The 144,179-nt window shown below is 44.9% G+C and overlaps 1 protein-coding gene across 1 annotated transcript; it reads left to right on the forward strand.

The window, feature by feature from the left end:
- Window positions 1-17,512: 17,512 nt before the first annotated feature.
- Window positions 17,513-116,935, forward strand: CUL5 (cullin 5). The gene is made up of 19 exons (XM_069759141.1): window positions 17,513-17,599; window positions 51,912-52,021; window positions 53,144-53,243; window positions 55,971-56,147; window positions 56,270-56,411; window positions 62,831-62,976; window positions 63,075-63,155; window positions 74,736-74,829; window positions 79,085-79,215; window positions 81,629-81,736; window positions 84,730-84,794; window positions 85,901-86,033; window positions 92,761-92,892; window positions 94,348-94,471; window positions 96,104-96,279; window positions 97,069-97,230; window positions 97,324-97,442; window positions 110,931-111,054; window positions 112,029-116,935. The coding sequence occupies exons 1-19, from the start codon at window positions 17,576-17,578 to the stop codon at window positions 112,221-112,223; spliced, it is 2,343 nt and encodes a 780-aa protein (XP_069615242.1). The 5' UTR covers window positions 17,513-17,575; the 3' UTR covers window positions 112,224-116,935.
- Window positions 116,936-144,179: the final 27,244 nt, after the last annotated feature.

The raw sequence follows: 144,179 nt of genomic DNA on the forward strand, positions 1-144,179 counted from the left end.
CCTGAGTCTGTCTTCCTTGCTCCTTGTCAATGTTCCAGTGTTGGATCTGAGCTACTGCATCTTTCCTTGGGCCTGCTGCTCTGCTAGATAAGTGCTTCTAGTTTGTTTTCTGTTTTTTCTGTCCAGCTTGCTATTAACTTTTGCTGGAAGCTCTGAGAAGCAAAGGGGTGCACCGCCGTGCTGTTAGTTCGGCACGGTGGGTCTTTTTGCCCCTTTGCGTGGTTTTCGTTTTAGGGTTTTTTGTAGACTGCATAGTTCTCTTTGCTATCCTCGCTCTGTCTAGAATATCGGGCCTCACTTTGCTGAATCTATTTCATTCCTACGTTTGTCTTTTCATCTTGCTAACAGTCATTATATGTGGGGGGCTGCCTATTCCTTTGGGGTATTTCTCTGAGGTAAGTCAGGCTTGCATTTCTATCTTCAGGCTAGTCAGCTCCTCAGGCAGTGCCGAGTTGCATAGGTAGTGATAGGCGCAATCCACTGCTGCTTATAGTTGTGTGAGGATAGATCAGGTACTGCAGTCTACAGAGATTCCACGTCTCAGAGCTCGTCCTATTGTTTTTGGTTATTGCCAGATCTCTGTATATGCGCTGATTACTGCACGCTGTGTTGCCTGATTGCCAGCCATAACAGTACAAGGAGCCACACCATTGATTCCCAATAGAGGGAAAAAAGAAATCCTGACATCATTTTTTTTTCTTAGCTCTGTCTTCAGTCTTTTTTTTCCCCTAGACATTAGAGTGCTTCAGGACACAGCTGTGGACATGGATATTCAGGCTCTGTGCTCCTCAATGGATAATCTCGTTGTAAATGTACAAAAGATTCAAGATACTATTGATCAGAAATCGATGCTAGAACCAAGAATTCCGATTCCTGATTTGTTTTTTGGTGACAGAACTAAGTTCCTGAGCTTCAGAAATAATTGTAAGCTATTTTTGGCCTTGAAACCTCATTCTTCTGGTAATCCTATTCAACAGGTTTTGATTATTATTTCTTTTTTGCGCGGCGACCCACAGGACTGGGCGTTTTCTCTTGCACCAGGAGATTCTGCATTGAGTAATGTTGATGCATTTTTCCAGGCGCTGGGATTGCTTTACGATGAGCCTAATTCAGTGGATCAGGCTGAGAAAAATCTGCTGGCTTTATGCCAGGGTCAGGATGATGTAGAAGTATATTGTCAGAAATTTAGGAAGTGGTCAGTACTCACTCTGTGGAATGAATCTGCACTAGCGGCTTTGTTCAGAAAGGGTCTCTCTGAAGCTCTTAAGGATGTAATGGTGGGATTTCCTATGCCTGCTGGTTTGAATGAGTCTATGTCCTTGGCCATTCAGATCGGTCGTCGCTTGCACGAGCGTAAATCTGTGCACCATCTGGCGGTATTGTCTGAGAGTAAACCTGAGCCTATGCAGTGCGACAGGACTATGACTAAAGTAGAACGGCAAGAACACAGACGTCTGAACAGACTGTGTTTCTATTGTGGTGATTCTACTCATGCTATTTCTAATTGTCCTAAACGCACTAGGCGGTTCGATAGCTCTGCCGTTATTGGTACTGTACAGTCCAAATTCCTTTTGTCCATTACCTTAATGTGCTCTTTGTCATCGTATTCTGTCATGGCGTTTGTGGATTCAGGCGCTGCCCTGAATCTGATGGATTTGGATTATGCTAAACGTTGTGGATTTTTCTTGGAGCCTTTGCGGTGTCCTATTCCGTTGAGAGGAATTGATGCTACACCTTTGGCCAAGAATAAGCCTCAGTACTGGGCCCAGCTGACCATGTGCATGGCTCCTGCACATCAGGAAGTTATTCGCTTTCTGGTACTGCATAATTTGCATGATGTGGTCGTGTTGGGGTTGCCATGGCTACAAACCCATAATCCAGTATTGGATTGGAACTCTATGTCGGTAACCAGCTGGGGTTGTCAGGGAGTACATGGTGATGTTCCATTTTTGTCTATTTCGTCATCCATTCCTTCTGACATCCCAGAGTTCTTGTCGGACTTTCAGGATGTATTTGAAGAGTCCAAGTCTGATGCCCTACCTCCGCATAGGAATTGTGATTGTGCTATCGATTTGATTCCTGGTAGTAAATTCCCTAAGGGTCATTTATTTAATTTGTCCGTACCTGAACACACCGCTATGCGCAGTTATGTGAAGGAGTCCCTGGAGAAGGGACATATTCGCCCATCGTCGTCACCATTGGGAGCAGGGTTCTTTTTTGTAGCCAAGAAGGATGGTTCGCTAAGACCGTGTATTGATTACCGCCTTCTTAATAAGATCACTGTTAAGTTTCAGTATCCCTTGCCATTGATTTCTGACTTGTTTGCTCGGATTAAGGGGGCTAGTTGGTTTACTAAGATTGATCTTCGTGGTGCGTATAATCTGGTGAGAATCAGGCAGGGAGATGAATGGAAAACGGCATTTAATACGCCCGAGGGTCATTTTGAGTATCTGGTGATGCCGTTCGGACTTGCCAATGCTCCATCTGTTTTTCAGTCTTTTATGCATGACATTTTCCGTGAGTATCTGGATAAATTCTTGATTGTTTACTTGGATGACATTTTGATCTTCTCAGATGATTGGGAGTCTCATGTGAAGCAAGTCAGAATGGTTTTCCAGGTACTGCGTGCTAATTCCTTGTTCGTGAAGGGATCAAAGTGTCTCTTCGGTGTGCAGAAAGTTTCATTTTTGGGGTTCATCTTTTCCCCTTCTACTATCGAGATGGATCCGGTTAAGGTTCAGGCCATCCAGGATTGGACTCAGCCGACATCTCTAAAAAGTCTGCAGAAATTCCTGGGCTTTGCTAATTTTTATCGTCGCTTCATCTGTAATTTTTCTAGCATTGCCAGACCATTGACCGATTTGACCAAGAAGGGTGCTGATTTGGTTAATTGGTCTAATGCTGCTGTGGAAGCTTTTCAGGAGTTGAAGCGTCGTTTTTGCTGTGCCCCTGTGTTGTGTCAACCTGATGTTTCTCTTCCGTTCCAGGTCGAGGTTGATCCTTCTGAGATTGGTGCAGGGGCGGTTTTGTCACAGAGAGGTTCTGGTTGCTCAGTGTTCAAACCATGTGCTTTCTTTTCCAGGAAATTTTCTGCTGCTGAGCGTAATTATGATGTGGGCAACCGAGAGTTGCTGGCCATGAAGTGGGCATTCGAGGAGTGGCGTCATTGGCTTGAGGGTGCTAAGCATCGCGTGGTGGTATTGACTGATCATAAGAACCTTACTTATCTTGAGTCTGCCAAGCGCTTGAATCCTAGACAGGCCCGTTGGTCGTTATTTTTTGCTCGTTTTGATTTTGTGATTTCATACCTTCCGGGCTCTAAAAATGTGAAGGCGGATGCTCTGTCTAGGAGTTTTGTGCCCGACTCTCCGGGGTTATCTGAGCCGGCGAGTATCCTCAAGGAAGGAGTCATTGTGTCTGCCATCTCCCCTGATTTGCGGAGAGTGTTGCAGAAATTTCAGGCTAATAAACCTGATCGTTGTCCGGCCGAGAAACTGTTCGTCCCTGATAGGTGGACTAGTAAAGTTATCTCTGAACTTCATTGTTCGGTGCTGGCCGGTCATCCAGGAATCTTTGGTACCAGGGAGTTGGTTGCTAGATCCTTCTGGTGGCCATCTCTGTCACGGGATGTGCGTGCTTTTGTGCAGTCCTGTGGAATTTGTGCTAGGGCTAAGCCCTGCTGTTCACGTGCCAGTGGGTTGCTTTTGCCCTTGCCGGTCCCGAAGAGGCCTTGGACACATATTTCGATGGATTTCATTTCTGACCTTCCCGTTTCTCAAAAAATGTCGGTCATTTGGGTGGTCTGTGATCGCTTTTCTAAAATGGTCCATCTGGTGCCCTTGGTTAAATTGCCTTCCTCCTCTGATTTGGTGCCTTTGTTCTTCCAGCATGTGGTTCGTTTACATGGCATTCCTGAGAATATTGTTTCTGACAGAGGTTCCCAGTTTGTCTCTGCTACAGATGGATCTGGATAAGTTGGAAACTTGGGCTGAAAGGTGGCAGATGAGGTTTAACAATGATAAATGTAAGGTTATACACATGGGAAGAGGGAATCAATATCACCATTACACACTGAACGGGAAACCACTGGGTAAATCTGACAGGGAGAAGGACTTGGGGATCCTAGTTAATGATAAACTTACCTGGAGCAGCCAGTGCCAGGCAGCAGCTGCCAAGGCAAACAGGATCATGGGGTGCATTAAAAGAGGTCTGGATACACATGATGAGAGCATTATACTGCCTCTGTACAAATCCCTAGTTAGACCGCACATGGAGTACTGTGTCCAGTTTTGGGCACCGGTGCTCAGGAAGGATATAATGGAACTAGAGAGAGTACAAAGGAGGGCAACAAAATTAATAAAGGGGATGGGAGAACTACAATACCCAGATAGATTAGCGAAATTAGGATTATTTAGTCTAGAAAAAAGACGACTGAGGGGCGATCTAATAACCATGTATAAGTATATAAGGGGACAATACAAATATCTCGCTGAGGATCTGTTTATACCAAGGAAGGTGACGGGCACAAGGGGGCATTCTTTGCGTCTGGAGGAGAGAAGGTTTTTCCACCAACATAGAAGAGGATTCTTTACTGTTAGGGCAGTGAGAATCTGGAATTGCTTGCCTGAGGAGGTGGTGATGGCGAACTCAGTCGAGGGGTTCAAGAGAGGCCTGGATGTCTTCCTGGAGCAGAACAATATTGTATCATACAATTATTAGGTTCTGTAGAAGGACGTAGATCTGGGTATTTATTATGATGGAATATAGGCTGAACTGGATGGACAAATGTCTTTTTTCGGCCTTACTAACTATGTTACTATGTTACTATGTTACTATGTCTCGAGGTTCTGGCGAGCCTTTTGTGGTAGGATGGGCATTGACCTATCTTTCTCCTCGGCCTTCCATCCTCAGACTAATGGCCATACCGAACGAACCAATCAGACCTTGGAAACATATCTGAGATGTTTTGTGTCCGCTGACCAGGATGATTGGGTGTCATTTTTGCCGTTGGCTGAGTTCGCCCTTAATAATCGGGCCAGCTCGGCTACCTTGGTCTCTCCATTTTTCTGCAATTCTGGGTTCCATCCTCGTTTCTCTTCAGGACAGGTTGAGTCTTCGGACTGTCCTGGTGTGGATTCTGTGGTGGACAGGTTGCAGCAGATCTGGACTCAGGTAGTGGACAATTTGACCTTGTCCCAGGAGAAGGCTCAGCTTTTCGCTAATCGCAGACGCCGTGTGGGACCCCGACTTCGTGTTGGGGATCTGGTTTGGTTATCTTCTCGTCATATTCCTATGAAGGTTTCCTCTCCTAAATTTAAACCTCGTTTTATTGGTCCGTATAGGATTTCTGAGATTCTCAATCCGGTGTCTTTTCGTCTGACCCTCCCAGACTCCTTTTCCATACATAATGTATTCCATAGGTCGTTGTTGAGGAGATACGTGGCACCTATGGTTCCATCTGTGGAGCCTCCTGCCCCTGTTTTGGTGGAGGGGGAATTGGAGTATATTGTGGAGAAGATTTTGGATTCTCGTGTCTCTAGACGGAAACTCCAGTATCTGGTCAAATGGAAGGGTTATGCTCAGGAAGATAATTCCTGGGTTTTTGCCTCTGATGTCCATGCCCCAGATCTTGTTCGTGCCTTTCATGTGGCTCATCCTGGTCGGCCTGGGGGTTCTGGTGAGGGTTCGGTGACCCCTCCTCAAGGGGGGGGGGTACTGTTGTGAATTCTGTGGCGGAGTTCACTTCTGTGGTCACAAGTGGTATTGCAGTCTCTGGGCTTCCTCCCTCAGGTGTTTTGGTGAGCTCGTTGGCTGCCTTGCTATTTAGCTCCACCTGAGTCTGTCTTCCTTGCTCCTTGTCAATGTTCCAGTGTTGGATCTGAGCTACTGCATCTTTCCTTGGGCCTGCTGCTCTGCTAGATAAGTGCTTCTAGTTTGTTTTCTGTTTTTTCTGTCCAGCTTGCTATTAACTTTTGCTGGAAGCTCTGAGAAGCAAAGGGGTGCACCGCCGTGCTGTTAGTTCGGCACGGTGGGTCTTTTTGCCCCTTTGCGTGGTTTTCGTTTTAGGGTTTTTTGTAGACTGCATAGTTCTCTTTGCTATCCTCGCTCTGTCTAGAATATCGGGCCTCACTTTGCTGAATCTATTTCATTCCTACGTTTGTCTTTTCATCTTGCTAACAGTCATTATATGTGGGGGGCTGCCTATTCCTTTGGGGTATTTCTCTGAGGTAAGTCAGGCTTGCATTTCTATCTTCAGGCTAGTCAGCTCCTCAGGCAGTGCCGAGTTGCATAGGTAGTGATAGGCGCAATCCACTGCTGCTTATAGTTGTGTGAGGATAGATCAGGTACTGCAGTCTACAGAGATTCCACGTCTCAGAGCTCGTCCTATTGTTTTTGGTTATTGCCAGATCTCTGTATATGCGCTGATTACTGCACGCTGTGTTGCCTGATTGCCAGCCATAACAGTACAAGGAGCCACACCATTGATTCCCAATAGAGGGAAAAAAGAAATCCTGACATCATTTTTTTTTCTTAGCTCTGTCTTCAGTCTTTTTTTTCCCCTAGACATTAGAGTGCTTCAGGACACAGCTGTGGACATGGATATTCAGGCTCTGTGCTCCTCAATGGATAATCTCGTTGTAAATGTACAAAAGATTCAAGATACTATTGATCAGAAATCGATGCTAGAACCAAGAATTCCGATTCCTGATTTGTTTTTTGGTGACAGAACTAAGTTCCTGAGCTTCAGAAATAATTGTAAGCTATTTTTGGCCTTGAAACCTCATTCTTCTGGTAATCCTATTCAACAGGTTTTGATTATTATTTCTTTTTTGCGCGGCGACCCACAGGACTGGGCGTTTTCTCTTGCACCAGGAGATTCTGCATTGAGTAATGTTGATGCATTTTTCCAGGCGCTGGGATTGCTTTACGATGAGCCTAATTCAGTGGATCAGGCTGAGAAAAATCTGCTGGCTTTATGCCAGGGTCAGGATGATGTAGAAGTATATTGTCAGAAATTTAGGAAGTGGTCAGTACTCACTCTGTGGAATGAATCTGCACTAGCGGCTTTGTTCAGAAAGGGTCTCTCTGAAGCTCTTAAGGATGTAATGGTGGGATTTCCTATGCCTGCTGGTTTGAATGAGTCTATGTCCTTGGCCATTCAGATCGGTCGTCGCTTGCGCGAGCGTAAATCTGTGCACCATCTGGCGGTATTGTCTGAGAGTAAACCTGAGCCTATGCAGTGCGACAGGACTATGACTAAAGTAGAACGGCAAGAACACAGACGTCTGAACAGACTGTGTTTCTATTGTGGTGATTCTACTCATGCTATTTCTAATTGTCCTAAACGCACTAGGCGGTTCGATAGCTCTGCCGTTATTGGTACTGTACAGTCCAAATTCCTTTTGTCCATTACCTTAATGTGCTCTTTGTCATCGTATTCTGTCATGGCGTTTGTGGATTCAGGCGCTGCCCTGAATCTGATGGATTTGGATTATGCTAAACGTTGTGGATTTTTCTTGGAGCCTTTGCGGTGTCCTATTCCGTTGAGAGGAATTGATGCTACACCTTTGGCCAAGAATAAGCCTCAGTACTGGGCCCAGCTGACCATGTGCATGGCTCCTGCACATCAGGAAGTTATTCGCTTTCTGGTACTGCATAATTTGCATGATGTGGTCGTGTTGGGGTTGCCATGGCTACAAACCCATAATCCAGTATTGGATTGGAACTCTATGTCGGTAACCAGCTGGGGTTGTCAGGGAGTACATGGTGATGTTCCATTTTTGTCTATTTCGTCATCCATTCCTTCTGACATCCCAGAGTTCTTGTCGGACTTTCAGGATGTATTTGAAGAGTCCAAGTCTGATGCCCTACCTCCGCATAGGAATTGTGATTGTGCTATCGATTTGATTCCTGGTAGTAAATTCCCTAAGGGTCGTTTATTTAATTTGTCCGTACCTGAACACACCGCTATGCGCAGTTATGTGAAGGAGTCCCTGGAGAAGGGACATATTCGCCCATCGTCGTCACCATTGGGAGCAGGGTTCTTTTTTGTAGCCAAGAAGGATGGTTCGCTAAGACCGTGTATTGATTACCGCCTTCTTAATAAGATCACTGTTAAGTTTCAGTATCCCTTGCCATTGATTTCTGACTTGTTTGCTCGGATTAAGGGGGCTAGTTGGTTTACTAAGATTGATCTTCGTGGTGCGTATAATCTGGTGAGAATCAGGCAGGGAGATGAATGGAAAACGGCATTTAATACGCCCGAGGGTCATTTTGAGTATCTGGTGATGCCGTTCGGACTTGCCAATGCTCCATCTGTTTTTCAGTCTTTTATGCATGACATTTTCCGTGAGTATCTGGATAAATTCTTGATTGTTTACTTGGATGACATTTTGATCTTCTCAGATGATTGGGAGTCTCATGTGAAGCAAGTCAGAATGGTTTTCCAGGTACTGCGTGCTAATTCCTTGTTCGTGAAGGGATCAAAGTGTCTCTTCGGTGTGCAGAAAGTTTCATTTTTGGGGTTCATCTTTTCCCCTTCTACTATCGAGATGGATCCGGTTAAGGTTCAGGCCATCCAGGATTGGACTCAGCCGACATCTCTAAAAAGTCTGCAGAAATTCCTGGGCTTTGCTAATTTTTATCGTCGCTTCATCTGTAATTTTTCTAGCATTGCCAGACCATTGACCGATTTGACCAAGAAGGGTGCTGATTTGGTTAATTGGTCTAATGCTGCTGTGGAAGCTTTTCAGGAGTTGAAGCGTCGTTTTTGCTGTGCCCCTGTGTTGTGTCAACCTGATGTTTCTCTTCCGTTCCAGGTCGAGGTTGATCCTTCTGAGATTGGTGCAGGGGCGGTTTTGTCACAGAGAGGTTCTGGTTGCTCAGTGTTCAAACCATGTGCTTTCTTTTCCAGGAAATTTTCTGCTGCTGAGCGTAATTATGATGTGGGCAACCGAGAGTTGCTGGCCATGAAGTGGGCATTCGAGGAGTGGCGTCATTGGCTTGAGGGTGCTAAGCATCGCGTGGTGGTATTGACTGATCATAAGAACCTTACTTATCTTGAGTCTGCCAAGCGCTTGAATCCTAGACAGGCCCGTTGGTCGTTATTTTTTGCTCGTTTTGATTTTGTGATTTCATACCTTCCGGGCTCTAAAAATGTGAAGGCGGATGCTCTGTCTAGGAGTTTTGTGCCCGACTCTCCGGGGTTATCTGAGCCGGCGAGTATCCTCAAGGAAGGAGTCATTGTGTCTGCCATCTCCCCTGATTTGCGGAGAGTGTTGCAGAAATTTCAGGCTAATAAACCTGATCGTTGTCCGGCCGAGAAACTGTTCGTCCCTGATAGGTGGACTAGTAAAGTTATCTCTGAACTTCATTGTTCGGTGCTGGCCGGTCATCCAGGAATCTTTGGTACCAGGGAGTTGGTTGCTAGATCCTTCTGGTGGCCATCTCTGTCACGGGATGTGCGTGCTTTTGTGCAGTCCTGTGGAATTTGTGCTAGGGCTAAGCCCTGCTGTTCACGTGCCAGTGGGTTGCTTTTGCCCTTGCCGGTCCCGAAGAGGCCTTGGACACATATTTCGATGGATTTCATTTCTGACCTTCCCGTTTCTCAAAAAATGTCGGTCATTTGGGTGGTCTGTGATCGCTTTTCTAAAATGGTCCATCTGGTGCCCTTGGTTAAATTGCCTTCCTCCTCTGATTTGGTGCCTTTGTTCTTCCAGCATGTGGTTCGTTTACATGGCATTCCTGAGAATATTGTTTCTGACAGAGGTTCCCAGTTTGTCTCTGCTACAGATGGATCTGGATAAGTTGGAAACTTGGGCTGAAAGGTGGCAGATGAGGTTTAACAATGATAAATGTAAGGTTATACACATGGGAAGAGGGAATCAATATCACCATTACACACTGAACGGGAAACCACTGGGTAAATCTGACAGGGAGAAGGACTTGGGGATCCTAGTTAATGATAAACTTACCTGGAGCAGCCAGTGCCAGGCAGCAGCTGCCAAGGCAAACAGGATCATGGGGTGCATTAAAAGAGGTCTGGATACACATGATGAGAGCATTATACTGCCTCTGTACAAATCCCTAGTTAGACCGCACATGGAGTACTGTGTCCAGTTTTGGGCACCGGTGCTCAGGAAGGATATAATGGAACTAGAGAGAGTACAAAGGAGGGCAACAAAATTAATAAAGGGGATGGGAGAACTACAATACCCAGATAGATTAGCGAAATTAGGATTATTTAGTCTAGAAAAAAGACGACTGAGGGGCGATCTAATAACCATGTATAAGTATATAAGGGGACAATACAAATATCTCGCTGAGGATCTGTTTATACCAAGGAAGGTGACGGGCACAAGGGGGCATTCTTTGCGTCTGGAGGAGAGAAGGTTTTTCCACCAACATAGAAGAGGATTCTTTACTGTTAGGGCAGTGAGAATCTGGAATTGCTTGCCTGAGGAGGTGGTGATGGCGAACTCAGTCGAGGGGTTCAAGAGAGGCCTGGATGTCTTCCTGGAGCAGAACAATATTGTATCATACAATTATTAGGTTCTGTAGAAGGACGTAGATCTGGGTATTTATTATGATGGAATATAGGCTGAACTGGATGGACAAATGTCTTTTTTCGGCCTTACTAACTATGTTACTATGTTACTATGTTACTATGTCTCGAGGTTCTGGCGAGCCTTTTGTGGTAGGATGGGCATTGACCTATCTTTCTCCTCGGCCTTCCATCCTCAGACTAATGGCCATACCGAACGAACCAATCAGACCTTGGAAACATATCTGAGATGTTTTGTGTCCGCTGACCAGGATGATTGGGTGTCATTTTTGCCGTTGGCTGAGTTCGCCCTTAATAATCGGGCCAGCTCGGCTACCTTGGTCTCTCCATTTTTCTGCAATTCTGGGTTCCATCCTCGTTTCTCTTCAGGACAGGTTGAGTCTTCGGACTGTCCTGGTGTGGATTCTGTGGTGGACAGGTTGCAGCAGATCTGGACTCAGGTAGTGGACAATTTGACCTTGTCCCAGGAGAAGGCTCAGCTTTTCGCTAATCGCAGACGCCGTGTGGGACCCCGACTTCGTGTTGGGGATCTGGTTTGGTTATCTTCTCGTCATATTCCTATGAAGGTTTCCTCTCCTAAATTTAAACCTCGTTTTATTGGTCCGTATAGGATTTCTGAGATTCTCAATCCGGTGTCTTTTCGTCTGACCCTCCCAGACTCCTTTTCCATACATAATGTATTCCATAGGTCGTTGTTGAGGAGATACGTGGCACCTATGGTTCCATCTGTGGAGCCTCCTGCCCCTGTTTTGGTGGAGGGGGAATTGGAGTATATTGTGGAGAAGATTTTGGATTCTCGTGTCTCTAGACGGAAACTCCAGTATCTGGTCAAATGGAAGGGTTATGCTCAGGAAGATAATTCCTGGGTTTTTGCCTCTGATGTCCATGCCCCAGATCTTGTTCGTGCCTTTCATGTGGCTCATCCTGGTCGGCCTGGGGGTTCTGGTGAGGGTTCGGTGACCCCTCCTCAAGGGGGGGGGTACTGTTGTGAATTCTGTGGCGGAGTTCACTTCTGTGGTCACAAGTGGTATTGCAGTCTCTGGGCTTCCTCCCTCAGGTGTTTTGGTGAGCTCGTTGGCTGCCTTGCTATTTAGCTCCACCTGAGTCTGTCTTCCTTGCTCCTTGTCAATGTTCCAGTGTTGGATCTGAGCTACTGCATCTTTCCTTGGGCCTGCTGCTCTGCTAGATAAGTGCTTCTAGTTTGTTTTGTTTTTTCTGTCCAGCTTGCTATTAACTTTTGCTGGAAGCTCTGAGAAGCAAAGGGGTGCACCGCCGTGCTGTTAGTTCGGCACGGTGGGTCTTTTTGCCCCTTTGCGTGGTTTTCGTTTTAGGGTTTTTTGTAGACTGCATAGTTCTCTTTGCTATCCTCGCTCTGTCTAGAATATCGGGCCTCACTTTGCTGAATCTATTTCATTCCTACGTTTGTCTTTTCATCTTGCTAACAGTCATTATATGTGGGGGGCTGCCTATTCCTTTGGGGTATTTCTCTGAGGTAAGTCAGGCTTGCATTTCTATCTTCAGGCTAGTCAGCTCCTCAGGCAGTGCCGAGTTGCATAGGTAGTGATAGGCGCAATCCACTGCTGCTTATAGTTGTGTGAGGATAGATCAGGTACTGCAGTCTACAGAGATTCCACGTCTCAGAGCTCGTCCTATTGTTTTTGGTTATTGCCAGATCTCTGTATGTGCGCTGATTACTGCACGCTGTGTTGCCTGATTGCCAGCCATAACACTTTACATTGAGACACAATCTCCTACCACTAGAAAGTCATCTAGGTAGGGTATTAGAGTATCTTGTTGGCGCAGGTAAGCCATCACCTTTAGCATTACTTTTGTAAAGAAGTGAGGAGCCATTGAAAGATTAAAAGGCATTGCCACATATTGAAAGTGACGAACCTGTCCTGCCCAGTTGACTGCTTCCCTTAGGTACCGCTGGTGCTTGGTGTGTATGGGAAGATTATAGTAGGCATCCTTTAGGTCTATTCCTGCCATCACACATCTAGGAAACAAAAGTTTGATGGTAAAACCAATGGATTCCATTTTAAAGGTATAGTTACTTAAAAAAAACTTAATTTTTTGAGATTAATGATAGTTCTGAATGAACCATCCGGTTTATTAATCAGGAATAAAGGGGAATAAAATCCCTTCCCCTCTTGACCCCAGGGAACTTCTGTCAAAACTCTTAGTAAGGATAGGATCTCTGAATCAAGGGCCTTTTGTTGTTCTAGCCCTTTAGGTGATGTTACTATAAATGAATCCGAAGGGATTCACTCAAAATCTAATTTTAATCCGAATTCTATGATGTTAAGAATCCATTGGCTTGATGTTACTTTCTTCCATTTCTGGGAAAAATACTTTAGTCTGCCACCAACTTGACCATTAGCGGTACTTGTTACGTTTTGTATTATAGGATCCGCTAAACAATGCACCTCTTTGTTTTGGATCATTTGTTTCCCAGCGCTCTCTTTGAGCCTCAAATGTCTTATTTCTGGTAAAGGGGCGTCTTCTAAAGGCTCTCCTGTTAGAAGGAAGAGACTGGTTTGGAAATCCCTTCTTTCTCCTGCTTTGTTTAGGAGATCTTCTTTCCCAAAAAGAAACTCACCCTGGCACGGGATTGTATAGTTTCGCTTTCGTCTGTGGGTCCCCCTTCCAGCTCTTTAACCAGAGTGCTCGGCGGGCTGTATTTACTAGGCCAGCTGATCTGGCTGCTAAGCGTAGCGAGTCCGCTGATGCATCCGCCAGGAACGCTACAGCTTTTTTTATTAGAGGGATTGTTGGCAGAATTTTTTCTCTCAAAGTTTTTTCTCTAATTTGCTCCTCCAGTTTTTCTACCCAAACTAGTAGTGACCTGGCAGTACATGTACCAGATATGGCAGGTCTGAATGCCCCCGTGTTGGCCTCCCATGAACTTTTTAGTAAGGCCTCTGCTTTACGGTCTAAAGGGTCTGGCAAGACCTCCGAATCCTCTACTGGTAATATGGATTGTTTGGATGTTGAAGCAACTGCGGCATCCTCTTTAGGCACTTTTGACCAGGAATTTAGTTCCTCATCGCTAAAGGGATAACATCTCTTAGAGGATGATGGTAAGAATCCCAGTATGTTTTGCCTATCCGATTCCCCGTTTTTTCTGGCCCAACCCGGCAAACATGATGTCCTGTGCCGATTTTGACAGTTTTTTATCCGAACATCCCATTGTGCTTCTGACTGATTTTACTAGGTTGTCTATACTACCTTCAGGTAGACAAGGACCTTCTTCAGATTCAGATGAACTTAACTGGGAATTTGAATTGTCTGAGGATCTATGTACATCCTCCAATTCTGAGTCCACTGGTGAAAGGGATCTACTTCGCAGGCGTGTACTGGAGCTACTGGTGTGCGCCAACCCCAGCATCTCTTCTCGAATTATGGCTCTTACGTCTGCTGACGTCATTACATTTTCTTCATGTAGGGTTCGAGTGATACAATTCGGGCATAACCTTTTAACATGAGAATCTGGAAGAAGCTGTGTACATAGGGCACATTCGTTATGCTTGGACTTGTGTGTCCGTTTCTTAGTCTAAAAGGAGAGGGACACAGGAGGAATAGATCAGCATATAGGAAGAGGACTTTTAACACTCACCCAGTGAAGCTGAAAGGTACCGGTTCTGGAGGCAGAGATTTAGGTAAAACATCCTTGACATTGTCTGGCGGTGGATCGCTTCTCTGTGGGGCAACGTTTTTTGTTTTTTTTTTTTAAATCTGGCGCCGCATCTCCTGCCTACCCGGACCCAACCCGGAAGTGCTGTGGCTACTACCGAGTAAGACGCACCGCTCTTCTCACCATGCAGCACGTGTGCCCTCATGGAGCCGGGCGGCCCACCCCGGACCATGGATCGGTGGACAGACGAGGGGGGGAGGCCGCAAGCAGGGGCTCCCCCATCGCTGCTTCTGGTACTGCAGCCCCTGCTGTTCTCACGGAAACCACACAGACGGATGCATCTGGCCCAGGAATCCTCTTCAACTGCAGGTAACTTCGGATTCCTATAGGAACAGGAAACCTAAACTGAGGAGAGGGGACCTGTTATGGACCTGGTGGTTAGGAGCACCCGGCACGACCTGATAGTTAAACTGACACAGGACAAGCTCTGGGATGTGGGAGCTCTGATGACCGCAACCCCTAATCCTATCACACACACTAGAAATAGCCGTGGAGAGTTCCTGACTCTCCCTAGACGCCTCTTCACAGCCCAAGAGCTAGCTAGCCCTAGAGAAAGAAAATAAAGCCTACCTTGCCTCAGAGAAATTCCCCAAAGGTAAAGGAAGCCCCCCACATATATTGACTGTGAGTTAAGATGAAGTCACAAACACAGCAATGAAACAGACTTTAGCAAAGGGAGGCCAGACTTACTAAACAGACAGAGGATAGGAAAGGTATCTTTGCGGTCAGCACAAAAACTACAAAAGACCACGCAGAGTGTGCAAAAAGACCTCCGCACCGACTAACGGTGCGGAGATGCCACTCTGCATCCCAGAGCTTCCAGCTAGCAAGGCAAAATCATGATATCCAGCTGGACAAGAAAACAATGAACAAATAATAACTATCAGGGACTTAGCTTCTGCTGGAGCAGACAGGTCACCAGAAAGATCCAAGAGCGAACTGAACCAATGCAGGAACATTGACAGCTGGCATGGAGTAACGATCTGAGTGGAGTTAAATAGAGCAGCCAACCAAAGGATAAACCACGTCACCTGTGTAAGGAACCTCAGAAGCAGCAGCTCCACTCACAGCCACCAGAGGGAGTCCATAGACAGAACTCGCCAAAGTACCATTCACGACCACAGGAGGGAGTTCGACAACAGAATTCACAACAGGGACTGCCTCCTTTTATTCTGTAGGTTTCCTGTTCCTATGGGCGGATCCCTCTCTCTCATGTGGGTGCTGTCGTGGCGAAGGTAAAAATGGTGTTGTAAAAATGAGAAATTGCTGGTCAAATTTTAACCCTTATAACTCCCTAACAAAAAAAAATTTTATTTCCAAAATTGTGCTGCTGTAAATTAGACATGTGGGAAATGTTACTTATTTAGTATTTTGTGTGACATATCTGAGTGATTTAAGGGCATGAAAATTCAAAGTTGGAAAATTGCGAAATGCAAGTAATATCAAAAATATTTTGCCACTAACATGAAGTACAATATGTCTCGAGAAAACAATGTCAGAATCACCGGGATCCGTTAAAGCATTCCACAGTTATAACCTAATAAAGGGACAGTGGTCAGAATTATAAAAATTGGCCCGGTAATTAACGTGCAAACCACCCTCGGGGTAAAGGGGTTAAACATTAATTACATTTTTCAATTGAAAAAAAAACAAAAACAAACCATTTTATGATGCACCTTGCCTTTATGTCCTCGGATGGGATAGTATGTCCTATGGCAGATCCCATTTTGATGTGGGCTCCGACGGTGAGCCCGCATCAAAGCAGGGACATGTCAACTGTTTTGTACAGCTGACATGTACCCGCAATAGCGGCGGGTGGAATTGCGATCCACCTGCCGCTATTAACTTGTTAAATGCCGCTGTCAAACTCTGACAGTGCCATTTAACTAGCGCTTCCTGACATCAGGCCGGAAATGTGCGCATCGTTGACATGACAACCAGAGGTCTACTGAAGACCTCTATGGTTGATGCTGGATTGCTGTGAGCGCCACCCTGTGGTCGGTGCTCATAGCAATGCAGCAATTCTACTACATAGGGGCGATCTGAGCATCGTTCATATGTACCAGAGCCGATCAGGCTATGCCAGCTTCTAGCCTCCCATGCAGGCTGTTAAAGCATGACAAAAGTAAAAAAAAAAAAAAGTTAAAAAAAAATAAAATATATAAAAAAGTTTAAATCATCCCCCCTTTCAAAATAAAATAAAAACATACACATATTTGGTATCGCCGCGTTCAGAATCGCCTGATCAATACAAAAAAAAAGGATTAATCTGATTCATAACGCCAGAATTACGTATTTTTGGTCGCGACGACATCGCATTAAAATGTAACAACGGGCGATCAAAAGAATGTATCTGCACCAACATGGCAATCATTAAAAACGTCAGCTCGGCACGCAAAAAATAAGCCATCACCCGACCCCAGATCACGAAAAATGTATTGTAAAATTGAGCATTTTTTTAAGCAAACGTGGGAATTTTTTTACCACCTAAAAAAAGAACCTAGACAGGTTTGGAGTCTACAAACTCGTAATGACCTGGAGAATCATAATGGCAGGTCAGGTTTAGCATTTAGTGACCCTAGCAAAAAAGCCAACAAAAAACAAGGGTGGGATCGCACTTTTTTTTTTTTTTTTTGCAATTTCACCGCACTTAGAATTTTTTTCCCCCGTTTTCTAGTACACAACACACTAAAACCAATGGTGTCGTTCAAAAGTACAAACTCGTCCCACAAAAAAAAAAAAAAAGGTCCTCACACGGCCATATTGACGGAAAACTAAAAAAAAAGTTATGGCTCTGAGAAGAAGGGGAGCAAAAAAAGAAAACCCGAAAAAAGCTCCGGTCACTAAGGGGTTAAGAATATATATATATATATATATACATATATACTTAATTCCTATTCCGGGGCCTCATTGTCCTTCATATCCTGCCCGCAGGCAGCATGGTGTGTCTGAGGAGCTCCTGGTCCCTTCTGCTGCTTACTATGTCCTGCCAATTGTGGCGCTCCGGGGAGGACGCCCTCACAGAACCAACTCCTGTCCTCTCCACACGCAACTATGAACGACCGCACCGCGCGGAGCTGTAACTTCCCGCCCAAACAGCGAGTTGACGCTTTTATATACTTTGGCCCCGCCCCCAGCGATCCCCCTGACCAATGGTAAACCGAGTTATTCTAACATGACAGCGGATCGTGCTAACGCAGGCGGAGACGGAAGTCACGTGCTCCAGAAACTTGTGTCGTAATCTATGGACGTCTCGCGGGATGTGACGTAAGCACGGAGATCTCGCGGGATCCGGCGGGAGGACAAGTTCAGGGAACATGGCGACGTCTCATCTGTTAAAGGTAAAGAGCCCTCCCCCCGGTGTGCGCTGCTGCTCCCCGGTCACCGCGGTGTGGACGCGTTCTCCGGGCTGTAGTGACGGCCGCTGCCGGGCGGCGCCTTGTCTGAGCGCTGTCACTGCTCGCAGCACCGGCCGGAGCCGCACACACGGGTCTGTGTCCCGCAGTGTGTGAACAGAGCCGGCGTGCAGCAGGGCGGACAGTGCCCGGAGGTCACGGTCCGGGCCGTGTGCGGGGAGCTGTCAGCGCTCCTGTGTGATTGCTGAGCCGCTGTCCTGTCCTCTGCAGCTCCTCCTGGAAACCTGGGGATAAATGGACAAGTGGGAGGTACCCTACGCGGTCACCCACTGTCCAATCACTGCTGGAGCACTGACAGGATGGTGACGCCCGGATGTTACTGAATTCACACTTTTCCAGGAGGATGAAGAGAGGAAGGTCACATCCCATTCTGTACAGAGATGCCGGGGACTCGGTGTTTGCTGAATGAGACACATCGGGCCCGACAGCTCCTGGGGCCGCTCCCAGAATTGTGGGGGTTGATGTGTTGGGGTCCTGGAAGCAGATTGTTCCCGAGGCAAGAAGTGCTTATATTCTGGTGGTCGCCCCCGGACGGCCCCTGCCGGGCACTGGGTGTAACTAGAGCTGGGGCCAATCGTTTCTCAGGAGCCGGACCGTCATCTGTGGCTGTAGGACGGGAACCATGAGGAAACCTCCGGCCTCCGCGATCCCCAGGTTTTGTGAATAAATAGCTCAGCGTGATGATGTGGTGGTCACTGGGGCGCCATGATGATGATGATGATGTGGTCGTCGTCACTGGGGCGCCATGATGATGATGATGTGGTCGTCGTCACTGGGGCGCCATGATGATGATGATGTGGTCGTCGTCACTGGGGCGCCATGATGATGATGATGATGTGGTCGTCGTCACTGGGGCGCCATGATGATGATGTGGTTGTCGTCACTGGGGCGCCATGATGATGTGGTCGTCACTGGGGCGCGATGTGACGCCAGGCCGGCTAATGAAAGGAGTTTTGGATGCCATCAGGGATGAGGCATGTCTCGGGTACCCTTCCTACGGCCACAGATCACTGTTCTGGCCGATGATCCTGGATCCTAACAATCAATTTGCTCCAACTTTTATTATAATATATTGAAAAATAAACACTTTGGCCTGATCAGAGACGGGAGAATCTATTTGTACGATTCTGCTCCGTCAGCGAGGTCGGTAGTCTGTGGACCCGGGAGCCCGGTGACTATTTACCTCCTGATTCTTTGATTTAGCCGGGATGCCACAATGTTGTTTTTGTCACTCTGTGTCCCGGGAATGTCGGGATATTGGAAGATTCTCAGGCCTTTGTCCAGCAGTCACAGATTCCTGGTCTGTTTTTTTTTTTTTTTTAACTCTAAACCTGATAGTGAATTCATGCTTCCCGAACCTCCAACCTAGTGCATCAGACACTCTGCATTATTACAGCCGTGTATGTGATACGTAACAAATTATATTGTGGTACCGTGTTAGCCAGAAATGTCAATGTAAATACTTTAATGCCCAATAAAATAGAATTATTCTTACCGTTAATTCGGTTTCTAGGAACCTTCCACGACAGCGGTACTGGAGGATGTCTCCCCGCCCTAATGGGGGACAGGAAACACAGAGGTTAAATACCCTCCCCTTCCTGCCACCTCCAGTGTTTTTTCTGGACACAGTAGTATGTATAGTTACCACTTAAGTGCAGGAATCATCCAATAAAATTATCAGATAGGGAGGGAAATTAGTGCTGTCGTGGAAGGTTCCTAGAAACCGAATTAACGGTAAGAATAATTCTATTTTCTCCAGTCACCTTCCACGACAGCGGTACTGGAGTAGTACCAACAAATAATTTCTAGGGGGGGACAACCGCCTGCAGAACTGTTCTGCCGAAAGTTAAATCCCGGTTGAAATCAAGCCTGTAGTGCCTGGTGAACGTATGTACTGATGACCAGGTGGCAGCTCTGCAAATCTGCTCCGTAGAAGTGTCACCCCTCTCTGCCCATGATGTTGACACCGACCGTGTAGAATGGGCCTTTAGCGATGGAGGAGGTGGTAACATAGTAACATAGTTAGTAAGGCCGAAAAAAGACATTTGTCCATCCAGTTCAGCCTATATTCCATCATAATAAATACCCAGATCTACGTCCTTCTACAGAACCTAATAATTGTATGATACAATATTGTTCTGCTCCAGGAAGACATCCAGGCCTCTCTTGAACCCCTCGACTGAGTTCATAGTAACATAGTAGATTCTGGGATGAGTATGCCAGAGATATGGCTTGTTTAATCCAGTTGGCGATAGTATTTTTCGTAGCCTTTGTTCTTCCCGGAGAGTTGAATGAAGAGATTTTGGTCAATCCTCCAACTCTCTGTTTGTGAAAGATAATGTAACACCACTCTGCGGCCATCCAGAGTGTGGAAGGACTCTTCCTTCACATTAGAAGGATCTGGGTAGAACGAGGGCAACACTATGTCCTGACCTCTATGAAAGTCTGATGTTACTTTAGGTAGGAAGGTAGGATCTAGACGCAGGATTATACTATCAGATGTTACCCTTAAGTAAGGCTCTTGTATGGATAGGGCATGCAGTTCTCCTATCCGTTTGGCCGAGGTAATAGCCACTAAAAAGACCGTTTTTAGGGTAAGAACCTTTAATGAAATATGAGATAAAGGCTCAAAAGGATCTCGAGTTAGACTCTTAAGGACCAGATTAAGGTCCCAAGGAGGAGTATTGTTGAGAACTCTGGGACGGATTCTAGTTGCTGAAGTAACAAAGCGCCTGATCCACCGATGTTTGGCTAGATCCTGATCGAAATAGGAGCTAAGTGCTGAAATTTGTACCTTTAAGGTGTTAGGCTTAAGACCCAACTCTAGACCCTTTTTCAAGAAGTCCAGAATTTTGGCAATATTTGGATGAAATGGATCAGGAATGTCTGGAAGATACCACGATGAAAACCTCTTCAGATTTTGGCATAAATGGCATTTGTTATGGGTTTTCTACTGTTCTGGAGAGTATGAATTACTCCATCTGAGAGACCTCTTGCCTTTAGTATCTCGGCCTCAGAAGCCATGCTGAAAGATTCAATCTGTGAAGGTTTGGATGCAGCAATGGACCCTGACGAAGAAGATTTTCCTTCTGAGGTAGACACACTGGACCTTCCTGGGCCATGTCTAACAGGGCGCTGTACCAACTCCTCCCTGGCCATGTTGGCGCTATCAAAATCGCCGTAACTCGTTCCGATCGGATCTTCTGTAGAGTTTTCGATATTAATGGGATCGGAGGGAATGCATAAACAAGGTCGAACCTCCATGGGTGAGAGAACGCATCCATGCCCAGTGCTCTGTCTGTCATATTTAAGGAGAAATAAGTTCGCAGCTTGGCATTCTGACTGTTGGCAAAAAGGTCCACCTCTGGGATCCCCCATCTGGAAATCAGGGAGAGAAGGGCCTCCTGGTCCAGACACCATTCTCCTGGATGCACATCCCTTCTGCTCAAGAAATCTGCCTGGGTATTGGCTGACCCCTTCAGGTGAATTGCTGAGATAGAGAGAACGTGTCTCTCTGCCCAGAAAAAAATGTTTGAGGCTAAGGTCTTTAGTTTCCTGAATCTTGTGCCTCCTTGATGACGAAGGTATGCTACCGTGGTCATGTTGTCGGAATATATTCTGACATGGTGTCCTTGAACAAGGGAGGATGCAGCTCTTAATGCTTCTTCTACTGCTTTCAGTTCTGTGAAGTTTGAAGAGCTTGCTCTGATGTCTGGGCCCCAGGTGCCCTGGAAATGGGTTCCCTCGACTATAGCTCCCCATCCCCTTTGACTGGCATCCGATGTTAGTGTCTTTAGTGGGATCTGATCCCAACTGACCCCCTTTTGGAGGTTTCGAACCCGTAGCCACCATGCCAGGGATGCCTTGACATGATTGGGAAGGCAAACTCTCTTGGAGAGAGAACTCTGCTGACCGTCCCAGGATGATAGGACATGGGTTTGGAGGATTCTCGTGTGGGCTTGTGCCCAAGGTACCATCTGGATACAAGATGTTAGAGATCCCAGCACAGACATGGAATGTCGTAGAGTAGGAGCCTTCAGGGTTCTGAATGCCGTTATCTTCTGTACCAGATCGAGTTGACGTTCTCTGGGCAGAAAGGATCTCCTCGCCTCCGAGTCCAGAAGGACTCCTAGGAACTTCTTCCTCCTGGAGGGATGAAGGTCCGATTTTTCTAGATTTGGGATCCAACCCAATGATTTTAGGATTTCTAGAGACCTTGTTAAGTCGGCACTGAGGCGGGAGACTGAGGGAGCGACAATGAGAAGATCGTCTAGATAGGGTACTATGCAGATCCCCTGAAGACGGATGAATATAATGGCTTCTGTCATGATTTTTGTAAAGACTCTGGGTGCTGAGGCGATTCCGAAGGGAAGGGAGTTGAACTGATAGTGAACTATCTCCCGATCCTGAGATATTGCAAATCTTAGGAACTTCCGGAATTCTGGATGGATTGGGACGTGGTAATAAGCGTCCCTCAGATCTACTGTAGCCATCACCCAGTCCTGTCCTATCAGAGGGATCGCTGTCTTGACCGACTCCATCTTGAACCTTCTGTAGGTTATTACTTGATTCAGGGGCTTCAAGTTGATTATTATTCGGTGCTTCCCCAAAGGCTTCTTGATCAGAAACAGATGGGAATAGTGTCCTCTGCCAATTTCTTGCTGAGGTACTGGGGAAATTACTCCTTCCTGGAGTAAGTTCTGTAGGCCGGAAAGGAATGCGCCCTGAGGGCTGAGACTCTGTAATGAGGTTATCCTCATGTGATGAGGGGGAGGGCTCTCGAACTCTAATTTTAGTCCATTCTGAATAGTGTCGAGTACCCACTGGTTCGACGAAATGGACCTCCACTGGTTGATAAAGTTCGAGAGACGCCCCCCAACGCCCTGGGCGTAGTCACTGCTTTTCTGGGGTCTGCTGGGACTGGGGAACCAGGATGTTCCTACCTTTCCCCCCTTTAGGATAGCTCCAGCGTCCTGATTTGCCTTTCCCTTTGAATTCCCGTTGGAAGGGTTGCTCTTTTGAGGGACGAAAAAAACGTTTCTTCGGATTTCTCTGTTCCGGAAGCGCTTTCTTTTTGTCCGTTGCTTTATCCAGAATATCATCCAGGGCCTGCCCGAACAGATAGCGGCCCTGAAAGGGAATGGCACATAGTTTTGTTTTGGACGTTATATCCCCACTCCAAGACTTTAGCCATAGAGCTCTTCTGGCTGAGTTAGAGAGAACTGCTGATTTGGCAGCCACTCTTACGGACTCTGCCGAAGCATCGGCCAGGAAGCCCGTAGCTTTCTGGAGAAGCGGGAGAGAATCTAAGATTATTTCCCTAGATGTTCCCTGGGTAAGGTGGTCTTCCAGCGTGCGGAGCCAACGAAATAGGGATCTAGCCACGCAGGTGGACGCAATGTTTGTTTTAAGGAGATTGGTAGAAGTCTCCCACGATCTTCTTAGTAAACTCTCCATTTTGCGGTCCATAGGGTCTCTGAGTTGGGAAGAATCCTCGAAAGGGAGGGTTGTCTTTTTTGACACTCTAGAGACCTGCACGTCTACCTTAGGGGTATCCCACAGAGAGACATCTCCATCGAGAGAAAAACGATTTTTAAGTTCAGAGGGAACAGAAAGACCTTTTTCAGGTGATTCCCATTCATGAAGGATGAGACTCTGTACATTCTCATGTATAGGGAACCCTTTTAATTTTTTAGGTTTCAACCCACCGAACATCTCATCCTGCACCGATGGCTTCTCCTCCTCCTCCTCAACACCCATTGTCCCCCTGACCATACTGATTAACTCCTGTATGTCCTCTGAGGAAAAATAATATTTTTTACTCTCCTCTCTGGGGGTGGAAGTGGAGCCCTCATTCTCCCACAAATCCTCCGAGCCGGAGGAATGAACTTCACCAGAATCTGAATCAGAAGTAACCGCCGCCGTTTTCCTTTTTTTAGGAGGAGGTGGCGGAGGTAACAGAGACTGGGAAAGGGCCGATACCGAGGATTGCACTTCCTGTTTAATGAGGGATTTAATGCTCTCAAACAAGGATGGCTGTTCTGAGCGAATTATTTCATCGGTGCAGGGCTGGCATAGTCTCTTCTTGTAAGAAGAAGGTAGTTTTGATGCACAAACACCACATTTACGATCTTCCGATTTTGTCTTGGAAGATCTGTCCTTCCTAGGGGCAGAGGCCTTGTCTCCCTAAAAAAGAGAGAGAAGGGGACTAAGTATATGGCACCCTAAGGAATACAGGGATAAAGGGACCTTAACCCACTACTCACAGTAGGAGGGAGGACGCAGGGCTCGGCAGAAGCAGAGATAGATCTGTCACCCTCCATGGTCAGTCAGCACTGTAGTCCAGTCAGTCAGACAGGGGGCCTTACCTGGAGGTGACTACCAGGGTTAAATACCGTGGAAGTTGCGTCCCATGTTGTGCTCCTCCTCCCGGTCCCAGGCGTAGGGGAAAGACCGCTATGCCGCCAACAGAAACTGCAGTCCGACGCGCGTGCGTTCCACCTCTGGAACGCACATGCCGAGAACCGGAAGTTCGGGTACTTCCGGTTCGCGCGTCCACTGTTTCCGGCCATGAGGAAAGGAGGAAATGCCGGGGAGCCGCGCGGGGACCCCGGCCGCACCACACCGCTCCGCTTTACTCCCGAAGGAGCGCGGGAGGAGCGGAGAAAGGGTCCCGAGTCCGCACCATGTGGGGAGACGGGAGCAGCGCCGCAGGGAGGAGACATCCCGACCCAGGCTGCCCGGCTAGGTAAGACCTGAGTGCTCCGATCGCCGGCCACGGCAGCACTACCGCAGGACCTCTTCATGCCCCAATAGGGGACAGGAAAAACACTGGAGATGGCAGGAAGGGGAGGGTATTTAACCTCTTTGTGTTTCCTGTCCCCCATTAGGGCGGGGAGACATCCTCCAGTACCGCTGTCGTGGAAGGTGACTGGAGAAACACAAGTTTGCCGTCTTGGTCTCATGATGTGAAAATGTGAACAGTCTGAGGTGGAGGACCGTTTAATACCAATACCCGTAGGTTGGAGGTATCCCAGTCTCCAGCAGCTGTTCCCTAATGATGTGACCTCAGTGAGCTGGAGCATTGTTGTCCTTGAAGATGAGATTAGGCCTGTGTTAAGGTACCGTCACATTAAGCGACGCTGCAGCGATATAGACAACGATGTCGATCGCTGCAGTGTCGCTGTTTGGTCGCTGGAGAGCTGTCACACAGACAGTTCTCCAGCGACCAACTATGCTGAGGTCCCCGGGTAACCAGGGTAAACATCGGGTTACTAAGCGCAGGGCCGCGTTTAGTAACCCTATGTTTACCCTGGTTACCATTGTAAATGTAAAACAAAAAAACACATACTTACATTCCGGGGCCTGTCACGTCCCCGGCGTCCGTTTCCCTGCACTCCTCCTGCATCCTGTGTAAGCGCCGGCCGTAAAGCAGAGCGGTGACATCACCGCTGTGCTCTGCTTTACGGCCGGTGCTGACACAGGATGCTGGAGGAGTGCAGGGAAGCGGACGCAGGGGGACGCGACAGACACCGGAATGTAAGTATGTAGTGTTTGTTTTTTTTACATTTACAATGGTAACCAGGGTAAACATCGGGTTACTAAGCGCGGCCCTGCGCTTAGTAACCCGATGTTTACCCTGGTTACAAGTGAAGACATCGCTGGATCGGCGTCACACACACCGATTCAGCGATGTCTGCGGGTGATCCAGCGACGAAATAAAGTTCTGGTCTTTCTGCTCCGACCAACGATGTCACAGGATCCAGATCGCTGCTGCGTGTCAAACACAACGAGATCGCTATCCAGGGCGCTGCAACGTCACGGATCGCTATCGTTATCGTTCTAAAGTCGCTCAGTGTGAAGGTACCTTTAGTGCAGAAGCACAATAACTGGATTAATGATGTTATTCAGGTAGTAGGGTGTTGTGAATTCTGTTGTCAAGCTCACTCCTGTGGTCATGAATGGTACTTCGGCTGGTTCTGTCCATGGGGCTGCGGCTTCTGAGTTTCCTTCCACAGGTGACGAGGTTAATTCGTTAGCTGGCTGCTCTATTTAACTCCACTTAGATCATTGCTCCATGCCACCTGTCAATTTTCCAGTATTGGTCTAGTTCACTCCTGGATCGTTCTTGTGACCTGTCTTCCCAGCAGAAGCTAAGTTCCTGCTTGTTTTTCTTTAGTTTGCTATTTTTCTGTCCAGCTTGCTATTTTGATTTTTTATCTTGCTTGCTGGAAGCTCTGGGATGCAGAGGGAGCGCCTCCGCACCGTGAGTCAGTGCGGAGGGTCTTTTGCGCCCTCTGCGTGGTCTTTTTGTAGTTTTTTGTGCTGACCGCAAAGTTACCTTTCCTATCCTCAGTCTGTTCAGTAAGTCGGGCCTCACTTTGCTAAATCTATTTCATCTCTGTGTTTGTATTTTCATCTTTACTCACAGTCATTATATGTGGAGGGCTGCCTTTTCCTTTGGGGAATTTCTCTGAGGCAAGGTAGGCTTATTTTTCTATCTTCAGGGCTAGCTAGTTCCTTAGGCTGTGTCGAGTTGCATAGGGAGCGTTAGGCGCAATCCACGGCTATTTCTAGTGTGTGTGATAGGATTAGGGATTGCGGTCAGCAGAGTTCCCACGTCTCAGAGCTCGTCCTATATTATTTGTAACTATCAGGTCATTCCGTGTGCTCTTAACCACCAGGTCCATTATTGTTCTTACCACAAGGTCATAACAGTAGGGGCTCCTCACTGTACCATTCACAAAGTGTAGACCAGTTGGATATTGTCTAGACACACCTGCCCACACTAACACCACCACCAAAGGCTCATGTGGTGACAACAGTGGCTGATGCATAGCGCTTTCCTTGACGTCTCCAACATTGTTGGCGGCCAGCGTTTCTGTTCGTCGTGAATCGACTTTCATTAGTTAACAGCACTGAGGCCCGCTTGTCCCTCTTCCAGCCTAGATTCCCCCTGTTCCTGGTGGTGTGGTCAGGTACCCTTTCAGGTCATTTAGCACACTGATCTAAACCATTTCGAGTGGTCTGACGTGACACTTGGATGCCTCTAACCTGTGCCTGGAGTTATGTGGCATTCGTCATCCGGTTTGGGAGGACATTGTTCACAATGCAGCGGTCCTTAGTGTGGGATGTGGCCAAAGGACGTCCACTTCTCTGCCTTTCTGTGACTCTTCCAGTCTCTCTCTCTGTTGCACCCTTCTGACTCTGTGACACTCTAAGTTCTGTGGCCACTTTTGTCTGAGAACATCCTGCTTGAAGCCTCACAATGGCGAGATACTGTGATCAATTGTTAGGTGTCATCTTGGTCTCATGATGTCAAAATGTGAACAGCCTGATGATGGCGGTCTAACACCAATTGTAATTGAACCCTAAAATTTATTGGCCGATTCATGGATCAAGCATCTGTTCTGAATTTTGCCATTATGCTCCTTGTTAGAGAACAGCAAGTTGTGCAAGAAGTATTGAAACACTGAACAGTTGGACACGTGCATCCAAAAGTTTAGAGCCAATCACATTAATTTCACCTTTGAAAGGTTAGTGTGCATTTTAGGTTCATCCTGAAATTTTTACCCAAAAGCCAGATACCCCTAACTTTTTGTGAATAGTGTATCTGAGATGACTAGTCCAATGCAGGTCCTTTAGCCGCCCCTAGACTGATCGTTCCCTATGAGCGAGACCGATCTATGTCTGAGACACTGCTGGGGACCTGCAAGGACTGGTCATCTGAGTTTCATAGCCCCCTCTGGCTTCTCAAAGTCTACCCTTTGATACACCACAAAGTCTCATAGTAAAACATGCACAACGTCAGTAATGCAGCCAGTATATGATTATTTCTGTGCCTGACTTGGGCAGCATGACTTAACTTTACCAAAAAATTATGTAGTTATGCCGGCAATGGCTGCATGATGTTCCTCCATAACCACTGGACACTTGTCGCTCGGGTGTCATATATCAATGCTGCCTGCAACCTTTGGATGACGTAGATGTGATTCTGGAGGAAGTTCCTCTACGAAACGTTCACATTTTGTGGAGTTTTTTTTGTTATTCATGTCTGTCTCTTTTGGGTGACAACTGATATGGCTGCCACTACAATGGCTTCAGCATGTTATCAGGCCCGCTTTGCAAAAATCCGTCTTGTCTTCTGTTTGAACAAAATCCAGATGATGACTTCCCTCTGTTTTACCATAAATCTCTGTAGGATAAGTCCCCATGCTCCGCATTAGAGAGTCCCATTTTATATCACTAGGCTGTTCCATCTCTTTATAACCCAGGGAGGGTCCGATGTATGAAATCCCCCTAATGCTGTGAGATAAAGGGGTGCACAGCACTGCGCCCCATGTTTAAGGGGATTTCCGGTTTCACAGAACACATCTGAAAACCCCTTTAAGCTTTTATCTTGCAGAAGCTAAGCATTCAGCAGTATGTCTTCACTTTAGAAGACCGCAATGCCACCACTAATTGTCTGCTTCACCTATGTTCTTAAAAAAAAAAAAATGGAAAAAAAAGGTGGATCCAGCTCACTCACAGGGCTCATGTAAAAAATCGGCTAACTTTTATTGAGTTATTATTTAAAAATTGAAGATTACACACAGACATCTCGGATGACACAGCAATGACAGGAGGTGGTGTGTAATAATAAGGCTCTTGTACACTGGTTACCAGCATTATTAACCTGCCCGGTGCCTGCACGTAGTCAGACGCTGCAGAGAGAAAATAAACTTAGTTGTGACTGACACTGGCTCTGCATTGGGGTCCGGCTGTCAGTCAGTGTCGGAGACGTGGTTACACCGCCCCTGTGCCTGGAACCGAACACTGCCGGGGAGAATAAAGTTCATTTTCTCCCCACAGCGTTTGTCCACATGAAGGCACCAGGCAGGTTAGTAATGCCATTAGCCTGCAGGTTAACCGCATAGCTGCAGGTTAATAGAGTTTTTGCTGGTGACTGCTTCCCTTTAAGAATTACGAACATATCCTCGGGAGTGGTGTCCGCTTTCTCGGGAAGCTGTGGGCTCTCGCCCTTGGTTCTCTCAATTTAGATATTGATGAGTTATAAAAAGCGTAGCACAGCTTGAGTGGTCTGTCCCCTATATATTACACTGATAAAGCAGCCCGTTAACTAAATTGATGTCCCCACCCCTTCATTCTCCCAGTTACTGACCCTCTTGAAGGTCATATTGTGTTTGACTTGCCCTGTCTGTGTACTCTTTTGATCCCTTACAGATGACCTCCTACGCTAAGGAAATTAGCAGTGGAATTATTGGTATTTCTCCAACAGGACAACGCATTCTGACATACTGACCTCTAAGATCAAGTTCTCATGATGAGCTTTTGATGCTGAGTATTATCACTGTGAACATAAATTCTCATTGTCTTACAGTTTCAGCAAAATGGATGGGATTTATAGAAATCTCATGCCTACTTTTTTTTTTTTATACTACTTGCGTGTGTTCATATCCAGAACATGTCAATTTCCCTTGCGGTTACGCTAAGAATGCAGATTTTCCCCATAGAGCTTAATTACATGTGGAAACTCTGCAAGTAAAAAAACGCATATTTGGAGTCGGTAAGCGAAACCTCCTACACCGACTCCTCAATTTTCCTGACTCTGACTCCACTGCATTGGTCACTACTGAGCATGTACATAAAGTGCAGCACAGATTCATCTCAACTATGGCTCCACAGCACTGATCACTACTGAGCATGTACATAAAGTACAGCACAGATTCATCTCAACTACAACTCCACAGCACTGGTCTCTACTGAGCATGTATATAAAGTGCAGCACAGATTCATCTCCACTATGGCTCCACAGCACTGGTCACTACTGAGCATGTGCATAAAGTGCAGCACAGATTCATCTCAACTATGGCTCCACAGCACTGGTCACTACTGAGCATGTACAAAACGTGCAGCACAGATTCATCTCAACTATGACCCCACAGCACTGGTCACTACTGAGCATGTACATAACGTGCAGCACAGATTCATCTCACCTATGACCCCACAGCACTGGTCTCTACTGAGCATGTATATAAAGTGCAGCACAGATTCATCTCAACTATAACTCCACAGCACTGGTCACTACTGAGCATGTACATAACGTGCAGCACAGATTCATCTCCACTATGGCTCCACAGCACTGGTCACTACTGAGCATGTACATAACGTGCAGCACAGATTCATCTCACCTATGACCCCACAGCACTGGTCACTACTGAGCATGTGCATAAAGTGCAGCACAGATTCATCTCAACTACAACTCCACAGCACTGGTCTCTACTGAGCATGTATATAAAGTGCAGCACAGATTCATCTCAACTATGACTCCACAGCACTGGTCACTACTGAGCATGTACATAACGTGCAGCACAGATTCATCTCACCTATGACCCCACAGCACTGGTCACTACTGAGCATGTGCATAAAGTGCAGCACAGATTCATCTCCACTATGGCTCCACAGCACTGGTCACTACTGAGCATGTACATAAAGTGCAGCACAGATTCATCTCTACTATGGCTCCACAGCACTGGTCACTACTGAGCATGTACATAACGTGCAGCACAGATTCATCTCAACTACAACTCCACAGCACTGGTCTCTACTGAGCATGTACATAACGTGCAGCACAGAAAGTGCAGCACAGATTCATCTCAACTATGGCTCCACAGCACTGGTCACTACTAAGCATGTGAATAAAGTGCAGCACAGATTCATCTCAACTATGGCTCCACAGCACTGGTCACTACTGAGCATGTACATAAAGTGCAGCACAGATTCATCTCAACTATGACTCCACAGCACTGGTCACTACTGAGCATGTGCATAAAGTGCAGCACAGATTCATCTCAACTAAAAGCAAAGATCCTCAGATCAGGAACAAAACAGACATTTATAGGACATTTCAGAACCTTCTCAAATTCTTATGAAAACATTTACAGCACATCCTGCATTCTACTACTGAACCCAATTTATTGTATAAGGAGTTCGAGATGGTCCATTTTATTCTGACTTCACAGCCCTGGTGGAAGTGGAAAGGCACTAAAAATCCATGTAGTTCACACATGACTATACCAATAAAGTTTTCAAAAACTTAGTACCAAGAAGTATAAAAAAAACAAAGCAGCTCACCAAACCAAATAATTAGGCTACTTTCCCATGATGGTCTTTTGGAGAGTTTTTGTTGTTGCAGATTTTCTGCACATATCAGGTTACTTATGTTTTTCATTGTGTTTTTTTTTTAATTTTTTTTTACATGTATGTTTATCACATCTTTGATTCTGCGTTTCTTGTTTCCTTTTGTTGTCATGTTATAAATAAAGTGGCTTAGTGTTTGATACTTCCTGGTATTTGGCTTTGACAACACTCTCTTGATATGGTCATGTGTGGATTACATGCATCTTTGATGCTTTACCACCTCAGACATGCACTAAAATCTTAAAGGGAACCTGTCACCCCCGTTTTTTGAGATTGAGCTATAAATACTGTTAAATAGGGCCTGCGCTGTGTGTTCCTATAGTGTATGTAGTGTACCCCGATTCCCCACCTATGCTGAGATATAACTTACCAAAGTCGCCGTTTTCGCCTGTCAATCAGGCTGGTCAGGTCGGGAGGGCGTGGTGACATCGCTGGTTCTTCCTCAGCTTTACGTTGGTGGCGTAGTGGTGAACAAGCAGCGCGCGATCTGCGCTGTAATCCCTTGCATCGGTGGGGGCGGCCATCTTCCTGGGGCCGCGCGTGCGCAGATCGAGTGCTCTGCTGCACGGGGTTTCAGGAAAATGGCCGCGGGATGCCGCGCGTGCGCATTAGAGATCGCGGCGGCCATTTTCCCAAAGCCGAGATGCAAACTCGGCTTTGGGAAAATGGCCGCCGCGATCTCTAATGCGCACGCGCGGCATCCCACGGCCATTTTCCTGAAGCCCCGTGCAGCAGAGCACTCGATCTGCGCACGCGCGGCCCCAGGAAGATGGCCGCCCCCACCGATGCAAGGGATTACAGCGCAGATCGCGCGCTGCTTGTTCGCCACTACGCCACCAACCTAAAGCTGAGGAAGAACCAGCGATGTCACCACGCCCTCCCGACCTGACCAGCCTGATTGACAGGCGAAAACGGCGACTTTGGTAAGTTATATCTCAGCATAGGTGGGGAATCGGGGTACACTACATACACTATAGGAACACACAGCGCAGGCCCTATTTAACAGTATTTATAGCTCAATCTCAAAAAACGGGGTGACAGGTTCCCTTTAAGTGCAAGGTGACATTAACCCTTCATTACCCCATATCCCACTGCTACACGGGAATGGGAAGAGAGAGGCTAAGTGCAAGAATAGGCGCATCCTCCAGATGTGCCTTTTCTGGGGTGGCTGGGGGCAGATGTTTTTAGCCGGGGGGGGGGGGGGGGAAGCAGGGCAATAACCGTGGACCCTCTCCAGGCTATTAATATCTGCCCTCAGTCACTGGCTTTCCCACTCTGGCAGAGAAAATTGTGTGGGAGCCCACGCCAATTTTTTCCGCAATTTAACCCTTTATTTTAATATCTATAATATCTACAGCCACCAAATTTAACATACAGACACTTCTTCCATTACTAAAGAGAAATATATAATAATAGAAGGGATGAGATGGTTTACTGTATGTAAACCATGATCATTCAACAAAATGTCCCAGAGTATTACATGGCACTTCCTACATACATAAATCAACGATTCGGAAACTCGGTACGGATTAACCCCTGAGCCCAGAGAAGAGAACCACAATATGCTATTAAAATATCCAAATTTATTTCCAAAAGGTTAAAAGAACAAAACAGGTATGATACTCATAATACGAAATGATACCCGGGGACCAGTATAACACCCTCACTACTGTTATGGAATATATATCACTTTTAAACCCCAGCCAAAGTAAATTCTAAAGCTTGTGAAGGTTGGTAAGTGCGAACAGTCACTGGCTATTACCAGATCTTCCCCATGCATGAAATGAGGATTAATCCTTCAGCGGTACCATGACAGGAAATAACTCGTTAGTTACATTCATATGCAGGCATAGATCCAAAGAGCCTATATTACCTGACAGCTGTGGCACATGGATATATTAAACAGTAAATCCTGTAGCACCGGGTGATTCTGTGTTCCCCTGTCGCCCCAACGCGCGTTTCGCCCTTGGCATCTTCCGGAAGAAGCCAAGGGCGAAACGCGCGTCGGGGCGACAGGGGAACACAGAATCTATCTATCTATCCCCCTATACTATGTGTAGACATTTATTTTAGCTATTCTATTCTAAGCTGTCAGTGTGATTTTACTGTACACCGCACTGAATTGCCGGCTTTTCTATAGAACACCGCTGCGTATTTCTCTCAAGTAACACTGTTGGTCCGTGTGTAATCCGTATTTTTCTCGCCCCCATAGACTCATTGGCGTATTTTTTGCGCAATACGGTGACAAACACAGCATGCTGCGATTTTCTACAGCCGTAGAAGACCGTATAATACGGATCAGTAAAATACGGCAGATAGGAGCTGGGCCATAGAGAATCACTGTACCGTATGCAATCCGTATTTTCTGTACCTCTCATACGTCCGTAATACTCGCTAGTGTGAGGCCAGCCTAAGTGTGTTCTTTGAAATGATCCTTGTTTTAGTCCGTATTCAGGGGACTTTAATTTAATCTATGGCATGTTGTGGTATACTCTGTTTGGACTTAAAAAAAAAAAAAAAAAAAAAAAAGTCCATATTTAATTTGTTGAGAGCTGTATATATTTTCTGTATACCCTGATCGGAAGTTATTGGGTTGCTTCCCTTTGTATATATGTAATATATCTGTTCACCTGTATATTATCACTTGTATATTTGTACAGCACACTCCTTTATTGTATTTGTTTTACAGTGAGGTTTTGAGAAAGACCGTGCCTGGTCGAAACGTTAACCTTGTTGTCCGCAATCACTTCTCTTTTTCTCTGAAAATTATTTGGTGGTGCCTGTACACGTGAATAAAAGCAACTAATTTTTCTACATAAACGCAAGGACTTGAGTGCGGCTGTTTTTCTCCTATTTGTTCTCGAGACATAGTCATTGTCCCATACTTAGACGACTTCCTTATAATAGGGAGATCTAAAACTAAAAAAAAAAAAACAGCACATACTTACATTCTGGTGTCCGTCAGGTCCCTTGCCGTCTGCTTCCCGCACTCAGTGACTGCCGGCCGTAAAGTGAAAGCAGAGCACAGCGGTGCTGTGCTTTCACTTTCACTTTACGGCCGGCAGTCACTGAGTGCGGGAAGCAGACGGCAAGGGACCTGACGGACACCAGAATGTAAGTATGTGCTGTTTGTTTCTTTTTACGCTGGTAACCAGGGTAAACATCGGGTTACTAAGCGCGGTCCTGCGCTTAGTAACCCGATGTTTACCCTGGTTACCCGGGTACCTCGGCATCGTTGGTCGCTGGAGAGCTGTCTGTGTGACAGCTCCCCAGCGACCACACTACGATTTACCTACGATCACGGCCAGGTCATATCGCTGGTCGTGATCGTAGGTAAATCGTATAGTGTGACGGTACCCTAACTCCGATAGAGGACGCATATTATCTAGGGACCTTCTCGATACAGGTGTCCTGGTCCCAACCAGAGAAACATCAGACGTCCAATGTAAGAGAGTTATGGGCTGTAGAAAGAGCTGTAAAACATTTCCTCCCTATCCTTCAGGGTCGTTATACCAGGATTATGTCCGACAATTATGCAGTGGTAGCTTATATCAACCACCAGGGGAGAACAAGGTCCTTTTCCCTTATGGGGGCAACATCTGTCCTTCTCCAGTTAGCAGAACGTCACCTATTGTCCCTCACAGCTCTGCACATAAAGGGTGTCGAAAGCACGAAAGCAGACTACCTAAGTCGCAAAAGGCTAAGGCAGTGAGAATGGTCGCTGAATCCCCGGGTATTCCAACAGATAGTACAGGCCTGGGGCAAACCGGTAATAAACTTATTGGCCACTCCTCACAACAGGAAGGTAGAGGTTCTGCTCGTTAGACCCGAGGGGGAACCCGTTTGCGGTAGATGCCCTTCAAATACCCTGGAAATTCAGTGTCGCTTACGTGTTTCCACCAATAGCATTAATTCCGGTAGTAGTTAGAAAGATCAGAATGGAGCAAGCGAGGGTGATTCTGATTGCTCCATTTTGGGCGAAAAGACCATGGTTCTCCCTCCTAAGACAGATGTCGGTAACCGATCCATGGATTCCACCAGAGGTTCCAGACCTGCTACCCAGGGACCAGTATGCCACTCTCAAGTGAAGGGCTTCCATCTGGCAGCCTGGAATTTGAGAGGGCATTAATAAGCCGGCAGGGATTCTTACCAGGGCTAGTCTCCACCCTGTTGAAAATTAGAAACCGATCACATCAAGAATTTATGGTAGGACATGGAAGAAGTTCCTGGACTTTTTGGGACAACCTTTGGGGGCGAGGCTCCTGTGAGTGCTATTTTTAGAGTTTCTACAAGCAGGCTTACAACTAGGGTTGGCAACCAATATGCTCAAAGTCCATGTATCGGCTTTAGGAGCCTTTATATAATTGTAATTTAGCCTCCAATAGGTGGGTGTCCCGTTTTATTAAATCATGTAGTAGATCTAGACCAGTCGTAATTCAGAAAATTCCCCCTTGGAATTTGAATCTGGTTTTAGAAGCTCTAATTAGGGGTCCTTTTGAGCCTTTGCAAGAATTATCAGCAAAACTTCTCACTCTTAAAACCGTGCTACTGGTAGCTTTGACATCAGCACGTAGGGTGAGTGACTTGCAAGCCCTGCCTGTTTGCCCTCCATACACACAGATATATGACGACAGGGTGGTTCTAAGACCAGATGCGGCTTATCTACCTAAGGTAGTTCTTAAACTCCATAGGAGTCAGGAGATTGTTTTACCCTCGTTTTGTGATAATCCTAAAATTCCAGGAGAGGAAAAATTTCATACACTTGATGTAAGAAAGTCTATGTTACAGTACATATCCTTAAGCAGTCAGTGGAGGAAGGATCAGTCCCTATTTGTAACTTTCCGGGTGGCAGGAAAGGATATGGGGTGTCTTAAAGTACTATTGCTAGATGCATTAGGGAGGCCATTAGCTTATCCTATGCTGCGTGTGGCGCCCGGCCCCTGAAGGCATCAAGGCTCACTCCACCAGAGCTGTGGCTACTTCCTGGGCTGAGAAAGCAGAGGTATCGATTGATCAGATATGTAAGGCCGCTACCTGGTCCTCACCATCTACCTTCTTTAAACACTACCGACTGAATCTATTCTCCTCGACTGACCTTACCTTTGGTAGAAGGGTGCTGGAAGCGGTGGTCCCTCCCTAAGGTGTTCCTTTCTCCAAAAATCTCTCAGGTGTGCTGTCATGGGGGAAGGGAAAACACCAAGGTTACTTACCGGTAGCCGGTTTTTCCAGTGCCCATGACAGCACCTGTATATTTCCCCCCCCCCCTTTTTTCACCCTTTGGTGTGCACTTTTAGCTGGGTGTTTTTTATTTTGTATTATTAATATGATGTGGTGGTAGTTTGCCATGTGTACTAACCAGGGGGCCTCTCATGCTCTGAAAACCAACTGAAGCGAGGGAGAGGTACTGCCCTTTTATTTCAGAAGGTTTCCTGTCCTGGCTGGGCGGATCCCTCTCTCAGGTGTGCTGTCATGGGCTCTGGAAAAACTGGCTACTGGTAAGTAACTTTGGTGTTTCAGAAATGCGTTCGCATGGGGAAAATATTAACAAAGATACTCTTGTGACATATCTGTTGAAAGCCTGTACAGTTCTGAGTAGAATGATGTTTACTTTGTTTCTCTGTCTTTTTTCTAGCCTGAGTTATGAGGAGAAATCTAAAGGGAGGAAACACCGAAATTCACACGTTTTCAGAGCTTTGAAAATCAATTGAAAAAAAAAAATCTACTTTTTTTTTTTCTTTACATTTTGCATTCTCTCACACACTATTACCAAATAACAAAATCTTAAAAGAATTAAAAATATCGAGGTAAAAATCATTGGTTCGCTAGACATGGAATGACCCTAAAATACTTTAGGCTTCTTTTACACTTACTGTTTTTTTGTGGTCCGTTATTGCGGGCCTCATCGGCGCATTTTTCACGGTCCGCCACAATAACGGACCGCAAAAAACTTGCGGATCGACTTTTTTCGGGTTTCCAATACTATGGTAAAAGTATTGGGGAAAAAAAACCGCGTTCTGCAAAACCAGAAGTCACGGTGCACCGCAAAAACCAACTTCAGTTGTTTTTACGGCCCCATTGATTTTCAATGGGGGCCGTGTCTGTAAGCTGTGAAAAAGATCAAGCAGGCTCGATCTTTTTTCACGGCCGTAAATACGGCCCTCAGGGTGCACTGTGAAATAATTGCGGCCCCATAGAAATCTATTGGGGCCGCAAAACCATGGTATGTGTTAAAAAAGCCTTATTCTGGCTGTGTGTGTTTATTTAACCTTTTCACAACTATAGGATTAGTAATGGGATAGGTATCTTATTGACGCCTCTCCATTACTAAGCCAGCTTGATGTCACCTTACAATTCAAAGGTGGCATCAACCCCAAACTATTACCCCATATGCCACTGCTACAGGGCAATGAAAAGAGGGGCTAAATGCCGGAATTGGCGCACCTTACTGATGCGTCATTTCTGGGGCGGCTGTGTGCTGGTGCTTGTAGCTGGGGGAGGGGGGATATCCATGGTCCCTTGCTAGGCTATGAATATCAGCCCGTAGCTGTCTGCATAGCCTTTTCTGGCTACTATAGGGGGACTGCACGTCGTTTTTTTGGGGTCCCCCTATTTTAATAGTCAGTAGAGGATAAATGTACTGCCGCGGGCTGAGATTCATAGCCTGGGAAGATCCATGGGTATTAACCCCTTCTCAGGCTATAAACATCGCACTTCAGTCACTGGCTTTCCCAGCCACGTAGTATATTGCCCAGCCACGTAGTATATTGCCCAGCCACGTAGTATACAGCACAGCCACGCGGTATCTAACACAGCCCATGTAGTATACAACAGTGTGGGCACCATATCCCTGTTTATATAGAAACATATAGAATTATATAGTAGATTACAAAACATCGGGCTTGGTATTATCTATCCATCTATTTATAGATATAACTATTGATAGATAGATCTATAGATCTATCTATTGATATATCTATCTATATATTGAACTACCTACAGTGCCTTGCGAAAGTATTCGGCCCCCTGGAACTTTTCAACCTTTTCCCACATATCATGCTTCAAACATAAAGATACCAAATGTAAATTTTTGGTGAAGAATCAACAACAAGTGGAACACAATTGTGAAGTTGAACAAAATTTATTGCTTATTTTAAATTTTTGTGGAAAATCAAAAACTGAAAAGTGGGGCGTGCAATATTATTATTATTATTATTATTTATTATTATAGCGCCATTTATTCCATGGCGCTTTACATGTGAGGAGGGGTATACATAATAAAACAAGTACAATAATCTTGAAAAATACAAGTCACAACTGGTACAGGAGGAGAGAGGACCCTGCCCGCGAGGGCTCACAATCTACAATTCGTCCCCTTTACTTTTAGTGCAGCAAACCCACTCCAGAAGTTCATTGTGGATCTCTGAATGATCCAATGTTGTCCTAAATGCCTAATGATGATAAATATAATCCACCTGTGTATAATCAAGTCTCCGTATAAATGCACCTGCTCTGTGATAGTCTCAGGGTTCTGTTTGAAGCACAGAGAGCATCATGAAGACCAAGGAACACAACAGGCAGGTCCGTGATACTGTTGTGGAGAAGTTTAAAGCCGGATTTGGATACAAAATGATTTCCAAAACTGTAAATATCCCAAGGAGAACTGTGCAAGTGATCATATTGAAATGGAAGGAGTATCATACCACTGTAAATCTACCAAGACTCGGCCGTCCCTCTAAACTTTCATCTCAAACAAGGAGAAGACTGATCAGAGATGTAACCAAGAGGCCCATGATCACTCTGGATGAACTGCAGAGATTTACAGCTGAGGTGGAACAGTCTGTCCATAGGACAACAATCAGTCGTACACTGCACAGATCTGGCCTTTATGGAAGAGTGGCAAGAAGAAAGCCATTTCTCAAAGATACCATAAAAAGTGTCTTTTTAAAGTTTGCAATAAGCCACCTGGGAGACACACCAAACATGTGGAAGAAGGTGGACTGGTCAGATGAAACCAAAATCGAACATTTTGGCAACAATGCCAAACTATATGTTTGGCGTAAAGGCAACACAGCTCATCACCCTGAACACACCATCCCCACTGTCAAACATGGTGGTGGCAGCATCATGGTTTGGGCCTGTTTTTCTACAGCAGGGACAGGGAAGATGGTTAAAATTGATGGGAAGATGGGTGGAGCCAAATACAGGACGATTCTTGAAGAAAACCTGTTGGAGTCTGTAAAAGACCTGAGACTGGGACGGAGATTTGTCTTCCAACAAGACAATGATCCCAAACATAAAGCAAAATCTACAATGGAATGGTTCACAAATAAACGTATCCAGGTGTTAGAATGGCCAAGTCAGAGTCCAGACCTCAATCCAATCGAGAATATGTGGAAAGAGCTGAAAACTGCTGCTCACAAACGATCTCCATCAAACCTCACTGAGCTCGAGCTGATTGCCAAGGCAGAATGGGGAAGAATTTCAGTCTCTCGATGTACAAAACTGATAGAAACAGACCCCAAGCGACTTGCAGCTGTAATCGCAGCAAAAGGTGCAACAAAGTATTAAGTTAAAGGGGCCGAATAATATTGCACGTCCCACTTTTCAGTTTTTGAATTTTTACAAAAATGTAAAATAACCAATAAATTTCATTCAACTTCACAATTGTGTTCCACTTGTTGTTGTTGATTCTTCACCAAAAATTTACATTTGGTATCTTTGTGTTTGAAGCAGGATACGTGGGAAAAGGGTGAAAAGTTCCAGGGGGCCGAATACTTTTGCAAGGCAGTGTATCTGTTGGTGTAAACATTATTGTTCAATGGAGTATGTAAATGAAGAGGTTGGACAAGAAATGACATCACAATTCTTTTTTTTGTTGTTGTTAAATAATAGATCTTTTTTTTAGCCAACAAAAACGCATACAAATCCGCATGAAAAAAACACATATGAAAATCCGCATCAAATCCGGGCAGATTTTTACCTGCATTTTCTGCCAAGAGAGGAAGAATCTGCAATGTGTGCACATACCCTGGTAGTAAAAACTGACACTAGTTCAAAATGTTAATAATTGTTTTTCTGTGTAATAGAAATTGTAAACGTCTGAATGAGACTTCACAAGTAGTTGAAAATGTTGGTGTGAGAACAGTTGTGGGTCTATCCCCGCAGATCAGACAAGGCAAGTGCTGGGTGGGTCGCGCCCTGGGTGAGCGCCCGTGCACTTATTTATAGACGCGCACAGATCGCATTGCTGAGCGATTCGCTTTGCTGTCTGGTTTCTATTTCAGACATTTCATATCCATGAAGATTTGACACCATATAAGTTTTACATTTTTTTTTCTTTTAAATTTGTGTGTTATATAGTTATGAGTTTTCATTATTAGTAAGGTTTGCGTTTTCAACAAAATATCCAACATCTTGTAACAATTTCTCACATGTTTTTTTTTTTTAAATCTCCCCTCTCATTCAATATGAACCACCATGTCATGGATTATTAGGGCATGTGAACTGATGGGTGGGCATGTTGTGGATTTTCCATACATTTCATTAAAATCTGCCTTTATGAACTGTTTTTTTTTTTCCTATTTTTAACCCCTTTCTGACCTCGGACGGGATAGTACGTCCGAGGTCAGATCCCCTGCTTTGATGCAGGCTCCGGCGGTGAGCCCGCATCAAAGCCGGGACATGTCAGCTGTTTTGAACAGCTGACATGTGCCCGTGATAGGCGCAAGCAGAATCGCGATCTGCCCACACCTATTAACTAGTTAAATGCCGCTGTCAAACGCAGACAGCGGCATTTAACTACCGCATGCGGCCGGGCGGCCGGAAATGACGGCATCGCCGACCCCCGTCACATGATCGGGGGTCGGCGATGCGTCTGGATGGTAACCATAGAGGTCCTTGAGACCTCTATGGTTACTGATCGCCGGTAGCTGTGAGCGCCACCCTGTGGTCGGCGCTCACAGCACACCTGCAATTTTGCTACATAGCAGCGAACAGCAGATCGCTGCTATGTAGCAGAGGCGATCGAGTTGTGCCTGCTTCTAGCCTCCCATGGAGGCTATTGAAGCATGGCAAAAGTAAAAAAAAATGTGAAAAAAATATAAAAGTTTAAATCGCCCCCCTTTCGCCCCAATCAAAATAAATCAATAAAAAAAATCAAATCTACACATATTTGGTATCGCCGCGCTCAGAATCGCCCGATCTATCAAATAAAAAAAAGCATTAACCTGATCACTAAACAGCGTAGCGAGAAAAAGAATTTGAAACGCCAGAATTACGTTTTTTTGGTCGCCGCAACATGGCATTAAAATGCAATAACGGGCGATCAAAAGAACGTATCTGCACCAAAATGCTATAATTAAAAACGTCATCTCGGCACACAAAAAATAAGCCCTCAACCGACCCCAGATCATGAAAAATGGAGAGGCTACGAGTATCGGAAAATGGCGCAATTTTTTTTTTTTTAGCAAAGTTTGGATTTTTTTTTCACCACTTAGGTAAAAAATAACCTAGTCATGTTAGGTGTCTATGGACTCGTACTGACCTGGAGAATCATAATGGCAGGTCAGTTTTAGCATTTAGTGAACCTAGCAAAAAAGCCAAACAAAAAACAAGTGTGGGGTTGCACTTTTTTTGCAATTTCACCGCACTTGGAATTTTTTCCCCGTTTTCTAGTACACGACATGCTAAATCCAATGATGTCGTTCAAAAGTACAACTCGTCCCGCAAAAAATAAGCCCTCACATGGCCAAATTGACGGAAAAATAAAAAAGTTATGGCTCTGGGAAGGAAGGGAGTGAAAAACGAACACGGAAAAATGAAAAATCCCAAGGTCATGAAGGGGTTAAAAAGGCATTGTGTGTGCATACCCGTATACTGCTTAAAAAAAAAAAAGCATTTGGAGAAATTGGAGCTTTTCGTCAATATTTGGTCAGCATGTCCTTTTGTTCCCATCAGCCTTGTAATTGAGATAGATGCGAGTCCCAGCAGCACAAGAATTGTCCCCATTACTGGGATTGGAGGGGAGTATGCCGAATATGCCAATCTTCTCCATTCCTATACAGTGGAGTAATAACTGGGGTGGCACCCGTTTCTGCCAGAAATTTTCGAGTATATCATTTGGATATGCCATAAATACTCGAGATGCAGCAGGCGGACCCCCACAGTGACCATGCGTTTATCACTCGGCGTTTCATATCTTGTGACTTGATCTTGATTTAAATGGGGAGAGGGGTCTTTTTTTTCTTTTTTTTTTTTCCCCCCTCTTCTGGTTTAATATATTTTTCCATATTATAAGATAGTGATGATTTGTCTCAAGGATGTCACTTTGACATATTCATGATACTTTATGGGAGAACCTTTTTAAAAATGGTGGAAAAATTATGTTATTTTTTTCCTCGGTGAAAAATACTTCTAACTTTTTGGAGAAACAAAAAATCAAGCTGAATTCACATTGCTTTTCGATTTGATAAACATCAACAAAGCTCCTGCGACCCATGTTAAAAATAATCATCATACTCCATTTACCCAGTGTTTTTGTTTTGTTGATCTTGTTTTATTTAGTTGTTTTTTTGTTTTTTATTTTAGTTTCAACATGTTTTTATTTTTTAAAGAAAAACCAAGAAAATTTCACAACAAAATCCCACGCAGGGGAATATACATAAGTGTAATCAAATTCTAACATAGCCTTGAAAGCATTTAAACAACACAATTAAACACGCAGACAAAGACAAGTGGTTGAAGAAGACAAGAGGAATGGGGGGGGGGGGGGGGGAGTAAGAGATCCATTACTGCATCAAAGTATCATCAATGGTCAGGTACAACGGGCGAGTCCAAGGAAGTCTATCTGACATTAAGTTGGCCTCATAGTGATAGTGATAAGACTTGGTCAAGATTATTGCTAGAGTTCCTTTCGATCCTTTCGATCCACGGCCTCCAAACTTGATAGTAGGGCTCCCATGAGTCTTCTCTTGTAGCTTGTATTCGTTCACATAGCATGATGGTGTTCATTTTGTCTATTACCGAGGAAAGAGATAGGGTAGTTGTTTTCCATTTCGTTGCAATGTGTAGCTTAGTGGCGAGGAACAGCTGATTGACTAAATTATGGAGTTTGTTTGAGAAGCCAGGGTATCTGGCCCCTAGTAGGAACACCGTTGCTTCTAACTGAATCATCCCACCATAAAGCTCCTCTACGATAGATTTAATCCTTAACCAAAGGGCGGAAACAATCGGACAATCCCACCACGTGTGCTTCAAATCACCCAGGGCTCCACATCCCCTGAAACACCGATCCGATAAGTTTGGGTAGATGGCATGTAATTTGCTCGGTACCAAATATGTCCTATGTAGGAGTTTGATGGATGTTTCAACTAACGAGGTTTGGAGACTACCCTTAGAAAGAGAGCAGCAACATTTTTGCCACTCTAATGGGGACATTATTTTATTAAAGTCTCTCTCCCATTGAATCATATAGTTGAGTTTTACATCCTCTGATATTGTATTTAGGGTTGAGTATATTAAAGAGATAGCTCCCTTGCCCAGTGGGTCATTCAAACATATTTGCTCATAACCTGATGGGCGGTGGGTGACACCATGTCCTAAAATTTGTTCAGCAAAATGAAAGATTTGGATGATCCGCAATATTTCAGAGTTTGGTGGGGAGTACTTTTGGATGAATTCTTGTTTGGTGAGTAGAATGTTAAATGGCGAAGTTAGATGTTTAAGGGTAATTAGACCCCTAGATACCCACCAATGGAAAGGGCGAGGCTCCAACCCTGGTGGAAAAGCTGGATTATGAAAAATATGCATCATTAAGGAAGTTTTGGATTGTAGGGAATGTTTAAATCTTTCCTTCCTCCATAGTATCAGGGAATGTGCTGTGAATGGAGCTGAAGTATGGAGCCCTTTCAGAAGCCTCTGCAACGACCACATGAGGCCTGGTAGGGTGAATGGGGTCAGGAGATGGGATTCGAGATTCACCCATCTGGGTGTGTAATGTTTGTCAGCGTTGGCACTTATTAGCTGAGCTATTTGGGCCGCTCTATAGTATAAAGTGAAGTTGGGTAGAAACAAACCTCCTCGTCTTCTATTAATAAACATGGTTTTTAGTCTTATTCTAGGTCTTTTCCCCTGCCATATAAATTTAGAGATCGTGTTATGGATATCTAGTAACGTTTTGGAAGGTAGGGGAATGGGCAAAGAGCGGAAAATATACAGGAATCGTGGTAAAGATACCATCTTAATGGTGTGTAGTCTACCTAACCAGGATAAGGACATAGATGACCATCTGGCAAGGTCTGATTTGAGATTTCTAATTAAGGGGGCATAGTTCCATTTAAATAGAGTCGATCTATGGGAGGTTAGATTGATGCCGAGATAGGTTAAGTACTGCTCATTTCTGGTAAACTTAAATTGTGCTGTTATGTTGTTTTGTATTTCCCTGGGGGTATTAATGAACAAGGCTTCAGATTTGTCAACATTAATCTTGAGGCCAGAGACCAGTTCAAATTCATGGAGGGCAACGAAAAGGTTTGGGAGTGTAATAGTGGGATTGACTATGGATAAAAGTAGGTCATCCGCAAAAAGGCTAGCCTTGTATTGATACAGGAAAGAAATATATCTTGGTACCGTGTTAGCCAGTGGATAGAAAAATATTTAGAATTGAGAGTCCTCATAACTCATGGTTTTTTTTCCCCTCTTTTTTTTTTTCCCCTATACTATGTTGTGCATAAATATGTGATTCTTCAGAATTTGTTTTAGTCTTTGCCTGATGAAGAGACCTGTGTAGTCTCGAAAGCTTGCAATTTGTTACCATCTTTTCAGTTAGCCATTAAAAGGTATCAACCACTGAGGACTCTCAATTCTACATATTTTTCTAGCCTTGTATTGATCATCTTTGATTATAGGTCCATTAATGTTGGGGTTGGTTCTAATAGCTTTTGCCAGGGGTTCCATGGCTAGGGCAAATAGGGCTGGGGATAGCGGGCATCCCTGTCTGGTACCACGTTGTATGTTAATAGAGGTAGGCCGGTTTGCGGGTAGTTTCAGATAGGCCGTGGGGTGATCATACAAAAGTTTAAGACAGGAGATAATACTACTCGGGAAACCAAACCTAGCGAGGACTTCGAACAAGTATGACCATGACACTGAGTCAAAGGCCTTCTCTATATCGAGTGCTAGCAAGAGCAAGGATTGCTTGGAGTGATTAGCCGAGTGTATTAAATTAAGATTTCTCCTGATATTGTCAGGGCCCTGTCTCTTGGGGATGAACCCTACCTGGTCCCGGTGGATTAGAATGGGCAGTATTTTATTCAGGCTGGCCGTGATTATGGATGTAAAGATTTTAAAAACTATGTTTAGCAATGAGATAGGCCTATAGTTTTTAGGGTATAGGTGATCCTTCTTCGGTTTTGGGATTACAGTTACGTGAGCGGTGTAAAATTCAGGAGGCATTTGAGCTCCGTTTAGGAGAGCATTACAAAAGCTCTGTATGTGAGGTATAAGTAGGCTGTCAAATTTTTTGTAGTACAGTGCCGTTAGCCCATCAGGCCCCGGGGCTTTGTTTTTTTTTTTAATTTTTAATCGTGGCTTTTATTTCATCGGGGTTGATTGGTACTTGGAGATGTGCTATGTCTGAGTCCGGAACTTTAGGTAGTGTCAGATCTTTGAGGAAGCTCTGGATGCGAGTCGGGGAGGGGGGCTGTGGGAGGGAGTAAAGGTTTTGATAGTATTGCTGGAACGTTTTATATATTACATCTGGGTGGGCAGTAACACGGCCTGTAGGGTCTTTAATGGCTGGGATATTATTCAGAAGCTCTCTACTCCTAAGTTTACGGGCCAACATGCTGCTTGGTTTGTTAGCATATTTGTGAAAAGTAGATTTAGTCCATGTCAGGGCCCTTTCTGATCTATTTGTTAAAATGGTATTGAGATGTAATTTAGTTTCATGGATTTTCTTGATTAGATAAAGTGAAGAGAGGTGTTGGTTTGCCTGTTCTAATTTTGAGAGTTTATTTTCTAATTGCAATTGTAGTTCAGATCTTTGTTTTCTCTTGTTAGAAGCAATTTTGATCAGGGTCCCTGTTATAAATTTTTTGTGTGCCATCCACACAGTTCCCGGGGACACGTCTGTGGTATTGTTAGTTTGGAAATATAGGTTTAGTTCATCCTTTATAGTAGATAAGACCGTTGGATCTGTTAGTAGGGACTCGTTCAGTCTCCACCTGAACAGCCTAGAAGTGGTAATGTCAAAGTTAAAAGCAGAAAGGACGGCATCATGGTCTGACCAAGATGATACTATATGTCGGGAGTATAAGACCGAGGGGAGTAACATAGTAACATAGTAACATAGTTAGTAAGGCCGAAAAAAGACATTTGTCCATCCAGTTCAGCCTATATTCCATCATAATAAATCCCCAGATCTACGTCCTTCTACAGAACCTAATAATTGTATGTTACAATATTGTTCTGTTCCAGGAAGACATCCAGGCCTCTCTTGAACCCCTCGACTGAGTTCGCCATCACCACCTCCTCAGGCAAGCAATTCCAGATTCTCACTGCCCTAACAGTAAAGAATCCTCTTCTATGTTGGTGGAAAAACCTTCTCTCCTCCAGACGCAAAGAATGCCCCCTTGTGCCCGTCACCTTCCTTGGTATAAACAGATCCTCAGCGAGATATTTGTATTGTCCCCTTATATACTTATACATGGTTATTAGATCGCCCCTCAGTCGTCTTTTTTCTAGACTAAATAATCCTAATTTCCTAGTGTTTTGGAAGAGGTGAGATGTAAGTCAATTCTGGAATAGGACTTTTGTGCAGGGGGAGAAATATGAGTATCCCCTCTGAGGGCCATTTAGCTCTCGCCAGATATCTGCCAAACAATTTACTTTCAGCATTTGTAGGATTTTTTTCCTGTCTGTTTTTGATATGTATGTTCCATTCAGTGAACTGCTGTCAAGTGACGGGTTTAAAGTGAGATTGAAGTCGCCACACCATATAAGGTGATGATATGAGAGTGAAGCTAATTTGGATAAGATTAGACGTATGACCCGGGTCTGAGTGGAAGTTGGCAGGTAGCTATTAACAATGCATATATTTAGACCCTGCAGGGTCCCCATCAGGATAATGAATCTGCCCTCAGGATCTGAATACGTGTTAGTGGGTTGGAATGGGAGGCTGTTTTTAATTAGAATAGCCACGCCCCTCGTTTTGCGGTCCCAGGTGGAAAGGAAGAATTTCGAATGTGTATCCAGGAATTTAGGGTGGGAAGAGTTGGAAAAATGGGTTTCCTGGAGGCAGATTACGTCTGGGTTGTGCTTCTGATAATCGAGGAAGGCCTTTTTACGTTTTAAGGGCGAGTTAAAGCCCCGCACATTATGGGAGAGCACTCTACACATGTTTAATTAAGTGGACACTGCTAATTAGAGGCAAGCCATCGCCCTCCACCCGACTTCGGCCCATAAATTCACCATCACAGCAATAATCTCTCTGTGGAAACAAAAGGGAAGAGACAAACAAGGGGGAGACGTCGACACAAAACATAACAAACATTTTCCAAAGGGCATTGAGCCCACAAGATGCGGCGATCTGGGGTCCCATATTAGGAAGGACACCAAGATTCGCCGAGGTTGGGCAGCATGTTGCGACCCCGAGGACCCCAACCCTTGAATCATGTAAGGTTGACTTTATAATAGGGGGGAGGGGGGAGAGAGGGGGGGAGAAGAAGAGAGGGGGGAGAAAAAAGGGGGGGGGGATAGGCGGGAGGGAATAGGGATAAAAGTGCTTGATAATGTAATAGTAAACAGTTCAACTGTAAATAGACCTAGCGTTAACTGCTAGGTAAATAACCTAGTTTCAGAGCTGGCTAAAACCAACAACTGGTCCCACAACAGAACCTAAGGACACAAAAAGCATTTTGAGGATGCCAAAATCTGGGTTATGCGAGTCAGGTGACCTGAGTGTTTTGGCTTCTTGTTCTGGGAGTATTCCTCCATTCCCTTTCAGGCCTGGGTTTTCTCTGCGGGAGCGAGGATGTCTCTGAAGATATTGTGATACCAGCCTTAATTAGGGCCTGAGTTCCTTCTTCTAGGGACCGGCAGGTATAGAGTTGGGATTTGAATGTGAAAATAAGGGCAAATGGGAAGCCCCATCTGTATTTGACCTGTGCTTCTTGTAGAGAGGCCGTAATTGACCTGAGGGCCCTTCTCCTGGCCAGTGTGGTAGGTGCAATGTCTGCATAAATGTGCACAGAGTCTGGCAGGCCGGGTAAGATAGGATGGTTTCTGGCCGCTAGCAAGATCTGATCACGGGTCTCCTCATAATGCATCTTTAGTATTACATCTCTGGGCATATCATTAGACCGTGGCCTGCCCAGTGCCCTGTGTATTCTTGTAATATGGAGAAGGGACGGGTCCAGGTCAGGTAGAAGGGCTGTGAAGAGGGCTGCTGCTGTATCTTTAAGGGCAACAACATGTTCAGGGAGTCCTCTAATTCGTATGTTGCTCCTTCTGGATCTGTTCTCATAGTCCTCACATCTTAATTCTAGCTCAGTAATGCGGTCTGTATGTAATTTGAGAATCCCCTGATCCTCCTCTAGTGCATCTGAGACGGCCTCCATTTTTTCCTCCAGGTTGTTTGTGCGCTGCGCTAAATCTTGTAACTGGGACGAGATACTCTGCATAGCGGTGGTGAGTTCCTCTCTAAAGGTTTCCTGCAGGGACCTTGTGAGGGCTGCTGTTGAAATCATCGCTTCAGAGTGTGGGAGAGTGTCATCTTGCTCTGCGCTTCCATCGCCATGAGTTACTGAGGCTGGTGGAGGAATAGTTGCCGTAGCCATTTTGGAAGGGGTGCCGCTCATAAGAAGATCTGAAATAGAGCGGCCCGCCGGCTGCGCCGCGCTTCCCTTTTTCGGCATTACAGATTGCTCCGCTGTGCTGTCCCCGGGGGGGGGGGGGGGGGGGGGGGGGGGGAAGGGAACTAATTACTGTGCTCCGGTCGCTGGAAAGGGTTAAATGGGGTCCGACGGGTGGCAGAGCTCAGCACAGCATGTCTGTCATTACTGGACCCCGCACATGCGCCCCGTCACTAAAGTTTTATCCCCTAACTCACTTTACTTAATTGCAGGATGAGTTATGTGAGTTATATGGAGGGGATGGTAATGCAGTCTGATAGTTATTGTTGCAGGGCTTAATGTTATCAGCCCCAATTATAACGCTGCAGCCTGCTGCTTTCTGCTGCTAAAAAGCCTCAGGGCCTATGCGGTTTGTGACCAAATTACCGGTGTCACCAGGGGGGGGGGGAGATTTTCACCACCACTGTTTGTAGTTATGGGATTATTGATCACAGGGACCTTTCCTTCCTGAGCCTGCTCACCCCTGCAGAGGGGGGTGCCTGGCCTCCTATTACTGGGATGTGGGAAACGGAGCGTGGGGGCGCCGGGGTTAACAGACTCCAGCGCAGCAGTCTCGCGGCTGTAGGGTGATTACTGAGTGCTGGTCCCGGGACTCCTTACCTCCGGCGCCTCTGTTCTGGTCTGCAGCACCGAAGCGTCGTTTTGGCAGACCCGCGCGCCTTCTGGGATCTTCTCCTCCACGGATGTCCTCTCTGATCAGCCGCACCGCCGCGCCAGGCTTCAGCGCAGGCAGGGAGGACCTTTGCTCTCGCGCCGGGGTGCTGTGGAGGAGGGGGAGGGAGCGCTTACTGTTGCCCCCGATCTCTCCACGTCCCGGCAGTTTGGAGCGATGAGGGTCCAGCGGGGCTTCCCGCTCCGCTCTCCCCCGTCGCCTCGGTGTGGATAGCAAGATGGCGCCGGCCAGGCAATGGCGCCAAAACTTCCCGGACTCCCTCCGTTCACATACAGCTGCCCGGTGCTTCTTTCTGCCCCGCAGCTGTCTCAGTGCGACTCCGGCTGTGTGGGGACGCTGGGAAGGTCTTTTATTTCGCCTATAGGGGTTATAAATGTTGTCTTTTGCAGGCTGATAGTGGGAGCCACAGCGAGCTGCGTCTTCTCTGTTTGGGATCCAGGCCACGCCCCCTTTGTTTTTTATTTTGTATGTATTGGTACAATTGTAAAACATTGGATGAGGTTCTCTATTTTTTGCAGCATAAAAGGTTATTTTTATTTCGCAAGTTATGGAAATTTTAACATCATTTCAGTACCACTTTCTGGGATTCACTGGGCACCTTCTCTCTGGGACGTTTAAAGGGAACCTGTCACCCCGTTTTTTGAGATTGAACTATAAATACTGTTAAATAGGGCCTGCGCTGTGTGTTCCTATAGTGTATGTAGTGTACCCTGATTCCCCACCTATGCTGAGATATAACTTACCAAAGTCGCCGTTTTCGCCTGTCAATCAGGCTGGTCAGGTCGGGAGGGCGTGGTGACATCGCTGGTTCTTCCTCAGCTTTACGTTGGTGGCGTAGTGGCGTAGTGGTGAACAAGCAGCGCGCGATCTGCGCTGTAATCACTTGCATCGGTGGGGGCGGCCATCTTCCTGGGGCCGCGCGTGCGCAGATCGAGTGCTCTGCTGCACGGGGCTTCAGGAAAATGGCCGCGGGATGCCGCGCGTGCGCATTAGAGATCGCGGCGGCCATTTTCCCAAAGCCGAGATGCAAACTCGGCTTTGGGAAAATGGCCGCCGCGATCTCTAATGCGCACGCGCGGCATCCCGCGGCCATTTTCCTGAAGCCCCGTGCAGCAGAGCACTCGATCTGCGCACGCGCGGCCCCAGGAAGATGGCCGCCCCCACCGATGCAAGGGATTACAGCGCAGATCGCGCGCTGCTTGTTCACCACTACGCCACTACGCCACCAACGTAAAGCTGAGGAAGAACCAGCGATGTCACCACGCCCTCCCGACCTGACCAGCCTGATTGACAGGCGAAAACGGCGACTTTGGTAAGTTATATCTCAGCATAGGTGGGGAATCGGGGTACACTACATACACTATAGGAACACACAGCGCAGGCCCTATTTAACAGTATTTATAGCTCAATCTCAAAAAACGGGGTGACAGGTTCCCTTTAACACTGCACGCCATAATTTGCCAGTTGAGAATATGGCTACATTCACATGTCCACAGCTATGTACACACGTCCAGTAATCATCCATCAGTATGGATCAAGCATCAATCTGTTATCGAAAAAGTTGTGCAGACAGGTCCTCTTTAAAGACGTAAGGTATCACATGTCTGAAACGCGGACTCTGATCAGGATACGCTGTCAGACCATCAGGTCTCCTGGCTTGAGGTCATGTCCTAATATGCCTATGAGGCTGTTGGCTTAAAATGTCCGGGAGAGAGAGAGAGAGAGAGACTGACTGACTTTTTCCCGGATTTGAAAATCCTTCCGGGCATGCTCAGAGGGGAAAAACGTGATACGTCGCTGGATTCCTGTGTGTGACGGTCAGCGCAGGATGCGTCGCTGACCGATTTTCCGATGTGCAGAAAAAACGTTCCTCTGAACGTTTTCTCCGCACGATGGACCGCTATTCCGACGGATCCAGTGCACAACGGATGAAACGGATGGCAATCCGTCGCTAATACAAGTCTATGAGAAAATGCTACTTCCACACTAGCGTCGGACTTGGCCCGTCGCAGTGCGTCGGGCCGAGGCTCCGACGCTAGCAGTGAAATGCGCCGCACGACGGAGGCAGCGGATGCATTTTTCCTGCACCGCTGCCTCATTGTAAGATGCGGGGAGGTGGGGGTGGAGTTCCGGCCGCGCATGCGCGGTCGGAAAAAGCGGTCCGTCGGCAGCAAAAAACGTTACATGTAACGTTTTTTGCTCCCGGCGGTCCGCCACAACACGGCGCAACCGTCGCACGACGGTTGCGACATGTGGCAATGCGTCGCAATGCGTCGCTGATGTTAATCTATGGGGCAAAAACGCATCCTGCAAACAACTTTGCAGGATGCGTTTTTTCCCATAAACGACGCATTGCGACGTATTGCAAAAAACGCTAGTGTGAAAGTAGCCTTAGTGTTAGCACATATGGCGGAATTGCTTTGCATACATTATATTGTATTCGTTTCTTTTTCAGAATAAAGGTTCCCTTCAGTTTGAGGACAAATGGGATTTCATGAGGCCTATAGTTCTGAAGCTTTTACGCCAGGAGTCCGTCACAAAGCAGCAGTGGTTTGATCTATTCTCGTAAGTCGTCTTCCATGTTGCATGCTTAGTATTTGATGGCAAAACACTTCCAGAAATGCAAAAAATAATCAAGTTGTTTCTGTTATTTCCAGATTAAACTTTTCTACTGTAAAAAGGAAAAACTAATATGAGTAAGCAGGAAATATACTGACTTTTTACATATGACAAGTGTGTTTTTATTGATGCCATTTTATGTGGAAGTTAGATCTGTTTTGTTCTTGTCACAAAGTTTAGTGCACAGACTTAAGCAAACAAAGTGACACTTTCTGTACTTATTATTAACCTCTCGCCGCTCCTTGCTGAACATGTGTGTCACAGATGAGGAGCAGCTCCCTATACAATTATATACTGTGGCTGCGAGGACGGTTGGCTGTGATTGACATCCGCAATTATAATCCTGAGTATTCACATCTGCGTTGTGACTTCCATATGGAACAGAAGTCAAAACGCAGAGCTGTATCCCGTAATACACAAGGGGGTGAACCACGAAACCTGAGAACAGCCATTACACAGTGTACGGAGCTGTGCTGTTCCAGCTCTGTACACTGCACATCTAGCTGCAGCCGGAGTTACGCGATCAGTGGGAGTGTTCGCGGTCAGATCTCCATTGATTTGATATTCATGATTTGTTACAATGATTGGTCATCAATATATCGCATTCTGCAAACATTTTATGCAGGTGTGGAAAAATGTTGCGTAGTAAGAATGTTTTATGAAAAAAATCAAACAAAGTGTTAAAAGGGTTGTCCTAGACTACTCGACCCTTTCTCAATCACCATGTTCACAAGTGACATCCACAGAAGACCTGTGGTTAGTTCTCCAAGATGTTTGGAACACCCTCCATGCTAAGTTCCTGCTAATATTGTGTGTAAGTGTAATGAGAAGTACTGATGTTGCTTTGGAGGCAAAGGGCGGACACTCCAATTATTTGTGATTTTAGATTTCTCTTTTGTTCATTTACTTTTGCATTTTCTTAACTGATAGTTTATTTTTTATTACCTACTTCTGTTTTTTTTTTTTAAAGTTTTCCTTCTTTGCAGGATTTTTTTTCCTCACCTGCCTAATACTTTTGCACAGTACTCTTAGCGTTTCTTAAAGCATTTTTACTGTTTTGTGTTACAGCGATGTGCACGCAGTATGCCTATGGGATGATAAAGGACCAGCAAAAATTCATCAGGCTTTAAAGGAAGATATTCTAGATTTTATCAAGCAAGCTCAAGCAGTAAGTGCTTTAATAATTTCTAATTTATTGTCCTTTTTTAATTTCAGTTATAGAACTGTTCAAGATAACTTTTTTTTTTTTAATAGTAACATAGTAACATAGTTAGTAAGGCCGAAAAAAGACATTTGTCCATCCAGTTCAGCCTATATTCCATCATAATAAATACCCAGATCTACGTCCTTCTACAGAACCTAATAATTGTATGATACAATATTGTTCTGCTCCAGGAAGACATCCAGGCCTCTCTTGAACCCCTCGACTGAGTTCGCCATCACCACCTCCTCAGGCAAGCAATTCCAGATTCTCACTGCCCTAACAGTAAAGAATCCTCTTCTATGTTGGTGGAAAAACCTTCTCTCCTCCAGACGCAAAGAATGCCCCCTTGTGCCCGTCACCTTCCTTGGTATAAACAGATCCTCAGCGAGATATTTGTATTGTCCCCTTATATACCAGTTGTATATATAATGTTGCATATATAATGACCAGTTGTAAACGTATTTATACGTAGCCGTAGTGCTGATCTGCAGGTAAATACCATAAACCTATGCAGTTGTTTAACTGGATATGCAGCTGCAGAGAGAAAATGGAGTTATATTTTCCCTGCGGCTGAACTTCCATTTTTACATCGGCATAGGCTGAAAAAACGTATTTATCTGCAGATTAGCTCTATTTCTGCTTGAATTTTTTTTTTAAAAGGGAATCTGTCACCAGATTTTTGCAATGTAATTTGGGAGCAGCATAATGTAGAAGTAGAGACCCTGAACCCAGCAATGTATCACTTACTGAGCTGCTTGCTGTATTTTTGATACAATCAGTTTTACCAGCAGGAGATTCATTAGAAAATTAGTAAAACTGCTGCCAGGTAGTTGTCCATATTCATGAGCTCTGAAAAACCCCTCCCCCAACACTGATTGGCTGGTTTCTGACTATGCACAGTGTACACATAAAGCTGCCAATCAGGGGAGTGGGCGGGGTTCAGCATTCAGAGAACTGGAAGATCTGCAGCAAAAAAAAACTGATTTTTATCAAAATGACAGCAATCAGCCCAGAAACTGAGACATCGCTGAAATCGGGTTCTCTGCCCCTACATTATACTGCTCTCAGATGGAGTAGCAAAGGTATGGTGCCAGATTCCCCTAGTTCTCTGGGTTTAGCATAAATAGAAGTGAAATAACACATGAGCATATGACAACTTGTTAAAAATTTGTCTGTGGTCATTATTAATGTACTGACGGATCATCCATGTCGGTGGTTTTAGCCCACAACCATATAGCACTGGGATCTGTACAGTTGTAAATATAAAAAAAAAAAACATAAAAGCCATCCCACCGCAACAAGGTCCTATTCTATATCTATTATTAAAACCTCACCTTGTCGGCCGACCTCCAAAATAGTTCTAAGATGAAGGCACATATGGCAATAATGCAGCTTAGGCTACTTTCACACTAGCGTTTTTTTAAATCTGTCACAATGCGTCGTTTTGCAGAAAAAACGCATCCTGCAAAAGTGCTTGAAGGATGCGTTTTTTCCCCATAGACTTCTATTGACGACGCATTTGCGACGGATTTGCACACTTCGCATCCGTCTTGCGACGAATGCGTCGTGCTTTGGCGGACCGTTGGGAGAAAAAAACCCTACATGTAACGTTTTTTTCTCCCGACGGACCGCTTTTTCCGACCGCGCATGCGCGGCCGGAACTCCGCCCCCACCTCCCCGCACCTTACAATGGGGCAGCGGATGCGCCGGAAAAATGCATCCGCTGCCTCCATTGTGCAATGCAGCAAACGCTAGGGTCGGAATCTCTCCCCGACGCATTGCGACGGGGAGATTCCGACGCTAGTGTGAAAGAAGCCTTAAAGGGAACTTGGCATCAGAAAATTGCCTGCACCCATTCAGGACCCTCGATTTTTCATTTTTGCACTTTCGTTTTTTTCCTCGCCTTCTTCCAAAAGCCATATGTTTTTTATATTTCCACCCACATAGCCATTTGAGTGCTTGTTTTTTTTTTTTGCAGGACGAGTTGTACTTTTAAGTTACATTATTGATATTGACAAATAATTTACTGGAAAATGGTGGAAAAAATGAGGTGAAATTGTGACAGAAAAACAACAATTCTGCATTTTTTTGTGGGGGGCGGGTGTTTCTTGTGCAGTAAAAAAATATGTGAAAACAACATGATTCTCCAGGTTCGGACGATTTAGGTTGATTTTTTTTTTTTTTTTCTTTAAGTGGTGAAAGAAAATTCCAAAATTTGTCTGAAAAAAAATATAAAAAATAAATAAAATTTTTGTTTAAATCACCGTTTTTCAAGAACTTTAACCTTTTAATTGCCAGGATGCCCTTATGTTTTTCTTAATACTATTTTGGGGTGTATGCAACATTTTTATTGCATTTACGGTACTTTAAATGAGGGGGAAAAGAGGGGATATATAGGCACAAGGGGCTACGGCAGGCACAGGGGTCTACAGCAAACCCCTCATTTGTCATGGGCCATTAGAGATTGACAAAGGCATTGAATAGGGTAACGGCCACGGGCTCTACTCGTTACTGTTAAAGGCAGATGATGGCGGAACGACCAAACCATCATCTGCCAGGAATGGGTCTGGCTCAGCTTGCATTGCACACTGGGACCTTGGCTACGTCCTGAAATTTATGAAAATGGCTAATGTTTACATTCTGATTTTGTGAATAATATTCTATACATTTTTCCTTTCTTGTCTTTTGAAGAGAGTATTAAGTCATCAGGATGACACCGCTTTACTTAAGGCGTATATTGTAGAGTGGCGCAAGTTCTTCACCCAGTGCGACATCTTGCCCAAGCCCTTCTGTCAATTAGAAATTACGTTAATGGGTAAACAAGGAAGCAACAAGAAATCCAATGTGGAAGACAGTATTGTTAGAAAGGTAGGCCTTGCTACACATTGCATTCCTTGAGGATCTCGGGTGACCGAGCGTTTAACTTTTTCCTGAACCCGATTCTCTGTAGATCGCCTTTTGATCTGCTTGTTCATTGTCTTCCTTTGCAGCTAATGCTGGATACCTGGAACGAATCTATATTTTCAAATATTAAAAATCGTCTTCAAGATAGCGCCATGAAGCTGGTCCATGCTGAGAGGTTAGGGGAAGCATTTGACTCCCAACTAGTCATTGGAGTTAGAGAATCCTACGGTAAGTCTCTCCGCTATGTCCCTCTCTGATACAGCTGCATTTTTCTTTAGGCGCTTTCCATATCTCCTGAGATATTCTTTGTTTCCCCTCAAGAGCAACAGAAGTGTTGAGCAGCCCCCAATATACCGTAGGTTGTAGGATGAGTTAGGTCTCGGAAATGAGTGACGGCTGGGAGGCGTTTGTGTCTGGGGGAAAAGACGTGCCCCCCGGGCAGACTACAGGTATGGCGGGCAAATTATAAAAATGAATATTTCAGCGTTGGAAGAGACCTCAAATAAAAGAGCCACCTTGACAGAATGCAGCATTAGTGCTGCACAAGGTGGCTCTTTTAGTTAAAAATGCCTGGGGGCTGACAGGTTCCCTTTAATCAGTTAGTGAGAAAGCAGTAGGAGAATCAACAAGATAGAGAGAAAAAACAAAAACAGACAAAACAATAGAAGACAGACAAAAAAGCTGATAAACATGTGAAGGTGCTGTGTCACCCAATGAAGGCCCCAAGAAATAGATTTTACTGTAAGCAACCAGAAATCCTGTTTTCTCTATCGCTTCATTGGTGGACACAGGAACCATGGGACATCCCAAAGCAGTCCCTGGGGAGGGAACAGCAGAAACTCCGTTTAGGTCGGAGAACTCACCACTGGTGCCTGCAAGATCCATCTGCCTAGGCTGGCGTCCCTATAAATTTTTACAAATGTGTGGACGGAAGACCAAGTTGCCGCTTTGCAAAGTTGTAGGGCGGATGCCTTGTGGTGCCCCGCCCAGGAGGCGCCCACTGCCCGGGTAGAGTGAGCCTTAATCCCAGGGGGAGCACTCTGTTCTTGACCCGGTAAGCCTCCAAAATTTCCGTTCTGATCCAGCGAGCAATCGTAGTCTTGGAGGCCAGCAGGCCTCTTCACACACCATTTGGAATGACGAAAAAAGAGTCAGTTTCCTAAAGGGTTGCAAGTCCGAACGGCAGGGCGACAAACTGGAAATGGTCCTGTTGTACCGCAAAACGCAGGTATCTCTGGTGCCCTGGGAAAATAGGGACATGGAGATAGGCATCTTGGATGTCTATGGAGCACAGGAATTCCTGCGCCTCCATAGAAGCAATTACTGAACGAAGGGACTCCATCCTGAAATGCCGCAGGCACACCCTTTTGTTTAGTAACTTGAGATCCAATATGGGCCGAACCACGCCGTCTTTTTTTCGGCACCACAAACAGGTTTGAATAGAAACCTGTGAAACGTTCCCGGTCTGGGACGGGAACGATTACCCCCCGAACTGAGAAGGGAGGCGATGGATACAAAGCAACCCGGAACCAAAGAAGGATCTCTTGGGAGACGGGATTCAAAGAATCGATCTTGGGGCCGTGAAGCAAATTCTATTTTTTATCCTGAGGATACAACATCCTCTGACCCATGCATCCTCCACCGAGGCAAGCCAAACGTCTCTGAAAAAAAGAGACAACCGCCTAGCTTGGGAGATACGCTAAGGTCTCGATATGAGTCATGGCGAGGAAGATCTGCCTGGTCTAAGCCTGGCGGATCTACCTTGGGTGTTACGGGAACGCCAGGAAGGGGTGGCTTTAAAGGAATCCTCTGCTGCTGAGAAAAATCCTCTGTCGCCGCGAAACGTCGAAAGGGACGAAACGACTGAAACTGCCACTTCAGAGGGGGCCGGCGAGGTTTGGACTGGGGAAGAAGGGAACTCGTGCCCCCAGTGGCGTCCTTAATAATTTGGTCCAACATGGAGCCGAACAGACGTGACCGCTGACAAGGCAGGCTGGTAAGGGACTTTTTTAACTACAAGTCCGCCCGCCAGGCCTTAAGCCAAATAGTCCGTTGGATAGCCACGATATTGCTGGACGCCTGAGCTGCGCAAGGTGCAGCTCCCAGGGAGGCAGATACCAAGTACTTCCCTGCATGAGAAACTTGGTCGGCGAGATCGGCCAACTCCTCCGGTCGAGCTCCCGCAAGAATGCCCTGACTGAGTTATTTGGCTATGGACTTCAAGACCCAGGTAGAGGCAAAAGCCGGGCATAATGTAGAAGCAAAGGATTCTATAATCCTATTGTTGGAATCCTTGAGGGATGCTCCATTAGTAAGCGGGAGGACCGTGTTGGTGGACAGTCTGGAAACTGGCGGGGTCCACGGTCGGGGAAGCTGTCCAGTTGGCGGTGAGCTCAGGAGAAAAGGGATATAGGATGCCAAGGCGCTTTCTTCTTTGAAAGCATATGGTCGGGTTCTCCCTTTCCCTGGCAAGTACTTCCTCAAATTCTCTGAGGAGCGAAGACCTTGGAAGGTGGTTTAGACCGTCTAAACGAAACCGCCTGACCTGCAGGTTCCGAGGAGGTATCTTTGATGTTAAAGGTCTGATTAACCGCAACAATGAGCATCTGGACCATATCTCTCATGTTAGAGGCTTGGTCTGAATTATGCTCTGATAGTGCATCCGAAAACACCCTTCCTGACTCTGGATTGGAGGATCGGGAAAGAAGCAGGCCGCCGGGATAGACGAGGGGCGAGATGAAGCGGGAAGAGGACCTCGAACGGCGCTCGTGTCTGGGTCTCTTGCGGCCTGTGTTAAAGGGCCTAGTCGGTGATTCCTGTGACCCCGTAGCAACTGCGGGAGTCGGAAGGGGCAACCTGCAATGCAGGGACACCAGGGTCTGCGACACCTTTGTGTGATCCACCACGGACTGTGACAGAGAGGAAGCCCACACTGGAATAGGGGCTGCAGGGACGCACACTGAAAAACCCCGCTCTGCACTAGGAGGCTGACAGGCTGGAAGAGGGGCGGAGCCAAGCATCGTGTTCAGGAGGCTAAAGATGGCGCCGTCTACAAGGCAGAGAGATGAAGCCGAGGGAGGCGGAGCTACACGGGCCCGGAGGAACTAAGCAACGGGCGGGGGGAAAGACCGCCCGAAGTGCAGGAAGAAGGGGGGCGGCAGCAGCATACACCCATGGTTCCTGTGTCCCCCAATGAAGGCTCCGAGAAACAGATTTTACGGTAAGCAACCAAAAATCCTGTTTTTACGGTAAGCAACCAAAAATCCTGTTTTCTCAAGCTTCTCCTGTCATGCAGTCTGTGAAAAATTGACGGCAAGAGTGGCCAAACACACACCCAGAATAAAGTCCTTTATTTGAAATAATGACGCAGACTCCTTTATTGAATCTAAACTAAACCGTACTAACATCATCGCCCAATCCACTGAAGCCGTGGTCTCCTGTAAGAAAAATAAAATAACATTATTTCTCACCTGTCTGCCGAGAAGATAATAATCCATAATGTCCCACAATGATCCTGATGACTTTGAGAGCAGCCTCTGATGCGACTGATTTAAGCGACAGCCGGCTACTCGCTGACACAGGAGGTAATCGCTCCTGCAGTGTGTAGCGCTGTGAAAATTCTCACACAGCGGTGGTGCCGTGAGATCACCGGAGCTCATCAGCTGATGAACTCGTATGACCTGTCTCGCTTTAGCTCAGCGCTATCACTGCGGGAGTGATGACGCTACTGTCAGTGTAGCTGGCGGAGGGGTAGAGCAGTCACATCCCCCAATGTGACTGTTTGTCATATCCGTGAGACTCTCTGGATTACGTGGTCTATGGCGGACAGGAGGGTATTATTATTATTATTAATATTATTATTGTACTTTTAAATAACGCCATTTATTCCATGGCGCTTTACATGTGAAAAGGAGGCAAATATAGACAAATACAGCTAAACATGAGCAAAAAACAAGGCACACAGGTACATAAGGAGGGAGGACCCTGCCCACGAGGGCTCACAGTCTGCAGGGGATGGGTGAGGATACACTAGGAGAGGGTAGAGCTGGTTGTGTGGCGGTTCAGTAGGTTGAGGATTACTGCAGGCTGTAGGCTTGTCGGAAGAGGTGAGTCTTCAGGTTCTTTTTGAAGGTTTCTATGGTAGGCGAGAGTCTGATGTGTTGTGGTAGAGAGTTCCAGAGTAAGGGGGAAGCACGGGAGAAGTCATGGATGTGGTTGTGGGAAGAAGAGATGAGAGGGGAGTAGAGAAGGAGATCTTGAGAGGATCGGAGGTTGCGTGTAGGTAAGTACCGGGAGACCATGGCACAGATGTATGGAGGAGACAGGTTGTGGATGGCTTTGTATTTCACTGTATGGGTTTGGAACTGGAGTCTCTGGGTGATAGGGAGCCAGTGAAGGGCTTGGCATAGGGGAGATGTTGGGGAATAGTGGGGAGACAGGTAGATTAGTCAGGCAGCAGAGTGTAGGATGGATTGGAGTGGTGCCAGAGTGCTAGAGGGGAGGCCAGAGAGTAGGAGGTTGCAGTAGTCAAGGCGGGAAATAAGGGCATGCACTAGTGTTTTTGTGGTGTCACGGTCAAGGAATGTGCGGATCCGGGAGATATTTTTGAGTTGACGGCAGGAGGAGGCAAGGGCTTGGATATGTGGCTTGAAAGAGAGGGCAGAGTCGAGGATCACCCCGAGGCATCGGGCGTATGGGACTGGGGAAAGTGAGCAGCCATTGACATTGATAGATAGGTCTGGTGGAGGGGTAGAGTGAGATGGGGGGAAAGATGATAAATTCTGTTTTGTCCATGTTCAGTTTTAGAAAGCGAGCTGAAAAGGCCGAGATAGCAGACAGACAGTGTGGGATTTTGTTAAGTAAAAAGGTGAGGTCAGGTCCGGATAGGTAGATCTGTGTGTCATCGGCGTAGAGATGATACTGTATACCGTGGGATTCTATGAGCTGTCCCAGGCCGAAGGTGTAGATGGAGAAGAGTAGGGGTCCTAGAACAGAGCCTTGAGGAACACCGACAGACAAGGGGTGGAGTGAGGAGGTGGTGTGGGGGAGGGAGACACTGAATGTTCGGTCTGTTAGATATAACGAGATCCAGGATAGGGCCAAGTCTGTGATGCCAAGAGATGAGAGGGTCTGTAGCAGAAGGGAGTGGTCCACAGTGTCAAAGGCAGAAGACAAGTCCAGGAGAAGGAGGGCAGAGTAGTGTTGCTTGCTCTTGGCAGTTAGTAGGCCATTGGTGACTTTAGTTAGTGCAGTTACGGTTGACTGATGGGGTCAGAGTATATGCTTGTTTATTGTTGTTGATTGTTTTACAGGGAACAAGGGCATTGTGGGTTTGGCGCTAAGGTGAGTATAATGTTTTTTATTTTTAATTCAATATGTATTTAATTATTTTACATGTTTTAACTGATTTGAATAGTAGTCTCTCATCAGCTAATGCCTGCGGACCTGTGGTAAGCTTTTAATCGCAGGCCACAGTCAGAACTGCAGGGGTAACTATCTTACTGGCGGTAGTGTTACCGCTGATTAGAACTGCCTTGCTGATGTTTCCCACGCTGTCACACAGATGACAGCGTGGGAAAAACCATAGGAAGTCTGTAAAAACGCAAACAAAAACTCAGCAAATCCGCAGCAAGTCTGCAAACATTTTTATACCTGTGTTTTTGCTGTGGATTTGACTGACTCAATTGAAGTCAATAAGTGAAAAACGCTAAAAATCCGCACAAAGAATTGACATGCTGCAGAAAAAATGCACTCTAAATACTCGAAGGAAAATTACTGATCATGTGCATGGCACGTGAGGAATCTCATTGAATTGGCTGACATAAGGATTCCCTAGCTCTGAGGGTATTGCTATGGTTGCTGAGAGGATTTCCCATTGAGCTGTCTTTACCGCCAAAAGTTTCTGCAATTTCATGCAGCTTGGAAATATGTTCTGAATATACGTGAAGAATGAAAATCTGTTTTGTGTCATGGAATTGTATGTACTGTACAGCACGGTGGCTCAGTGGTTAGCACTGTTACTTTACAGCACCCAAGTCCTGCATTCAAATCCCACCAAGGTTAAAATCGGCAAGGAGTTTATGTTCTCCCTGTGCTTGCATGCCTTAACTTCCACAGTCCAAATACAATCTGATAGGGAATTTAGATTGTGAACCCCAGTGGGGATAGTTTTGATCATGCCTGTAAAACGCTGTGGAATTAGTGGCTCTTCTATTCATGCATTGGTTTTCCTTGTTCTTATTGAAATGTGCACATTGTAAATTGAGAATGAACACATATGGAAAAAAGGAGTAAAGAAACGAATTAAACTAACTGTACTGTCCTTTATAGGGGATATCTGGGACTTTGCAAAACAATTTAAAAAAATGTGTGTAAGCAAACAGGCAGATCGTTGCTACCTACCTGCTTGTTGCGCAAGGCGCCGTTCTTCAGTCAGAGAGGCGTCAGTAGTAATGCCCTGTCAACAGAGCAGAGTGTAAAAGAAGCAGCCACTCTGTCGACATGAAGTCAGCAGAGGCAGCTGAATCGCCGGCTGGAGCGGTCTATCGTGCACAGCAGGCATGCAGGTAGCAACAACCTGCCTTTGTTGTTGGCTGCCTTTTACTTCAATCTTAATTTGTTGCCTTTTGTCACTTGTTACTTTGCAGTTAACCTCTGTTCAAATCCTGAAGACAAACTCCAGATCTATAGAGATAATTTTGAAAAAGCCTACCTAGATTCGACAGAGAGGTTTTACCGAACCCAAGCCCCTTCTTACCTTCAGCAAAATGGTGTACAAAACTATATGAAATATGTAAGATGCCACTAATACAGATTATTTTATTTATTTTTTTGTGTGTGTGTGATCTAGCATAAACTGCAGTTTTCTTATAATTGTTTCTCCATAAACAGGCAGATGCTAAACTTAGAGAAGAAGAGAAAAGAGCTGTGCGCTATTTAGAAACCAGGCGGGAATGCAATTCTGTGCAGGCGGTGAGTATATGGAGATATAAAATTAATAAGCAGTGTTGGTCCAGCTGCAGCTTTTCCAGATACAGAGACTCGCATTTTAAGCATTTATGAAACATGATGAGTTGTACATGCCAGCCTGGCACTCTAAGACCAGCCTTAACCCCTTTCTGCCATTAGACGTACTATTCCGTCCATGTGGGGTGGGCTTTACTTCCCAAGGACGGAATAGTACGTCATAGGCGATCGGCCGCGCTCACGGGGTGAGCGCGGCCGATCGCGGCCGGGTGTCATCTGCTTATCGCAGCTGACATCCGGCACTATGTGCCAGGAGCGGTCACGGACCGCCCCCGGCACATTAACCCCCGGCACACCGCGATCAAACATGATCGCGATGTGCCGGCGGTGCAGGGAAGCATCGCGCAGGGAGGGGGCTCCCTGCGTGCTTCCCTGAGACCCCCGCAGCAACGCGATGTGATCGCGTTGCTCCGGTGGTCTCTTACCTCCTCCCTGCAGCAAGTCCCGGATCCAAGATGGCCGCGGATCCGGGTCCTGCAGGGAGGGAGGTGGCTTACCAAGTGCCTGCTCAGAGCAGGCACTTGGTAACGCTGCAGCGCTGTTTGACAGATCGGTGATCTGTCAGAGTGCTGTGCAAACTGGCAGATCACCGATCTGTATTGTCCCCTCCTGGGACAAAGTAAAAAAGTAAAAAAAAAAATTTGCAAGTGTGTAAAAAAAAAAAAAAAATCCTAAATAATGAAAAAAAAAAAAATATTATTCCCATAAATACATTTCTTTATCTAAATAAAAAAAACAAAACAATAAAAGTACACATATTTAGTATCGCCGCGTCCGTAACGACCCGACCTATAAAACTAGCCCACTAGTTAACCCCTTCAGTAAACACCGTAAGAAAAAAAAAAAAAACGAGGCAAAAAACGCTTTATTATCATACCGCCAAACAAAAAGTGGAATAACACGCGATCAAAAAGACAGATATAAATAACCATGGTACCGCTGAAAGCGTCATCTTGTCCCGCAAAAAACGAGCCGCCATACAGCAACATCAGCAAAAAAATAAAAAAGTTATAGTCCTCAGAATAAAGCGATGCAAAAATAATTATTTTTTCTATAAAATAGTTTTTATCGTATAAAAGCGCCAAAACATTAAAAAAATGATATAAATGAGATGTCGCTGTAATCGTACTGACCCGAAGAATAAAACTGCTTTATCAATTTTACCAAACGCGGAACGGTATAAACGCCTCCCCCAAAAGAAATTCATGAATAGCTGGTTTTTGCTAATTCTGCCTCACAAAAATCGGAATAAAAAGCGATCAAAAATGTCACGTGCCCGAAAGTGTTACCAATAAAAACTTCAACTCGTCCCGCAAAAAACAAGACCTCACATGACTCTGTGGACTCAAATATGGAAAAATTATAGCTCTCAAAATGTGGTAACGCAAAAAATATTTTTTGCAATAAAAAGCGTCTTTCAGTGAGTGACGGCTGCCAATCATAAAAATCCGCTAAAAAACCCGCTATAAAAGTAAATCAAACCCCCCTTCATTACCCCCTTAGTTAGGGGAAAAATAAAAAAAAATTTAAAAAATGTATTTATTTCCATTTTCCCATTAGGGCTAGGGTTAGGGCTAGGGTTAGGGCTAGGGTTAGGGTTAGGGCTAGGGTTAGGGCTAGGGTTAGGGCTAGTGTTATGGTTAGGGCTAGGGTTAAGGCTACAGTTAGGGTTAAGGCTACAGTTAGGGTTGAGGCTACAGTTATGATTAAGGCTACAGTTAGGGTTGGGGCTAAAGTTAGGGTTAGGGTTTGGATTATATTTGCGGTTGGGAATAGGGTTGGGATTAGGGTTAGGGGTGTGTCTGGGTTAGAGGTGTGGTTAGGGTTACCGTTGGAATTGGGGTTAGGGGTGTGTTTGGATTAGGGTTTCAGTTATAATTGGGGGGTTTCCACTGTTTAGACACATCAGGGGCTCTCCAAACTCGACATGGCGTCCGATCTCAATTCCAGCCAATTCTGCGTTGAAAAAGTAAAACAGTGCTCCTTCCCTTCCGAGCTCTCCCGTGTGCCCAAACAGGAGTTTACCCCAACATATGGGGTATCAGCGTACTCAGGACAAATTGGACAACAACTTTTGGGGTGCAATTTCTCTTGTTACCCTTGGGAAAATACAAAACTGGGGGCTAAAAAATAAGTTTTGTGGGAAAAAAAAGATTTTTTAATTTTCACGGCTCTGCATTATAAACTGTAGTGAAACACTTGGGGGCTCAAAGTTCTCACAACACATCTAGATAAGTTCGTGGGGGGGTCTAGTTTCCAATATGGGGTCACTTGTGGGGGGTTTCTACTGTTTAGGTACATTAGGGGCTCTGCAAACGCAATGTGACGCCTGCAGACCATTCCATCTAAGTCTGCATTCCAAATGGCACTCCTTCCCTTCCGAGCCCTCCCATGCGCCCAAACGGTGGTTCCCCCCCACATATGGGGCATCAGCGCACTCAGGACAAATTGGACAACAAATTTTGGGGTCCAATTTCTCCTGTTACCCTTGAGAAAATACAAAACTGGGGGCTAAAAAATATTTGTGGGAAAAAATTGTTTATTTTTACGGCTCTGCATTATAAACTTCTGTGAAGCACTTGGTGGGTCAAAGTGCTCACCACACCTCTAGATAAGTTCCTTAGGGGGTCTACTTTCCAAAATGGTGTCACTTGTGGGGGGTTTCAATGTTTAGGCACATCAGTGGCTCTTCAAACGCAACATCGCGTCCCATCTCAATTCCTATCAATTTTGCATTGAAAGGTCAAACGGCGCTCCTTCCCTTCCGAGGTCTCCCATGCGCCCAAACAGTGGTTTACCCCCACATATGGGGTATCAGCATACTCAGGACAAATTGTACAACAACTTTTTGGTTCCAATTTCTTCTCTTACCATTGGGAAAATAAAAAATTGGGGGCGAAAAGATCATTTTTTTTTCACAAAAATTATTTTTTATTTTTACGGTTCTGCATTATAAACTTCTGTGAAGCACTTGGTGGGTCAAAGTGCTCACCACACCTCTAGATAAGTTCCTTAGGGGGTCTACTTTCCAAAATGGTGTCACTTGTGGGGGGTTTCAATGTTTAGGCACATCAGTGGCTCTCCAAACACAACATGGCGTCCCATCTCAATTCCAGTCAATTTTGCCTTAAAAAGTCAAATTGCGCTCCTTCGCTTCCAAGCTCTGTCATGCGCCCAAACTGTGGTTTACCTCCACTTATGGGGTATCGGCGTACTCAGGACAAATTGTACAACAAGGTTTGGGGTCCATTTTCTCCTGTAACTCTTGGCAAAATAAAACAAATTGGAGCTGAAGTAAATTTTTTGTGAAAAAAAGTTAAATGTTAATTTTTATTTAAACATTCCAAAAATTCCTGTGAAACACCTGAAGGGTTAATAAACTTCTTCAATGTGGTTTTGAGAACCTTGAGGGGTGCAGCTTTTAGAATGGTGTCACACTTGGGTATTTTCTATCATATAGACCCCTCAAAATGACTTCAAATGAGATGTGGTCCCTAAAATAAAATGGTGTTGTAAAAATGAGAAATTGCTGGTCAAATTTTAACCCTTAACTCCCTAACAAAAAAAAATTTTGGTTCCAAAATTGTGCTGATGTAAAGTAGACATGTGGGGAAGTAGACATGTGGGGAATGTTACTTATTACCGTATTTTTCGGACTATAAGACGCACCGGACCATAAGACGCACCCCAAATTTGGGGTGAAAATTGCAGAAAAAAATATTTTTTATAAGATGGGGGTCCGTCTTATTGTCCGAATATACAGTATCTTACCTGAGGGATGGCGGTGGCAGAGCAGGGTCACAGGAGGCAAGGTGTCGGCAGAGGTGGGGTGATGCTGGGATCAGGAGGTGCTGGGATCAGGAGGTGCTGGGATGAGGAGGTGCTGGGATGAGGAGGTGCTGGGATGAGGAGGTGCTGGGATGAGGAGGTGCTGGGATGAGGAGGTGCTGGGATGAGGAGGTGCTGGGATGAGGAGGTGCTGGGATGAGGAGGTGCTGGGATGAGGAGGTGCTGGGATGAGGAGGTGCTGGGATGAGGAGGTGCTGGGATGAGGAGGTGCTGGGATGAGGAGGTGCTGGGATGAGGAGGTGCTGGGATGAGGAGGTGCTGGGATGAGGAGCTGCTGGGATGAGGAGCTGCTGGGATCAGGAGCTGCTGGGATCAGGAGCTGCTGGGATCAGGAGGTGCAGTGAGAGGTATGGCGTGAGAGGGTCCCTGGCTTACCATGCAGGCTTACCTAGATGGCAGAGGTGCGGTGGCAGAGGTCCGGTGGCAGAGGTGCGGTGGCGGCAGAGGAGGCGCAGTAAGCGGGGTCCCTTTCCCCGGTATGGTGATGCAGCAGGCCCGGTATGCAGCAGAGCCGGGTGAATCCTCTTGTTATCGGTGGGCGCGGCCATTTTCCGGAGGCCGCGCGTGTGCAGATGAAGCGCTCTGCTTCCGGGGCTTCAGGAAAATGGCCGCGGGAGGCCGCGCGTGCGCAGATGGAGATCGCGGCGGCCATTTTCCTGAAGCCCCGGGAAGCAAAGCGCTCCATCTGCGCACGCGCGGCCTCCGGAAAATGGCCGCGCCCACCGATAACAAGAGGATTCACCCGGCTCTGCTGCATACCGGGCCTGCTGCATCACCATACCGGGGAAAGGGACCCGCTTACTGCGCCTCCTCTGCCGCCACACCCCCGCAACCGCACCTCTGCCACCGCACCTCTGCCACCTAGGTAAGCCTGCATTGCGACTATTAGACGCACCCCCCATTTTCCCCCCTTTTTTGGGGGGGAAAAAGTGCATCTTTTAGTCCGAAAAATACGGTAAGTATTTTGTGTGACATATCTCTGTGATTTAATTGCATAAAAATTCAAAGTTGGAAAATTGTGAAATTTTCAAAATTTTCGCCATGTTTCCGTTTTTTTCACAAATAAACGCAGGTAATATCAAAGAAATTTTACCACTATCATGAAGTACAATATGTCACGAGGAAACAATGTCAGAATCACCGGGATCCGTTGAAGCGTTCCAGAGTTATAACCTCATAAAGGGACAGTGGTCAGAATTGTAAAAATTGGCCCGGTCCATAACGTGCAAACCACCCTTGGGGGTAAAGGGGTTAAAGTGGATCTATCAGATGAAATTCACACCCCAAACTATTTATATGTAGCTCTTTCAAAGACAAGTCCAGCAATACCATTACATGGCCTGTGTGCTGCTCCGTTACTGCGATACTTAATATACAAATGAGGCTGGAGAACTATGGTAGATCTGAAGTCTCCGTCACTCCAGCTCTTCGCTGCCGAGCGCCACCTCCTCCTGCTTGACTTGTGGCTCATTTACCTTAAGTCACACAGGACAGCTGTCAGTCCAGCAGGAGGAGGCTGTACTGGGCAGGTAATAGAGCTGGTGTGACGAAGGCTACAGATCTACAAATCGTTCATCAGCCTCATTTGCATATGAATTTGAACACGAATTTCCCTGTAACGGAGGAGTGTACTGGCCGTGTAAAGGAAATGCAGGTTTTGTCCTTGAAAGAGCTAAATTCACACACAAATAGTTTTTGGAGTAAAATTCTTGCATATAATCTGGTATGTTTGATCTCCCTGCTTAAAAGAAGCACTCGCATCAACATTTTTTCCTTGATACATGACAGCACCACGAGAGAGGGGATCCGCCCTTCAAGGACAGGAAACCTTCAAGATAAAAGGGGCGGCTCCTCTCTCCACATCAGATGGTTTCCTGTCCTTGATGGGGAACCCTCAAGATGGACTTCTGAAGAACAGAAGAGGATGCCTGGGTCTGGTGGATTTGGACAGGCGCTAGTCTGCTGCACCCTTCACCAGGTACCGGTAGTCGCCTCGGGGGCCATGTATTCCATGCCCCCCTGAGCGAAGCATGGCCACAGCCCGTGAGGCAAATGCCGTGTGAAAATAGAGCCTTGGAGGCCACATTGAGCGTACCCTCCCTGATGCCGAAAAATACCCACAGGTCCTTGGAAGCCACAGTTTGTGACCTCCCTGTTGACATATAGTGGCCATGCAGCCCGTAAGGCACATCGGTGCCCGGATAAATAAGTCTCCTCGGGGATTACAGGAGTACCCCCCCTGTTGAGCACAAGGAGCAGCCCCTCCCCCTCCTCCGTTGGCAGTACCTGCAGACAGTGGCGAGGTGGTTCCCTCCAGTGAGATGAATGGAGCGGTATATGGAAGGGGCAGCACTGCGAGGATATCATGGCGCTGGACAGAGAGTGCCGCGCTGCCTCCCTGAGACTCCGGGCACATTCCCCGTTGACTGTGGGTTTCCTCACCCGGCGCCGCGTACCACGCGACCGGAATTGAGGAGACACGCGCGTGCAGGACAGCATATACCTGACACTGAACCCCGGGCACAAAGCAGTGCGGAGGGAAGAATGCACGGATGCACATAGAACAGTGTGCAGGCGTCGGGGAGCAGGTCAGAGCGCGCATCGGAAGTGGTTGCCGGGTGCGCGCTCAGGCATGAGTGCACTGCTCAAGGGTCGCGCTGGGCGGCCGGCAAATGCAGGATCAACCAGGTGATTGATTGCATCTATGGGTACCGGAAGTGGTGCATGCACGATCAACTGCAGGTGATCAATCAATGAGATTAAAATGACAGGTGCGCACATACACCTGATTGCTGAGCGGCCAGTAAAAGGCAGGATCAACCAGGTGATTGATTGCATCTATGGGTACCGGAAGTGGTGCATGCACGATCAACTGCAGGTGATCAATCAATGAGATTAACATGACAGGTGCGCACATACACCTGATTGCTGAGCGGCCAGTAAAAGGCAGGATCAACCAGGTGATCCATAAAAAAAGAAAGAGGGGAAGTAAACCTATTTAAAGGAATTAGAAGTGCGGCCCTGCGTCACTAACCAGTCCAGGTAGAGTGTGACTGCTCTTGTTACGTGGTAGTGTGTAAATGGAGAGTTTTTCGCCGGAACATTTGTTACCACAGCGAGAGGTGGTCTCGCTCAAGTGAGAAGAGCCAGATACGCCATGGCAGCAGTAGAAGCCGCTCGGACAGTGTACGGATGGATCGCCATACCAAGGATGGGTCCTTGGTCTCACTGGGAGACGATGGGAAAACCAGTCAACCTCTGGATCCGGAGGTCCCAAAGAAGTGTAAATCAAAGGATAAAAACAAGGAATGTCCCTTATGCAAAAAAGCGTTAAAACCATCCTGGAATAAAAATCTGTGTCAGGATTGCATTAACAAGACTGTAGCTTAGGAAACACCCTCATTTTACAGAAAGTCTAAGATCACTGATCCAGTCAGAGGTCTGTAGGTCCATAAAAGCATTGCAGACAGCCGACACAGATACCAGGTCTAGGGACAGATCCAACCCCTCAGTAGCATCCCAAAGGGACTCCTCTGAGTCAGAGGAAGACTCAGATAGGTCTCATTATTCCGAAAGTAGCTCAGAGGAAGATACATTTGCAGTGGAGGCTACAGATAAACTTATAAAGGCTGTCCGCTCTACCATGGGGCTGGTAGACGACAAAGTAAAGAAGACAGCACAAGAGCTCATGTTCAGTGGGCTACAAAAGAAAAAACGTAGATCATTCCCTGTTAACGAACAACTACAAGAACTTGTTAAAAAGGAAACCAAAAAGAAAAAAGTGTAACGCACAATCAGCTCCTGAATTCCTGTGCACCTCCTACGGACCAGATGGCATTATTTAAGCCACAACGGAATACGGGTGCTCATTGAAGAAAGATAGTACTGGCAACTGTAAAAACTGAAAGAAAAACGAGCACTCACCATCCGTGCAAAAAATGTCCTTTCTTTATTGAGGCTTCATGTTAAAATAGCAGGGCATAGCAGGGAGAACCTGTGGTTTCTAGTGACGACGGCCGTTTCGCTCTCCTGAGCTTCTACGGGTCTAATGGTAATGTCAGGTAGGAGGACTTCTTAAGCACATCCGCCCGAGGAGTGCTCTCCCACCTGAGCGCGTCACCAAACTAAGAAGCTCCTACTAATTGGTAAGAAACATTAAAAACAATGTATAATAGAACAAACTTAGAGATGAATAAATAATAGTCCACAATATAAAGTGCTGCAACAAAATACAAAGGTTACCTTACAAGAAAACGGACATGTCGGTTCTGTCGTTTAACCCTAAGGGGCCCGTTGCATGGACTCTCAGTATCCACCTCCCCTCTCTTCTTAATAGAAGATTATGTAGGTTGCCTCCCTGTGCTGGCCAGGGTTACCTTCTCCAGTCCGGCAAACCGCAGGCAAGACGCTTCCCCTGCGTGGTGGGTACGTATGTGACTTATGAGTCTAGGGACTCCTTTACCAGTGCTGATGGATTTGTAGTGTTCCCTAAATCTAATGAAAAGGGGGCGTATGGTCTTCCCTACATAATAAAAACCGCATGGACAAAACAGAACATAAACCAGAAATGTGGTTCTACGAGATATAAAATCTTGAACTACATGTCGGACAGGGCCGATTTGGAATACTCTCCCTAACAGGTGATAAGTGCAAAAATTAGTGTCCACATTTTTGTGCTGCAGAACGACCTGGAACTCCAGGGGCAGCTAGAGCAGAAGCTCATTCTCCCACTCTCTGTACTCCAATCACTAAGATGGTGGTTACAGATAGTCATCTCTGAGAGGAGTCCCCTGGACATACACAGCCTCCAAAGTAATCACAACAGACTCACTATGGGTCCAAAACTCCTGGACTCAGGAGGAAAACGATATAACCTCAAACGCATGGGAACTCCTAACAGTCGAAAAAGCGCTAAGGAGGTTACTTCCACACTTAACAGGGCATCATGTGAGAGTCCTATCGGACAACCGAACAGCGGTCGCATACATAAACCACCAGGGGGCACCCGTTCTCGGTCATTGATGCACATAACCAAAAGACTCATGACTAGCTGAAAGACATTTCCTCTCATTATCGGCCCTGCATATTCGAGGTGTGGACAATCTAAAGGCAGACTTTCTAAGCAGGAACCACTTAAGGCAACAGGAATGGTCCCTAAAAAGGTCAATTTTTCAACAGATAGTACACATGTGGGTAAGACCCATTTTAGACCTCTTTGCCTCAAAAGACAACAAGAAAGTTCAGAAGTTCTGCTCCTTGAACCCAGCAGACAGGCCGTTGGCAGTAGACGCCTTCAGCATAGAATGGACGTCAGGACTCTTGTATGCCTTCCCACCAATATGTCTAATCCCAGCAGTTCTGAAGAAGATTAGGGAGGACAAGGCCAGGGTAATTGTAATAGCTCCCTTCTGGCCGAAAAGACCATGGTTTTACTGGCTGAGAGTGATGTCAGTGACGGACCCGTGGGTACTCCCGGAAGACCAGGACCTTCTAACACAGGGTCCCTTCAACCACCCGCTGAATTCCGGGCTACATTTGACAGTTTGGCATTTGAAGGGTCGTTGTTAGAAAAAGAAGGGTTCTCGGCTGGTTTAATAACCACCTTGCTTAGCAGAAAACCAGTAACGACCAAGATTTATGGGAGAATATGGAAGAAATTCTTAGTTCCTGCAAAAGGGCTTAGATCTGGGATTAGCTGTTAGTACTCTCAAAGTACACATTCAGCTTTAGCAGCCTTATTCAAGTGTGACCTGGCAAGCAATAGGTGGGTGGTGAGGTTTATCCGAGCCTGTAGTAGAGCTGTCTCCGTTTCATCCCCTACTCCTCCACCATGGGATCTAAATTTAGTATTAACATCTTTGACATAAAGCCCCTTTGAGCCGTTAAATACAACATTAGAAGTACTAACATTAAAAACAGCTTTGTTAGTGGCATTTACATCAGCCCGTAGGGTTGGGGATTTACATGCGTTATCGGCAGATTCTCCACACACACAAATAATGGACGATAGAGTTGTATTAAAATTAGATCCGGCAGATCTCCCCAAAGTGGTATCGATATTCCATAGGGCTCAGGATATAACCCTACCCTTTTTCTGTCCCAATCCTAGCAACAAGAAAGAGGACAGACTCCATTGCCTAGATGTCAGGAGATGTATCCTACAGTATTTAGAAATGACAAAATCCTGGAGGAAACAGAGGGCTTTATTTGTTTTATTCCAGGGGTCAAGGAAGGGCCTTAAAGCCTCAAAACAAACTATCGCTAGATGGGTGAGAGAGGCCATCATTGTAGCGTATAGTAGTGCAGGCAGGGTTGTTCCACAGGGTCTGAAAGCCCACTCCACGAGGGCCATTGCGACATCGTGGGCGGAGAGAGCAGATGCTACCATCGACCAAATCTGTAAGGCGGCCACTTGGTCCTTTCCGTTTACATTTTTTAAACATTAGGCTAGACCTATCTGCTACCTCTGATCTCACCTTTGGAAGAAGAGTGTTACAAGCAGTGATCCCTCCCTAAAAGAGAATACAAATCTGTGTAACTCATGGTGCCGTCATGTATGATGGAAAAACACAGGTATTACATACCTGGTAATGTGTTTTTTCATGAGACATGACAGCACCCTTATATTCCCACCCTGTTGATCACGTCATTATTTGGGTGCATTATTAGTTTTATACACTCCCTCGGGCTTCGGTGATTAGAACCGTAGAGGATGTATTATTTATGTGTACACTAACCGGCGGAGTTCCTCTCGTACTCTGTAAAACAACTGATGTGGAGAGAGGAGCCGCCCCTTTTATCTTGAAGGTTTCCTGTCCTTGAAGGGCGGATCCCCTCTCTCGTGGTGCCGTCATGTCTCATGAAAAAAACACATTACCAGATATGTAATACCCGTGTTTTATCCTCTTACTATATTGCAATCATCATATTATATAGCGTTGTGTACTTACAATTGCTCATGTTACCGTTCTACCCAGTTAATTCTTCTCTTTTCCATTAGGTCTATGATATCATGTGATTAAAAACCGACAAGCTGAATCCTTATAAGCGTTATGTAGTATCAAGAGGTCAATTTTCCCTGTATGAGTCATAACTCACTGCAAAAGTCCCTGGCAAAGAGGAGCGGAGCAGCTGTGTCAGGAGTTGAAAATGGGAGTGATAAATGCAGGGAAAAGAGACTTCCTCTTTCTACATAGAAAAGAGAAGAATCAACTAGGTAGTAAGGCAAAATGAGCAATTGTTAAAGGGAACCTGCCAGGTCCCCCCATGCCTTCCAATCCAGCAACATTCAGCTGTGTGTGATTAATCTCCCTCCCTAATTATCCCTGTATAGCATAATTCAGTTAAACAAAAGCTGGGGCGGTAGTTTCCCCTGATTAGTCAGCGCACCTTCCATGTTATCACGCCACTGTGAGCGTGATTAACATAATTTGCACTAGCCGGTGTCCTCCCCAGCTCCTGCAAATCTGTGCACGTACGCCGCACATTCCAGCAGCGTCACTGTGTCTCTGAAATCAGGTGTGCGAGTGATTTTTATTTATTTATTTTTATTTTTTTTTATAAAAGAAATTTTAATATCAGATCTCATGAATATTGTATTCTCTTGTAGTCCTCTAATGCAAAATACTGTGACGATTTACTTATTCAGAAAAGTGACTTTCATGTTTGACCTTCCAGCTGATGGAGTGTTGTGTGAACGCCCTTGTAACGTCCTTCAAAGAGACTATTTTAGCCGAGTGCCAAGGAATGATCAAGCGAAATGAAACAGAAAGTAAGTGGAACTACAAAATTACATTTTTGGTTTGTATTAACTGCCACTTTTCTATTTTGTCTTGTGGTATTCGTTGTTGTGTAGTTGATTTGGTCAAAAAAGGAGATTACTTTTTTAAAAGTCGCAGTTGATAAGTTGTCTACAAATGTCTGGAAGCAAAAACACACCCACCATGTCGACCAAAGAAGAAAAAAAATGTGTCCAGAAGATAGACTAAAAACATGCAAACTAGCCCGTTCATGACATATGACGTATATTTACGTCATATGTCTTGTCCCTGCCTGTATCTTTTATCACACATGACTGCTGAGTTGATCGACCATCATGCACCTCTAACAGCCACGAGGGGCGCTCCATCCTTGGCTGTTAACCTGTCCCGTTGTCAGTCTCTGACACGGGCTTTTGTAATTCCATCTCCCATCTGTGCGCCTCTGACGTGATCGTGGGGCATCGATGGGTTGCCATGAGAGCTGGGGGTCTGCTGATGATCCCTGTGGCTGGTGTTCATAGATCATGATTTCTGCTGAAGCACTGCTATGTATATCACAGACGATCAGAAGATGTTCAGAGGCATCCGGCAGCATACATGTCAAAATAATGAATAATGGCCAACAGTAAAATCTGTTTAGTAAGCCAAGGAATGGAAAGCCACTAGTGTTAGAAAGATAATGCGTTCCAGTGCCTAGGACACATATGATGGCTTGATTAAAGCAATGTCAAATAAATAAGGCACATATCATTACTGCAATGATTAATAAAGGGACCCCACCAACCCGACGCGTGTTTTGCACTGAAATGCTTCATCCAGTGGTAGTTTGATGCTGGTAAGGTATTTAAGGTATCTAGAGCCAATAAAAAAAAGAAAGAAGGGTTGTCCCAACAAGTCCAATGATTACATACCGCCCATATAGTGGGGATGATTGCGCCGTTGTCAGAGTTTAATCATGTGACCGGATGGAAAAGGTGCAGCATTGCATCACTTTCTATTTACAATGAAGCGATGCATAGGAAATGCATAAACAGAGCCAGTCATATGACATGATTTGACTGGGTTAGCGGGAAGGCGGAACTCTCAGTATGTGACCCAGATGGGTCACTTGACCAGGAAAGTTGTATAAAGCTTATCCTTCTTGGTCTAGGTAAATACAGTAAAAAGTTAAAAAGAAAAGTTATTAAAAATCTGAAAAAAATTGTTGAAATCACCCTCCGTTTGCCCCATTAACCCCTTTACCCCCGGAGCTTTTTTTGTTTTTCCTTTTTCGCTCTACTCCTCCCCAGAGCCATGACTTTTTTATTTTTCCGTCAATATGGCCATGTGAGGTCTTGTTTTTTGCGGGACAAGTTGTACTTTTGAGTGACACCATTGGTTTTACCATGTCGTGTAACAGAAAAGGGGAAAATATTCCAAGTGCGGTGAAATTGCAAAAAAAAAGTGCAATCCCTCACTTGTTTTTTGGTTGGCCTTTTTGCTAGGTTCACTAAATGCTAGAACTGACCTGCGATTATGATTCTCCAGGTCATTACGAGTTCATAGACACCAAACATGTCTAGGTTCTTATTTATCTAAGTGGTGAAAACAAAATTCCAAAATTTGCTAAAGATAAAAAAAACAAAAACAAATTGCACCTTTTTCCGAGACCCGTTGCGTCTCCATTTTTTGTGATCTCCGGTCAGGTGAGGGCTTATTTTTTGCATGTCCAGCTGACATTTTTTAATGATACCATTTTGGTACCGATACGATCTTTTGATTGCCCATTATTGCATTTTAATGGAATGTCGTGGCGACCAAAAAAACGTAATTCTGGCGTTTTGATTTTTTTTCCCGCTACACCGTTTAGTGATCAGATTAATCTTTTTTTTTTTTTTTTTTTTGATCGGGCGACAGCAGCATTTAACTAGTTAATAGGTGCGGGTGGATGGTGATTCCACCCGCGCCTTTTGCGGGCACATGTCAGCTGTTCAAAATAGCTGACATGTCCCGCCTTTGATCCGGGCTCACCGCCGGAGCCCACATCAACGCAGGGGATCTGACTATCCCGTCAGCTGGCAGAAAGGGGTTAAAAGTTATCGGTGCGTGATCTGAAATATGGATGTCTAGGGTTTTAGTGTGAAGAACTTGTGGAACAAGCAAGGAGCCCAACAACCAGTAGTTGATTCTAGCATGAGAATCGTGAGCACTCTCCAGACATCCAATAACCCCAAGTGATCTAAGAAGGATTGTATAAGTCTCCCATGTGTAGGTATATGCGGAGACTGAGGATTAGATTTATCCATGGCAGTGTCATGCACCTCATTAAAACCTCCACCCACAATCATATGTGATGTATCCCAACCCGCTATCTGTTTCAGCACTTCAGCTTGAAAATGTGACAGACCCCTCTGTTTTTTAGTGAAGGAGGCTTCTGCACATAACGTCAATTATTTTGCTAGTAAACAGTGGATGATTGTCCCTCACCCAGTGAGTTTCCTGAAGTAAAACAATATGGAAATTCTCACGATGCAAATAATTTAAGATTTTTTACACCTTTTGACTGGGGAATTCAATCCGTTAATATTCCATGAACACCACGAGACGGCACAGCGGACTTCTCTTGCCCAGTGAAATCTGCCATTAACCCACTCCAGTTCTTAAAATTAGCTTAATTTTAACTAATACATAAGATTGGGATCCCTGCCTATCCCAGCAAGTAGGCACGAGAATCCCTGGGTTGTTAATTTCCTTAGATTGAATGCAAAGACCCTCCCCCCAACCCCAACATTCTTAACTGCAAACAGAACCTAGGCTCTCCCTTTAACCGGCATCGCAAAATATGATACAGAATTTTGAGAGCAACAAATATCAACAACATGACAAACTATTATCAGACGACGTCACCTTGTGCGATTTATGAAAGTGCCCCTGAATGAGCCACACTAGATGTAACTCACGCCGGTTGAGTGGCCTCTTGGACTAACTTCAGGGCTTTCACTGGGTCCTCAAAGATCCAGCTATTTCCTGACATGTTAAAGCGCAACACCGCAGGACATTGTAGGCCAAAATCTAATGTTTTTATTTGCCAAAATCTTGCACACCGGGTTGAAGGCTTTGCGTTTGGCCACCACCAAGGCCGAGTAGTTCTGGAACACCAGAACCCTATGGCCTTCATAGGAGAGCTGTGTTTTCTTCTTATAGGCAGTGAGTAGGACCTTGAATAAGACCGGGCGAGGTCTACCGTTATCCCCACCTCTCGGTGTGCCCACTCTGTGTGCCCTTTCAACAGCAATCGATTCCGATGTTAGGTGAATATCCAAAGTCTTTGGCAGCCACTCGGATGTCAATTTTAGCAGATCGGAGGGGTGCATCGGTTCTGGCAGCCCCACTAATTTCAGATTTTTGCGTCTTGATCGATTTTCCAAATCGTCCACTTTAGTTTGGAGCTCTGTGATCACTTTCTCCTTTCCCTCTAGACGCACCCCCCAACTCCCTGGTGGCATCTTCCTGTCTTGCATGTTTTATTAATTTTTAATTTATTTCTTAATTAAATTTTGATATATTTCTGTGCCTTGCACTTTATTCTCTGTGGATTTTGTTTAGAAATATGTATAAAAATTATATATTTTTTTTTTATTTTTTCCTGAAACTCAAAACTTGCAGGATTTTTTTGTTAATCGCCCCTCATTTAAGAACTGCAATAAAAAGTGATCAGTGTTGTAGGTGCCAAAAAGTTTAAGTAAAAACATTACTTAAAAATAAAAAAGGCCACATACAGGTCCATCATCAGAAATAAAATATCAAAATGTCACCAGTCACAAACAAAATTTGCAACACAAACTACCGGTATTTTTTTTTTTTTTATTACAGTAAACTTTCTTTGCCACCAAATAAATAAATAAAGCTATACATGTTGGTATCACAATCATACTGAATTGAAGAAATCGGTAATATCGTGTTTTTTTTTGTTTTTTTTTTTTAATGGTTGGGGGTGTCACCATTTTACCGCATTTCACATTCTTTTCCCGTTTTTCAGTACCTTGTAAGGTAAAATGAGCGGTGTCTTTAAAAACTATAACTCGTCCCTTCTATAAACAAGCCCTCGTATGGCTATTTTGAAGGAAAAATAAAATGGTCGTGGCTCTTCTGGAAGTATGGCGGGGGGGAAATGGAAGCACAAAAAAATGAAAACTGGCCTGGGAATGGAGGGGTAAATATAATGATGGTCTTATGTGGACATAGTAGTGTGACCTATGCGATGTGTTTCCTTTGTTTCATTCTTAGAATTACATTTAATGTTTTCGCTGATGGATAAAGTTCCTAATGGGATTGAGCCAATGTTAAAGGACTTGGAAGAACACATTGTGAGCGCTGGATTAGCCGATATGGTGGCAGCGGCAGAGACCATTACTACTGTAAGTATCCTTCCTTTACACAGCACCGATCCCCGTGATGGCAAGGTTATAGTGTTAGGTTGAACAATTAAGAAATGTTCACTCCAGTTGCCTACTCCTGGCCTAATGGATATTGATCAGGTGCGCACTAAAGAAATAACATCAGACAGCACACAGTCAGATGTAAACTCTCCTTGATCAATCTATGGCTCAGCTCCAAGGACTTTATTTAATCAGAACCCAGGTTTATATATCCCCTGTAAGGGGGCTCGGTTAGCTCTAAAATGGGAGTGATCGGATGTATTCCATTGGTTAGTGGGTTGGGCAATGAGCAAGTCCGAGGGCGGATCCATGAGGTCATCAGGGTGGGTTGGTCCATGAGGTCATCAAGGTGGGCGTCACTGTGGGTGGATCCATGAGGTCATCAGGGTGGGCATCATCTTGGATACCAGCCACATGGTATGCTGAAACAGGAAATGGCAGCCATCTTTAGGGTCTCACTTTTGATCTAAGAAAGCTTGTAAGGTTAAACAATACACGTTATGGATCGCTTCTCTCAATCTCTTACGTCCTGAGGTTAATTAAGTATTTGATCTTTTTTTTTAAACATAAATTTTTATTTACAAATTGTGTCGAGCATTACATCTTATTGACATCGATCTTATTGACAGTAAATTTTTAACAATTAACACAATGTTATGGGGGTTAGGGAAGGGAAGAGGATAGGGGATATGGTGACATTACAATAACTATCCAATCACAATCTCTATATGCGAATCTGCAAAGTTATTTAAGAAAACCAATTGTTCAAATTTTTTATGAAATTGAGCAATATTATTATTAGATGTAGCGATTATTTTTTCCGATAGTGTCACTGATCAACGAGAATTGCCTATCTCGGACAGTGAGGGGCATTTGGAGTTTTTCCAGTAACTAGCAATTTTGATTCTTGTTGCTACAATAATATGTACAATCACTGTACGGAACTCATAGGGAAACGAGTCCAAATCAATAGCGAGTAACGCCTGCTGTGCATTAAGAGTCACCGGTATACCACAAATCTGGAACATCAGATGATCCACGGCTTCTGTCACAACTCCACCATATATGTAGCATGTCTGCACAGGGGTCTCCACACCTCCAGCACGTGTCTGGGGAATTGCGGACCATCCTAGACAATCTACTGGGAGTGAAATACCACCAATATAACAATTTCCTGGCGTTTTCTATGTGGTTAGTACATTTAGATTGGCTTCCAATAATTAAGAAGGATGCCCTCCACTGATCGGGTGTGAATGTGCAGTTTAGGTCTTTTTCCCACTTTTGCAGGTATGTAGTTAGAGAGGGCAGGGTATTCTCCAACATACAGTCGTAGCTTGTGGACAGCGCCCTAATCTGTGATGTCGGGTTCATCAGCATAGAGTAGAGTTTAGATGGCGGTGCAGGCATCTGTTTTTTCCTTTCAGTTAGGAAATGCCGGATCTTCAAATATTTGTAAAAATCCCTTTGAGGCACATTGTATTTATCTCGCAATGATGTAAAAGTAATTACCGTAATTCCTCCTCCTCATACAAGTTACCCAATTGAGGTAGTTTTGGGTAAATTCCAATTTTTAAGTTTGAGGTCCGGGATACAATGCTCCAGTGTCTCTATGGGAGCCTTGATAAATGCGGGTTTGTATAAGGCCTAATTTATTGGTCAGCACTCTCCATAGCTCCAAAGCCGCGTTTATTGTTGGGGGCATTTTTAGGTTTCTATTAGGGGTTATGGTTTGATGTGCATTGTAAAAAGCTGAGACATTGGAGGTTCTCATCAAATTTTTTTCAATTGCTATCCAGTGCCGATCATCATCATTATTCCACATGAATCGTAACTGTTCGAATAATGCGGCCCTGTAGTACCGGACCACTGAGGGGCACCCCAGGCAATCCCTTACTCATAGGGATGTAAAGCGTGTCCGCTTGGACTCTGGGTTTTCTCTCTTGCCAAATATATTTTAAAATCATTGTTTGAATCTCTTTTAATATTTTATTGGGAATATGACGGGGAGATTGCGGAACAAATACAGTATTTGTGGGAGAATGAACATTTTCACCGACGCAATCCTGCCCAGCCATGATAGTTCGTGTTTCTTCATACGTAACATGTCAGTTTGGATTTTCTTCCTCAGAGACTCATAATTCAATGATAGCATTTTATCTGCCGAGAGTGTCAGCCGAATACCTAAATACTCAATATGGTCATTTTCCCACTTAAAAGGGCTACGTATCTGATCTTATGGCTCTCCTCAACAATAGGAAATTACAGAGAAAGGAGCTGATTGTAGAACCATATTATAGAGAAATTGCCTAAAACCATAAATGAGTGACTGCAGAATAATGCAATAGTGGATTCTTTTCATTTTCTTTTATTTTTCCTCTTGTGTCTTTACAAGGATTCAGAGAAATACGTAGAACAATTACTGACGTTGTTTAATAGATTTAGCAAATTAGTTAAAGAAGCTTTTCAAGATGATCCAAGGTTTCTCACAGCTCGGGACAAGGCAAGTTTGTTTTTTTCTTTTTTTTTTTCTTTTCAAATTCTGTGTAATTTTTTATTTATTTTTTTAAAGCTGTAATTCATTAGTGTCGTTTTGTAAAGATTTAGAATACAACCATATCTGCAAAGCAAAAGATAAGAGGGGCCGAGGTTACGCAGGTAGTCATATAAGCAGAACAATTCACATTGCTGGAAATAGATGCAAGAAATGACCGTCGTAGACTATGACCTACATCACCCTTAAATTATGGACAAGGCACTGCACTATGTGTTGAGTAAAAATGGCAACCTTATACATGGCTTTAAAGGTGTGTAAACTACTAGGGCAACTCCTTCGCAATCACTATATCTTTCCCATGTAATATAATAAGTAGTACACTTTCATCCAGTGCTGGCACCGTTCCAACTATGTCAGCACCTGCTGTCTCAGGGCTTGCATGACATAATGTCAAGGGAGCACTGTCGTCATTCAGTGGCTGCTTCACTCGCCTCCGTCAGACTAAACTGACATTCAAAGGAAGACTAAGAGCAGAACCGCCGATTGAATGCAGGGCCCGAGAGACTATGCACCCGACATTGCTGGAGCTGTGTCTGCATCGGAATTGAGAATTGCTGTTATTATTTTACATGGGGGAAATGTAGTGATTGAGAAGGGGGTTTCAAAGTAGTGGAAAAACCCTTTAAGAAGTATCAGCAATAATGGAGGATTATTCTGTAAGAGAGAGTAGTTCAGTATTTATAGATGGTCATATTTTTATCATGAAGCAATTTTATAATTTGTCAAATATACCTACTGGATTCCATTAGCATACCAGAACCGTAGCAACAAATAGTGCTGTTTTTCATTGAGTTAGTTGAGTGATTACCAAAATGCCTCCACCTTCTCTGATATCACGTCCTGCTGTGGCTGTTATTGGCTGAATCATCTCTATATAGACTTCCTGCTCTGTGGCTATTGGTTGAATCATCACTGCAAAGACTTCCTGCTCTGTGGCTATTGGTTGAATCATCACTGCAAAGACTTCCTGCTCTGTGGCTATTGGTTGAATCATCACTATATAGACTCCTGCTCTGGTTTTCCATTACTGAGACATTGATGGCTTACACTTAGGATAGATCATCATTATCGAATTGATTGGGGTTGAACACCTTTCACCTCCACTGTTGTCCGCTCCAGTGATGGATTGAAATAGTGTATTGTGGTGGAATAGCAAAGCCCTGTACACTGTGTAGTGATTGTTCCTCAGGTACTGCAGATCAGCTCTTATGCAGTTAGGTAGAAGCTGACCTTCAGCCCCAGAGTGTGGCCACTACAATGTACAGAGCTATTCCAGCACTACAGCACTAGAGCGCGGCCACTACAGTGTACAGAGGTATAACAGCACTGCAGCACCAGAGCGCGGCCACTACAGTGTACAGAGGTATAACAGCACTGCAGCACCAGAGCACGGCCACTACAGTGTACAGAGGTATAACAGCACTGCAGCACCAGAGCGCGGCCACTACAGTGTACAGAGGTATAACAGCACTGCAGCACCAGAGCGCGGCCACTACAGTGTACAGAGGTATAACAGCACTGCAGCACCAGAGCGCGGCCACTACAGTGTACAGAGGTAAAACAGCACTGCAGCACCAGAGTGAGGCCACTACAGTGTACAGAGGTATAACAGCACTGCAGCACCAGAGCGTGGCCACTACAGTGTACAGAGGTATAACAGCACTGCAGCACCAGAGCGCGGTCACTACAGTGTACGGAGGTATAACAGCACTGCAGCATCAGAGCACGGCCACTACAGTGTACAGAGGTATAACAGCACTGCAGCACCAGAGCGAGGCCACTACAGTGTACAGAGGTATAACAGCACTGCAGCACCAGAGCGTGGCCACTACAGTGTACAGAGGTATAACAGCACTGCAGCACCAGAGCGAGGCCACTACAGTGTACAGAGGTATAACAGCACTGCAGCACCAGAGCGCGGTCACTACAGTGTACGGAGGTATAACAGCACTGCAGCATCAGAGCACGGCCACTACAGTGTACAGAGGTATAGCAGCACCAGAGTGCGGCCACTACAGTGTACAGAGGTATAACAGCACTGCAGCACCAGAGCGCGGCCACTACAGTGTACAGAGGTATAACAGCACTGCAGCACCAGAGCGCCACAACAGTGTACAGAGGTATAACAGCACTGCAGCACCAGAGCGCGGCAACTACAGTGTACAGAGGTATAACAGCACTGCAGCACCAGAGCGCGGCCACTACAGTGTACAGAGGTATAACAGCACTGCAGCACCAGAGCATGGCCACTACAGTGTACAGAGGTATAACAGCACTGCAGCATCAGAGCATGGCCACTACAGTGTACAGAGGTATAACAGCACTGCAGCACCAGAGCATGGCCACTACAGTGTACAGAGGTATAACAGCACTGCAGCACCAGAGCGTGGCCACTACAGTGTACAGAGGTATAACAGCACTGCAGCACCAGAGCGCGGCCACTACAATGTACAGCGGTATAACAGCACTGCAGCACCAGAGCGCGGCAACTACAGTGTACAGAGGTATAACAGCACTGCAGCACCAGAGCATGGCCACTACAGTGTACAGAGGTATAACAGCACTGCAGCACCAGAGCGCGGCCACTACAATGTACAGAGGTATAACAGCACTGCAGCACCAGAGCGCAGCCACTACAATGTACAGCGGTATAACAGCACTGCAGCACCAGAGCGCGGCCACTACAGTATTCAGAGCTTTGCTATTCCAGCACTGCGCACAGTTGACCACCAGTGCTTCACACCCCCACCAATCTGTGGTTGAGGACATAGCCTAAGGTCTTTAACATCAATAGCAGACAAGCCCATTAGTTCTTTTACACTTATGAGTACTAGAAAGTAATGCGTAATAAATGTAGAAAGTATAATGAGACAATGAAGTCTTGTTGGCTTCTCTTGTTCTTTATTTTTATTGATTTCCTTTTATTTCATCCGTCTCAGGCATACAAGGCCGTTGTGAATGATGCTACTATATTCAAGCTGGAACTGCCACTAAAGCAGAAAGGGTAATATTTTACAGTCAATAATATTTATTATTTTCAGGCATTTTTGATAAAAGGTAAATCTTGGCAAAGAATGTTGTTCAAATTTTTCTTTGAAGATTTGTTGTGAGGGCACACCACCCGCTTCTGATTTTTCTTTACGTTGACTATACATTAGGCTAAAGAAAACTTGTTTGTTTGTTTTTTTGTTTGTTTGTTTTTTTTCACCAACTATTTGGCGGTGTGTGACTGGCATGTCAGGCCCAACCTTTCTCTTTTCCAGCTCAAATTCATAGCCTGGCTATGAAGTATAAAATCATTAACGGGGGATTATCAATACCACAGTACAGAATACCAGTCGCATAAGTTGTCCAGCTCAGGCAAAAGACAACTGACCGTACACATTGCCCTTATTCATTAAAGTAATTTTGTAAGAATTCTGGTATAAATTGCTTGAAAAGTTTAAAAAAATGTTGTGACTTTTGGCATGTTCTTGCCAGTTGTCCCCAAAATAAGTAGAGCTGGGGCAGGACGAGAGCATGGCGACATCTCCCCTAACACCGGAAATGTTATTCCAGTCAGGGACTGGAGTAAGAGTTCTGGCGTGGTGCATGGTGGCGAGTGCCACTGGTTGAGCGTTTCTAATTTCTTAAGAAGCGTGCGCCTCTTAATAACTCAGGAGCATCTTACTCGTACACGCTCCCTCATCAAGAATGGCAAGAAAGCCGCCGGTCTCTGTAAATTTCAACTCTGTAGTTTTATCGATAAGTTGTGTTTAATAGGAATTTTTAAAACTTGGACTTCTTTCAGATGTTGTTTTTTTTTTTTACATACATGTTCTGTCTTCGTTTTGGACAGGACACTAACCCACCATATCTTTTGGGGCAAATCACTCTCGTTTTGTTTTTGTGGACTTTTTTCTTTTGTTATACACTGTAGTGGATAGGAGGAGTTCGCAGTTGTGGATTGTTTGAATGAAACTTGTCATTTTTCTTTCATGTATGAGACAATATGGACATGTGGAAGTGTCCTAAGGGAGGGCCCGTGTCCATTCTTGCTGCACAGTAAGAATTGCGGATACAGTAGGAGTTATAACCCTTTATAATGTAACTAAATTATTATTTTTATAGTGTTGGATTGAAAACACAGCCCGAATCAAAGTGTCCAGAATTACTTGCAAACTACTGTGATATGTTGTTACGAAAAACGCCTCTCAGTAAAAAACTGACATCTGAAGAAATTGAGGCAAAGCTCAAGGAAGTGGTAAGAGTTAATGAAGTGTTTGTCATATTTCCAGTATATTTGTGTGTGCATATATTATGGGAGTATATCTGTGTATGTGTGTGAAAATTACGCTGCAGAGTTACCTGTCTTTCACAGACCTATAGATTTGTATTGACCCTCGTCATCAGCGCTGCTGGAAAAAATGGACATGTCTCCATGTGGCTTGCAGGGATACAGTCCATGTAAATACAGACATGTGCATAGTAGCAGAGGTTATAATGGGTACGTGTGGTATTCGTAAAAAAAAAATGAATGCTACATGTACTGGAAACGCAGACGTGTGAAGGATTCCTGAGAGAACTGTGCAGAGGCACAGTCCTTTCCTCTGTGCAGAGGCACAGTCCTTTCCTTTGTGCAGAGGCACAGTCCTTTCCTCTGTGCAGAGGTACAGTCCTTACCTCCCATTCCTGACTCTGGTCGGCCTGATCTGTGCAGGAGAGAAGGCTGAAGGATCTTACAGGACATGTGCTCATTTACATGCCCAGAAGGAATTTCAAAGTGTGCGTCACCGTGTGTGCGCATGCTGATGTAGCTGAGCCATGTGAATGTTGATGTAGCTTAGATGCATTTTGGTAAATAAGACTAATAATAATAATTCTATGTCTATAGCGCTGACATATTCCGCAGCACTTTACATTTTAGAGGGGACTTTTATATACAACTAGCTGAAAAGCCCGGCGTTGCCTGGGCATAGTAAATATCTGTGGTTTGTTATAGCACCTCACTTCTCTTATTTTCCCATCACGCCTCTCATTTTTCCAATCACATCTTTCATTTTCCCCCTCACATCTCTCATTTTCTCCCTCGCACCTCTCATTTTCTCCCTCATTCCTCTCATTCCCCCCTAACACTTATCATTTCGACCTCACATCTGTCATTTTCTGATCACTGCACTATTTTCCCTCACTCCTCTCATTTTGCACTCACACCTTTTCATTTTCCCCTCACACCTCTCATTTTCACCTCAGTATATACATGTTTGTCATCTCCATTATATATAGTATACACCTGTATGTCATCTCCTCTGTATATAGTATATACCTGCTGTTTCATCTCCCCTGTATATAGATATACCTGTATGTCATATCCTCCTATATATAGTATATACCTGTATGTCATCTCCTTCTATATATAGTATATACCTGTATGTCATCTCCTCCTGTATATAGTATATATCTGTGTCATCTCCTCCTGTATATAGTATATACCTGTATGTCATCTTCTATATATATAGCATATACCTGTATGTCATCTCCTCCTGTATATAGTAAATACCTGTAGGTCATCTGCTCCTGTATATAGTATATACCTGTATGTCATCTCCTCCTCTATATAGTATATACCTGTGTGTCATCTCCCCTGTATATAGTATATACCTGTGTGTCATCTCCTCCTGGATTAGACCTCGTTCACACGTTATTTGCTCAGTATTTTTACCTCAGTATTTGTAAGCTAAATTGGCAGTCTGATAAATCCCCAGCCAACAGGAAGCCCTCCCCCTGGCAGTATATATTAGCTCACACATACACATAATAGACAGGTCATGTGACTGACAGCTGCCGTATTTCCTATATGGTACATTTGTTGCTCTTGTAGTTTGTCTGCTTATTAATCAGATTTTTATTTTTGAAGGATAATACCAGACTTGTGTGTGTTTTAGGGCGAGTTTCGTTTGTCAAGTTGTGCGTGTTGAGTTGCGTGTGGCGACATGCATGTAGCGACTTTTGTGAGATGAGTTTTGTGTGGCTACATGCGTATAGCAACTTTTTGTGTGTCGAATTGCATGTGACAGGTTAGTGTAGCAAGTTGTGTGCAGCAAGTTTTGCGCATGGCGAGTTTTGCGCGTGGTGAGTTTTATGTGTGGTGCCTTTTGAGTATGTGCAAGTTTTGTGTGAGGCAACTTTTGCATGTGTTGCAACTTTTGTGCATGTGGCAATTTTTCCGCGTGTGCAAGTTTTGCGTGTGGCGAGTTTTCCATGAGGTGAGTTTTGCACTTGTGGCGAGTTTTGCGTGAGCCTAGTTTTTGCATGTGGCGAGTTTTGCGCGTGGCGAGTTTTGAGCGGCGACTATTGTGTTTCGACTTTTATGTGGCGAGGTTGGTATATGTGTGGTGAAATGTGTGCTGAGGGTAATATGTGTTCAAGCACGTGGTAGTGTGTGGCGTATTTTGTGTGTGTGTTCATATCCCCGTGTGTGGTGAGTATCCCATGTCGGGGCCCCACCTTACCAACTGTACGGTATATACTCTTTGGCGCCATCGCTCTCATTCTTTAAGTCCCCCTTGTTCACATCTGGCAGCTGTCAATTTGCCTCCAACACTTTTCCTTTCACTTTTCCCCATTATGTAGATAGAGGCAAAATTGTTTGGTGAATTGGAAAGCGCGGGGTTAAAATTTCACCTCACAACATAGCCTATGACGCTCTCGGGGTCCAGACGTGTGACTGTGCAAAATTTTGTAGCTGTAGCTGCGACGCCTCCAACACTTTTCCTTTCACTTTTCCCCATTATGTAGATAAGGGCAAAATTGTTTGGTGAATTGGAACGCGCGGGGTTAAAATTTTGCCTCACAACATAGCCTATGACGCTCTCGGGGTCCAGATGTGTGACTGTGCAAAATTTTGTGGCTGTAGCTGCGACGGTGCAGATGCCAATCCCGGACACACACACATACACACACACACATTCAGCTTTATATATTAGATAGACATTACAGCACAACAATAAGCACATAGATCACAACAGATACCAAGAGGAGTGAGGCCCCTTCTCGCAAGCTTACAATCTACCAGAAAAAGGGGAGACACGAGAGATGGATGGTAACAATTGCTTTCATTGTTCGGACCAGCAAAAGTGCAAGAATCGGGTGTTCATGTAAAGCTGCATGAACCGGTAATCAGCCCAAGTATGTAACAGTACAGACACAGAGGGCTATTAACTGCATGAAGCGTATGAGAACATGATGCGAGGAACCTGGTTATCGTAAAAACTTTGAATGGGCAACACAGGGATAGTTAGGTTAATGCGTTGAGGCGGTAGGCCAGTCTGAGCAAATGCGTTTTTAGGGCACGCTTAAAACTGAGGGGATTGGGTATTAATCTTATTAACCTGGGTAGTGCTTTCCAAAGAATTGGCGCAGCACGTGAAAAGTCTTGGAGACGGGAATGGGAGGTTCTGATTATTGAGGATGCTAACCTCAGGTCATTAGCAGAACGGAGAACACGGGTAGGGTGGTAGGCTGAGACCAGGGAGGAGATGTAGGATGGAGCTGAGCCATGGAGAGCTTTGTGGGTGAGGGTAATAGTTTTGTACTGGATTCTGGAGAGGATGGGTAACCAGTGTAATGACTGGCACAAGGTAGAGGCATCGGTGTAACGATTGGTGAGAAATATGATCCTGGCTGCAGCATTTAAGACAGATTGGAGGGGGGAGAGTTTGGTAAGAGGGAGACCGTAGTCCAGATGAGAATGAATAAGAGAATCAGTAAGAGTTTTTGCGGAGTCGAAAGTAGGAAAGTGTCGAATTCTAGAAATGTTTTTGAGGTGCAGATAGCAAGAGCGAGCCAGTGATCGGATGTGGTGGGTGAAGGAAAACTCAGAATCGAGTATGACCCCCAGACAGCGGGCATGTTGCTGGGAAGTAATGGTGGAACCACACACAGAAATGGCAATGTCAGACATAGGTAGGTTAGTGGAGGGAGGAAACAAGGAGTTCAGTTTTTCAGTTTTTGACAGGTTCAGTTTCAGATAGAGGGAGGACATGATGCTAGGGACAGCACTGGTGTTTTCTAAAAAGGCAGGTGTGATATCAGGAGAATTGTATAATTGGGTGTCATCAGCATAGAGATGGTACTGGAACCCAAATCTACTGATTTGTTTGTCCAGTAAGGGCAGTATACAAAGAGAAGAGGAGGGGGCCTAGGACTGATCCTTGAGGAACCCCAACAGTAAGGGGAGGTGAGAAGAGGAGGAACCAGCAAAAGATACAGTGAAGGATCAGTCAGAGAGATAGGAGGAGAACCAGGAGAGAACGGTGTCCTTGAGGCTGATGGAGCAGAGCACAGTGAGGAGGAGCTGATGGTCCACAGGGTCAAATGCTGCAGAGAGATGCAGGAGAATTAGAATGGAGTAGTGACGATTAGATTTAGCTGTCAGTAGATCATTAGAGACTTTAGTGAGGGCAGTTTCAGTAGAGTGTAAAGAGCGGAAACTGGATTGTAGAGGGTCGAGAAGAGAGTTATCTGAGAGTAAGACGGGAGTGGACCAGGCGTTCGAGGAGTTTGGAGATGAAGGGAAGATTAGAGACGGGTCTATAGTTAGCGGCACGGTTTTGGTCGAGGGATGTTTTTTTTTAAGTAATGCATGTATGATGGCATGCTTAAATGAGGAGGGAATGATGAGTGGTGACAGCGGGGGAAAGGGATTGGAGGAGATGTGGTGGAATGGGGTCACTAGTGCAAGTGGTCGGGCGAGAAGATGCAAGGAGCCTGATTACTTCTTCTGTGACTGGTTCAAAGTCAGAGACTGAGCTAGATGCAGTGGGGGAGGGAGGACAGTGCATGGTATGAAGGAATTGGGAGATAATTTCCTGTCGGATATGGTCAATTTTTTCTGTGAAATAATTGGCCAGATGGTCAGCGCGGAGATCCGTGGTTGGGGCCTGCACTCTTGTGTTGAGTATGGAATGAAAAGTGTCAAAGAGACGTTTAGGGTTATTGGACAGTGAGGTGATGAGGATGTTGAAATAGGTTTGTTTGGAGAGGTGAAAGGCAGAGTTGTATGTTTTAAGCATGAACTTATAATGGATGAAATCTTTGGGTAGATTAGATTTTCTCCACAGACATTCGGTGCACCTGGAGCACCGCTGTAGGAAACGTGTTTGCAGCGTGTGCCATGGTTGTCGCCTTCTGTGCCGAGTTGTTCTATGTATGGGAGGTGCAGCTTCATCCAGGGCACTTTGCAGGGTTTCATTATAATGCTTCAGTGCAGAATCAGGACATGAGAGGGAGGAGATAGGGGCCAATGATGACTGCAAGTTCTTCATAAGTTTCTGGGTGTTAATGGCCTGTATGTTTCTATTAGTGTGGAAAGTGGGGGTGACCTGAGCGGGATGGCAGTTCTTGATAGAGAATGAAAGATGGTTGTGGTCAGAGCGTGGGAGAGGGGAGTTTGTAAAATCATCCACTGAGCAAAGCCAGGAGAATTGAGGGAGTTTCCATCTTCATGTGTTGGAGAGTTAGTATGCTGCAAGAGGCCAAAGGAGGAGGTTAGAGATAAAAGGGGAGAAGCAGATGGGGAGAGGGGAGAAGCAATAGGGATGTTGAAATCACCCATGATGAGGGTGGGGATGTCGCAGGAAAGAAAGTGTGGAAGCCAGGTGGCAAAGTGATCCAGGAACTAATGAGACGGGTCGGGAGGACGATACACCACCGCCACTCGCATGGAGAAGGGGATGTAGGGTGTTGACAGCATGGACCTCAAAAGAAGGGAAGACAAGTGAGGTTACTTGAGGGACAATCTGGAAGGTACATTTGGGTGAAAGGAGCAGACCAACGCCTCCACCTGCTCTGTTGTCCGATCTTGGGGTATGAGAAAAGTGTAGTCCACCATATGAGAGAGCAGCGGTGGTGTCTGACTGCTGGATCCAGGTTTCAGTAAGAGCCAGGAGATTAAAAGAATCAGAAAGGAAGAAGTCATGGATGAAGGAGAGTTTATTACACACAGAGCGAGAATTCCAAAGGGCACAATTGAAAGAGACAGAAGGCATGCAGGGAATATTAATAAGGTTAGAGGGGTTTCTGAGTGTAGCAATTGGGAGGTTAGGCTTGCTATAACATGGGGGGCCGGGGTTGGGAGAGATGTCTCCTGTGACTAGGAGAAAGAGGATAGAAAGAGTGATGGTTAAGTGATTTGTGAGCGCGTCTAATGTTGGATGGTGGGAATGAATGGATCTGTGCTGTTAAGCAATGTGAAAAGAGCATGAGTGCTATACATAGGAGAGGACTGAGGGGCCAATATGGATGGAGTATAAAGAGTTAATGCAAGGGCGGTGAATGTGAGTGAATGCAGCAGCCGGGATATAAATTATACAAATGCATATGGTGAATAGTTGTTGCAGTCCAATTGTACTGGGAATAGGTTTGTTTAATTGTCTTGCCTGTCTCCTGCCCTGACTAACTGCCATGGGTATAACTGCCGGTACTTTGATAAAGTGTACTTAGATTAAATGTGCATAAATGCACCACTGCATAAATGCCTCTCCAGACACTGTCTGAATATATAGGAGGCTAGCTCTAAGATCTTTCACTATTTTACCTCGTTAGCAATCAATCAAGTTGAGACAGCAGGAGACAATAATTGTAGTGAACAGATAAACAAGTGTCCAGGCCTACATGGATCATAAACCACTTTGAAAAAAGTTACTTGACCTCACAGCATAAGGGGACACGCAGAGTAAGTTGGAATAGCAGTGGCTGGATACATGCAGGATTCAGTACAGGAGAATGAATAAGCCGAGCCGCTCCTGCAGGTCCCGAGCCGTGCTGAATGAAGCAGTGAATGCCATGAGGGGGACACGGTGCTTGCCCCTTTAAATACGGGTTCTAAATCTGTAACAAAACTGCAACAAGCGCTCCACGTGTGAACGCAGCCTGCGACTCTCGCTATGTTATGTACATGTAACCACCACTGCTGTTTTTGCTTTTTGCAGCTGCTGGTGCTGAAATATGTTCAGAACAAAGATGTGTTTATGAGATACCACAAGGCCCATCTCACCCGACGGCTCATCCTGGACATCTCTGCGGACAGTGAGATCGAAGAGAACATGGTGGAATGGCTCAGGGTAACAGAACGAGAACCGTACCAGGATTTACATACAGACTTTAGACAACTTTCAGACTTGATATGTTTACTAGTTTCATCGCTGTGTGACAGCTCACTGGTATCTATTCTCCACAGCGAGCTCAGTTTTGGGCTTTGCAGTCTGATGGCCGCATTTTGTGGGTGACAAGCCAGAGACCATTATAAAGCTCTGCTGATGTTACAAAAACATAAGCTGGCATACTACCAAGCACCCGAAAAAGAGCGTGTTACCTTACATCAGTAACCACCAGCTGGAGATGAGCTGTCCTCAATTAAAGGGAATCTGTCAACAGGTGTTTGTTATTTAATCTAGGGCAACATAATATAGAGAGAGACAGGTCCGGACTCCATGGATGTGACACTCAGCAGCTTGCTATAATTTCAATACAATCAGTGTTTTATCAGCAGGAGATTATCACTGCTGGACTAGGTGTCTCCTGCAAGTCAGTCAGGCTTAGGTGTGTCACCTCACCCCCACCACTGATCGGCAGCTTGCTGACCATGTACAGTGTACAACGGAAGCTTTCAGTCAACAGGGATTTTATCAGAACTGCAGCAAGGAGCTCAGTAAGTGACACATTGCTGGAATCAGGGTCGCTGCCTCTGCATAATGCAGCGCTCAGATTACACAGCAAAAACCTGCTGACAGATTCCTTTTTAAGGACTCTGGGACAAGCAGATCCTGTGTCTTCAGACAGTTTCTCTCCATCTAAAGTGCACGTAGTGTGTTCCAGTTTATGGATGATGGTTCAATACCTGGACTGAGTGAGGACCACAGAGACGACCAGGTCAGGAAGTAATGACTGGTCCGCTACCCAAAGCCTGACTAACTCCAGGCCTGAAAACCGAAGTTGCTTTACAAGCGATACTTTCCAAGGGAGTCCAGCTTTTCTGGATTCCTTATACCTCAGACTTTACCTGGATGAGACACTTCCTGCAGTCTAGTATCTGTAGCCGAATCTGGGGCAATGAGGCCATCGCCAACCACCTGTCCTGTTGCTATCGTTCAACACAAGGTCGGCTTTAATTCTCCGAGACGGGAGTCTCTCGTAGAGAAATGCTGTTCCTTCATACACACTGAAGGGGATACAGAGAAACCAAGCGCCCTCTGTTATGTCCTCATACCCTAGTAGGCTATATGGACAAGGTGACAATGATATTTTTGTATTTCCATTGTTTGGAGTTTATTTGCATAGCTCTGCTTCTATCCAGGTGCTACTCGGAGAATTGCATCTCTGCAATATTCAAGCGTTTGCTCTACGGTTTCCATTACTCCACATTGATTTTAATGTTTCCAAACTTTTGCCGCGGAATCACCAGAATCTCATCTTTGACTACTGAATTCCTTTTCCTTGTTAAGATAGTTGTAATTCTCTGTACTCTGACGTCTGGAGGAGGTCTTGCCTCATGGTGCCTTCTTATGATTTCTCTGCAGGAAGTGGGAATGCCCGCAGATTATGTCAACAAACTGGCTCGAATGTTTCAAGACATTAAAGTTTCTGAAGATTTAAATCAGGCTTTTAAGGAAATGCATAAAAATAATAAATTAGCCCTTCCAGGTAAGAGGTTTATGAGATATAGCAGTCGATATCCTGCAGATAATGTGTAGTGTGTAGCAGGTAGATGATGGCTGAACGATGCCCATAAATGCAATGACCAATGCTATGGCCATCGTAACCGTATGACAAGAGATGCCAGCGTCACTATCCTGGGCCAAGACCCTTTGATTCTTTTTACTAGATCTGACATAGGCCATTTAAAAAAAAGACTATCCTATAAAGCTCAGAGTAAACGCTCCTTTTTAGAAATGTTTTTGACACGACATATAGTCGTATTCCCTGGTTGTGATGGGTGGGAGCAGAGTGTTAAGGCCCCGGAGAATCTCCGAAATGAGGTGGTAGAGGCGCTCAGCCGAACCTGAACACTAGATTTGGGGGAATTTATTTGAGTGGAATTGATTTTTGCTCGAATTTGACAAAAATCTATATTCTTCAGAATGTGTGATTTTTATGGGTTTTTTTGTAATTTGCTCTGTGCACATTCAGCAAGTTGGTCTCTACTTTGCTGCCATTTTGCTAAATCATAGCAAGCTGTAAGAAAAAGATTAAAAATAAAACCTACTGCTCAGCTCTTCGGTCACCTCTGCTGGTCGCTCTCCCCCATGGGTCCTCGGGATCTTTTTCCCAATGCCACACAGTGGAACTCCATGCATCTTCACACTGTGCTGGAACTTCAGGCAGAGACTAGCATGTTGTAATCATGTGCCAATGACACTACATTACTAACCCCGGGGCTTGACGTCAGCGGACTTTACACAGCCAGCCCCAAAACCAATACACCGATAGCCAACGTACCAGGGCAATCAGGAAGAGCTGAGACTCATCGCCAGAATTGGCGCATGTAATAGGTGCACCATTTCTGTGGAAGCTGCGTGCTTGTACTTGTAGACTGGGACGTGCCAATAATCATGGACCGTCCCAGCCCGATACTAGAAGACTGCAGCTGTCTGCTTTATCTCCGCTGGTTGTAAAATATAGGGGGGGACGCCACACCGAATTTAAATGTATTTATTTAATGCATGCTATCCCCAGGCGCTGCCAGAGCATTTCATTCCAGTACGAGTCACACGAGTGCCACACCCTGTGTCGTCCATGGGCACTTGTGCAGGACATATTAACATCCGTGGTGGTGCCAGGAAAAAAAATGGACATGTCCATGTGTGGATCACACGGAAACGTGGGCAATCTCACAGATGTAAATGTTTGTGTGTGAAAACAGCACACCACACATACTGGAGACCCTGAAGAAGGCCTTACATTTATTAAAATATGGGATCTCTCCAGACCCCAGAACATAATAAGAAACATTGTTTGCGAAGCATACATTTTTCTGCAAATTGAACTTGCCAGTAAAATCCGCACAATTTTACGAATTTCAGTCTCACTAGATCCACACATCTCTGCCGAATACCGTCCTTTTAGTAGCTCTACTTGGAGAGGTGCAGTCACCTGAAAATGGGCTTATTAGAGGCCCATCTTACCGAAGGGGGCACAACAGTCCTCCCACGTCATTAGGGGCTTGGCATCAGCTTCCACCAATTAAAACTTTTGAGGTGGTGAACGTTATATGTTGGACGTTTTTTCATAGTGCAGTAGATTTTTTTTTCTTGATTATTGTAATTCTTTTTTCAGCTGATTCTGTGAATATTAAAATTTTGAATGCTGGTGCTTGGTCGAGAAGTTCTGAAAAAGTATTTGTTTCTTTACCCACCGAACTGGAAGACCTTATTCCTGAAGTAGAGGAATTCTATAAGAAGAACCACAGCGGTAGAAAACTGCACTGGCACCATCTGATGTCTAACGGCATTGTACGTATGAGCGGTAGGCGAGCTGCCATCTGGGTGTCCTGTTGGCTGGAGCTTCCCGAATGTCTACACAAAGGGGACCTGTCACCGGGTTTGTGCTGCCTCTAATTCCAGCTCTGGGCTATCCTGCTGCTGATTGACATGAAGAGTTATTTCGGCCTTGGCCATTACCTAAACTTTCAAAAACCCGTATAAAATATAGAAGAAGAAACAAAACTTTTCATTAAATATATCAGTAAAATTCTTCACCTTTCACGAAGGCCATAAGCCATTAACTACCTGATGTCTCTTCACTATGAATCTGATACTACTGAGGCCGACTCCATGCACAAGCCAGCCAGAGCGTGGCAGCGTAGAACAGGGGGATTTTTAATGGCGGTTACACTACTTGGATATTGATGACCAGTTCCTCAGGATAGGTTTCAGTATCAGATCAGTGGGGTCCGACATCTGGGTAACTCCCAACAATCAGCTGTTATCTGCTCCGGTGACTCTTGAAGCTGCGCTGCAGTCCTCCGCAGCGCCCATAAATCGGTGAATGCAGCTTTGACAGCTGATCAGTGGCGGAGCTGGATGTCGGACCACCACCACCGATCTGGTATTGATGACATTTCCAGGTCATCGATATAAATGTATTGGACAGTCCCTTTAATGGTTCGTATATTAGAAGGATTTTTTTTTTATCTACAGACAACTTATTGGACAGCCCATCTTAAACGCCTGTTATATATAGATGCACTGTGTCATTACATGTTGCGTCACCCCTAAATATCCATTTATTCAACCTTGTAGATCACATTTAAGAATGAAGTAGGGCAGTACGACCTGGAGGTGACCACATTTCAGCTCGCAGTTTTGTTTGCCTGGAATCAAAGGCCTAAAGAAAAAATAAGCTTTGAAAATCTTAAATTAGCAACAGAGTTGCCCGATGCCGAGCTGCGGAGGACCCTGTGGGTATGTTCTTGTTCTTGTGGCTTTCTGTATGTTGTTAACGTTCTGTGTGTACGTTCCGGCAAAGCTAATATTAATAATTTCCTCTGTATTTAGTCGCTAGTAGCATTTCCTAAGTTGAAAAGACAAGTTCTGTCATACGAACCGCAAGTAAACTCCCCAAAAGACTTCGCTGAAGGCACCTTATTTTCCGTGAATCAGGAGTTCAGCTTAATGTAAGTACTTTAGAGCCAGGCGTTGTTTGTTGCCGCTGTTTCTATTTCAGAAAGTAATCACATAGGGTTATATCAGCTAATAATGAGTGTCGCCAAATGTCTGCAAATTGATTGACCACTTGTATTTCCACTGGTCGTGCAGGGAGCTGAAGTTTCACCAGAGCGGCAGTAAAAGGAGCACACTGGCCCAAGTTTCCATCAGCTGTAGAAACAATGGGGTGACGGGGTGCGTGGCTGATTACTGATATGTAAATGTCCTCCTTATAGAAGGAACAGGGGGCTCAACACTCCCATTCTTGTGATCTGTGATGCTCCAGCAATCGGACATTTGTGACCCTTTAGGCCGGAGGGTCGCAAGCAACATTCAGCTCTGAGAGATGGTCGCGAGCCACATGCAGCTCCTGTCCCACTTACATTATTGACACCCACAGTCCCCATTACCGTTATAATGACAGCCAAAGCTTTTCCACTGAAATGACAAAGGCAGTATGCCAAGCTCTAGGCACAGCCACGGGCCACACATCACTTGCCCATGAACCACATGTAGCTCTCGAGTAAAAGCTATGAGATTTCAGACATCTCATGCACAAATAGCTTTTTTCCCCAAAAAATAAAAAAAATGTCCTAGCCTTTCCCTTCCCTGGTAGTTTTTCACCCTATTCACTCCTTGTCTTCCCCTCCAAGACCAGCTGTGGCTCCCACGGCACCCATGCTTTAAAAATTTACCGTATATATTCGAGTATAAGCCGAGATTTTCAGCCAATTTTTTTTAGGCTGAAAATGCCCCCTCTCGGCTTATACTCGGGTCATTGTCGGCGGGGGAGAGGGAGCGATGGCTGTGACATGCTCACCTGCCCCTGGCGCGGTCACTGCATCTCCGATGGTCTCCGGGCGCTGACAGCTTCTTCCAGCGTTGAGCGGTCACATGGTACCGCTCATTACAGTAATGAATATGGACGCGACTCCACTCCCATAGGGGTGGAGCTGCATATTCATTACTGTAATGAGCTGTACCGGTGACCGCTCAACGCTGTAAGAAGCTGCCGGCGCCGAAGAAGACCATCAGGGAAGCTGCCAGGGAGCAGGTGAGTATAATAGGGAGGGTGAGCAGCATGGCGCGATATTTACCTGTCCTCGTTCCATCGCCGGGCGCCGCTCCGTCTTCCGCGTTCTCTGCTGTGATGCTCAGGCAGAAGCCGCGATGACGTGGTTAGAGCGCACCCTCTGCCTGAACGTCAGTGCAGAGGACGCGGAAGACGGAGCCCGGCGGTGGAACGAGGACAGGTGAATATTGCAAGTGCTGGGGGCCTGAGCGATGAGAGGTGAGTATGCCTTTTTTTTTTTTTTTTTTTAATCGCAGCAACAGCATATGGGGCAAATATCTCTATGGAGCATCTTATGGGGCCATAATCAGCATTTGTGTAGCATTATATGGGGCAAATATCTATATGGAGCATCTTATGGGGCCATAATCAGCATTTGTGTAGCATTATATGGGGCAAATATCTATATGGAGCATCTTATGGGGCCATAATCAACATTTGTGCAGCATTATATGGGGCAAATATCTCTATGGAGCATCTTATGGGGCCATAATCAACATTTGTGCAGCATTATATGGGGTAAATATCTCTATGGAGCATCTTATGGGGCCATAATCAACATTTATGCAGCATTATATGGGGCAAATATCTCTATGGAGCATGTTATGGGGCCATAATCAACATTTGTGCAACATTATATGGGGCAAATATCTCTATGGAGCATGTTATGGGGCCATAATCAACAATTGTGCAGCATTATATGGGACAAATATCTCTATGGAGCATCTTATGGGGTCCTTATTAACCTTTATACAGCACTGTATGGGGCAAATGTGTCTTTGGAGCATCTTATGGGGCCATTATTAACCTTTGTGCAGCATTATATGGGGAATATTTTAATATGGAGCATCTTATGGGGCCCATCATAACATTATGGAGCATTATATGGCCCGTATTTTGTATGGAGCATCTTATGGGGCCTATCATAAACTGTATGGAGCATTATATGGGACTCCTGATTTAATATGGATATTCAAAAACACCGAACCTACTGATATCTCAATTAATTTTACTGTTATTGGTACCTATTTTTATTTTTGAAATTTACAAGTAGCTGCTGCATTTTCCACCCTAGGCTTATACTCGAGTCATTAAGTTTTCCAAGTTTTTTGTGACAAAATTAGGCGTCTTGGCTTATACTCGGGTCTGCTTATACTCAAGCATATACTGTAGTCCCCGGCTTTTGCCTAGGCTTTCTTTGGTAGCCAGGCCATGCCTACAGCAGCCTGGCCAATCACGTGCTGGCTCTCTTCACCACCCACCGCTCTCATCCTATCAGGGCGCTTTTTGCATTCAAAAGCGGGGGGACTCCGCTCACGCTTTCTGATGCCGCCTCCTCTGGTTCTTCTAGTCTTCGGCTCATGGTCAACCATTGCAGGCTCTCTGGTTCAGACTTGGCAGCTCCCTGACCAGGTCTGCTGAACCACTGTTCCTAGCCGGTCTCAAGGGTCACAGGCTCCAGCCCCTGGGTAAGTTTTGTCACCTGAGGGCAGCTCTGTATCCCCAGAAACGCTGTCTGGCACTTTTGTCGTCCTTTATGCCAAACACCAGGGAGTCTCGCTCCCATTCCATGGCTATTGTCCTGCACAAGAATGTACCCCTCCCCCACATCTCTCTCCAAAACAGTCGCCATCCTAAATGAAGTGTCTCATACCTAGGTTTCAGTCATTAGGTGACTGTCCGCAATCCTGCTACCGCCACGGAGCTCCTGTCTTCTTCCCTGGGCGACCCGGTTCCTCAAACCCACCAGGGTAGATCACTGCTAAATTAGCAGATCTAGCGGACCAGATTGCCCATGCAGGGAAGTGCCTTCTTTCTTTTTCTCTCGACACGGCCACTTCGTCAGTTTTTGAGGCTCACAACATCACCACAATCTGCATTGTCTTATGGCTGAAGGCATGTTCCAGAAAGAGCTAGACAATATCATGTTGGACACCATGAGGGAAAAGGATGCTTTGCTTCAGAGGGCCAAATGTCCGCCTCCCAAGAGATGCACGATTCAGTTTCCATCCTTTTGGAATTTTCAGGCCAGAACAGTAACTACCAGGAATAATGTCTGGACCGCAAGGAAAAGAGGAGAACCTCCTTCAAGCCAGTCCCTTTCTGGTGTCCTTGATGCCACGAGCACAGATCCTCCAGGCCTGGTTCCAACATATTCTTTGTCAAAAGAATCCTCTCGTTCCCGGCCTTCTATAAGGCTTTCTAATCGCTCCACAAGGCAGGCGTCATCATTACTGTGCCTCCGCAGGAATGCTTTTCGGGTATTTATTCACACCTGCTTATAGTCGCAAAGAAGGATGGCTCAGTTCTTCTCATCCTGGACCTTCTTTATATCAGGATGGCGTCCCTATGTTTGGTAATAACCTCCATGGAGCCTGAGGCATTCCTATTCTTGATGGACATTTAAGATGTCTATCTGCACATAACCATTTTTCCACCTACCAGAGGTTCTTCCGTTTCGCAGTTTCATTTCATGACACTGCCATTTGGCCTAGTCACAGCACCTAGGGTTGGCCATACTTGAGATCAGAGGCGTTCTTGTCATTCCTTATCTGGATGACATCCTGATCAAGGCTCTATTTCCCCCAGCATGTCGCAAGAGTTTGCAGATCACTCTGGACCCCCTTTCTCACCTTAGCGGGATTATAAACAGTTCAAAGTCTTCTCCGCCCCTGGCCCAATGCATAGCTGTCCTGGGAATGCAGTTCAACAGTGCGGGCAAGCGCTTTTCTGTTCAAAGAAACTACTCAGCCCTACAACATGAGCGGTTCCTCCCCATGCTCACTCCTGTTCTGTATGAGCGTTATTTATAAGATGGTGGCCTTAAAGGGAAGGTGCCATCAAAAAATTTTTTTTTTTCAGAAATTGCAAAAATGTAAAGAATTAATGATTACATTTTCTTAAAAAATATTATCATTTGTTTATAATTTAGTAAAATATGAAAAATAATTTGAAAAGTTTTGGAATTTCCACTTTTCAACACTAGGGGGAGCAGCTGCTGAAATTTCAGAAAAATCTAGTGTACAAATAGCTCACATTACAGCACTGCAGTAATTATGGGCGGAGTCTGCTGACCTGTGTGATGTCTCCTCTCCTCCCCTTCTGGGTGTTTGCTAAGGGATTAGAGAGGATGATATTCAGGAACCCACTGAGCAGCCATTTTGTTGGTGACTGCAGAGTATGGCTTCCGTCACACTATCAGTATTTGGTCAGTATTTTACCTCAGTATTTGTAAGCCAAAACCAGGAGTGGAACAAATAGAGGAAAAGTATAATAGAAACATATGCACCACTTCTATATTTATCACCCACTCCTGGTTTTGGCTACAAATACTGAGGTAAAATACTGACCAAATAATGATAGTGTGAAAGCATCCTTATACTGACAAGTCTACGGTCACCGAGGATGGCAGGCAGCAAAAGGATTCTGGGAGATATGTGGTGGAGGGAGCAGGGTGACAGCAGCACAGAGTATTTCAGGAGAGCAGAGTGCTGGTCTATAGGGGCCCCCTGTTCGGTGTGCGGAGCAGCCAGGGATTGTACATAGAGCGCTGTCTGTTATACACATGGATGGACCGTCTGCTCCACAGAAATCCAGGAAACATTTCTGCGGATTGATGGCCTGGTCTGATCCAGACTTTGCATGCAGACCCCATTCCCCTCCTCAGATCCTGTCTTCTCCATCCTGTCCTGGCAATGTGTGAAAGCGAGGCGACAGGCGCAGTCCGGGGTGACGCTGGGAAGGAAATGTAGCCATATAGTAACGATAAAAATGAGACCCCTCTCTTCAGCTGCCTCACCAGCCCTGACTGCACCTAACTGGAGGTCATGCTTTACCCTCTATTACCCCAGACCCGCGTGCAGGTGCTCAGCCAGAACCACCATAGAATGGGTCCGCTTTCTGAAGATAATACTGCCATAGTGTTCTCGCATAATACCGCCATATAGATCACACACAATACTATCAAATAGATCACACAATACTGTCATACAGTTCTCACATAATACCACCATATAGATCACACATAATACCACCATATAGATCACACATAATACCGCCAGTGTTCTCACATACCGCCATATAGATCACACATAATACCGCCAGTGTTCTCACATACCGCCATATAGATCACACATAATACCGCCAGTGGTCTCACATACCGCCATATAGATCACACATAATACCGCCAGTGTTCTCACATACCGCCATATAGATCACACATAATACCGCCAGTGTTCTCACATACCACCATATAGATCACACATAATACCGCCAGTGTTCTCACATACCACCATATGCTTCTCACATAATACCGCCATATAGATCACCCATAATGCCGCCACATAGATCTCACATGTATTGTAAATAAAGACTCGGCCAGAATAAAGTCCTTTATTAATCTTTTTTTATACCATACCGAACGCATAATCCTCGACTCCCTCATCTCCCACAACAAAAATAATAAACCACAATGGGGAAAGACACGCAGGGGGGAGAGGAGTGCATAGGAGAGGTTTAGATACTGACTGCTGAGCCGTGTATCTAATCCTGTCCTGTGTGATACTGTGCTGCGCCGTGTATCTAATCCTATCTTGTGTGATACTGTACACAGGACAGGATTAGCTACACAGGACTAGATTAGCTACACAGGACAGAGGTAGCAGTGGTAGATGGTATATAGAGGCAGGCAGCAGTGGTAGATGGTATATAGAGGCAGGCAGCAGTGGTAGATGGTATGTAGAGGCAGGCAGCAGTCGTAGATGGTATATAGAGGCAGGCAGCAGTGGTAGATGGTATATAGAGACAGGCAGCAGTGGTAGGTGGTATACAGAGGCAGGTAGCGGTGGTATACAGAGGCAGGTAGCAGTGGTATATAGGGGCAGGTAGCAGTGGTATATAGGGGCTAGTAGCAGTGGTATATAGGGGCAGGTAGCAGTGGTATATAGGGGCTAGTAGCAGTGGTATATAGGGGCAGGTAGCAGTGGTATATAGGGGCTGGTAGCAGTGGTATATAAGGGCTGGTAGCAGTGGTATATAGGGGCTAGTAGCAGTGGTATATAGGAGCAGGTAGCAGTGGTATATAGGGGCTGGTAGCAGTGGTATATAGGGGCTGGTAGCAGTGGTATATAGGGGCTGGTAGCAGTGGTATATAGGGGCTAGTAGCAGTGGTATATAGGAGCAGGTAGCAGTGGTATATAGGGGCTGGTAGCAGTGGTATATAGGGGCAGGTAGCAGTGGTATATAGGGGCTAGTAGCAGTGGTATATAGGGGCAGGTAGCAGTGGTATATAGGGGCAGGTAGCAGTGGTATATAGGGGCTGGTAGCAGTGGTATATAAGGGCTGGTAGCAGTGGTATATAGGGGCTGGTAGCAGTGGTATATAGGGGCTGGTAGCAGTGGTATATAGGGGCTAGTAGCAGTGATATATAGGAGCAGGTAGCAGTGGTATATAGGGACAGGTAGCAGTGGTATATAGGAGCAGGTAGCAGTGGTATATAGGGGCAGGTAGCAGTGGTATGTAGGAGCAGGTAGCAGTGGTATATAGGGGCTAGTAGCAGTGGTATATAAGGGCTGGTAGCAGTGGTATATAAGGGCTGGTAGCAGTGGTATATAAGGGCTAGTAGCAGTGGTATATAGGGGCTAGTAGCAGTGGTATATAGGGGCTAGTAGCAGTGGTATATAGGGGCTGGTAGCAGTGGTATATAGGGGCTGGTAGCAGTGGTATATAGGAGCAGGTAGCAGTGGTATATAGGAGCAGGTAGCAGTGGTATATAGGGGCTAGTAGCAGTGGTATATAAGGGCTGGTAGCAATGGTATATAGGAGCAGGTAGCAGTGGTATATAGGGGCTAGTAGCAGTGGTATATAGGGGCAGGTAGCAGTGGTATATAAGGGCTGGTAGCAGTGGTATATAGGGGCTGGTAGCAGTGGTATATAGGGGCTAGTAGCAGTGGTATATAGGGGCAGGTAGCAGTGGTATATAAGGGCAGGTAGCAGTGGTATATAGGGACAGGTAGCAGTGGTAGATGCATAAGAAAATAAAAACTCTGTACTTACCTTCAGTCCTCTTCCAGGAAGTGCTGAGTCATGTTCAGGGCAGAGCAGTGTGACGATCTCCCTGCTCTGCTCTGAACAGGTCGGCAGTGAACAGTGATTGCAGCCTGTGCTGTAATACTAAGTACAGGCTGCAATCACAGCTCCTGGCTGCAGATACTCACCCCGGACCTCGCTCCCAGCAGCAGCTTCTCCCTGGCAGCTCCTGCTATGATCACTGTGTGTGCGATGACAGAGGAAAAAAACAAAATGGCCGCGATCTCCTCTCACAGCTGTGACGTAGCAGCCCAGTGGGCGTGCCCAAGTCACAGCTGAGAGGCAGGAGGAGCGGTCAGAGCCCGACTGTTGGCTCCTATGCCCATGGTTGCCGTAAGTGAGGTGTGCAAGTGTTGTGCCCAGACACTTACACCCACGCTAATGAAAATGGCGGCCTCCAGTGGCAAAAGTAAAAATGAATAAATAAAAAAGTATTAAAGTACTACATTTACTTTTGTATTAAAAATAATTGATTATATAATCAATAATTATTAATACAAAAACTAAAATCACGGCACCCTCCCTTTAATGGAAGCAGTCCCATTCGCTCAGTTCCACACACGCCCCCTACAGGTCTTTATCTTATCAAGATGGGACAACACCTCTCGCTCCCTGTACTAGCTTGTTGCTCTTCTCTCTTGGGTCAAGAGGTCCCTGGAATGGTGGAGACACACTCTCCCTTTGTTCGTCTTGAAAGATCTTTTCTGCCATTGCTTTGGAATGTTGTAACAGATGCCAGTCTGCTCAGATGGGGAACAGTTTTTCAAGACCAATCAATATAGGTTCGATGGAACACTCAGGAATCGTCAGTGCCCATCAACATTCTGGAACTCGGAGTAATCTTTCTGGCTCTTTTTCACTGCCAGGACCTTTTTGTTTTTATAGCACCATTGATTTCATGGTACTGTGCATAAAAAGGAGTTACATACAAAACACAAGTCAAAATTGCAATGAAAAAACTAATAGTGACAAGACCGGTACAGAAGTGAGTGGGCCCTGCCCTTACGGGCTTACGTTCAACAGGATAATGGGGAAGGAGACAATAGGAATGGAGGTTTCGACAGGTAATGGCGAGGTGGCAGAGGGGTTATTGCAGGCTGTAAGCTGTTCTGAAGAGATGGGTTTGCATGTTCCTTTTGAAAGTTCCAAATGTAGGGGATGGTTGGATTCCAGAGGATTGGAGATACTTGGCAGAAGTTTTGCAGGCAATTGGGCGAGTAATGTACTAGTGTGAAGGAGAAGTTTTGGATGGCTTTGTAGGTCAGCATCAGCAGTGGATATGTTGCGGAATTGGGAGCCAGTGAAGGGATTTGCACAGGGAAGAAGCAGAGGAATTATGAGGAGAGAAATGGATTAGTCATGCAGCAGATTTAAGGACAGACTGGAGAGGTGCGAGACTTTTAGCAGGAAGGCCATGGATGAGAATGTTGCAATAGTCAAGGCGGAAGATGAATGCGTGCTTTATTATAGTAGATTGATGTTTGAGGAAAAGATGGATTCTAGAAATATTTTTGAGTTGGAGGCGACGAGAGTTTGTTTTTAAGGCAAGGTGGAGGCCTAGTACTTAAGTTACAGGGGAAGGGTAATGTAATGTTTTGGCGACATATAGCTTTAAGAAGTGAGATGAGAAGCAGGATACGGCAGATATACACTTCGGGAGTCTGGCCAGCAGACAGTTGTCGTCTGGGCTTGAGAGGTAGATCTCAGTGTCATCAGCGGATAGATGTTAATTGAAGCCATGGGACTTTTCTTTGTCTCAGGCTAAAGGAATAGATGGAGAAGAGTAGGTTTACTAAGACAGAGCCTTGAGGGACTCAACAGAGAGAGGATGGTTTGAAGAGATAGCGTGGGAGTGGGAGACGCTAAATATGCGTTTAGAGAGGTATGAAGAGAACCAAGAGTGAGGGTAAGGTCTGTGATACCAAGTGAAGAAAGGATCTATAGTAGAATGGAGTGATCAACTGTGTCAAAGGCAGAGGGTAGATCTAGCAGGAAGAGGACTATAGAGAAATGTCTGGTAGCTTTAGCAGTAAGTTATTGGTGATTTTGGTTAGAGCAGTTTCGGTGGAATGGTGGCAGCGGAAACCAGATTGAAGGTTGTCAATGAGTAGGTTAGACAAGAGGTGGATGGAAAGTACACTGTGGATGTGCTGTTCGAGGAGTTTGGAGGCGAATGGGGTCAGTGATATGGGCTGATAGCTGGATGTAGAGGTCGGGTCAGGGGATGGCTTTTTCAGGATATGTGTAATTGTGGCATGTTTGAAAGCTGAGGGGAAGGTACAAGTAATAAAATGACAAGTTGATGAGTTGGTTTAGGGCTGGGATAAGCGTGCTGGTGAGGTTGGGGAGGAGGTGAGATGGGGGTCAAGTGCACGGGTGGTGAGGTGTGATTTGTAGATATGAGTAAGCTCTTAATGTGAAAGTTGCTTCTTTTTTTAATGTGGTGCTTTCTTCCAACGCCGCTCTGCAACCCTGGACACTTGCTGAAGTTTTTTGATGAGGTTGGTGTGCCAGGGCTGCCTATTGATTTGTTGCACTCTGCCATGCATGAGAGGGGCGACTGAGTCAATAGCTGATATGAGTGTAGCATTGTAGAAATACAGTGCTGTCTGTGTTGTGGAGTGAAGATATGAAGGACAGCGATAGAATAGAGTTCGTGTGTGAGGTTTCTGCAGGGGTGAGCTAGGCGCTGGACTGGGGGGGTGCAGGCGAAGAGGACATGGAAGAGAATGTAAGTAGATGGTGGTCAGATAGCGGGAGAGGTGAGTTAGTGACATTAGATAGGTGGCAGTGGTGAGTGAAGATCAGGTCTAATGCATGTCTATCTGTGTGGGTGGCTGTAGAGGACCACTGAATGAGGCCAAAGGATGAAGTAAGTGACAGGAGTTTAGAGGTTGCCGATTGGTGGGTATCAGTGGGGATATTCAAGTCACCCATGATGGTGCTGGGAATGGCGGCAGAGAGCGTTTTATATCCAGGTAGAGAATTGGTCAATAAAGGCAGTGTTCAGGCCCAGGGGTCGTATATGATGGCCATTTGGAGGTTGGAGGGAGAGTAGATGTGGACATAATGCACTTCAAAAGATGGGAGGATAACGGAAAATGAAGGGGGAAAAAGGTTGAAGGTGCAAGTGTTAGAAAGGAGAAGACCCACTCCTCCACCATGTCTGTTGCTAGGGCAAGGACTGTGGGTGAAGTGAAGGCCGCCATAGCACATCACTGCCAGGGAGGCCATTTTGGATGGTGTCAGACATGTTTTGGTGAGAATAGGTTGCGAAAAGTGAAAAGGCATGAATGATGTGGAGCTTATTTCAGATGGAAAGAGCATTCCAGAGTGCTCCCCCAGGGGTCAGGGGAATGAATCTTACATTTGAGAGATTGTGAGTGTTATTAGCAGGTGTACAGTGATATATGAGGGAGAATTAATGGGGGCTATCAGCTGTGGAGGTCAAGGATTGGGAGATATGTCACCAGCTGTGAAGAGAAGCAAAGACAGAGCAAACAAATGGAGGAAGGGGAGAGCCTGGCTTGTTTTGTATTTCTGTAGGAGAGATGTGACATTGAGGAGCAGGTTAGCAGATGAAGCCGGGTGGGGAAGGTGAGAGAAATATTTTTTGGGATTGTGAAGCAATAACTGTTAGGGCATGGTAGACGTTTTAGTGAGAAAGTAAAGTCCCAATACAACAATGCCACGTCCGTGGCATACATAATCCACCAAGGACAAATTTGAAGTCGAACAATGATGTCAGAAGTGTCTCATATGCTCTCATTGGCCAATTAGGATGTGTTGGCAATCTTGGCAGTACATATTCCCGGAGCGGACAATGGGGCCTCCGACTTACTCAGCCGGGAGGGCCTCACTGCGGGCAAATGATCCCTGAACCTATCAGTCTTCGACAAGATCTGTTTCCGATGGGTAACTCCTGATGTCGATCTGATGGCATCCATACTGAACCACAAGGTTCCCCAGTTTGTATCCAGATCTTGTGATCTCCAGCAGTCTCCTCCGACGTGCTGGCGTTTTCCTGGTCCCAATTCTCTCTCCCATACCTGTAACCTCCTGTGTCGCTGATCACCAGGCTGGTCAAGGAGATGAAGACGGAAGGAGTGCCTGTCATACTTGAAGCTCCAGACTGGCCAAGAAGACCTTAGTACACCGAAGTATTCAATCTGATTGCTGACACTCTGTGGAAACTTCCAGAGTCTTTCACAGGGCCCTCGCTTCCACCAAAATTCTCAGACACTCAGGTTAATGTAATGGCTGTTGAAGGTGCAGTACTGAGGTACACTGGTTTCTCTAATCTTGGCGAGGAAGCTTTCTTCCTGTTGCATTTACCACTGTACATACTAAGGCCTTCTTCTGCTGCTGCAAAGCCAATCAGACCGCCACCATGGTTTTTGTGGTCAGGCCTGGAATCTGGCCTATCCTTCAGTTCTCTGTGCTTTTCATTCAGTTTCAGAAGAATCTGATGTTTCATCTTCAGATCAGAACCTTCCTTCTGGGGGTCCCACACTCTCTTCCTCCATACCGCCCCCCGAGAACCTTGGGACCTCAACCTAGTCCTGGACGTCCTTCAGGAGTCTCCATTCGAACCTCTGAGAAACCTCTCTCCTTCCTGGTAGCCATTACCTGAATCAGACAAGTGTCCAAACTTGTGCCAATGGAGAAAACTGAAGGAGCAGTATCCAATATGACAATATTTTATTATTAGAATAATTATAATACACAATACGTAATATCAAAAAATCAGTCAAGAGAGTACAAATTAGATGGTACAACCATCTATATATAAGTAGCAGCAGAAAGAGAAAAATTCTACGGATATAACACACCAGGTACAAAAATGACCTAACAAATGGCACAGGATGCCTGATACACCAGAGCAAAACTATAAATGCCCCACCACACACAAAATGATAGGTATAGGGTGGTGAAATAATGACTTCCTCACTGATATTAATCACACCACAAATATTGCACCATACCCATTAGCCTAAAATAGCATCTATAGATCACAGTGGGCTATAGCTACAGTGATATTGCAAAATACCTGCGGTCATGATGGCACCGGTGCGCGAAATCCGTAGAGAGAACGCCTCGACGCGCATTTCACCACCTTCACAAACTTCTACAGGGTTCACACCTACACCTTGTTGGATGCAAACTTTGGTAGAAGGGTCCTGCAAGCCACAGTGGCCTGAGGTCTGACTTGAGGGTATTGTCCTTTTTCTTACCCTTGTGACTGCTTTTTGATGTCCCATGGTTTCCTGTGCCCTCCTTGAAGCGATAGAGAAAATAAGATTTTGGGTATTAACTGCAAAATCTTTCTCCGAGCCTTCATTGTTGGACACTGTACCCACCCTTGTGAAAAGTTAAATTGTTCTGTTATGTTGTTTTCAGCTATGTTCTTGCCTTACTGTTGCTTCTCCTACTGATTTCTCACAAACTGATTAATTTGCCAGTTAACGATTGAACACTGCTGGGGAGGAGCTAACATTTTTTGCATAGTGTCAGCCTCCTGGTGGCAGCAGCATACACTCATGGTTTCCTATGTCCAGTACTAGCGATGAGCGAATATACGCGTTGCTTTGGTTTTCCCGAGCACGCTGGGGTGACCTCCCAGTATTTGCTAGTGTTCGGAGCTGTTCGGCAGCTGAATGATTTACAGCTATTAGCCAGGCTGAGTACATGTGGGGGTTGCCTGGTTGCTAGGGAATCCCCACATGTAAAACCCGAGTAATGAGTACACTCGCTCATCACTAGTCAGTACCCAAAATCTTATTTTTGGCATAAAGAATAGCTATGTGATATGGACTTTCCAAAAATATTGTTAGTCCTTCACCCGATGTGATTCAACGTGTTCAATATTGAGCAAAATGTTTTTGGCTGCATTTCCGTAATGATGAGTGTTCAATGATTTTTACACCACCAGCTTATTCTTAAACACTGTGTGTCCCATTGATCAAAGCTTTTACACCATAAAATTGGTGTAAAAACTTTAAACTTAGTAGAGGCGCCAAGTTCATTAAGTGGCAAGCGCTTTTTAATAAGTTCGGCGCCTACTACTCCTGCTAGCGATTGTGTGCTACCCCAATCTTGATGACTCTCCCCCTATGCACGGTGGCCTATTTTCGACTGTAAGTATATCAGTATCACAATCTGACACGCGCACTATTCGTCCAATTTGTGAAATGTGGTAAAAAACGGAAGACGGTTTGGCACGCACATGGAGAACATATTTAATATCTCGACTGTCCACTTTGTACAACCTGACATGTCTTTTTTTTTTTTTTTGCAGAAAAAATGGAAAAGTTCAGAAACGGGGAAAGATCAATCTGATTGGCCGTTTACAGCTGACAACCGAAAGGATGAGAGAGGAAGAAAATGAAGGCATTGTGCAGCTACGAATACTGAGGACACAGGTACATGGTCTAACCACTGCAATGTCCAGCAATCCCAAGAACGGGGGTCCCAAACTCCACTGTGTGAATAGAGCCATGGTGCACTTGTATGGCCACTACTTCTATTGGGGTAACTCAATGGTCATCTCGGCCAAGCCCATAGAAATAAGTGAATGGAGCATTGGTCTTGCAAGCGCACTACTGCTCTGTTGACAGGGGAATGGACTGGTTGAGCCTCTCAGTTGCCAAACCCCCCTGATCATACATTTATCTCTTAGCCTATGGATAAGTGATGAAGGCATTTAGTGGATTAAAAAAAAAAACCTCAGTAAAAATGAAAAAAAAAAAAAAAAAAATTACCACATTTCAGACCCAAATTTTTGCTTGGATTTTACATTAGTGCTAGCCCAAGTGGAGGTCGCTACCACGTAAGTCAATGTTCGATCCTAGTCGTGTTGCAAAGCTCTTTTAAGGGGGTTGCACATTTTGAAACTATTTTTCAATGGCTTCAGGGTTTTGCAAAAGTAAAAAAAAAAAAGCATATGGCACTGGTCCAGTAGGAAAGTACTTCCTTCCTTTTCCATCTCTTGTTGATGTCCTGGCTCTCTGCAGTGGCCGCTGATTAGCTGTGGTGGGTACCAGATGAAGATGCCAGGTGCAGAATGGAGGTCCTGTAAGCAAATGAGTGTTTTTTTTTTCCCTACTTTTCCACCATTTTGTATTCTTTTAAGAAACTTTCTAAAAGTAGTAAGCTATCCCTTTGAAGTGTTGGACATTGACCTTCACTAAGTGGAGCATTCCCAGTAAGACTCCATACTCTGATGAACTCGTTAGAGACTCCAAAGTGGATTTTGTTAAACGGGATAAATGGGCCAGTGTTGCCGGCCTCTGCAGAGCCCCTGATCAGTGGCAGTACGGGACCTCGGTCCCTGTTCCTAAGAGTGTGTTTTCCTAAATGCCTTTCCCCTTTTCTTTTCTTTTTTTTTTCCTTTTAGGAGGCCATTATTCAAATCATGAAGATGAGGAAGAAAATCACAAACGCCCAGCTCCAGACAGAACTTGTAGAAATTTTGAAAAACATGTTTTTGCCACAGAAAAAAATGATAAAAGAACAAATTGAATGGCTTATAGAACACAAATACATCCGAAGAGACGAGTCCGATATCAACACCTTCATATACATGGCATAATCTCCCGCCTAACATATCTGGATGACGTGAGTGCTGGAGCAGGCCAACTCGAATATTTATGCTAAAAGCAAACGGACTGTGGACTTTTGTATTGCATAAATATGACGGTCCCCCCTGCCTTACATTATGAGGACGAAACTCTATTGCCAATGCCATTCTGCCAGCATGACAGCATCTTTCACATCGCTTTTACCAGCATGCTGTTTTAATGGAAAGTCGTTTTGGAAGAACTTGTGAGCTTGTAGAGTACGGTAAAATATTTTTTTTTTTCTCCAACCATGAAGCTTTAGTGTTCATTTTTTCCTAATTTTTTTTTCCTGCCCATGGGACGGGATTATCACATTTCATCATGCACTGATTATTGCTGTTACTGTTAGACTTAAAGGAAGGAAGAATAAGAACTAAAAAAAATCAAAATCCCACCAAAAAATCGCACTTTCATAACAAAACGTTGCATTAATATAATTATTGTCCTTTTTTTCTCTTGCACAACTTTTGTAACTCCTTTAATACCTGTCATTCATTTTGGAGAGGTTCTTACTAATTATTGGTTCTGTCTGCTCTCCTGGCACTTCAGTTTTACCGAATGCTTGTTTCCTGGATAATCTTCACTGTACTTTGTCATCCCTCTATTATTCCTCCCAGAAATACGGCATCGCCATTAAACTTGTGTTTCTGCAACTGTCCATTCAATGCTGGCAGTATTGGACTGTGCAGGAACACACACTTGATTGGGAAGGTAACATCCATTCGTGACTTCATTCATTTATTTCCAGGAGGAATAACAACAGAGAAACGGGACAAGACAGAGATCTAAAACAGGGTACTCCAGAGTTGGTATTTTGTTGGTGAGAAACAGTTGGGAAAGCTGGTTGGTCCTCTTCAAAAACTGCTTCTCATATTTTATTTATTTTTTTTTTTTAATGTCTGGTCAATGCAAGGATCCACTGTAAAAGTATAAATGATCCATTTATGGCTAAGTTCACACAGGCACTGAATTTTTGAGCCCGGTCATGTCCGCTGCTCCATGTGTTTGTCCGCACGGCCGATAGGTGCAAGAGCTGCCTGCACTAGTTGAACAGTAAATCGGACCAGACTAGTGCATGCTGCCATTTTTTTTCCACCTGGACCTGGGTCTGTGTCACAAATAGCCAATGTGCTAGTGCCCATGGGTTAACATCAGCCCACGTGTGGTCTGTATGTGAGCCTGGACTGAAAATACCCCGATGTGAGCTTAGCCAAAGGCTCAATCTATAATCTCTGTAGCAGATTCGAGCAGGTTGGTAACAGTTATGCAGTATCGCAACTCTAGTCTTCTTGTCAAAAATATGGACACCCAACGGACCCTGTTGCATATCAAGTGTCCAATCGAATGACTGATCTGGCACCGAAAACCGATGACCATGCACGTGAACTGGGCTTTGGACCTTCTTGTCGGTTCATGCCAGTAGTTGATTCAGACTGTTCGACTAAAACTGAAAAACATTAATACAGAAGTTTCATGCTGACCAGTAGTTAGGCTCTGGGCACGTAGTTTTTGGTTACATGCTTCTGGAGTCTTCCTCGAAGCAAACCACTGACGTCCATATGTCCTCTGCACCCAGCGTATGCACTTTGGGCATCTACTGGATTTCACCATACTTTTTATAGGACAGCAAAGTCTACAACGCTTTCCTATGCAAAGGGACGTTGAAAAAGAAAAAAATATATGTTTTTAATATGGCTGACGTATGGTAATACAGTGGTATGCCAAGGAATACTCCCAAGGTGTACCTACAACGTAGTGCTCTGAACAAGAGCCTATTAGCAAAAAAAAAAAAATACACATCAAAAAAATCATTGGCATTTTCTCCCGTTTTTATAGGAAAATGTCACCTATTGTTGAAGGCCTCTTCAGCAGAGACTGCCATCGTAAAGACTGTATTGTACATGTATGTATTTGTATATACATATGTCTAGATACGCTCTTATGCATCCAGGCATACATTTTGTGTATTAACTTTTCCCATATACTCACACATATGTGTGTATATATATGCATGTGCCTGTATATATATTGTACATATGTATGTGTGTGTATATATGTGTGCGTGCGTGTTTGTACATAATCATGATTTTCACAAAGCCAACACAATCAGCTCTAGGATGTATATCTAAATAAATTAAATATTTGCACCGGATATTTTTATATAGTATTACTTCTGCATAGTTATTCCCAAAATTAGTCGTTTTTTTCCCCATCCATGAACCTGTCTATCGGCCCATATAGCTTCTCAAGAGCAGGAGGTATATTTTTATGTTTAATGAAGGCGTACGGTCGGTTTCACAATTCGTGTACAGACCGTTTTCAGGTCCGGCCATGTAAAGTTTGCCCAGATCTCGGCAGCCACATAGCCGTATATTGAGTGTCGGTCAGAAGGATGACCTGCGTCCACGAATGTGTGAAAACAGCTTTAGTGTTTGTTAATGGAGCTTCCTACTACAATCGATAGGCATTGTAATACATTGGTCATGACTAGACATCCAAAGACACTAATGACTAAAGATCCATTTTTCTGCAGAATGAAGGTTCATGGAAATGCTCGTTCCCGTGAATCGCCCATGTAAATATCCCGGGGATTAGCTGACAAACGATCTAGTTCATTGGCTGTTTGCATATTCTATGCAGGCATAAAAAAAAAATCATAATTTTTGGTAGCACAACCTCACATGTAAGGTCCTATTACACGGGAAGATTTCTTCTGATAACGAGCTTACAATCTAGTTAGCTGATCAGTGCTCACATAAGAGCCTTTGCCGATTCAGACTGCGAGGAGAAGAGTCGTTCTGTTCAGTTTTCCGCATTTTGTCGGCAGCACGTTCCTTGTTTACACCGTAAGATTTTTTCTTTTTACGTATGATCGCTGCCGTGTTTACTTGGACCAGTTTTCAAGTATGAGCAGTTTTAGGAACGTTCATTCAGCCGCCAATAAATAGGGTCATTGTGATGCCGATGGCAGAGTGATTACCACGTGTAGAAGATGTGCCAACGACTTCCTCTATTGGTGATCCGGATTAGTTTGGGCAACTTATCTGCCATTATAAAAGAATCCTTAAGCTATGTGCGAAGCTGGAGGGATTTTGGGGTAGGAGCAAACTATCGTCATACAGTAAACTTCATTCATTATTGACCTCTATTGTGAGCAGATATCTGGTGCATACTAACATCTATACAATGAACGTTTAGTTTTCTTGGGACGGGTTAAGACCGCTTTATTTCATGAGTCTACTGACTTGATCTTCCAACCTCATATATGTCTGTGAATCTGCAATTTTATCTTGAGACATGTGGCGGTCTGTAAAATATGGCCGTCTGAACACAGTCTCACTCGGGGTCGTACCAGAGCTGTGGCTCTAGGACCAGAGTATGGAAGCTGTGCACTTCAGTACTGTAAATGTCAGGGTCAATGATAGACTCAAGAGGTGACATGTGCAGTGCCAATGGGAGCGGATGCGCTCCTCTGAAATTAGCAAATATGGAGCCGTGGGGATGACTTTCCTGATCAAATAGGATGGGATGCGATCCTGTCCTTGGCGACTCAACAAGGCATTGCCGCAGGTTATCTACTTATCGGAATTGGTTTTCTGATTCTTTACCATTGAGAACCGATCCTCCAGTCTCCAATACAGGGTCCAGTCCGTAGACACTTGCATATAGCTCTTACTTATTCTGGTTGTTCTCATTGCACTATATAGAAATCTATAGGTTTGTACAAAGAGTGTCTAAAGAAAAAAACAAATCGTTATTGTGATTAGATGAAAGGGGATGTCCAGTGAAAACATTTTTACTTCTTCATTGGGCTGGTATTCGGTCAGCTGGGACGCGCACCGATTGCCAGAACGGGAAATGTTTATTTCTGATGGGGGCACTTTTATCCCGGTTGGATAATTGATCGCCGCTCCACTCACTCTCTGTGGGGCTTCCAGAAAAAGCCGAGCGCACCGCTCAGCAGCCGTATTGGGAATGAATGAAGCAGCTGTCGGGCGTGTGCACTGTCACTCAATTCTAATGGAGATAAAAGTGGCCCTTTCCACCTTTTTAATGCAGGTCCCCTTGGTCAGACCCCCACCAATCAATAAGTTATCACCTACCGTGTCGGTAAGGGATAACTTGTTTTCGCAACCCGTTTAAGACAATATTTAGACTCGCCATTTTTGTCCTAGTAAATTACAATGTTCAACTATCGATGCCTGCATTTTTTTTAAAACGGGCCAACGAAAACCAATTGAGCCAGAACGATTACTACAGCAATGTTCTCGGCAGCACATCTCCTGCTTGCACAGGACAACATGCAGCCAATAACTATTTATACGCTAGAATAAATGACTTGATCACCTGACAGACAGGTGTTTCACATGTTTAATTGGTAATCACCGTCTTGTTTACACGGGCGGATAATTGAGTAAATGTGGACAATTATCAGCTCATTTAAAAGAGCGCATAATGGACCTACCTCCTACCTGTCGATCCTAATCCCTACTGCCCGATGCCCGCAGACATCGCAATCTGAATGTACAAAGCACCGAACGAAGGTAAACTTGTACACAATACGAGGGTGAATGTGATCATGTGTATGTAAATGGAGAGATTATGTCCTGTCTTTTTCATGTTACCCTTCAGTTTTATTGACTTTTCAGCTGTACAATAAAAACCTTGAGGTGCATAAAAGCTTTGTATCATGTGCAAATGCATTTTTATTATCAGATTGTACAGTGACCATATATGTAATATCAGACCACCTGTCTCTACATCATTACATCTCTAGTCATTCAACATTTACTATTGGGAGTTCGGGGAATACTTGTACATCTCTAGAGTACTAGTTATGTCACCTTGTGGCCTAGGTGGTGGCCAAGAGAGCCATCCTACAATTAGGCCACTTGTGTGCCATCAGGGTTTTGCTGCTGCCATGTGTTTTTCAGCCAGTCACTTGTCATAATTATCAAGGTATACATTTTTGAACAACTCCCGAAACCCAATTTTAGGCTCTGCCATATAATGGAGGTCTTCTAGAAGATAAGACATGAGGTTCTCTCTCCACTGGGGATCACCATATGCTGGAAGCACATAGACTGTTTTTACGGCGCTCTTTTGTCTTTGGCAGCTTGACTCAATTAAAGCGAGTGACCTACTAAACTCAGACCCATTGACAAGAGCGATGCTGGACAGCTGTGGCCTCCTTTATGCTAATTGATGGGGATTCGAAGAGTCAGGCACCAATGGATCACATACTGAAGGCCATACATGTAATGTCACTCATGTATAAGTACTATACTTTCATGACTGCCAACAGAGATGGGGAATATCTAATTTTTCCTTATGATACACATTGTCAAGTCAGCATTGTGGCATCAACGAGCAGTCCTGTCGCTATTGGCCATGCTCATTGAAAGATTTCAACAGGACCGGCCAACCATATACTTTTCATAGTAGTGTCCAAATGTTCCTCTAACCGCAGATGGAAAAAAGAAGAGTTTCAATATGCCTTAAGGTTGGATTCACACAACGATAAGTCCAAATACTAAACACAATGTCCACATTGGCCACGACTCTCCTAACCTGAACTCTGCAGGATTTTAGGCATATATGAGACTAATAACTTTTATGATGCTAGTAAATTTGGGTCAAGAGATCTTCAGCTGATCCGAACATTTTGGTTTGTGCCAATACTGTGAATGTCGGACAAGTGACACATAAGGCCTGGATCCAGACATCATTTTTTTTTTTTCATACATAAAAAAAAAAATGGATTGATTTTCATGAATGTTTGGTCAGTTTATACCATCTATGTTTCATCAGTGACTTATTTCATAGACAAAAAAATAATAATTACGAAGCTTCCACTATCAATTAAAAAGTTCAAACCGGGCAGAACAAAGATTGTAAAGAACATGTGTAACACCCTAAAATGTACTTTTATTCGATATGCATTAATACCAGCCAAGAAAAGCTGGAGAAACAAAATGCCTATATACACGAGTATTAGATAAAACTGCTCCATAGATCACCAGGCGACACCAAGGACACTGTACGTCCCTACAACAATGCCCTATATACTGATACTGCCTAGCCGCGGAGGTTGGCACCTTAAATGATAAACTAAATTTAGGTGACCCCGCTCAGCAGTGGCTATCTCTAAATAGTCCTTTAGGTCCCTGCCAAATTCATGAACCAGATGAAGATATCCCCAGAAAGGAATTATGGACAAGTGATCATAAAGCCGTAACACCAGTTAGGTAGACTGTAGAGAATCAGATCAAAATTCCTCATGATAATACTAGGGAAATGAGAATACTTAATGTTCAGTACTCATGCATCAACGTGTTTCCCCAAAATGAAAGTTTTATCAGGAGGCCAGATACTTGATGGAGGAACCGATGATGAAGAGAACATGTCTGGACCTGTTATTGCATCGAGGCATGAGTGCCGAGCATTGTGTTTTCATTTACATACTATCATTATGATTAATTTTGATCCGGTTCTCTACAGTCTACCTAACTGGTGTTGCCTACTTATGATCACCTGTCCAAAATTCATTTCTGAGGGTATATTGACCTGGTTCATAAATTTGGCAGGTATCTATAGGGCTATTTAGGGAGAGCCATCGTTGAGCGGGAGCATGTTTATCTTTGTGTGCCAACCTCTGCGGCTAAGCAGTATTGGTATATAGGGCATTGCTGCAGGGATATAGTGTCATTGGTGTCGCCAGGTGATTTGTGGCCCAGTTTATTGAAGGTCTTTTATGGGTGTGTGTGTGTATAGGTATTTTGTTCATCCAGGTTTCTTGGCTGTTTTTAATGCATATCCAATAAAAGTATATTTTAGGGTGTTACATATGTTCTTTTTTTCTTGATGTCCCTTAGACAAATACCATACACATTTTTAGAACACAGATTGTATACCGATGCCATCCGCAGTGCCATCTTGATTATGGACCCATAGACTTGTAAGGGTGATTTTGATCCATAGAGCAAAAACTGTCTGTTATTTTTATTTTTTGTGAACACACACGGTCTACAAAAATACACTGCCACGTGAACAGCCCCACTGATTACTATGGGTACATTTTCTCCAGGATAAAAACCAGAACACCTACGTTAAAAACAAACGTCTGAATGAGGTTTCTTTGGGGTTATTTTAGTTATGGAAGTAACCACTAGACATACGACAGCTGCCTAATTTGGCTAAGAAGGACCAGGAGGAATAACTCCCTATCTAAGGTATATAGTTTGTCAATTACTAGTGATGAGCGAGTGTACTCGTTGCTCAGGTTTTCCAGAGCACGCTTGGGTGACCTCCGAGTATTTGTGACTGCTCGGAGATTAAGTTTTCATCGCATCAGCTGCATGATGTACAGCTACTAGCCAGCTTGATTTCATGTGGGGATTCCCTAGCCACCAGGCAACCCCCACATATACTCAGGCTGGCTAGTAGCTGTAAATGATTCGGCTGCCGCGATTAAAACTTAATCTCCGAGCAGTCATAAATACTCGATCACCCGAGCGTGCTCGGGAAAACCCGAGCAACGAGTTTATTCGCTTATTTCTATTAATTACTTTTCAAGCCTGTGGCTCTTGTTTGTAATGAAGGGGATTATTTCTTCAGTGTTGGACCCAAAAGTCATATTGCAAAATAGTGGATCCTGGTCTCTGCATTCAGAGGTAGATGACAAGTACAGAGTTACAGGACCAAGCAACCTCCCCCATAAGGAATCATTTACCAGGCCCTCACTGGATTTTTTTATGCTATATTTATGATTTTTTGGAGACCTAATGATCATTGTTTATATACTGGTGTTTTATTATCTTTGGAAGAGGGTAAATTTCGAAACCTTAGGAAGCTTTCCCTCTTTTTACCAAAATTAAATGGGATAATAAAGTTGTTTGTAGACTCCTAGGATGCTGACAAATTAACTATGTTCTTACATTTTGAAACACATTTCATTTATGATCTCTTGGGTGTGCATGTGTGTGTGTGTGTGTGTGTGTGTGTGTGTGTATGTATATATGTCTATATATATATATATATATATATATATATATATATATATATATATATATATATATATATATATATATATATATATATATATATATATATATACACGAATTGTTAATTTCTTCACTCATTTCCAGAATTATTATCGGACGAACAGCACATGTTCTTAAAAATAAAATAAAAAATATTTCTGAATTATTTGCTAAAAATGGTTTGTTTCATTGGCACCTCGCGAGGTTTGGGTATTGTGCAGCTGTGTTATGGCAGTGTGAATCCGGCTTCAGACAAGCTCATTACAGGTACATTTGTGTGCATAGCTTGACCACACAGAGATAAAAGTTAGCATTAAAGCTGTGCTTACATGCTGAAGAGAAAGGAGCTTTTAAGCACTGCAGTCTGCTGTCTAGAAACAGTGGTCGGTTGACAAGGTGACTAGAGATATCTGAATATGACAAATGCGTGTTGTTGCTGCTCGCACTGGCAGATATCTGCAGACATGATGTCTCCGGGCCCCGTTCACCTCCGATGCAGAAGTTAGTTACAGTAAATCTATACAGGTATATAACAGATGTCTAACATTAACAATAAGAAGAACCAGATCCACTTTATGACATTTCACCGCCCCATTCATGTAGAAAACGTCACTTCAAAAAAACATTAAAAAAAATGTTGCGTTGGGCGCTGGCATAAACAGAATGGAGGATATTTATATACAAAAAGCATTTATTCCTAAAAGCAGAGCACTTCTGATCATGTGGGGTTTTTAAAATTTAAATATTTTTTGTATTGTTTTTTTCCAGGTTTTTTTTTTCATTATTACTAGTGATAAGCTAATATACTCGTTACTCGACATTTCTCAAGCACGCTCGGGTGACTTCCGAGTATTTTTTAGTGTTCGGAGATTTAGTTTTTCTTGCCGCAGCTGAATGATTTACATCTGTTAGCCAGTATAAGTACATGTGGGGATTCCCTAGCAACCAGGCAACCCCCACATGTACTTATGCTGGCTAACAGATGTAAATCATTCAGCTGAGGCGCTGAAAACTAAATCTCTGAGCACCAAAAAATACTTGGAGGTCACCCGAGCGTGCTCGGGAAATCTCAAGTAACGAGTATATTCACTCATCACTAATTATTACATATCGGGCTGTAAACTATTACATTTTGTGTTCAGAGAACCTGCAAAAAAAAGTAGCAGTTTCCTTTCGTCTTCCATTTTATTTGCATTGAAACCCTATGCCATTTTTTTTTAATCTTTACAACTTGCACTCCCTTTTCATATGGGCCCTAGGGTGACAAGTTTTCGCTTTATCCTTTCGTTTTGCAATGCAGAATTGTATCAGTACAATGATGAGGCGAGTTCACAAACTTTACCGAATGTTTCATAAAATAAACTTTTCTGTCTGAGGATGCAGTCATTGTAAATGGTTCCTTGATGACCTCTGTGATACGATCGCTTTCTTTGTATGCGGACTCTATACAGTATATACAACCCTTAGCAAAAATTATGGAATCGCTGGCCTTGGAGGATGTTCATTCAGTTGTTTAATTTTGTAGAAAAAAAGCAGATCACAGACATGGCACAAAACAAATGACAACTTTTTGGCTTTAATAAACACTAAAAGAAATCAAGAACAAAATTAAACTAAAAGAAGAAAATTATGGACTCACTCAATTATGAGGGAAAAAATTATGGAATCACCCTCAATTTCAATTCCCAAAACTAACACCTGCATCAAATTAGATCTGCTTGTTATTCTGCATCTAAAAACGAGTGATCACACCTTGAAGAGCTGTTGCACCAAGTGGACTGACATGAATCATGGCTCCAACACAAGAGATGTCAATTGAAACAAAGGAGAGGATTATCAAACTCTTAAAAGAGGGTAAATCATCATGCAATGTTGCAAAATATGTTGATTGTTCACAGTCAGCTGTGTCTAAAATCTGGACCAAATACAAACAACATGGGAAGGTTGTTAAAGGCAAACATACTGGTATACCAAGGAAGACATCAGTGTCAAGACCGGAAACTTCAAGCAATATGTCTCCAAAACAGGAAATGCACAACAAAACAAATGAGGAACGAATGGGAGTTAACTGGAGTCAACGTCTGTGAACTGTAAGAAACCGCCTAAAGGAAATGGGATTTACATACAGAAAAGCTAAACGAAAGCCATCATTAACACCTAAACAGAAAAAAACAAGGTTTCAATGTGCTAAGGAAAAGTAGTCGTGGACTGTGGGTGACTGGATGAAAGTCATATTCAGTGATGAATCGCAAATCTGCATTGGGCAAGGTGATGATGCTGGAACTTTTGTTTGGTGCCGTTCCAATGAGATTTATAAAGATGACTGCCTGAAGAGCACATGCAAATTTCCACAGTCATTGACATGGGGCTGCATGTCAGGTAAAGGCACTGGGGAGATTGCTGTCATTACATCTTCAATAAATGCACTAGTTTATATTGATATTTTGCACACTTTTCTCATCCAATCAATTGAAAGGATGTTTGGGGATGATGAAATCATTTTTTAAGATGATAATGCGTCCTGCCATAGAGCAAAAACTGTGAAAACATTCCTTGAAAATAGACACAAGGTCAATGTCATGGCCTGGAATAGTCCGGATCTCAATCCAATTGAAAATCTTTGGTGGAAGTTGAAGAAAATGGTCCATGACAAGGCTCCAACCTGCAAAGCAATCAGCAATCAGAGAAAGTTGGAGCCAAATTTATGAAGAGTCCTGTGACACTCATTAAGTCCAGGCCTCAGAGACTGCAAGCTGTTATAAAAGCCAGGGGTGGTGCAACAAAATACTAGTGATGTGTTGGAGTGTTTTTTGTTTATTTTTCATGATTCCATAATTTTTCCCACATAATTGAGTGAGTCCATAATTTTTTCCCTCTTTTTGTTCTAAAAAAAAGTAACCATTACTGACTACAACATTACATGTTCTTGATTTCTTTTAGTATTTATTAAAGCCAGAGAGTTGCCATTTGAAATGACTTTAGTTTTGTGCCATGTCTTTGATCTGCTTTTTTCTACAAAATTAAACAACTGAATGAACATCTCCAAGGCCGGTGATTCCATAATTTTTGCCAGTGGTTGTATATGTGTATTGGCCATTTTGAATGTGTGCCACTATGAGACAGATGGCTAACGCTGTGCAGTCTTGACATGAAGCAGGTCTGTATGGCGGTGCAGAAATGTGCCACCTAATTTTTCAATTTTATTTAAGTTGTATAATTTATTTTCCTTCAAAATAATAAAAATATTAAAGTTTATTTGTGTCCAGTGTTCATTCATTTTTTGGTCTTGTTATATTCTTTGTCAACGGAGTGCTGAGTGTGTAGAAGACAAACCCTGAAGAGAAATGTAACCGTAATTTAATAAAAAATTAAAGAGAACATTTCATCTTCAACTTGCTTAACTGTTCACAATAAGTCATTTTGACCAGGGGTACCCAAACTTTTACATGGCACTGTATATACCGTATACACACAGTGGGTGAAATAAGTATTGAACATGTCCACAATGTTCTAACTAAATATATTTCTAAAGGTGCCATTGATACAAATTTTTTTTTTTTTTTTTTACCAGATGTCGGTAACAACCCATCCAATCCACACAGGCAAATAATTCAAACCATAGATGTCCATAAATTATGTGTAATAATGAGAAATGATACAGGGAAAAAATACTGAACACGCTTACTTCACTTTTGTTTTTGATGATAGCTTCAAAACGCCTCCTGTATGGAGAAACTAGTCGCATGCATTGCTCGGGTGGGATTTTGGCCCATTCTTCCACACACACTTTTCAAATCCTGAAGCTTCTTTTGGCTGCTTATATGAACTCTGAGCTTAAGTTCCTTCCATACATTTTCAGGTAAAGTGATTGGCTGGGTCATTCTAGCAGTTTTCATTTTCTTTCTTTTCAACCAATTGAGAGTTTCCTTCGCTGTGTGTTTGTGATTATTATCTTGATGAAATGTCCACCCTCATTTCATCTTCACCCTGGTAGACGGTAACAAATTTTTATTAAAAAATGTCTTTGTACATTTGTCCATTCATCCTTCCTTCAATTATATGAAGTCTGCCAGTGTCCTACACTGAAAACCAGCCCCACACCATGATGTCCCAACCTCTAATCTTCAGTGTTGGTATGGTGTTTTTGAGGTGATATGCAGTGCCTTTTGGCCTCCAAGTAGTTCAATTTTGGTCTCATCTGATCAAACTATATTTTCCCAGTATTTCACAGGCTTATCTAAATTTTGTTATGCAAACTTTAAATGCACTTGAAAATGCTTTTTATTCAGCAATGGAGTCTTGCGTAGTGAGCGTACTTACAGGCCATGAAGCTTAAGTGCATTATTTATCGTTTTATTTTAAACAATTGTATCAGCTGATTTCAGGACTTTCTTCTCTACAGGTGGTCCTTCCCTTGAGTCTTGGATAACTCCTCTGATAATTATTTTCACTCTTGTCTCAAATCTTGTGGGGGGCATGCGGTTGTGACTGGTTTATGGTGAAATTATGTTCTTTCCACTTCTGGATTACAGCCCCAACAGTACTCACTGGAACTATCAGTATTTTAGAAATTCTCCTGTAACCAATGCCATCAATATATTTTGCAACAATAAGGTTGTGAGGGTCCTGAGACAGATCACTGGTTTTACTCGTCATAGTGTTTCTTGTGCGGCACCTTGGTAATGAGACTATTTTTTTTATAGGCCAACAGTTGAACCAGCTAATATTTTTACTAAATGGCAGAATTGCTTTCTAATTACTGATAGATTTCAGCTGGTGTCATGACTAGGGTTCAGCAAATTTCTTCGGGTCCCCGCTTATTCAGCAACCTATAGCACTTACCGAATAAGCGGGGACCCGAAGAAATTCCCTCAACTCTACACCCTACAGTCATCCATAAAGTATAATGGACCCCCATTGTCATCCATAAAGTATAATGCACTCCATTGTCATCCATAAAGTATAATGGACCCCCATTGTCATCCATAAAGTATAATGCACTCCATTGTCATCCATAAAGTATAAAGCACAGCCCATAGTCATCCATAAAGTATAATGCACTCCATTGTCATCCATAAAGTATAAAGCACAGCCCATAGTCATCCATAAAGTGTAATGCACCCCATTGTCATCCATAAAGTATAATGGACCCCCATAGTCATCCATAAAGTATAATGTACCCCCATTGTCAGCCATAAAGTATATAGCACAGCCCAGTCATCCATAAAGTGTAATGGACCCCCATAGTCATCCATAAAGTATAATGGACCCCACATTCATCCATAAGGTATAATACACCCCACAGTCATCCATAAAGTATTATGAACAGTCCATAGTCATCCATAAAGTATAATGCACCCCCTAGTCATCCATAAAGTATAATGCATAGTCCATAGTCCTCCATAAAGTATAATGCACCCCATAGTCACCCAGAGTAAAATGCACCCCCATAGTCATCCATCGAGTATAATGCACCCCCATAGTCATCCATAAAGTATAATGCACAGCCCATAGTCATCCATAAAGTATAATGCACAGTCCATAGTCAATCATAAAAAATAATGCACAGCCCATAGTCATCCATAAAGTATAATGCACAGCCCATAGTCCTCCCTAAAATATAATGCACAGTCCATAGTCATCCATAAAGTATAATGCACAGCCTATAGTCCTCCATAAATTATAATGCACAGCCCATAGTCCTCCATAAATTATAATGCATAGCCCATAGTCATCCATAAAGTATAGTGCACCACCATAGCCATTCATAAAGTATAATGCACTGACAGTCATCCATAGAGCATAATGCACCCCATATGCATCCATATAGTAGTATGACCACCGATTGAAAAAAATAAGTACTCACTTTTTCTTCGTTCCCCGTCCTCTTGTGAAGCCGGCAGCTGACTTTGGCATTCGATAGGAGCATATAACGTCACTGCCGTGCTTTTCGTTAAGTGCACACTGACGTCAGCTGCTGGCCTCTGAGTGGCTGGTAGCGTGTATTGTCGCGCATGGACCCAATGCGATTGTGCACTGCAATACACTTCAACTGGATGTGTGCGTACAAGCACGCACATCCAGTTGAAGTTTTTGCTGGAGTCGGCGAGCCCCTGACCCTGCATCCGCAGTTTTTATGCCCCTGGATTGTGTATGGGACATTAGCCGCTCCTTCTCACTATCGCTCGATTCATACAGGGGATTTTAGGACCCTCATTCTCAGGATCAGTGGGGGGTTCCACATACAGACCCCATTGATCATACATTTATTGCTTAGTGCCTTGAAAACATATTCATACCGGTCACCTTTTCCACATTTCTTCACGTTACACAGACCATCTTAAATGTATTTTATTCGGATTTTCTGTGACATACCAACACAAAGCAGCAAGTGTTTGTGAAGTGTAAAGCAAATGACATATTGTGTTCAATTATTTTTAAAATATAAATCTGAAAATTATGACATGCCTTTGTATTCAGATCCTCTGAGTCAGTACTGCTGTAAGTCTTTTGGTGTCTGTCAGCTTTGCACATCTATAGGCTGAAATCGTTGCCCCTTCTTCTTTGCACACACGCTCTAACTCCGTGAGATTGGATGGAAACATCTTTGGACAGCAGTTTTCAAGTATTGCCACAGATTCTCAATGGGATTTAGGTCTGGACTGTGACTGGGCCATTCACACACAGGAACATGCTTTGATCTGAACTATCCATTATAGCGCAGGTAGAATGTTTATGGTCGTTGCCCTGCTGGAAGGTGAACCAATGCCCCAGTGTCAAGGCTTCTGCAGCCTCTAACAGGTTTTCCTCTGGGATTGAACCATATTTAGTTCCCTCCATCTTCCCATCAACTCTGACCAGCTTCCCTGTCCCTGCTGAAGAAAAGTCTCCCCACAGCATAATGCTGCCACCACCATGCTTGATGGTGGGAATGGTGTTTTCAGGGCGATGTGCTGTGTTAATTTTCTGCAACAAATACGTTTTGCATTTAGGGCTGATCTAATGTGACCATAGCACCTTCTTCTACATGCCATGTAGGATGTACAGCTAACATGTGGACGACGGTGCTCTGGTAAGATGGGCAAATATTTCAGTCTCCAAACGACTTGCAGCAGTAATTGCAGAGAAAGGTGCAAAGTATTAACTCAGAGGGCTGAATACAAATGCACATCACAATTTTCAGATTTATATTTAGAAAACCATGTCTCATTTCCTTGACACTTCACAAATACTTACTATTTTGTGTTGATATATCACTTAAAATCCCAATAAAATACATTTAAGTTTGTGGGTGTAACTTGAAAAAAATGTGGAAAAGGTTACAGGGTATGAATACTTTTTCAAAGCACTGTATACTATGGATAGATAATATATGTTGTTTATGGGACAATCCCTTTAAAGGAGCAGCGGGATAGAATGAGAGGGCTGTACATGTACCACAATGATGCGAAGCTAAAGATGGAGCAAACTGATGAGTAGATTTTTCAGGGTGCAGCCAAGCCCAGTATTTTTGTCTTGTAACTAGGGTGTCTGTTCTCATGGGATGCACTTAGATAGTGCTGGGCAGCCGCCTAATCTAATAATATGGGTGTCACTAACAGGTGGTAAGCCAGTCACAGTGCATTACCTGTGTGTGACCAGCGTCCTATACAAGTTGTTTTGTGCAATTTAATACTAACCAATCACCCCTCCATGAATTGGTAGGTTGTGAGTGGTTGTCTCATCAGTATTTTGCACCTGTGTTGCCGCCATCTTTGGTATATGGGTTTTCTGCATCCTGATAGTTGATTAGTTCTGAGACCTGGGCAGGTTAATACAGCTGCCCATTTTTGCTGTGTTAATTCTTGAATTGCTGGAGGATTTTTTATTCTTCTTTTGTGGCTTTGCTTTTAATTTCACTACCGTGTTTTACTGTGGGGATGGTCTTCTTGGGGGTAATGAGCTGTTTCTGGTTTGGCGTCAGACATAGCGTTTACTCTGGTGGCCAAAAAGTTCAATTTTGTTTTGGTTTCATCTGATCATCGCACCCTCCTCCATACATTTGAGGAGTATCCCACAAACTCAAAATGAAACTTACAATTTTTGTTTGTGAGTAAAAGCTTATTTCTGCGCAATCTTCCATAAAGGCCACCTCTATGGAATATTCGGCTTATTGTGGTCATATGAACACACTCCAGTCTCTGCTTGGGAACTCTGCAGCTCCTTTAGGGTTACCTTTGCTTTCTGTGCTGCCTCTCTAATTATTGCCCTCCATGCAACTGAAAGTTTTGATATGTGCTCCTCACTTAGCAGATTTGTTGTGGTGCCATGCACTTTCCATTTCATGATAATGAATTTGATGGTGCTCCGGGGATCATCAGAGATTAGGAATTTTTTATAGACCCTACCCTGACTTGTCTTCTCAACAACTATGTTCCTGACATGTTTGGTGACCTCCTTGGTCTTCATGGTGTTTGGTTAGTGGTGGCTCTTGCTCAATGGTGCTACAGCCTCTGTGACCTATCAGAAAGGCTAAAGTGTATATACTGGCAGGCACGTGACACTGAGATTGCACACAGGTGGGCTTCCTGTCACTAAGCATGTGACTTATGAACGGAATGGCTTGCACCAGAAAGGGGATGAATACATATGCACAGGGCAATTTTTATTTATTTTATCCTATAAATTTACAAGTGCTTTTCACAAAATTAGAATAGCATCAAAAAGTTAATTTATTTCAGTTCTTCAATACAAAAAAGTGAAACTCATATATTATATAGAGTAATTACAAACAGAGTGATCTATTTCGAGTGTTTATTTCTGTTAATGTTGATGATTATGGCTTACAGCCGATGAAACCCAAAAGTCATTATCTCAGTAGATCAGAATAATTAACAAAAAACAGCTGAAGAGGCTTCCTAAGCCTTTAAAAAAGGTCCCTTAGCCTGTTTCTGTAGCCCCACAATCATGGGGAAGACTGCTGACTGGACAGATGTCCAGAAGGCAGTCACTGACACACTCCACAAGGAGGGAAAGCCACAAAAGATCATTGCTTAAAAGCTGGCTGTTCACGCAGTGCTGTATCCAAGCATATTAATGGAAAGTTGAGTGGAAGGAAAAAGTGTGGTAGAAAATGGTGCACAAAGGTGTAATTTATGCCTATATTTTTCTCACCACCAACTTAGACTAATTAGTGCTGATGCATCATACGCAAATCGGATTACAAAAATATTTAAACACAGGTTGTAATTAGGGTTGAGCGAAACGGATCGTTCATTTTCAAAAGTCGCCGACTTTTGGCAAAGTCGGGTTTCATGAAACCCAACCCGACCCCTGTGTGGGGTCGGCCATGCGATACGCAAAGTCGTGTTTCAATGACGCGAAAAGCGCCATTTCTCAGCCAATGAAGGTAGACGCAGAGTGTGGGCAGCGTGATGACATAGGTCCTGGTCCCCACCATCTTAGAGAAGGGCATTGCAGTGATTGGCTTGCTGTCTGCGGCGTCACAGGAGCTATAAAGAGGCGTTCCCGCCGACCGCCATCTTACTGCTGCTGATCTGAGCCTAGGGAGAGGTTGCTGCCACTTCGTCAGAAGCAGGGATAGCGTTAGGCAGGGTCCATTAACCACCAAACCGCTTGTGCTGTAGCGATTTCCACTGTCCAACACCACCTTTTGTTTGCAGGGACTGTGGAAGCTACATTTTTTTTTCCTCAGCGCTGTAGCTCATTGGGCTGCCCTAGAAGGCTCCCTGATAGCTGCATTGCTGTGTGTACGCCGCTGTGCAAACCAACTGCTTTTTTCAAAGCACAAATCCTGTTGTTCCTTCCTTTCTGCACAGCTATCTTGTTTGTTTGTCCACACTTTTTATTTAATTTGTGCATCAGTCCACTCCTTATTGCTGCCTGCCATACCTGGCTGAGATTACTGCAGGGAGATAGTAATTGTAGGACAGTCCCTGTTTTTTTTTTTTTTGTTTTTTTTTTTAATTCTCCCTAAAAAAATAAGTTGTGGGAGATTAAGATTGGTATTTCTGCTAGAGTGCCATCCCTGTGTGTGCCATCTCTCTCACATAGTGGGCCATAGAAAGCCTTTTTATTTTTCTGTTTTTTTTGGGGGGGGGGGGTTTATAAATTCTCCCTGAAAAAAAAAAAAAAACAGTGGGAGATTAATATTGGCCTTTGGGCTTGTGTGCCAGTCCTGAGTGTGCCATCTCTCTCTCAAATAGTGGGCCATAGAAAGCCTATTTATTTATTATTTTTTAAATTTGGTTTCTAAATTCTCCCTGAAAAAATAAAAAAAATCAGTGGGAGATTAATATTGGCCTTTCTGCTTGTGTGCCAGTCCTGACTCCTGGGTGTGCCATCTCTCTCTCTCAAATAGTGGGCCATAGAAAGCCTATATTTTTTTTTATTTGGTTTCTAAATTCTCCCTGAAAAAAATAAAAAAAAAGTGGGAGATTAATATTGGCCTTTCTGCTTGTGTGCCAGTCCTGACTCCTGGGTGTGCCATCTCTCTCTCTCAAATAGTGGGCCATAGAAAGCCTATTTTTTTTTCATTTGGTTTCTAAATTCTCCAAAAATAAACCAAAAAAAAAAGTGGGAGATTAATATTGGCCTTTCTGCTTGTGTGCCAGTCCTGACTCCTGGGTGTGCCATCTCTCTCTCTCAAATAGTGGGCCATAGAAAGCCTATTTTTTTTTTATTTGGTTTCTAAATTCTCCCTGAAAAAATAAAAAAAAACCAGTGGGAGATTAATATTGGCCTTTCTGCTTGTGTGCCAGTCCTGACTCCTGGGTGTGCCATCTCTCTCTCTCTCAAATAGTGGGCCATAGAAAGCCTATTTTTTTTGTATTTGGTTTCTAAATTCTCCCTGAAAAAAAAAAAAAAAAAAGTGGGAGATTAATATTGTCCTTTCTGCTTGTGTGCCAGTCCGGACTCCTGGGTGTGCCATCTCTCTCTCTCTCAAATAGTGGGCCATAGAAAGCCTATTTTTTTTTTTATTTGGTTTCTAAATTCTCCCTGAAAAAATCAATTTTGTTTATTGGGTTTCTAAATTCTCCCTGAAAAAATAAAAAAAAAACATTGGGAGATTAATATTGGCCTTTCTGCTTGTGTGCCAGTCCTGACTCCTGGGTGTGCCACCTCTCTCTCAAATAGTGGGCCATAGAAAGCCTTTTTTTTTTTTATTTGGTTTCTAAATTCTCCCTGAAAAAAATCATTTTTTTTAATTTGGTTTCTAAATTCTCCCTGAAAAAATAAAAAAAAAAGTGGGAGATTAATATTGGCCTTTCTGCTTGTGTGCCAGTCCTGACTCCTGGGTGTGCCATCTCTCTCTATCAAATAGTGGGCCATAGAAAGCCTATTTTTTTTTTTATTTGGTTTCTAAATTCTCCCTGAAAAAATAAAAAAAAACAGTGGGAGATTAATATTGACATTTGTGCTTGAGTGACAGTCCTGCGTGTGTGGCATCTCTCTCATTTGGTGCCACTGAAAACAGAGTGTGTAACATTGTGCCTGATTTTCCTTGCGGTCTCACCCACCTGTAAAGGGATATCTAAATCATACTGAAGTTATAGCTCACCGTGTATGTTGTTTGACAACAACAAATACCGTTACTTTGGCTACGTTTTTAAAACAATGAGGAAGTCTGGTGGAAGAGGTCGTGGCCGTGGGCGTTCATTGTCAGCTGGTAATGATGGTAGTGGTAGTGGAGCATCAGGTGGTCGTGGGAAAAAAAATATTGCACCTAAGTCTGGAGCTGTGGAGCCAGGTTCGTCGTCTGGCTACAGAAGGCCTCGAACGCTCCCTTTTCTGGGAGTAGGAAAACCGCTTTTAACCCCTTCATGACCCAGCCTATTTTGACCTTAAAGACCTTGCCGTTTTTTGCAATTCTGACCAGTGTCCCTTTATAAGGTAATAACTCAGGAACGCTTCAACGGATCCTAGCGGTTCTGAGATTGTTTTGTCGTGACATACTGGGCTTCATGTTAGTGGTAAATATAGGTCAATAAATTCTGCGGTTATTTGTGATAAAAACGGAAATTTGGCGAAAATTTTGAAAATTTCGCAATTTTCACATTTTGAATTTTTATTCTGTTAAACCAGAGAGTTATGTGACACAAAATAGTTAATAAATAACATTTCCCACATGTTTACTTTACATCAGCACAATTTTGGAAACAAAATTTTTTTTTGTTAGGAAGTTATAAGGGTTAAAATTTGACCAGCGATTTGTCATTTTTACAACGAAATTTACAAAACCATTTTTTTTAGGGACCACCTCACATTTGAAGTCAGTTTGAGGGGTCTATATGGCTGAAAATACCCAAAAGTGACACCATTCTAAAAACTGCACCCCTCAAGGTACTCAAAACCACATTCAAGAAGTTTATTAACCCTTCAGGTGCTTCACAGCAGCAGAAGCAACATGGAAGGAAAAAATGAACATTTAACTTTTTAGTCACAAAAATTATCTTTTAGCAACAATTTTTTTTATTTTCCCAATGGTAAAAGGAGAAACTGAACCACGAAAGTTGTTGTCCAATTTGTCCTGAGTACGCTGATACCTCATATGTGGGGGTAAACTACTGTTTGGGCGCACGGCAGGGCTTGGAAGGGAAGGAGCGCCATTTGACTTTTTGAATCAAAAATTGGCTCCACTCTTTAGCAGACACCATGTCACGTTTGGAGAGCCCCCGTGTGCCTAAACATTGGTGCTCCCCCACAAGTGACCCCATTTTGGAAACTAGACCCCCCAAGGAACTTATTTAGATGCCTAGTGAGCACTTTAAACCCTCAGGTGCTTCACAAATTGATCTGTAAAAATGAAAAAGTACTTTTTTTTCACAAAAAAATTCTTTTCGCCTCAATTTTTTCATTTTCACATGGGCAGTAGGATAAAATGGATCATAAAAAGTTGTTGGGCAATTTCTCCCGAGTACGCCGATACCTCATATGTGGGGGTAAACCACTGTTTGGGCACACGGCAGGGCTCGGAAGGGAAGGCGCGCCATTTGACTTTTTGAATGGAAAATTAGCTCCAATTGTTAGCGGACACCATGTCGCGTTTGGAGAGCCCCTGTGTGCCTATGCATTGGAGCTCCCCCACAAGTGACCCCATTTTGGAAACTAGACCCCCCCAAGGAACTTATCTAGATGCATATTGAGCACTTTAAACCCCCAGGTGCTTCACAGAAGTTTATAACGCAGAGCCATGAAAATAAAAAATAATTTTTCTTTCCTCAAAAATGATTTTTTAGCCTGGAATTTCCTATTTTGCCAAGGATAATAGGAGAAATTGGACCCCAAATATTGTTGTCCAGTTTGTCCTGAGTACGCTGATACCCCATATGTGGGGGTAAACCACTGTCTGGGCGCACGGCAGGGCTCGGAAGGGATGGCACGCCATTTGGCTTTTTAAATGGAAAATTAGCTGCAATCATTAGCGGACACCATGTCACGTTTGGAGAGCCCCTGTGTGCCTAAACATTGGAGATCCCCCAGAAATGACCCCATTTTGGAAACTAGACCCCCAAAGGAACTAATCTAGATGTGTGGTGAGGACTTTGAACCCCCAAGTGCTTCACAGAAGTTTATAACACAGAGCCATGAAAATAAAAAAAAAAATCATTTTCTCAAAAATGATATTTTAGCCTGCAATTTTTTATTTTACAAAGGGTAACAGGAGAAATTTGACCCCAAAAGTTGTCCAGTTTCTCCTGAGTACGCTGATACCCCATATGTGGGGGTAAACCACTGTTTGGGCACATGCCGGGGCTCGGAAGTGAAGTAGTGACATTTTGAAATGCAGACTTTGATGGAATGCTCTGTGGGCGTCACGTTGCGTTTGCAGAGCCCCTGATGTGGCTTAACAGTAGAAACCCCCCACAAGTGACCCCATTTTGGAAACTAGACCCCGAAAGGAACTTATCTAGATGTGTGGTGAGCACTTTGAACCCCCAAGTGCTTCATAGAAGTTTATAATGCAGAGCCGTGAAAATAATAAATACGTTTTCTTTCCTCAAAAATAATTATTTAGCCCAGAATTTTTTATTTTCCCAAGGGTTACAGGAGAAATTGGACCCCAAAAGTTGTTGTCCAGTTTCTCCTGAGTACGCTGATACCCCATGTGTGGGGGTAAACCACTGTTTGGGCACACGTCGGGGCTCAGAAGGGAAGTAGTGACTTTTGAAATGCAGACTTTGATGGAATGGTCTGCGGGCGTCACATTGCGTTTGCAGAGCCCCTGGTGTGCCTAAACAGTAGAAACCCCCCACAAGTGACCCCATTTTAGAAACTAGACCCCCCAAGGAACTTATCTAGATATGTGGTGAGCACTTTGAACCCCCAAGTGCTTCACAGACGTTTACAACGCAGAGCCGTGAAAATAAAAAATCATTTTTCTTTCCTCAAAAATTATGTTTTAGCAAGCATTTCTTTATTTTCACGAGGGTAACAGGAGAAATTGGACCCCAGTAATTGTTGCGCAGTTTGTCCTGAGTATGCTGGTACCCTATATGTGGGGGTAAACCACTGTTTGGGTGCACGTCGGGGCTCGGAAGTGAGGGAGCACCATTTGACTTTTTGAATACAAGATTGGCTGGAATCAATGGTGGCGCCATGTTGCGTTTGGAGACCCCCTGATGTGCCTAAACAGTGGAAACCCCTCAATTCTAACTCCAACACACCCCTAACCCTTATCCCAACTGTAGCCGTAACCCTATTCACAACCCTAACCCCAACACACCCGTAACCCCAACACACCCCTAACCCTAACCACAACCCTAATTCCAACCCTAACCCTAAGGCTATGTGCCCACGTTGCCCAGTGTGCGCACTGCGTTTTACCTGCGGATTTACCGCGGATTTCCAGTGTTTTTTGTCCGGATTTCACCTGCGGATTCCTATTGAGGAACAGGTGTAAAACGCTGCGGAATCCGCACAAACAATTGACATGCTGCGGAAAATACAACGCAGCGTTTCCGTGCGGTATTTTCTGCACCATGGGCACAGCGGATTTGGCTTTCCATATGTTTACATGGTACTGTAAACCTGATGGAACACTGCTGCGGATCCGCAGCGGCCAATCCGCACCGTGTGCACATAGCCTAATTCTAAAGGTATGTGCACACGCTGCGGAAAATGCTGCGGATCCGCAGCAGTTTCCCATGAGTTTACAATTCAATGCAAACCTATGGAAAACAAAAATCGCTGTACACATGCTGCAGAAAAATTGCACGGAAACGCAGCGGTTTACATTCCGCAGCATGTCACTTCTTTCTGCGGATTCCGCAGCGGTTTTACAACTGCTCAAATAGAAAATCGCTGTTGTAAAACCGCATTGAAATGCGCAAAAAAACATGGTAAATCCGCCATAAATCCGCAGCGGTTTAGCACTGCGGATTTATCAAATCCGCAGCGGAAAAATCTGCAGAGGACCAGAATACGTGTGCACATACCGAAACCCTAACCCTAACCCTACCCCTACCCCTACCCCTAACCCTACCCCTAACCCTAACCCTAGTTCTTACCCCAACCTTAGTGGAAAAAAAAAATAAAATATTTTTTTTATTGTCCCTACCTATGGGGGTGACAAAGGGGGGGGGGGGGTCATTTACTTTTTTTTTTTATTTTGATCACTGAGATATAATGTATCTCAGTGATCAAAATTCACTCTGGAACGAATCTGCCGGCGGGCAGATTCGGCGGGCGCACTGCACATGCGCCCGCCATTTTGGAAGATGGCGGCGCCCAGGAAAGAAGACGGACGGTCCCCGGGAGGCCAGGTAAGTATAAGGGGGGGGAGATCAGGGCACGGGGTGGTGGATCGGAACACGGGGGGGTGGATTGGAGCACGGAGTGGGGGATCGCTGTGCGGGCGTGTGGATCGGAGCACGGGGGGGGGGAATCGCTGTGCGGGGGAGGGGATCGCTGGGCGGGGGGGGATCGGAGTGCGGGGGGGTTTGATTGGAGCACGGGGGGTGTGATTGGAGCACGGGGGGAGCGGGCAGGAGGACGGGGGAGCGGAGCACAGGACCGAGGGGAGCGGACCACCGATCGGGGGGCTGGGGGGGCGATCGGAGGGGTGGGTGCACATTAGTGTGTCCAGCCATGGCCGATGATATTGCAGCATTGGCCATGGCTGGATTGTAATATTTCACCATTTTTTTAGGTGAAATATTACAAATCGCTCTGATTGGCAGTTTCACTTTCAACAGCCAATCAGAGCGATCGTAGCCACGAGGGGGTGAAGCCACCCCCCCTGGGCTAAACTACCACTCCCCCTGTCCCTGCAGATCGGGTGAAATGGGAGTTAACCCTTTCACCCGATCTGCAGGGACGCGATCTTTCCATGACGCATATGCTGCATCATGGGTCGGAATGGCACCGACTTTCATGACGCAGCGTATGCGTCAAAGGTCGGGAAGGGGTTAAAGCCGGAGCAGCAAGAGCAAGTTTTGGCTTACCTTGCTGACTCAGCCTCTAGCTCTTTTGCCTCCTCTTTTGAAACTGGTAAATGTAAAAGCAGCGCGTCGTTAGTGGATGTTCATGGTCAGGGACAAGTCGCTTCCTTGTCCTATTCAGCAAAAACAACAACAGAGAAGAATGCAGCAGGCGACACAACGGGTTACTCCATGGAGCTCTTTACACATACCGTCCCTGGCTTAGAAAGTGAAGCAGTTAACAGTCCATGCCCATTACAAGTTGAATCTGACATGGAGTGCACTGATGCACAGCCACAGCCAGACTACTATGCTGGTCCTTTGACTCAGACCACAACATTGCCCTCGCAGGGTACTGATCCAGAATCAGACCCTGATGAGACTATGTTGCCCCGTCACGAACGCTATACCACCGACTTACACGGTGACACAGACGAAGTTGCACACGAGCTAGAAGAGGAGGTTATAGATGACCCAGTTGTTGACCCCGATTGGCAGCCATTGGGCGAACAGGGTGCAGGCGGCAGTAGTTCTGAAGCGGAGGAGGAGGGGCTGCAGCAGGCATCAACATCGCAACAGGTTCCATCTGCCGGGCCCGTATCTGGCCCAAAACGCGTGGCAAAGCCAAAACCAGTTGGAGGACAGCGTGGCCATCCGGTTAAAGCTCAGTCTGCAATGCCTGAAAAGGGATCCGATGCTCGAAAGAGTGCAGTCTGGCATTTTTTTTAAACAACATCCAATTGATCAGCGCAAAGTCATCTGTCAAAAATGTTCAACTACCTTAAGCAGAGGTCAGAATCTGAAAAGTCTCAATACAAGTTGCATGCATAGACATTTAACCACCATGCATTTGCAAGCCTGGACTAACTACCAAACGTCCCTTAAGGTTGTAGCACCCTCGGCCAATGAAGCTAGTCAGCAACGCTACATCCCTTCCGTCACTGTAAGGCCACCATTTTCCGCACCACCTGCAGTATCTGTGCAGGTTTCTTTGCCAGGCCAAAGCAGTCAGGGTCAGGGAATCACCAGTTTCGTAGTAGGAAACACTGCATCTAGGGCACCGGCGGAAACAATACCGTCTCCAACCGTCTCTGTCTGCCATGTCCACCGGCACACCCGCTAGTTCCACGATCTCCAGCTCTCCAGTCCAGCTCACCCTACATGAGACTCTGGTTAGAAAAAGGAAGTACTTATCCTCGCATCCACGTACACAGGGTTTGAACGCCCACATAGCTAGACTAATCTCGTTAGAGATGATGCCCTACCGATTAGTTGAAAGCGAAGCTTTCAAAGCCCTGATGGACTACGCTGAACCATACTACGAGCTACCCAGTCGACACTTCTTTTCGCGAAAAGCCATCCCAGCCCTCCACCAGCATGTTAAAGAGCGCATCGTCCATGCACTCAGGCAATCTGTGAGTACAAAGGTGCACCTGACAACAGATGCATGGACCAGTAGGCATGGCCAGGGACGTTACGTGTCCATCACGGCACACTGGGTGAATGTGGTGGATACAGGGTCCACAGGGGACAGCAATTTTGGGACAGTTCTGCCTAGCCCACGGTCTAGGAAACAGTTGGCTGTAGGCGTTCGCACCCCCTCCTCCTCCTCCTCCTCGTCCTCCTGCAGAAGCGAGAGCTCGTCCACAGACCGCAGTCGCCCAACCACTCCATCCGCAGCTGCCACTGTTGCACGCCAGTTGTCCCATTATGGGGCAGCTACTGGCAAGCGTCAGCAGGCTGTTTTGGCTATGAAGTGTTTGGGCGACAACAGACACACCGCGGAAGTTCTGTCCGAGTTCTTGCAGAAAGAAACGCAGTCGTAGCTGGGCACAGTAGATCTTGAGGCAGGCAAGGTAGTGAGTGATAACGGAAGGAATTTCATGGCTGCCATCTCCCTTTCCCAACTGAAACACATTCCTTGCCTGGCTCACACCTTAAACCTGGTGGTGCAGTGCTTCCTGAAAAGTTATCCGGGGTTATCCGACCTGCTCCTCAAAGTGCACGGCCTTTGCTCACATATCCGCCGTTCGCCCGTACACTCCAGCCGTATGCAGACCTATCAACGGTCTTTGAACCTTCCCCAGCATCGCCTAATCATAGACGTTGCAACAAGGTGGAACTCAACACTGCACATGCTTCAGAGACTGTGTGAACAGAGGCGGGCTGTTATGTTTTTGTGGGAGGATACACATACACGGGCAGGCAGTAGGATGGCAGACATGGAGTTGTCAGGTGTGCAGTGGTCGAAGATACAAGACATGTGTCAAGTCCTTCAGTGTTTTGAGGAATGCGCATGGCTGGTTAGTGCAGACAACGCCATAATAAGCATGAGCATCCCCCTAATGCATCTGCTGATGCAAAGTTTGATGCACATAAAGGATCAGGCGTCTGCAGCAGAGGAAGAGGAAAGCCTTGATGACAGTCAGCCATTGTCTGGTCAGGGCAGTGTACAGGACGAGGTAGCGGGCGAAGAGGAGGTGGAGGACCAGGAGGATGATGGGGATGAGTATATTTGTAATGAGGAAGCTTTCCCAGGGCCACTGGAAATTGGTGGCGTGGCAAGGCCGGGTTCTGTTTTTTTTGAGGGACACAAGTGACGTAGATTTGCCTGAAACTGCCCCTCAACCAAGCACAACCGCAGATTTGACAACTGGAACTTTGGCCCACATGGCGGATTATGCCTTACGTATCCTCAAAAGGGACACACGCATTACTAAAATGATGAACGATGACGATTACTGGTTGGCCTGCCTCCTTGATCCTCGCTATAAAGGCAAATTGCAAAATATTATGCCACATGAGAACTTGGAACTAATATTAGCAACCAAACAATCAACTCTTGTTGACCGTTTGCTTCAGGCATTCCCAGCACACAGCGCCCGTGATCGTTCTCACACGAGCTGCAGGGGGCAGCAGACCAGAAGTGTTAGAGGTGCAGAAATCAGAAGTGGCGTTGGACAGAGGGGTTTTCTGACTAGGTTGTGGAGTGATTTTGCTATGACCGCAGACAGGACAGGTACTGCTGCATCAATTCAAAGTGACAGGAGACAACATTTGTCCAGTATGGTTACAAACTATTTTTCATCCCTTATCGATGTTCTACCTCAACCGTCATTCCCATTTGATTACTGGGCATCCAAATTAGACACCTGGCCAGAATTGGCAGAATATGCATTGCAGGAGCTCGCTTGCCCGGCAGCTAGTGTCCTATCAGAAAGAGTATTCAGTGCCGCAGGTTCAATATTAACCGAAAAAAGGACTCGTCTGGCTACCCAAAACGATGATCTAACCTTCATTAAAATGAACCACAACTGGATTTCGAATTCTTTTGCCCCACCTTGCCCGGCCGACACCTAGCTTTCCTATGAAAAGGTCTTGCCTGTGGACTATTCTGAATGACTTTACCAATCTCGTAATTTGCAGCAGCTGATTGTCCAGCATGCGACATGCTTACACCTCCCTAAATAGCCAAACTCCCCACACGGGGTCGTGGTATCGCCACTTGGCGCAAGCACCCGTGAGAGTGCTGTTTGTCTGAAGAGGTGGGTGTGCACGATTTTGGTCGACAGCACTGCCACTAGGTCCCTCATAGTACAATAAAGTGTCTCTGGCGGTGGTGGTGCGCACCCAACGTCAGACACACTGTTGTAACATGAGGGGCCCTGGGCCTGTACCGCCAGCCACAAGAGAGTTCCCCCACCCCCAGCTCAAACATTGCTCTACCACTTGCACAATTATCTCTCACAGTTCCACCAATGTTTAGTCTATGCGCTGACATCCTTAAATTCCTGCCACTGACAATACCATTGTGTTGACATGTATGATGGTACTTAACATAGTCAGGGGCAGTGTCCTATATTTACCCAAGTAAATACTTTGCGCCAAATTACTAGGTCTGAAACTACGCAGAGGAGCCCACCCCTGTACCTAATGATTGCACCCTTTTGTGTTTTCGTTTTGTTGTAATGCGAGACATTAACATGTATTTATTGTTTGGGACTATTAACTGGCAGACACTCATTACAATCGGCCTCCGCTGACAACACCAATGCTGCCTGTGTACCCTTGCAAGAGAATTCCAAGTGTCTACAGCCATATTTTATTATGTTAGGCCTACTACGCCTGTCTGCGGTCCCTCCTTCCACTAGTCCTCCAGTGACCTGTCTACTGCTGCCCGTGTACCCCTGGAACCAATTATAAAGTGCCTACAGCCCAATTTTATTATGTTAGGCCTTCGAAGCCTGTCTGCGGGCCCTCCTTCCAATAGTTCTCCACTGACCAGACCAATGCTGGCCGTGTACCCCTGGAACCCAGCTGAAAGTGCATGGAGCCTACTTTTTTTCTTTGTTTTATATTTATAAAGCCCAGATGAACTACGCTGTACCACGGTTCAAGCTACCCAGTCGACACTTCTTTTACGAGAAAAGCCATCCCAGCCCTCCACCGGCATGAAAAAGTCTGCATTGTCATAGCACTCAGGCAATCAAACAGTAGAAAGGTGCACCTGACAAGAGACGCATGGACCAGTAGGCATGTCCACAAAAAGTTACGTGTCCATTACGGCGCACTGGGTTAATGTGTTGGATGCATGGTCCACAGGGGACAGCCTACAAAGTCTGTCTGCAGTCCCTAATTAAAATTGTCCTCCGCTGACCACACCACTGCTGCCCGTGTACCCCTGGAACCAATTTTAAAGTGCCTGCAGCCTAATTTTGTTATGTTAGGCCTACTACGCCTGTCTGCGGTCCCTCCTTCCAATATTCCTCCACTGACCACACCACTGCTGCCCGTGGACCCCTGGAACCTATTTTTAATTGCATAGAGCATCCTTTTTTTAATAGTAGGCGTACAAAGTCTGTCTGCGGTCCATAATTGAAATTGTCCTCCACTGACCAGACCAATGCTGCCTGTGTACCCCTGTAACCTTTTTTAAACTGCATTGAGCCACATTTTTGGTTTAAGGCCTACTACCTGTGTCTGTCTGCGCCACTCAATACAGCTGTCCTCCTTTGAAAAAAGCTGAGCGTCAATAGTCTTGTTTTCAGCCTCTAGGAATTTGAAAACTGCATTGGGGCTACTACTTCGGTAGGGCCTACTAACGGTGTCTGCCGCTCCAAGGTGTTCCCCAGGTTTCCTCTCCATTGCTTCGGTCTTCCGACTCTCGTTTAGTAGTTGTTGAAAACTAGACTGCATTAGGCCTACAAATTGGGTATGGGGTGTAGAGACAGTGTTTTCCACTCCAAGGTGTTCCCCAGGTTTCATCTACATTGCTTCGGTCTTCCGACTCTCGTTTAGTAGTTGTTGAAAACTACACTGCATTAGGCCTACAAATTGGGTATGGGGTGTAGAGACGGTGTGTTCCACTCCAAGGTGTTCCCCAGGTTTCGTCTACATTGCTTCGGTCTTCCGACTCTCGTTTAGTAGTTGTTGAAAACTAGACTGCACTAGGCCTACAAATTGGGTATGGGGTGTAGAGACGGTGTGTTCCACTCCAAGGTGTTCCCCAGGTTTCCTCTCCATTGCTTCGGTCTTCCGACTCTCGTTTAGTAGTTGTTGAAAACTACACTGCATTAGGCCTACAAATTGGGTATGGGGTGTAGAGATGGTGTGTTCCACTCCAAGGTGTTCCCCAGGTTTCCTCTCCATTGCTTCGATCTTCCGACTCTCGTTTAGTAGTTGTTGAAAACGACACTGCATTAGGCCTACAAATTGGGTATGGGGTGTAGACACGGTGTGTTCCACTCCAAGGTGTTCCCCAGGTTTCCTCTCCATTGCTTCGATCTTCCGACTCTCGTTTAGTAGTTGTTGAAAACTAGACTGCATTAGGCCTACAAATTGGGTATGGGGTGTAGAGACGGTGTGTTCCACTCCAAGGTGTTCCCCAGGTTTCCTCTCCATTGCTTCGGTCTTCCGACTCTCGTTTAGTAGTTGTTGAAAACTAGACTGCATTAGGCCTACAAATTGGGTATGGGGTGTAGAGACGGTGTGATCCACTCCAAGGTGTTCCCCAGGTTTCGTCTACATTGCTTCGGTCTTCCGACTCTCGTCTAGTAGTTGTTGAAAACTACACTGCATTAGGCCTACAAATTGGGTATGGGGTGTAGAGACGGTGTGTTCCACTCCAAGGTGTTCCCCAGGTTTCCTCTCCATTGCTTCGATCTTCCGACTCTCGTTTAGTAGTTGTTGAAAACGACACTGCATTAGGCCTACAAATTGGGTATGGGGTGTAGAGACGGTGTGTTCCACTCCAAGGTGTTCCCCAGGTTTCCTCTCCATTGCTTCGATCTTCCGACTCTCGTTTAGTAGTTGTTGAAAGCGACACTGCATTAGGATTACAAATTGGGTATGGGGTGTAGAGACGGTGTGTTCCACTCCAAGGTGTTCCCCGGGTTTCCTCTCCATTGCTTCGATCTTCCAACTCTCGTTTAGTAGTTGTTGAAAACTACACTGCATTAGGCCTACAAATTGGGTATGGGGTGCAGAGACGGTGTGTTCCACTCCAAGGTGTTCCCCAGGTTTCCTCTCCATTGCTTCGGTCTTCCGACTCTCGTTTAGTAGTTGTTGAAAACTACACTGCATTAGGCCTACAAATTGGGTATGGGGTGTAGAGACGGTGTGTTCCACTCCAAGGTGTTCCCCAGGTTTCCTCTCCATTGCTTCGGTCTTCCGACTCTCGTTTAGTAGTTGTTGAAAACTAGACTGCATTAGGCCTACAAATTGGGTATGGGGTGTAGAGACGGTGTGTTCCACTCCAAGGTGTTCCCCAGGTTTCCTCTCCATTGCTTCGGTCTTCCGACTCTCGTTTAGTAGTTGTTGAAAACTACACTGCATTAGGCCTACAAATTGGGTATGGGGTGTAGAGACGGTGTGTTCCACTCCAAGGTGTTCCCCAGGTTTCCTCTCCATTGCTTCGGTCTTCCGACTCTCATTTAGTAGTTGTTGAAAACTACACTGCATTAGGCCTACAAATTGGGTATGGGGTGTAGAGACGGTGTGTTCCACTCCAAGGTGTTCCCCAGGTTTCATCTACATTGCTTCGGTCTTCCGACTCGTTTAGTAGTTGTTGAAAACTACACTGCATTAGGCCTACAAATTGGGTATGGGGTGTAGAGACGGTGTGTTCCACTCCAAGGTGTTCCCCAGGTTTCCTCTCCATTGCTTCGATCTTCCGACTCTCGTTTAGTAGTTGTTGAAAACTACACTGCATTAGGCCTACAAATTGGGTATGGGGTGTAGAGACGGTGTGTTCCACTCCAAGGTGTTACCCAGGTTTCCTCTCCATTGCTTCGGTCTTCCGACTCTCGTTTAGTAGTTGTTGAAAACTACACTGCATTAGGCCTACAAATTGGGTATAGGGTGTAGAGACGGTGTGTTCCACTCCAAGGTGTTCCCCAGGTTTCGTCTACATTGCTTCGGTCTTCCAACTCTCGTTTAGTAGTTGTTGAAAACTACACTGCATTAG

This window comes from Ranitomeya imitator, chromosome 3 (assembly GCF_032444005.1).
Source record: "Ranitomeya imitator isolate aRanImi1 chromosome 3, aRanImi1.pri, whole genome shotgun sequence".
Taxonomy (NCBI): Eukaryota; Metazoa; Chordata; class Amphibia; order Anura; family Dendrobatidae; genus Ranitomeya; species Ranitomeya imitator.

Coding starts and splice junctions, on each gene's coding strand:
- CUL5 (XM_069759141.1), top strand. CDS start 17,576: ATGGCGACGTCTCATCTGTTAAAG. Junction 63,156..74,735: donor AATGCAATTCTGTGCAGGCG/GTGAGTATATGG, acceptor TTGACCTTCCAG/CTGATGGAGTGTTGTGTGAA. Junction 94,472..96,103: donor TAATAAATTAGCCCTTCCAG/GTAAGAGGTTTA, acceptor TTCTTTTTTCAG/CTGATTCTGTGAATATTAAA.